Source organism: Mustela erminea, chromosome 1, assembly GCF_009829155.1.
Source record: "Mustela erminea isolate mMusErm1 chromosome 1, mMusErm1.Pri, whole genome shotgun sequence".
Lineage (NCBI taxonomy): Eukaryota > Metazoa > Chordata > Mammalia > Carnivora > Mustelidae > Mustela > Mustela erminea.
Window position 1 is genome coordinate 216,933,561 of NC_045614.1, and position 138,535 is coordinate 217,072,095.

The following is a 138,535-nucleotide window of genomic DNA, read 5'->3' on the forward strand; positions in this document are numbered from 1 at the left end:
ATCTCTGGAGCCAGACTTGACGGTTTTGGATCTGAGATTGGATACGATCTTGCTGTGTGACCTCAGGCAGGTTATGTTACCTCTCTGTGCCTTACTTCCCCATTGTGGATAAGAACAGTGTCGGGCTCATGGGGCTGAGATGAAGATTAAAGGAATTAGTGGCTGTAATGTTCAGAGCACAATTTGGAACCCACCACGGCCTCCGAGGCTATCAGTTTCTGTTGTCGGGTGATGGCTGATCTCCCCTAACGCGGTGAGGTCTCAGACCCTCCCCCAGGTCACTTTGCCCCCCACTTTGCAGCAACAACCGCTGGCCAGGGCTGTCATGAGACGGTGTTATTGAAGTTATTCTAACCCTTCCGCAAGGAAATACTTCGTTTATCCTTAACTATTACCCTAGAGGCCCTGATGCTTTTTCCTCTTCTCCATGTTGTTTTTACCTGTGTTACAAAACAGTAAATAAACTCCACAGTGTTCACAAATATGAAATCTATCATCTGACCAGGAGTGGGAAATGAGTAGATTTCACACTTGGCCTCTCTGTGGACCGACAGATAGTGGGTGCTCTTTTACGCTTGTGACCTTGGAGGGAGCCAACCGACCTCCAGTAACCTCACGAGCTTCCTGTTTGCTGCAGCAACAGTGGCACCGGCCCTATTATTTCACATATGATTGCATTATGCCTATTTTAAAACCATTTGTCTTGTAGGTGCTGAGAGCAGAAACTGAAATCATTGCTTGTGGTTTGGGGGTTTTCACATGTCTGCAGTGATGAAAACTGAAATTCTGTCCTACAGGGCAGGGGTTTCTTCCCCTTATTAATTGCAGAATAAATACATCTCCCTGCAGAAAGGTCTGTTGTGTAGCGGAAGGGCTCCTCGAGAAGTGTTTACATCTCAGCTGCTGGGTAAGTCACTGACAAAGTGCTTTTCAGTAAAAATTTTTTTTTTCAGTATAAATGTATAGAGTAAATGTCATTAGCCGTAGGTCAAAGAAAATATGTCGTGTGTGTTAGTATAAGCACAAACAGTAATTTATATTTGAGCTGTGATGTAAAGTGTCTCTGATTTAAATCGCTGAGTCAGCAAATATTGGGGAGCCAAATAGGAGGCAGGGGTCTGCTGGGTGTTGGGGCTCAGTGAGAAGGAGCCAAACCCCCCACAGACCAGTGAGGGAAACACGATGCATTGCCTCTCAATGAAAAGCGAGAAGCCTTCATTTTTTCTCCAGTTTTATTGAGAAAGAATTGACATATAATGTTGTACTTGTCCCAAGGTGTACAATAGAATGGTTTGATGATGTTTATATCACAAAACAACCACACTCAGTAAGCTAACACCCATCACCACACATAATTATAATTTTTTTTCTTGTGATGAGAACATTTAAGATTTCTTCTCTTAGCAGTTTTCAGATACACGATACAATAAGGCTCTCCGTGCTGCCGTTCTGTTCTCCAGGACGCGTTTGTCTTAGAACTGGAACTTTCAAACTTCGGACTACCATATCGACACCTTCACAGTGGACCTTGGGATGTCGTCACTCTGAGCTGGGAGGCCCTCTGTACCTTAATCCATCCACTTTTCCTTGTAGAGCGTCCCACGTGGAGCGGTTCTTCACAGGAGGGAACGAAGACTCAGCCATTTGGGAAGATGGTGAGCGGCGGCAACACTGGTGGTGGGTCAGGGAAGGTCGTGGTCTCAGAGCCCAGAGGATAAGGTCAGATGCCCACGACCCTTCTGCTCTTTCCCCTTCTTGGCTCCAGGGCCCATAACCACCCCATCTTCCTCAACCATCACCGTGGTACTCTTCGTATTCCCATTGTACTGATGAAGATGGAGGCTTTGAGAGGTGAGGACCAGCCCAGCACCACAGATGGCTAGTGATGGGCTGGCGTCCCTTCCGCCGCCGTCCCTGCCGGTGCCTGGGCACTTGAGCGCGCACACACAGGAGAGCTAGTAAGGAGGAAGAGAATTGCTCCGTCCATCTTCACCTTCTCAAAGTGACAGTTGACAAAGAACGGTCACAAGTGCTTCCTTGTCCAGCAGCCCACTGTGGGGTCCCAGCGACCTGGTACCCTCTGGTTTCATGTCCTCTCCCTATCCATCCCCAAACTCTGCCACCTACGTCCTCATTCTCCACAGTCCGTGTGATGTCTGCTCAGTGCCACAGGTGGCTATGAGGCCGCCTCGTCTCGAGTGGCCTCACTCAGGACAGTTCTGTGACTTAAAAGAAAATTGACCTTTGAATTTTGAGATAGTTGTAGGCTCCCACGGAGTTGTAAGGAAGAACCCAGAGGGATCCTATGTGCTCCTGGCCCAGCTCCCCTCTTGGTCACGTCTTGCAAAATGAGTACAACAACATCACATCCCTGATGTTGAAACTGATAAAGTCCAGACACAGAATGCCGCTCACAAGTCTCCCTCGTACCACACTCCCATACCCCCACTCTCTGTCTTTCCACCCCATCTCCTCCTTAACCCTGGCAATCACAAGTCTGTTCCCATCTGTGTAGTCATGTCATTTCAAGAACTTCACATGAAAGGAGTTGTACAGTGTCTAGCCTCTTCAGTTCGGCTTTTTCCAGGAGAATTCTCTGGAGATCGACCCAGGTTGTTGGATGTTGAGTAGTTCGTTACTTTGTACTGTTGAGTAGTGTGCCATAGTGTAGACCACAGGTCACTATTTCCTTATCGATGGACATCTGTACTGTTTGTAGGTTTTGGCTAATCATAGACAAAGCTGCCGTTAATGTTTGTGTACTAATTTTTGTCTGAATGTGATTTTTCATTTCCCTGGAACAAACGTCCAGGAGTGCATTTGCTAGAAGTTGAGGAAATCGCCCTCTATTTCTATTTTTCTAAGTTAAAACAAAAGCCAACCATGAATAGGTGTTCAGTTTTGTCAAGGGTTTTGTCCTTATCAATTGGCATGATTTTGTGATTTTTCTTCTTTATGTCACCATGTCTGTTAACCTGGTAAATACATGGATACGCAAATGTTGAACTAGACTTGCATGCTTGGGATGAACCCCATTTGGATGTAGTGTATCATTTTAAATATATATTGCTGAATTCTGTTTGCTACTATTTTGTTAGTGACTTTTGCATTTATATTTATGAGAGATTTTGATTTGTAGGGTTTTTAAAAAAATATTATCTTTATCTGATACCAAGGATATGCTCATTAAATAAGATGAATTGTGAAGTGTTCCCTCTTTTTTTTAATTTTTGGAGGAGATTGTAGAGAGTTGTTGTGAATTCTTTAAACACTTGGTAGAATTCTCTGGGGAAGCTCCCTGGGTCTGAAGAGTTCTTTCTTCTTCCTCCCTCCCCTTTTCCTTCCTTCCTTCCTTCCTTCCTTCCTTCCTTCCTTCCTTCTCTTTTTCAGTTTTATAATAATTAATTCAGTTTCCTTTGTCGTTATAGGGCTATTCAAATAATCTGTTTTATATTCAGTGAGTTGTAATTTATGCTTTTGAGGAATTCGTTCATTTCATCCAGATTGTCCAATTTAAATGTGCAGAGTTGTTTGTAGTGTTGACTCATTGTCCTTTGGACGTCTGTGGGATCTGTACTGATAACTCCTGCTCCATCTCTAATATTGTAATTTGTGTCTTGTGTGTTTTTCCTTTGTCAGACATGTTGGAGGATTTTTCAATTTTAATCATCATTTGTAAATGATCAGTCAAGCTTTGTGTTCCATTGACTTTCTTTATTCTCCTACTTTTAATTTCATTGATTTCTTGTCTTTATTATTTTCTTTATTTTGGTTTATTTTGTTCTTCTTTATCTATATTCTTGAGGTGATTAGATTAGATTATGAATGAGACTTTTCCTAATTTTTTTAAGATTTTATTTATATATTTACAGACAGAGATCACAAGTAGGCAGAGAGGCAGGCAGAGGGGGGTGGGAAGCAGGCTCCCCACTGAGCAGAGAGCCTGATGCGGGGCTTGATCCCAGGACCCTGAGGCCATGACCTGAGCTGAAGGCAGAAGCTTAACCCACTGAGCCACCCAGACACCCCAGACTTTTCCTAATTTTTAATTTATATGATTTTAGCATTGTAAATCATTGTATGATTTTAGCCTTTAGCTCTCACATGTGTACTTTCATTTTAATTCAGTTAACTATATTTTGTTTGCCATTAAGATCCAAGGGTCCAGGGATTATTTGGAAGCGTGTTGCTTAGATTCCAAGTGTTTGTGGAGATTTTCCTATTATCTTTCTTTTATTGATTTCTAGTTTGACTACATTTGGGTCAAAGAACACACTCTGTGTAATTTCAGTTCTTTAAATTTAATTTAAATTTGTGGAGGTTTGTTCAATGGCCCAGGATTTGATCTATGGTAGTACCTGCTCCATGAACATTTGAGAAGAATGTGTACTTTTCTGTCATTGACTGGAGTGAAGTGTTCTATAAATACTAATTGGGTCCTGTTGGTCAGTGGTGCTATTGGGTTCTATATTCTTGCTAAATTTTCTGTCTAGTTCTAGCAGTTATTGAGAGAAGCAATGAAGTATCCAACTGTAATTATGAATTTATCTATTTCTCTTTTGGTTCTATCGAGTTCTGCTTCCCATAGTTTATAGTTCTGTTGTTTGGTTTGTTTATATTTAATGTGAGTATTGACCTGTTGGGTTTAAACATGCATTTTATTTTTTTATTTTCTGTGTTCTCAGTTTTTCCTTTACCTGTTTTCCTTTTCCTGCCTGGAAAGGAGTCACTTGAACATTTTTAAGAATTGCTTTTTTGACTTCTCTATAATGTTTTAGACAGTATCTCTTTGTATTGCCATTTTTAGTGGTTTCTCTGGATATTACATTACATATACATGACATCAATTTTTGCGTCATGTTTTATAAGTTGGAGTGACATGTACAAATATTGCCTCCCTTCACATCTCTTTACTCTCCTCTGTTTATAATATAATTGTCTTAAACATTTACTTCACATTCATTTAGAAGCCCATCAGACAATATTACAATTTTTGCTTTAACCATCAAACACAATTTGAAAAACTCAATAGCAGAAGGAAAAGTTTATTTTGTTTACTCATATTTTTGCTTACAGTGTTCTCTTTTTTGATACAAAAACATTTCCCTCTTTTCCCATTTTTTTTATGTTTGAGAGAACTTCCTTCAGCCATTCTTTCAGGATAGGTCTCCTGGTAACAAATTTTCTTAAATGTGACTTGATTTCCCTCTCATTCTTGGATATTTTTCCTGGACATAAGAATCCTGGTTGTTAGTTCTTTCCTTTCAGCAAGTGAAAAGTGTTGTACCAATTCTTTCTGACCACTACTGTTTTCAATGAGAAATCTGCTGTAATTTGAATTGCTTTTTCTTTTCTGGTAAGATGTCATGCCTCTTTCACTGCTTTCGGGATCTCTCCTTTGCCTTTAGTACCAGAAGTTTGACTATGATGTGTGTTATTGTAGATTTTTTTTGGATTTACCCTCTGTGGAGTTACTCAATTTCTTGAATCCTTTGAATTTGGAGGTTTCTGTCTTTTGCCAAATTTGGGAAGTTTTAGCTATTATTTCTTTGAGCATTTTTCTTTCTCTTAAAGATTTTATTTTATTTTATTTTTTTAATGAGAGAGAGCATGCATGAGTAGGGGGAGGAGGAGAGGATGAAGGAGAGAGAGAATCTCAAGCAGATGCTACGCTGAGTGTGCAGCCTGTCCCAGGGCTCAGTCTCATGACCCCAAGATCATGGCCTGAGCCAAAGCCAAGATTCATATTCTCAATGGACTGAGCCACCCAGGCACCTCTCTTTGAGAATTTTCAACCTCTAATCACCCTTCTGAAACTATCAATTCGCCATTAGATCTTCTGTTATAGTCCCATATGTCCCTTAGCTTCTGCTCATGTTTCATACAGCCTCTATTCTCATTGTTGTCCAGACTGGGTAATTCTGTTGTTCTTTTGTCCAGTCCACTGATTCTTTCTCTTCTGCTCTCCATTCTGCTGTTGAGCCCATCTGCTGAGTTTTCCAATTTAGGTATCACTTTTTTGGGGGGGTATCTTTTATTCCTTTGTTGAGAGTTTCTGTCTTTTCATTTGTTTCAAGTGTGTTTGTAATTGTTCACTGAAGCATTTTGATAGTGGCTGCTTTCAACCTTTGTTAGGTGATTATAACATTTTTGTCATCTTGGTGTTAGCATCTACTGATTGGTTTTTTAAATTTGGATTTCTTGGTTCTTGGGTAATGAAAGACTTTTGATGGAAGCCTAAATATTTTTGGTATTATGTTATGAGACTTTGGATCTCATTTAATCTTTCTGTTTAGCTGACTTCCTCTGACATCACTCAGGTAGGAGAAGTGGGAGGGCACTGCCTCCTTACTGCCAGGTGAAGGTAGAAGTCCAGGTTCCCTGTTTGCTAACATCCAAGGGAGGAGCTCCTCATTTCTGTTGGAACGGTTGGCCACCACCCACACTTCCCTGGCCAGGAGAAGTAGGAGACCTTATTATTGCTCCCTACTTGATCCCCACTGACACCATGATTTGGAGGGAGTGTAATGTCTTTGTTAACACAGTGTGGTGGTGAAAGTCCTAAATCTGCTGAGTCTCTTCTGCCACCACTCCAGTGAGGGAAGGAGGGGCTCTTCACGACTGCCTGGTGGGCATGGTTCCAGCCTCTGTATATGGCCTTCTTTGACACCATTTTGATGAGGGATAGGGGCAGTTTGGGGTGCTTACAGCCGGACAAGGTGGAAACCTAGGCTCCCCACTCACCTTTATTAGTGTAGGTGGGGTGTGGTGTTTGACTGAACGCCAATTGTCTAAAAAATTTCTATATTTCTAGGGTGCCCCTTTTCTGTTCTTTTAGCCAGAGAGAGTAGCCTTTTGTTGGGGCTTGCTTTGTTTGTGTCCCTGAGCATTTTCAGGTTGTTGGTTTCTTCAAATGAAAGTCTGGGTTATATGAGGCACAAAGAAAACCCAGGGACCTCACCACAGTGTCGTTCCTTGGGTCCCAAGATCCCCAGGCCATCTGGCTTATGTTCCCCACTTTTCAGGGTCTCCTCATGTGCTTTGTACAATGTCCAGTGTTTTTAGTGGTGCTCAGGGGGGGTGAAGAGAGAAAAGCATATCTCTCCATCTCCCCACTAGCCTGCTTGGGATTTTTAACAGATTAAGTGTGGGCTTCTTGAGATCTCTGTCCCTATTTGAGAGAGCCGTGATGGTCAAATGCAAGGGGTGCTTAGCAGGAGTCAGGAGACCTGGGGCTTTTCAAACCTTAAGGAATCTCAATCTCCTTACTTCCAAGTGCAAAGATCATTTCCTGAGATCTTTTCTGAGGCTAAGTTCCTTACGGTAGCTCATTTCCCCTCCCTTCCCTTAAAAGGTAGCCAAGTCTTTTTTTTTTTTTTTTTTAATTAAATTGTTTTTCTTCTGCCTTGGGGACTTTTGAGTTGCAAGGCCCTGCCTAGAAGTTTCCAAACATACAGAAGATAATCTCCCCCAACCAAATTTTTGCTTTCAAAAACCCAAGCTTAAGTAGGTGATTGCCCAGGTCTTCCTGGGAGGTAGGAGAAGAGGAGTTGGAGAACTAGAGAAGAAAGGCAGGAGTCCCAGGCCTGGGAAAGGGGAAGGGTAGGGTTTTCAGACGACGGGAGAGCTCAGGCATCTCAGGGAGGCAAGAGGGCTTCAGGGCACCGGACACACAGGGCTTGAGCTGTGGTCTTTGGAGCCAGGAGGAATAGATCTGTGCCTGAGCTGGCATGGTGTGGAGACACTGCCTTCCAGGGACCAGGGACTCATTATTTGACTGCTAAGGAAAGTGAAACGTGGCCTGTCCTAGACCTGGGCTGGGGTGTTGGATTCACATGTGATCCAGTGATGGCATCTGCCTCCCTTTGCCTGCAGGGGTATCCCGAGTGTCCCATGGGATCATGCATGGTTCAGTACTTTTCGAAACATTGGAGGTTATTCAACATCCTCTTGATGTTTATCAAGCGCCTACTCTGGCTAGAAGACATGCTAAGGATGATGTTGGAGGCAAAGATACATTCCAGAGACACTGGGATTTATGATTTCCTGAGGGAGATAAGGCAAGTGCCCAGATGAACAGGGACCAACGCAACCAAGCACTATGGGGTTGACCTATAACCTATTTGTGAGGATTTCCCCATACACTGGTGTAGGGGCCCCGACTTTTAACAGCCTGTTTGTCCTAATCAGGATTTTTAGGCTGCAAGGGACGGAAACCTGATTCATGCTCATTCAAGGTCAGAGGGAGAGTACTGGTTCTCATAATGAGGGTGACCAACATTTGCGTACAAGACGCACACGGTGAGCTGGACATGTTTATCACAAAATTGACTCATTCAATCCTCCCAATGATCCTGAGATGGGCACAGCTGTCAGTCACTCTATAGCTGCAGTCATGGAGGTACCGGGAGGCACAAGCTTGTTGCAGGGGCCGAGCACTTTCCACATACTGCACAGCCTCTGTGCCTCCGTGGTCTCCCTTCCCAGCTGGCCAGTCTCCGCAGGTAGGGAAGGTGGCCACTGTGTGGGGCTGTCAACCCCCAAAGGAAAGGAAAGCCTCTCCTTCTCAGGGCCCTGGCAAGTCCCAGGGAGAACTCTGATGTGCCCTCTCCCCCCAGGCTGGTAAATCCTCTCCAGTGGCCTTGGGGATGGATTGTTCTGACTGGTTCCGGGTGGGGCTTGCGTATTAAGATTGATCACAGGCAGTTAGGGCAGAGCAGCTCTGCAGAGGAAAAGTGGGGTGCACCCCCAAACTACCAGTTTTTTTTCCCAACCGGTCCCTTGAATGGGAATGGTTGGGAGGCTTTTATTTCTGTGTGGGAGGCGGTGTCCAGTAATTTTCCGGTGTCTGTCCCTTGGACTTCTGTCCTGGTCTTCGGTTTTGGAGGCCATCTCATTGCCACACTTCCTCTTTCTTCATTTGTGGAAATTGTTTCCTAGAACTTTCTTGCCACTCTCTGCTCTGTGCTAATGGAAGAAAACAGGAATCACTAACTTTTTCCTAACTTAGCTCATGAGTATGGTCTTGCATTTTTCTTTCCCTGAAGCCATCCCTCATAACCTCACCTTTCCGTCTTTGGCACTCCCCCTCTCCCTACCTCCACCCTGCATGCACCTGCCGCCCCTTGTCTGCCCCCACCTCCCGAAAGGTGAGGAGGGAGGGGTCCCCTTTGGATCTGGGACGCTGGGGACAGAACATGACAGGGGGCAGGAGGGCCAGCCGAGCAGGACTCCAGCAAACTGTGGAGGTGAAAACAATGTTTCTCTAAAATGAACCAGCCTACACAGAGTTTCCATTTGGTGCTCAGACCCAGCCTTAGGCTGCCACCCTCCCTGATACACTGTGTCCGCTGCCTTTTCCCATCTCTGCCCACAAGGGCTGGGGCACGGTTGTCCTCTGCACTCGCCCCCACTCCGAATAGTCTTTCTCTCCTCCTCGCCTCCCACCCCTCCTGCCCTCGCTGTCTTTCTCCTGCTCTCTCACACCCAAATTCTTCTTTTCTCTCCCTCATTCTTTCACTCTCTTCCCTTTTTCAAAATTTTTAAATTTTTTTTTTATGTGGAGGCATTGGCTTTTATGGCAACGGAGGTAGAAAAGGCCCAGTGGCCCTAATTCTCTGTTAACATGGCAGGAAAAGGATCAGAGAAGCCCACAAATCAGGGGCCACGAGCTGAGGCAGATCTCCAGCCCAGAGCAGGTTTCCCACAGGGACGCCTCCAGGAATGCACACCTGCTGAATACGGTCCTAGATGTGGATACAGCAGGGGTGGGGTTCATCCCCGCTGGCCCAGCTCCGGGAGTCCCTGTCACATCTCCCCACTCTGTCTGCCAAGAGAAGGGGCAAGCCCCCTCCCCTGCTGCCTGGTGCAGCGCCAACATTTTGCTTTTATTTGTCTGAAAACATTTACCTTCAGAGCCAAAGCTTTGGGTGGTGGAAAGCGAGCAAGTGAACACGCCCTACACCATCCCCTCCAGAATCGAGTTTCCCGGAGGCTTTGGGGAAAGCAACCTCAGGGTCACTGTGCAGCCCTTGATGTGGTGGAAGGGGGGCTGGGGACGGGCCAGGTGGACCAGCCTTCTTGAGCTTCTTGTTTTCCTCCATGAAATGGTGATATGTCAAGTGAGGGAGATGTTCCCCTGGCGGAATATGGGCGGAGCGGGCACTTTTCTACAGTGGGGTCTCAAGCGTCCTGGGAACAGCCTGTTGGATTGGCTCCAAAAGGGGCAGGGCCACCCAAGACCAGGAGGCCTGTTGTCCCCATTTGGACCCTCCAGCTTCAGGGCAAGAATTAGCCCTAAAGCGTGAAGCTCACAGAACGAGTTAGAAACATACCCAGTCCACGGGCGCCTGGCCGGCTCAGTGGGTTAAGCGCCTGCCTTCAGCTCAGGTCATGATCTCAGGGTCCTGGGATCGAGCCCCACGTTGGGGGATCCCTTGTCAGTGGGGAGTCTGCTTCTCCCTCTCTCTCTACCCCCCACCCCTGCTTGTGCTTGCTTGCTCACTGTCTTTCAAATAAATAAATAAATCTTTAATAATTAAGAGGGGGAAAAAAAAGATCTCGATGAGAACCACAGCTTTCCCGTCTCTCTCTGTTACTGCCTGACGATACTTTAGGGCACGGTTTTTCTCCATTTTGCACCCAGCCGCCCACAGCCCATGTTCCAATGTGGAGATCAGCTTTGGGCAGAGGAGGCAATCTTTTTTTTTTTTTTTTAAGATTTATTTATTTATTAGAGAGAGAGAGAGAGGGTGCACGTGTGAGTGGGGGGAGGGGCAGAGGGAGAGGGAGAGAGAGAATCTCCAGCAGACTCTGAGCCTAACATGGGGCCTGATCCCAGGACCACAAGATCATGACCTGAGCTGAAACCAAGAGTCCGACACTCAGCAGCCTGAGCCACCTGGGAGCCCCCCGAGCAGACAATCTCTTAGTGTCCTCTGAACATGGGGCGAAAGTCATAGGTCCTAGTAAATGAAGTTCAGGATGGTGTTGCTCTGTAGTTGAGCAGAAGAAAGTCAGTTGATGGGGTCCACTTAGGTGAATGCAGGGTCAGCCCCCGTCATCAAAGAAGGCTCAAGGTCAAAACTGTTCAGAGCCAAATTACCAAAATACAAAAAAGATTCTCTTAATAAAGAATATATTCATTATATTTCTTCCTAGCCAGCTGGGAGCAGGGAGGCTGGGAAGCCACAGGGTGTCCCTGAAGGTTTCTCTGGAGGGATCTCGAGTTTGGGACCTGCAGGGGTGGGGCAGTCCAAGACGGCAAGCCCAGCCTCACCCCCTTGCAGCCCGCGCTTCATGTGAGTCCCCAGGCCCACAGCGATCCCATCTGGATGTCTGACCTACCCATCCCTCCCTTTAACCCCCTTCAGTGGACACCAAGAGCAGAACCCTTGCAGCAGAGACCGGGTACCTGGGGTGCCTCCATTGCCCCGCCATTTCCCAGCCTCAGTGGCTGGAAGTCTGGCAGAGATAAATCGGACAGTCCTTCAAATGGAATTTAGGGGATAAAGGGCAAACCAGGCAACAGGAATGACATAATTATAAGGAAAGTGAAATCAGTCCCCGGTGGTGGAGTCCACTGACCTGCTTGTCCTGGGATATTGGGTGGCCGGTTCTGCGGCTGGGAAGCTTGTCCTTACTGGCCGTCCAAGTAGAGCCTGGGGTCACTGTCTCCTCAGCCAGGGGAGGGAGTGCCTTGAAGAGGTGGTCAGTGGGGCCCCCCAAGGTTCACAAGGGACAGTGGGTCAATGGGACCCATGCAGCGAAAGGTAAACAGGAAGAAGGTGCATGGTCTAAGAAGCAATATTGGGGAAAGGGGGGTTTTCTGGGGTGTTTGGTCCAGAGGAGTGAAGGTCTAGAGAGAAATAGGGCATCTAGGTTGAATAACTCGAGGCCTGCTGTGGGGAGGGGGGCAGGCCTGTCTCTGTGACTTGATGTCTTAGCAGAAATCTCCGTCGGCTTTGGGATCTGTACTGCACAGTCCTTTGATGAGCTCATCTTGTGTTTGCCTGCTCTGCACATACACTTCTGCTCAGAGTGCCCCTAGATGACCTTGTGAAGCACCCATGTCCCAGTCTTTCTGCATGGTTCCAGTGGGGCTGCTCTCCCCTTTGGCCTAATTGGCCCAGCTAATCCGTGTTTGGCAAGGCCACACCAGTGGGGGACAGTGACTGGCTACTGGCTAATAGGGGGTAAGCCTGGAGTGGCTGGGGGAGGGGGCTTCCCAGAGACAGCCTTGCTGAGGGGGAAGCCAGCCCATGGAAAGTAGAGGCATGGAAAGAGCTGGAGACCAAGAGCTGAGGACACTATGGGTCCTTGGTCCTGGCAGGCTTGAAACCAGCATACCCTGAACCTCTCCGTTACCTGACAATGCATTGCCTTCAGCGTAAACCAGCTGGGATTGGGATTCTGTTACTTGCAACCAGGAGTGCAGATACAAATGTTGCAGATCCAACTTCTTCTACCGCTTCCTTATTCCCTAAGTTGGCACAAGATGGATGATACCAGGGAGGCTTGCTTGCTAGGTGCCATGCATGGTGGAAAGTGCTAGACACGCACCATTTCCCACATGACTGGGAGTCTTACTATCCAGCGTACAGATGTACAAGTAAGGAGTCTTTCAGTGCCTATAATGGAAAACCCAGCAGCTTGTGCTGTGCCAACAAGGACTCCCTTCCCCACTGTCTTCCCTCTCTGGCTTCACACTGACGCTCTACCCATTGTCCCCCTGGCCATCCCCAGAAGCCCAGCAGGCATTGCCTTCCACCTCTAGTTCCTGACCAACCGTTGCTGTAAATCACACCATACAGAACAGGGTGGGGGGGGTGGGGTCGGGAGGTTTCCAGAGGGAAATTCTGCGCTCATACGTGGGAGTGAGGAGAGTTGACAGTGGACAGAACACTGAGGCCAGCGCCATAAGGCTACGATGTCACATCTCCTGCCTCGATCACATAACTGGGCAGCGTCCAGACAAATGCTCGTGGCAGAACTCTCCCCTGCTGTGTTCTGCGTCTTCCTCTTACTGTTTCTTGTCCTGTCTGCTCCTGGAGCAGGCGGTGGGCTGCAGGACAAGCCACCAGCCCTAGACCCCAGAAGGGAGGCACCTTTCTCTCTGCCTTTTGGCCTCATCTCTCCCCAGAGGGTTTGGGGATTTGAATCTTCTTTCCAGTACCTTTGTAATTTTCTGGCCTCTCTGTACACTGAAGGCAACACACAGCCTGCTGGGCTGGGTGCACAGGGCAGCCCCTGAAAATACGGCGGTCATGTTTCCTTCCTCTCGGCCAAAGACAGAATAGAGGTAATGCGCTGATCTCCCAGTGCAACTAGTCAGACAAAAGCAGGGCCCTCCTCCCCCTGAACTCGACATCATACCTCCTTTCCCTCCTTTGGGTTGAGAGAAGTTGGCTATGCTTGTCAGACCTCTGGGTGAGACGTCCACGTGCCAGGTGTGCTGGAGGTGAGGAAGATGTGTTCCTACCTGCCGTCCTAACATGCAAACCACTGAACAAAGGCGCTGGCCTCTGATATTGGGAGTAAGAATGTCTTGTCACCGTGGCTACCGGGAAATGCTCCCACTCACATAGAATAAGGGCTTTAGAAGACGCCAGGCCATCTGATATTCCAGGCTGGGGCCAAATGAGAGGGTGTCTGGAGGTCCATTCCTTATGCAGTTACCCGAACACGGCGGTGGGCCAGCTACTGAGCCCCGCCCTGGAAACAAGCCTTTATTTTATTGGGGGGGGGCGGACAGGACAGAGGCCTGGGCACCGTCACCCAGCGTCCCTTTGTTACCCAGCTTTCGTCCTGCCTCTGGCCACGACAGTGCTGCAGGAAGGAGTGTTGGCACTGTCTCAGTGCGTGTGGGGGGCGGGGGGTCACCCCAAATAGGGAGCTGTGGTAGGGGGGCGTCGGAGAAGCCAGTGGTTCGTTAGTCCTGGAACTCCCACCTGGAAGAAGGGCAGAAAAGACCCGGCCTCCTCGCCTTCCAGTCTCCCTGACGCCCCCGCTGGCACCACGCACACAGCCGCGCGGGTTGGGGGCGGCGGTCCTGGAGGGAGACCCCGCTGTCCGTCGGGCGCTCAGGGCGGCTGGTCCACCCGCCTCGAGTTTCTGGGCGCGGGGGGCTGCGGGGCTGGGGAGGACCCGCCGCACCTGCCGGGCGCAGGCAGCGGGCACTTCCGCGGGAGCAAAACAAGAGCACGCGCACCTGCCGGCTCCGCCCCGCCCCGCGCGCCGGCCAATCGCGGCTGCGTGGGCGGGGCGTGGGCGGGGCCGGCGCGGCGGGGCGGGGCCGAGGAGCCCCAGCGGCAGCCGGAGCCGAGCCGGCGCGGGGCGCAGCGGCCCAGCCTGAAGCCAGCGCAGCCTCGTGCCCGCCGCCCGTGCCCGCCGCCGCCGCCCGTGCCCGCCGCCCCCGGGGCATGGCCTGTCTGATGGCCGCTTTCTCGGTCGGCACCGCCATGGTGAGTGAGCGCATCCTCCGCCCGCGGGGCTTGCTTCCGTTCTCCGGCAGAGCCAGGAACGCACAAAGACCCGCACCCTCACCCTGGCGGCCGCCCCTGGGTCCCCGGGGAGAAGCCCGGCTCCGACTGCCAGCCCTGACTACCTGGAGCCGCGGGGTGCTCCTTGCGCCGGCAGGGGCCGCGGGGCAGGCGGAGGGGCCAGGAGCGTTCGGGGGGCGGCCAGCAGCCCCACAAGTGCACCGATGCCGCCCCTCGGCCCCCTCCGGGTAGGGGCCTGTGCCGGGTTCCCGAGCGCACTGGGGAGGGTGGCAGCTTGGGTCGGGGGAAGGGGCGGGCGTCCTCCCTGCCGGCGCGCGCGGCCGGGGTTCGGGAACCGGCACTTCTCGCGCCACCCTCCGGAGCGCCGGGCACGGTCTGGGGGAACAAAAGAGGGAGCTGCTCCCCGAGAACCGGATCCTGCCCTGCCCCTGGCGCTCCCCGGGGGACAACAACCCCTCCCGGACATGCTGGGGAGGGGGCGGCCGATTCCGGGGAGGCAGCCTAGGGACCAGCCTGGATACCTGCAGGCCACCTTTTCCGCACCCTGGACAGAGACCAGGGTGGGGACAGGGACGCGGGTCTCCCGCTCCCGAGGGTGCCAGATCCGTAGGGGACCCCCGGGCGCCCGCAGATGAGTGCTAGACACAGTGACATCACGGGCTTGTCCCAGGGATGGTCCAAAGTCTCCTCTTGCCCCTTTCTTAGAGCTCCGTAAACTCACATTAGGAAAAAAAACAACCCCAAATACCCAAAACAACACACTAGCCGCCGACCCATCCAACCCGGGGCCTTTCATTTTTCTGCCTAGCGCCCCGACCTTGCAGTTCGGCACCTACGGACTCGATCTCGGTTCAGATAAAGTACAGATTGGAAGTATTCCGAATCCCACCCACCTCGCCCTCCGTTTCCAGCCCTCTCCCCGCCGTCTGCCTATGGATTTACTACCCTGCTAATTACTCCCCATAGGCTGGGAGCCCACAGCGCGCAGCGCGCACCGGGGTTTCACCCCCACCCCTCGCCTTATTTCATTTTTAGCATCCTGTGTTTGAAGTCAGCAGGGCTCGGCAGGGTTTGACCGACAGTTACCTCTTGCCTTGAGCCCAAGGAAAAAAAAGCGTAGCTGGCTGTCTGCGCATGCGCTCTCTCACCACCGCATCCCAGGCCTCCAAACAGGTTACCGTAGAACACATACCGAGCGTCGCCGGCTCATTATATAATGATTTTGTGTAAACCGATAGAATGGGGCTGCAGGCGTGCTTGGGACGTCGGTGGAGCGGGGACGGGGCGCGGGGAGGGGGACTCGCCGACCAGGTCCCCTCTGCGGGCATGCCTTGCCTGCCTTGTCTTCTCAAGCAGGAGGTGGGGGATGGAACCACAGGAAAGGCAGCGCCTCCTCCTGACGGTTGCTTTTATCTGGTCCAACGTTCGGTAACGCCGGGCCATTCTTCCTTTTACATTTGTGCATCGCTCTGGGATTCCTAAATTATGCTGATAATGGAAAATTCGGGAGGCTATTAGGGTAGCTGTAGGTAAGGAAGGTTTCAGACCTTTTAGGTGCCGGGTAACTCTCTCTTGAAGTCCTTTCAAAGCTGCAAAAGTGGCTTATACATGTGAAAAAACAACGAATCGGAATGTCTTAAGGTATAGATGGTTTTTTCATGTCAGGATTTTTTAGTGCTATGTCCTAGTTTGATGCAGACCCAGGACCCCACTGTTCTGGGCTCACATGGAGACACTAACCACTGGGCTTATTTCTTCAGGGAACATTGTTTTGTTTGAAAAACTGTTTTCCTCCTCAAAAATCTTGTACTTTTTTTTTTTTTTTTAGTTTAAAACATTCCACCCCAGTTGTAAACAAAAAGCCCCTGAGAGAGCCCCAGCGTCCTGAGCCTTCCCTCACCCCCTGCTCTGGGGTCCCACCTGGGACTGACTGTGCCAGGTGTGAGTCTGGAACAGCTGACTTGGAGGTTGGGCGAAGCTCCTGGCCTTGCGCTGGGCTGGGAGGGGCAGGCGCGCGGTCCCAGCAGGGTGGTGGTGTTTGGGGCTGATTGAAGTGGGGTTCAGTGGTGATGAGGTCTTCAATCTCAGTGACCATACACGGAGTACCTGCCTTTGGCTTAGTTAAGGGTGTGACATGTGGATTATTTCCCCCATGGTAGTAGCCTTGAAGATTCTTGGCTAGCGTTTTCCTCTCAGGTGCCCGAGGTTTCTGCCTTCCAATTGAAGGGTCCACTGGTCTAGGTGGGCACCAAGCCCAGGAGCGACACATGGGAGAGAGAACTGAGAGAGGAGTGCGCCCATGCCTGCCACCGGCATCGTCCTCTTCCGTTTCCTCCCTTCTCCATGGGCTGTGGGAAGAAGTTTCTATCTCTCATTGTGTGTCCCTGGGTAATAGCGTGAACCAGCCTCACAGAGGCCTGGGGTCCTGTTAGAGACCCTCCCCAGCAAAACAGGCATCTCTGTAGGCTTGTATTTCAAGTGAAGTCAGCACGCAAGAAAATATTCTCGGGAACGACAGGCAGCAACAATCCCAGATAGGGTCTCCTCGGCATTCAACACCCGTGAATGGATTTACTATTATTTGCCACTTATTATGCGGCACAAATTGTGTGTGGACGGGGAGGTCAAAGATCCCAGATGCTGGGAAAAAAATAGGGAAACATACAAAGAAAGGGAACCAATGGGGAGGGAAGATGTATTTGTTTCATTTTTAATGAGCTCAGGAGGCTGAGGACAAGCTAGCTGTAACCTACATTGCCGGCCGCTCTGGTCTGCGGATCCGTTTCCAGAGAGCTGGTCTATTTCAGAATGACAGCCACTGCCTCCCATCATCCAAGGGTTCATGATTTTCTTAATTGGGCAAGGTCATGGGACATCCGTGGAAGAAAGGTGGGTAATGGTACGAGCTGCTTGGGTGTCAGGTTTTTTTTTTTTGGGGGGGGGTGGGATTATCTGGTTTCCTCAGTTTCTTGTGGCTTTCACTCTAATGGGCACGGGTTGGCATGACCCAGGGTCACGTACAACTTGCCTCTAGAAAGCTAAGCCACATGCAAGTGCTGTTAATGACACTGGCTGGGCGCGGAGGGGAAGCCGCAGGAGCCGGACCCTGGCTTGGCTACTCACTGACCAGGGGTCTCCGGCAGGAGGCCTTCTCTGTGTGTCAGAGCCCAGCTCTGAACAGAGTGGGAGATGGCGATCCCCCCAGCGGTGTGGCGATAGTAAGAGGCATCCCTTCTGCCGCCTGGAGTTTCCTGGGTCTCGGGCATTGTCGGGCCTGTAGTTCTTGTTGTCTATGATCACTCACCTGGGATGCGGGAGGCATTATTTCATACTTAAAGAGTGAGTCCTTGACTCTGCCTCCTCCCACCCTCTCTCCCTGATCGGTTTAGTCACCCCGCTTTGTCCTACTGGCCTGTCCGCTTGCCTTCCTCCCCACCGCCACTAGGTGCTTAAGGCCACCGTCACCCTCCCGTCTGCATGTCGCCGCAGGGGACGGTTTGTAATTACAGTTTCTGGTCCGTTACCTCCACTTCAGAACCCGTGGTGCCCCCCCCCCCCCCGCAAGACTTCTCGATAAAGTGCTTCACACGCAGACCCCATGCGTCTCCAGTTTCCTCGGACCCTCCCGCCCTCCGTCCTTCCCTACCACCCGGAAGCGGAGCTCCAGCCTCTGAATGTCCCTCAGATCCGGATGCTCTGCTCCCTCCTGCCGCTGAGCCTTTGCACATGCTCTTCCCTTGCAGGCGCCCTCCCCCCACCCCACCTGGTCTCATTCCGGCTCTGGCCTCAGGGCATTGTGACTGCCCGCAGCATTCGTGTCTGGGACCCCAACCTTGAATGGGGAGCTTGCTGTCTGCCTGTTGGAGCTGGCTGTTGACCCCCAGGGCTTTCCTGGGGGCTCTCATTCCTGGACGAGTGAGTGAGCAAGAGAAGAGACAGGCTTGGAGTCTGCCTGCTGCAGCCAGAGAGAGTGGCACCATCTGGACGGGCTGTGGCAGCCGGGATGCCAGGGTGGAGGTCCTGGGAGCCACCTCTGGTGGGGAGCCCCTGGATCTCCCTGCTCCCAGCTGAACCCCCCACAGCTGGAGCTGGGGCTGCCCGTAGGATGTAGGATGTAGGTTCGCTTTTCCTCGGAGGTGGCTAGTGCGGGGAGCACAGGCTTTGAGGGGCAGGCCTGGAGCAGACGGGTGGCGCTCGGCGCCCGCTGTAGGTGCTGGAGTGGTGTTGCGTGTGTTTGCCCAGTGCCCGAAGTCAAGTGTGTGCTGAGCTAGGGCAGGGCCTGCTGTCATTCCTTCAAGGGGCCCCAGCATGGAAGGCAGCGGGCAGAGCTGTGGCAAAGGCCATGTCCCGCAGCACCCCCCCACCCCCACCGCAGAGCAGAGGGGCCCTGAGGAGTCCGCGGCCAGGCAGACGCAAGCCTTCCCGGCCTCGGCCTTGGGACCGCAGGAACCTACTTCTGTTTGCGTGTGAAATGTTTCACATGTTCGGTGCCAGCAGCAAACCGAGCTTAATTTTCTCAGTTTTACTTGGCACTTGAATTTTTATCCACAGAATGTTATAGTCAGTGAGCTAAGTTTTGATTTGGTTAAGCTTTTCAGAGGTAGGAGATGCCTGGGAGGGCTCTGTGTGTGTGTGTGTGTGTGTGTGTGTGTATGTCTTTTACTTAAACAGCAAAGCAACATTTTCAAACATGATGAGAACCCGAAATCCGTGTGCCCACATCACCCCTCGCCCGATGTGTGCTTCTAAATACTCGGAAACTTAGAGCCCGCCGAGATGTTTTTTAAAGATGTATTGTGTATTATTTTAGAGAGGGGGAGGGGGGAGGCAGAGGGAGAGAGAATCTCAAGCAGACTCCCGCTGAGCGAGGAGCCTGATGTGAGGCTTGATCTCGCGACCCTTGAGATCATAACCGGAGCTGAAATCAAGAGTCTGACATTTAACCACAGGAGCCACCCAGCTGCCCCAGGCCTCCAAGATTTCCAAGGCTTTCAATACCGTGATGGAAATAACCCCAGCTTTTCAGTGGTGCAGTCAGGGACCCTAAAGAGGGCGCTCTGGTGGGGGGAGAGGGCAGTCCTTCTGCGGGCAGAAGGGCCGGGATCATCGGCAAGGCTGATCAATGGGCTCTCCCGATATGGTACGCAACCGGATGGAGGAGAGGTGCCAAAGGCCCTCACTTTGGCACCGCGCAATGATCTCTTTGGATTCGAGAGACAGCCCGGAAAAGCACTGCGCAGTCCTTGTCCGCTCCAGGGTGGCTCTGTGTTTTGTACCTGAAGCCCATCGATCTGCTCAGGGTCGCCAAGCTCTTAGATAAAGATGTTCCGTTCTTTGCATAAATACTTTCGGTGCTTGGCATACCTGTATGCTGACTCCCAAGGGAAGCTTCCAGAAGCCAACGTTGCTACGCAGTGTCAGGTCCTCCGCTTGCAGCGGGAGGAACACCTCCTCTTTCGATGACTGGGTTCGGGGATCAGTGCTGCCCCTCGCCTGACTGTAGGGCTCTCAGCAAGCTCCAGAGAGCGTCTGAGTCTGCATTTTGCTGTATGTACAGCAGAGAGAGCGAGCATCAGCCTTCCCAACGTCCCGCGCTAGGAGGAGGAGACAGTGAGAGGCAGAGCTAGAAGTGAACTGGGAAATCCGCAGGAAGACACAAGGCCGACGCCCGCCCAACCGAGCGGTGCCCGTGGAGCCTCGGCCCTTGGGAAATGTTCTTGAGTTTCCACGGGAAGGCACTAAAACAGCTCATTTTAAGTCAAACGCTCCCAATTTATTAGGGGCTCCATGCATCTGTACCCGGTCTTTGAATGAGTGGACTTTGTGTAAAGACATCATTTTCATGGCAGCCAGTGTTTGACTCTTCAAGACAAACAAGTCCTTTGTTACAGTTTCGAGAGTCGATCTGAGGATTCCGCAGTGAGATTTTGGTAGATTAGTTTAATCTTCTACCTTAGGCATATAGATATATAGAAATGCAGTAGAAGCAGTGATAGCGAGAGATGACCACCCCCTCCGGGTCAGCGCAGGGCGGTGGCTTCCCAAGGGTTGCCGTGGGTCATCGGTGACCCCGAGCCCCATGGCTAGTCCCTGGCGCCCTTCCCTCCGCGGAGCGCCTCACCTCTCTTGTGCTTCCTGCCCGTCTCTTCTAGAATGCCAGCAGTTACTCCGCAGCCATGACGGAGCCCAAGTCCGTGTGCGTCTCGGTGGACGAGGTGGTCTCGGGTAACACGGAGGCTTCGGAGACCGACCTGCTGAACGGGCATCTGAAGAAGGTGGACAACAACCTCACGGAGGCGCAGCGCTTCTCATCCCTGCCGCGCAGGGCGGCTGTGAACATTGAATTCAAGGACCTCTCCTACTCAGTCCCCGAAGGACCCTGGTGGAGGAAGAAAGGTAGGAGGGCTGCTGTGCGCTCGGGCTGGGGGAGGGGGGCGCGGAGCCTGCGGGCGAGGCGACAGGTGGGCGGGGCCACCGGGGTCTGGAATTCAGGAGGTGGGAGCCTTCCCACTCCCACCGCGGCTGATGCAGCCAGTTTCTTTAATGGCTTTGTGGCCGCCGGGTCCTGGCCTCTAACGCGAAGAGGCTGGATGAGAGGACTCGCGATTCCCGCCGGCTCTTCTGTCCTGGTTCCACGACAGAGACTCTCGGTCAGCATCCGGGCGTGCTGGCTGCCCCTGTGGCCCGGCCCTCTTCGCTGGGTGCCCTTGATGTTGGTCTCTCGAGAGGGGATGGTTTCTGACTGTTTTGGAGGGAAAGGAGGCAGGGGCTCCCTCCCAAGTTTGAAGGGGCACAAAGTAGCCGGTGACCTAGCGCGGCCTCTCTGGCACCCGATCGTCTGCATTATGAGTGGTGACGAGGGGACATGAAAAGACCATTGTCCAATGAGCTGCGGAGAGGAAGACAGAGGACCGGGAGGCTCTGGGGTTCGCTGCGGTTTGCTGCGTGTTCGCCTGGGTGGGGGGCCGCGACGGACGCCGCTATTTGGAGTTTCCTTAGGCCCCCGTGTGTGCTCCTGCGCTGGCTCTGGGTTTCCAAAGTGTGTAGAGTTCATGCTTCCCTAAGTTGGCGTTTCTTTGTCCAGCCTGACCTGTTTCTTCCCGTGGACCTGACTCCGCGTGTCCCCCTGCTCCGAGCGCCCGTCCTGCACCCTCCTTCAGGCGGGTGGGGGGCCGGCTGGGAGAGGGCACGCCCCACGTCCCCCCAGGAACAGCAGCCCGTGGGTTCTAAGGAGCCGTTTCCCAGGACAGGGACGTCTGTGAGGACTCTGGAACAAGAACAGTGACCCAGGTGCCGCTCCTCGTTTTCCGGGATGACCCCACACGACTTGTTTAGTGTTCATTTTCTTCTCCCACGCTTACCTTCCTCCTGTTCTCCTACTCCCTTGGTGCTCAGCTGTTGAGATTGTTGGCGCCGCCGCGCTGGGCTTCCTTGTGACCCCGGTGCTGGACCCTGGACGGACTGGCCCCTGGGACCTGCTCGCCACCCGGGTTGCCAGATGACTTTATTTCTGTTTGTACAACCAGGAACGTGGCCTTCGTCTTATCAATGGCCAAGCGCTCGCTGCCATCGGATACTTGCATTATCAGAGCTCGCCCGCCGGTGTTGTAAGGAAAGCAAGCCTGTGCCGGGCTCACGGGTCAGTCGGTCCATGTGAGCCCATTGATGTTTCAACACAGGCTTCCTTACGGCCTTTTCCTTCCCACAGTGAACGAGAAAACTTAGGGAAAACCTCCCCAAGCCACTAGGAGGGCCTTGTTGCTTTGGCTTGGTTGGTCTAGACAGAGACCATGGCAGGCCTGCGAGGGTCCGAGGTCGATTTTGGCACATCTGTTACTTATGGCCGCAGAAACGGCCATGAGGCTCGGATGGGTGTCCCCGAGGCTCGGGTGGCTTGCAGAGCCATGCGAGAAAACGGTGGAAAGAATCTCGGTTTGACAGGCGACACAGCCAGTGTTCGCGGTTTGCAAAATGGAGAACAGCATTTCCTATTCAAGTCGGGGGCTTGTGGATCCCATGCTCTCTCCGTGTTAGAACTGGTCGTGCTGATTGTCCAGGTCAGCCAGTGGTGACGGCTTCTTTATGCGTGAGGGCCCCCCCCCCGCCCCTCCCCAGCCGCCTCCTTGGAGGCTCCGCCCAGGTGGCTTCCAGACAGAAGCTTGCCCTACAGTAACCTGTGTGGGCTCCGGAGGGGAGGAGCAGGAAGTGGGCCCCACGGGACCTGCCGGTGAGTCAGAGATGGTTGGGGCCAGAGGGGAAGAAGAGCAGCCTCGGCCTGCCGGGTCCCAGTTGCTGGCTTCCGAACCAGCGGGGCCTGAGTCCGGCTTCCTTCCCTGCCCCCCGCTTCAGCACCTGTTTCCGCTTCCCTCCCCCAGCCCTTCCCCCCGCGGGGTGCCCCATCATTTCCTCTGTTCTCAGGACCCTGAAATTCGGAATTTAGATGGCTTCCCACTCCCCATGAATTTAGGGTGGGAAATGCTTCTCACTGAGTAGAAAGGAAACTGAGCGGTGCAGGGGCTCGTCTGGGAGCCTGAGCTCCCCAGCAGGTCTGCCCGGATGCCCCGTGCCTCGCCTCAGGGAGACGGCGCTGCCCCTCCAGACTTCGTGCCCACTCGGCCCTGCGGCTTGGCGAGGTGGCTGCTATATCCGGCCGCGAGCTGCGGCCAGGGAAGCCCAGAGCTCCCAGTAGGCTCAGAATGTGGGGACTGTATCTCCCCGACTAAGAGCCCCCCAGGACAAATCATAAAAGTAGGCACGAAATTTGGAACCGGTCATCTGGGCTGCCCGGGGGAGGTCCCTGGGCGGGGATCTGCGCATCTGCCTTTCCCAGCCCGTTCACCACCTTCTCATGGGTGAGCCCCCTCCTTGCTGGGGTCCCGCTCCTTTGCCCTCGGGGTGGGATCCTGCCTTTCCTGCTCTTGTTCCTCTGCCTGTTGGCGATTGCCGCGGCGACTGGCCGTGATTCAGCCCAGCTGAGAAGTCAAACCCAGCCACTCTGCGGGCCCGTGTCTCACGGGGGCCGTTGCGTGTCCGGCATCCCCTCTGTGAGAGGCCCCGTGTGGCCAACCTTTGGGGCGGGGGCTCTTTCTCTTACTTCTCTCAGCACATTCGTTTTGCTGACTTTCTTTTTGAAGGCTTACTTACTTCAGAGAGAGAACGAGCAAGCATGGGGCAGGGGAAGGACGGGGGGAGAAAGTCTAAGCAGACTCCGTGTTGAGCGTGGAGCCCCACGTGCAGCTCGACCTCATGACCCTGAGATCGTGACCAGAGCGGAAACCCAGAGTCAGACGCTTCACCAACTGCACGGCCCAGGCGCCCCGTGGGGAGGGGGGTTTGTTTAAAATTCAGCTTTCCGTATTGAGCTCCCCGGAGCGATCACACGGGGCCTGGACGCCCTGGCATTTCCAGGACGTGAATTCCTGGAGGGCCCGGCTCCAGGGAACCACAGTGATGGTGCAAGGTCAGAGCCAAGGCCGGACCCGCGGTCCGACTCCTGCTCCAAGCTTGGCCATGTGATTGGAATAATGTTAGAAACTCCTAACACCATCGTTTTAAAGAGAGTGTCCTAATCCTCGCAAGAAAGGTAGCAGGTAGATGGAATCCGCGGCATCATTGGAAAGATGTCAGGCGCTGGTTCTTTAAAACCCTTAAGCGGGACGATTGCCAAGCACTGAATATGGCATCGAACAAACATCTCTACATTTTCAATTGTCGTAACATTTTCACCATATGATTAATGATGTCTTTGGAGGAAAAACCACATCATATAATAGATTCCTAGTAGAGAACATAATTGTGAAAGGAAGTGTTCTCGGGAGAACGGGTACACCCCAAGGATAATTTCCCCGGCTTCTGATGTGGTAATTACTTTCCCCCAAGGAATGCACTCGCATAGCACAAGTGGATGGGACAAATGATCTAGAAGAGTGTGGACGTGAGCACACACAAGCCCCCGTGTCGGGGACACGTAGGGACGGTCTGGTCCAGAGGTCCTCATTCGCCCTCATGGTGACTTACTTTGAAAGTGGCTTCCGTTCCTGTAAAGAAGACACCATGTTGGGAATGTTTAGGACCCCCGATTAAGAACAGAATCCCCATCATGAAATTCTCAGGGGAACATGTCACCGCGGGAGGCGACAGGGACGTCTCACACTTAAATAGCACTTGCTGGCTTTCAGGGCCGGGTCACACAGGCGCTGTCCGCAGGATGTGACCCATCACGAGGAACAAGGACAGTACTTGGGGTACTGGAGAGCAGTGCTCCCCAAGGAAACCCGGGTCGTTTCTGTCTGGAGATTTAAAGCTGTGCGTGGGGCCCCTTGGCTCAGGGGCCAATTCTGATTGGCCTCTCTCTCTCCCCGTGGGATGCACGAGGTTCAGAGATAGGCCCTGAGTCCCAGGAGCACAGAAGATGGCAATGGAAAAGCGGGTCTGTACAATTTGGGGTCAGGGCCCAATGAGGAACCTGGTAAGCCCCTGGCCCCGAGGCCACGCACAATCAGACCACCGTGGCCTGGGGCTGTCGTGACCATCTGATGAAACCACTGGGCAGTACCTCGACTGTTAATGCTGGTGGATGTCCCTTTTAATTGACCTGTGGGGATGTCAGTCCCCTTCACCATTCCCAAGGACCCGGGAAGGATCTCCTGGCCTGGGGACAGGCTCCAGCTGTCCCGTCCCCTCACCAGAGAGGTGAGCTGTGTGCATGGCATGGGTTCACATAAACAGGTGACATGATTCTTAGAAATTATCTACGCCTCCCATGATTACCTGGCGACAGAATTCAGGTCGAGAAGGAAAGGAATCCTACCTGGGGCGCTAGAGAGTTTTCTTCACCGCGCCTCGGCCTGGCACCCGAGTGGTGCACAGACCAGCATGTGGGCTCACTCTGAAACCCTACCTCCCAGCCTCCGCCTCGCTAAATAACCAGGAAGGAGTTAGAACCTTCTGGGCGGATCCACATCGAATTATCCATCCTGCTTTGCGTCTAAGCTTTAAAACGCATTCTCGAATTAAAGTTTGCTTTCTCTTAATTTCCAAAGCTACCTCCCAGGGCCCACCACAACAGACGGGCTAAAATGAGCGGAATGCGCCACCAATAAATCCCTTTCAGGAATTCCATTAAGGGTAGACTGGATTCCAGCCCGGGGCTGACTGGCTCTGTGCAACCCGCAGGGGCAGGACAGGGAGGGAAAGCCTCGAGAGGAGGACTGTGGGGCTCCAGCGGCGGCTGTGGGCCCTCGGAAGGGTGGAGACTGCTCAGGTTCCAGAGGGTTCAGATAGCCCCCAGCACAAATGAATGAGTTTCACGTGCTCTCCGGGAACCATCATGCTAAAGTGGATTTTGGGGGGGTAGGTACAAAAGAAGATTGTCTTTGATAGTCTGCCTTTGTCTTTGGGACGGTAGCTAGTCTTCTAGGGCAGTGGGATGAATTATCTATACCTTGCTCCAGGGGCTCGTTGCTCGAGGCTGGGGCTGGGGCGTTTACAAAGGAAGCCCAGTGGCCCTACGTTGCCATGGAGAGCCCAGACACCAGAGCGCTCCTCCCTTCTCCTCTGGGGCCAGTTCTTTGGTCCTCAGTCCTTGGTGGCTCCCTCAGGCAGGCAGGTAAGCCGCCCACTCAGGCCCTTTGGCGATGAGGTCTTCTGGAACTGTCTTGATCTTCTGCTTCGTGGGCTTTGAAAACACATTGAGGAGGGACTGGCTTTCCCACAGAATCATAACAGAGGGGTGCATAGCGACCATGTTCAACATCAGAGGGGTGCTAGTTTCCAAGGAGAACGTTAACATCCAAGAGTCTCCATGCTCCTCTTCTGTGGCCGGCAGCCGGCCTGGAAGCCCAGCCATCACCAGCTGGGACCTGCAATCTGGTGCCCAAGGAAAGGTGTGGCACCCTCAGGCTGATGGCCCCTGCAGATATGGCTTTGGTGGCCCAGCCAACACTGGCCTTGAGGTATCCTTTTCTCCTCTGCTTCCATGTCAGGCCACCCTGTCACTTTCCCATCTGCGGCTTCTCTATTAGGGCACGCTCACCTTTTGTCATGTTCCCAGAGTCTGCTTGTCCCTGAGCCATCTGGTCTCTTCGAGGAGACTTTGCAGGGCTGTGCCCTTCTCAGTGGGGTGCTGGTGTCACTGTCTCACTTGTTTAAAGGTATCGGTGCCACCCTCGTTTTCACCTGCCAGGTGGGTGCCCTCCTGCCTTCCTTTAACACCCCAGAAATGCTCACATCTTGAGAACCGCACATTCTTGAGCTATAAACCCAAACCTAATCTGTCAAGGCAAAGAAATAACCCAAGGTGACATTTTGCTGAACCTGAAACCATTCCTCTTGTTTATAAATTGGCAGAAAGAAACCTTTAGTAACCATACACCCGTTCTTTTTGAGTTCGGTTCTGGAATCAACAGATTTGCTTATTTGAAGGAACAAAGGTAACCACCTGGTCTGGGTAAATGCGACCTGCCCCATCCAGGGGTTTGGAGAAAGGGGGCGGGGCATTCTCTGTCAAATCCAGGCCGACCAGCTTCCAAAACCTTTGAGGGGAAGCTTCCCTTCCAATGAAATATATCTGATACTGAGTGTTTGGCTCAGCATACTAGATGAGACACCTAGAGGAGTTTTCAGAGCCAAGGGTGGAGGCTGGCGTGCCTGCAGGGAGGCCCTGAGACCCCCGCCACTGGCTTCCCTTCTCACTCTGCAGCTGTGTCGTCAGCCACCTGCAGCTCTGTGGGGTAAACGGCATTCCGTGTCAACATCAGGACAGGCCAGAGTGACTTCCAGATTCTTCTTATGCCCAGTTGAGGCCTATACTGAGAGTCCGAATCTTGCAGGCCTACGGGGCCTCTGAGCTCCCTTGGTCTGACCTCCCACCGGTGGAGCAACTCTTCTTGCCTCCTCCCCCGCCAACAGGATGCCAGCCTCTGTCTGGACACTTGCGACAACCAGGGACTGACATCTGCCCGGGTAGTCAGGTCGTTGCTCGCACAGTATAATTCTTAGAAAAGGCTTCTGTCTGTTGCGCTGAAACGGAAACTGACTTGGAATTCATCTGTCGACCCCAGTTCTGCTTTTTGGAACTTTGCAAAAATACTTACAGTCTTGGTCTTGAAATAAGCTCACAAATTAGGAAGAGAAAAAGCCTCACCAAGTACAAAAAATAACCAAGTGCATCAAGACCCAGGGTCACCGGAGAAGGAAAACACAGAAGTATGGGGTCCCTGGAGGGGAGGAGGCTCGAGTCTCGCTTGGGGCTTGGGCATCACCATGGCATCCCTGGGGGCAGGGTTGCGAGCAGAGCTCATGCTCTCCGGCCCTAAACTGAGGAGTGGGGCTTCACAGACGAGGAGGATGTGAGGCCGTCTTTCTGTTTCTTTTATCGTCATAAGGCAACGAAAAGTCCCTTGCCTTCATGTCTCAGTGGCCTATCTTGAAACTGAATCTTTTTAGCGGGAGTTTTATGGGATTTCTTAGCTGTTATTTCTGCCTTCCCACTTTTTTGGGAGAAGTGTTTGTTTTTTTAATAAAAAGAAAACTGCCCCCTAAGCCCATGCTGCAGGCTTTAGCACACTGTCTCCTGGAGGGCTCACGGGAGGGTCATGGGGGCCTATCAGCACGGACATCTCACCCAGGAGTAAAGGAGGTTTCCAGAGAGACAGATCTCAGATTCAGGTTTAAACCTCAAGTCTTTACCTGTTTCTCAGTGAGCTCCACTGAGAACTCACCTCCTTTTGTCATCTCCTAGGCCCACATCAAACTAACTGTTTGAAACGTTCTTGCCTGTGACATACCCCAGCCCCAGGCCCTGGTGACAGCGGAGGCACCACAGAAGGCCTCCCTGCCTCCCTGGCCAGGCGGTTCCCACATTTCCTACCTGGGCTAGGCTGGGGGAGGGGACAGTTTCCTTTTCTGGCCTGGGTAGGAACTCCAGCCGCCTGGCTGGGGACTGGGCTGAGTGAGCATCTCTGCCCGCCCTCACCCTCCGGGATGGGGGTGTCCGGCCACCTGCCCTCCGCCTGCCCGCTCCTTCCCAGGGCTGCCAGACTGGCTTGTTATCAAACAAAGAACGGATTCATTCTGGCCAATTTTCACCTGCGCCTTCTCGACAAGGTGAGGCTCTGGCCGCCGGCCTAGAGGAGGCTCTTCGGCGGGCTTCAAATACGGAGGGAAAACCCATCCCTCTCCTCGGCCGGCTGTGCCAAGGCCGACGCCGCAGGGGGGCTGCCCCCGGGGGTGAGGGGCGCGCTAGTCCCTGCGAGACGGCCGGCCGGCCGCCCCTGCGCCCACATGCAGATCTGGCCGCGGGTCTGGGGGAGGCGGCCGGGAGGATTTCCGAGGATTTTCGCGTGCCTGGGGAACCGCACCTTGAGGACCGCAGTTAGAGCCCTACATGGCCAGGGCCCTAGCGCGCGCAGATGCGGGCGGGGCAGGTGCGCGCCGCCGCGCGTGCGCAGTGGCTGCCGCCGCCGGGGCCGCCGCCCGCGCCGGGGTTACTGTCGGTCAATGCTCGCGGGTAACCTCGCCGGCTCGGCGCGATTGGCTGCGCGCGGGGCGCTGTTGCTAAGCCGGAGCTGAGCGCCGAGCGCAGGGGGGATGCTGCGCCCCCGGGGCGGCCGGGTCTCCGGGTCTCCGCCTCCCCGTGCCGGCGCCCCAGTGCCGCGGGGACCCCGGGCGCGCCGACCCCGGACGCGCAGACTCGGGGCCCGCCCGGGCCCGCCGAACACTGGCGCGGGGGCCGCGCGCGCCCCTTCCCGGAGCCCGGCTGCGCCCCGGAGCGCGGCCGAAATGGAGCTGATGAATGCAGAGAATCTCCCGGCGATGACGGTTATTCTGATGTCGGCCTGAGCACGACCCGGGGCTCCGCCGGCGTCCGACGGAGAAGGGCCGTGTCTGCGCCCCCGCGGGCGTTCATCGTCAGCCGGGGCAGGCTGCGCGACTTTTCCAGACTTCCCTTTAAAGTGGAAGGTGGCGCCATTAGGTCGTCCCCTTTGAGATCACCGACTGCTGAACCCCTGTAAAAGCTTCTTGTCTCCTTTTGTTTCAGGCTCACCCGCAGGTGGGGCGCCGAGGGGGCGGGGCCGGGCAGGTGGGCGGGAAGCACCTGGCCGCAGACCTGGCGCCCTCCCTCCCCTCGGGTCAGGGCTTAAAAATGAGCAGCGCGGCCGCGGGAGTCCTGGAATTCCCCTTAGGAATCCGGAGCGGGGGATCCAGTAAGCGGGCTGGAATCCGGAGGGCCCGGGCTGCTGAGTCACTTCCAGGCTGGGCGGCAGCCGGGCAAGGAGAAGTAACAGCTGAACTTGACCCTGGGTTTGCTGGAGCATCTAGTACACGTGTTTCCTGAACCCACAAAGGTGATGGTAAATACAGCTTCTGCCCTGGACCTGGGAGTGCCAGTGGAATTGAGTGCGGACCTTCACCCTCCCCGGGGACCAGGGCTTTCTCCGCACACACGCAGCCCTGGTTCCTTTGGGCTGCATTCGCCTGTGTTATGAAACACTAACACACTAAACACCATCGCTCATATGCTTTGCTCAACCTTTTGGGCTCCCGACCCAATGCAAGGAGACTGGGGACTAACGATTTTTCTCACAGCCTTGGGTTTTACTGGGTTGCTTATTTGATTTTGTGACGGTCGCGCTGACATTTCTGTAAACCGACAAAGGGACCTACAGAGTTCCCAAGTCTCTGAGGTTCGCTGGGCTAAAGGTAGAATGCACCGGAAGTCAGAGACGGTGGTGGGTAAGTCTCATCACCGTAAATTCTCTCTTACCTTTTCTGGGGGATTTGCTGGTATGGAGGGTAAAAACTTCTGCAGAGAAGGAAGCGCACATTTCTGATAACTGAGATGTCCTATTGTCGTGAACAGTAACCGCGCACGTTACTAACATAAGATCATACCATATACAAAAGTCTGGTTGAAAAGTGGGGGGCCCAATGGACGTGCAAAGGAAGCTTGAGGGTTTCCTGTTTCTAAGAGCTCGTCCAGAAAGTGCCTGTGTCTTCAGTGCTGTGCGCAGTGGGCCTTCTGGCCTAATCTGTGTCTGGTCCTGCTTCCCCTACGTCGTTAACCAATGTGCCACGTGCTCTGGGCCACAGCGCCCCACTTTTCCTGCCTCTCATTTTTACCAGGCTCGGAGAGGAGGACGGTCCCAATCCTCTTGTCTCTCTGTTCGCAGGAATGTTCTATGCGTCTTGATTTTTTTGGAACTGGGTATGTCTCAAGGGCTCCCCCTCCTGTTTGTCTCCAGACAGTTCTCTCGGGAGCCCCTCTTCAGGCGTTGTCGGGCACAACTGCTCTGTGTTTGCGCGGTCTTGCCCTGCACCGTGGCCCGTGCCAGGAGCCTACCTTGTCTCCCCAGGTGGGGGGAAGCGTTCCTGCACCCATCCTTCCCTCTGCGGCTTGGGCCTCCGTGCCCTTCTGCCCCCACGGTCCTGGCACGCAGCATACCATTTTGTGTTTTTCTTTTCCTCTGCTTCCTAATGGGGACTACGCCAGTAACCCCTGTCACAGGACAGCCCGGGCCTTGAGAAGATGGGACACTTGGATCGTCCCTCACTGAATGGAGCCCGTGTGCTGCCTCTGGCCGACCACTTAGGAGCAGGGGCTGCCTGCTGTTTCCTTGGGTGGGCGCAGCCTGGGACCTCGCCTTACGGCATCCTGGAGCGGCAGGCTGGCGGGCAGGTGGGGGCTTGGGTGGTGGGCAATCTGGAATCTGGGCCAGGCGAGGCAGCCTGCTCTTGGGTCCTGGGTCAACCCCTTATGAGCCAGGTGGCTTTGGGCCTTAGTCTCCACATCTGCAGAATGGGGTGAGGAGAGGGCCGTCGTCAGGGGGTTGGAGCGGGGAGTGGCTGAGGCTCACAGCCGGACGCATTTCAGTGCTGTAGGACAGACGGCCCACGTGCTGGCTGCTGGGCTCTTGCCCTTGGCTTCATCGAGGATCTTACTCACAAATAAGAACAATGATACCAGCGTGACTGTCTTCCTAGCAAACCACACGGGAAGCTCTCCTTACCATTCCCTTGTGGCTCAGAGCAGCAAGGTCCCCTGTCCCCGCAGCAGAGTGCCCTCCCTTACCCGGGACCCACGATCCGGACACCCTGGGCTCTCCGCCCTGAGAAGACCGTCGACCAGCACTGGGAGTGTGCCCAGGGGAATTTCTGTACTGTCCCTTCTCGAAGGCCTCCGGGCTTCCTGCTCACGGTTATTATCAGGACTGACCCCCATCATTTCAGAGAGGCAAGCAGATACCTTATTTAAGGCTCATGCATTTCCGTGTGTGAGCTAGGCAGAGGTTCCGTTATTTCTGGGGGGTCTTTCCAGAACGTCCTGCTCGCTGGCTGAGGCGGGTTGTGTCCCCGATGCTGTTGACACGGGAGCGTCTATGCTGCTGTGACAGGATGGAAATTTCCACCATAGGAACCGTGTTCCCGGCAACATTACACTTCAGAATTTGGCTCAGGCGCGAGGTTCATGTGGGTTATCTGACAAGGGTGTGAGATGTAATCAGGTGCTGGGCATGTTAGTCTTGTGGCTAGATTTTCATGGCTGCAAACTAGGGACGTTGTGCCCTCTGCTGGCGCACAGGCAGCTACGGTGGGGCCGGCGGCCTCTCAGGCGTGGGTGGTGATGGGCCGTGGTCTCAGCCCTCGTTCTTGCCTTTGCTGACAGTAAGTGTGAAATCCTGTTAGGCTGTAGTTTTTGTTAAAAAAAAAAAAAAGCATGTTCCCTCCTTTGAGTCATAAGTGAATGTGTAACAAGGCAGAGGTTAAGACGAATTGAATGATCCATGGGGCTTCGTGAGAATCTTCCTTTCTCCTTCTCTCTTCCTTTTAATAAAAGGACTGCAGGTCCGGCGCCTTCTAGCTATACACTCTCGGTGGAGGAGGGTTGGGCTTGGGAATGTGGGCTCCGGGATAAGGGCGTGTGTGTGTCAAAGCCCCGCTCTACCACCTACGACCCGGACAGCTGTGTTCCCGTCCTTCTCTGTGAAGGGCCATCGTCATGGCCACCACCGTCCACTCATCACACTGGATCAGGTAACTTCATCCATAGGAAACACCGTGCCCGACATGTAGTGTTGGCTTTGTTTGGTTTTGTTTTAAGATTTCATTTACTTGGAAGAGAGAGAAAGAGCTGGGGGGGGGGGTGGGCATACAGAGGCAGAGGGAGAGAGACAATCCCAAGCAGACCCGTCGCTCCGTGTGGAGCCGGACACGGGGCTCGATCCCATGACCCTGACATCACGACCTGAGCCAAAACCACGAGTTGGATGCTCAACCGACCAAGTCACCTGGGCGCCCCCCGCCCAGCACGTAGGGCTTAATAAACAGTAGCTACAATCCTTCTGAATGGTTCTGTATGTGATATAATAAATAATAGGTCGGATCAAAGCTGTTGGGTTATCATTCTAAAACTAAGTTTGGGGCAAAAATCGAGGCTTTAAAAAGTAAGGGCAGCCGACCTGGTTCATGGCGACGTTCAGGGACGTGTCCCAGCTGTGCTGGCGTGACCCTCCCCTCGGCCCCGCGGGAGAGTGGAGGGGAGCCGCATGCGACAGGCACAGTCACAGGTTCTAGGTCTTGTCTTGGAGGGAGGGCTGCGGCCTGGGAGGCCACCTTGGGCTGCAGGCGCCGGGTAGACCAGGTAGGCTGACGGCTTGCCTCGCCACGTCCCCAAAGCCGTGTGGGGCACCGCGTCCACGTCATCGATGATGGAACCCTGTAAGCGACAGGTTCAGAGTTCCTGCAGGGGCCGCGGAGACCCTGGCTGGGATGGAGGCCAGCTTGGCCGACCCCCACGTCCCTCCTCTTTGTCCTCGGTCCTACAAAGCAGATCCGGGGGCCGCCCAGGTCCATGGCCACATTTTGTCAACTCCCTACACGAAAATGTTGCCTTCCTTCACGCATGTGCCCTAAAGCCCTGTTTTCGGGGAGAATGAGACAGTGTGGTCAGAAGAGACTCTCCCAGGAGTGTGCACAGCTCTGGCGGGGGCCCGTGGCCCTCGCTCCCCCGCATGACCCGGGTGGGGGGTGAGAGATGGGCAGTGGAGGAGGGGTAAAGTCAGCCGCTTTGTCACCTGTGTCAGTGGAAAGCAGGGGGTCTGGGGGCCCGGGACAGCCTGGGAGGGCCACCTTCACCATCTGGCGTCCCTACACTCACTGTGACAGCTTCAGGAGTGACGGCCCCTCAAGACGCTGGGCAGCCGGTTTTCATGCAAACTCGTGCAAAATGGACATTCTTTGTTGTCCTGTGAGTGAGCTCGCTGTTACCTGAAAAGGAAGGACGTGTTGGGCCCGTGTTTCTGTTGGGGTTTTGAAAATCTACAGGGCTTTAGCGGGGTGGGACGAGGGTGCTGGGGCAGCTCCGTGGGCAGCACAGGGCCAGGCCCAGGCTTCTGAGCCGCACGTGGCCCGAGAGAGCCTCTCTGTCCCCTGTTCTCCGCTGGGGACCGAAAGCCCCCGTCCTCTGGGGCATCTCTGCAGGGAGAGCTGGCTTCAGGATGCTGCGTAAATTCAGCAAATTTATTATTCTTATTTGAGGGAGGACATGTTAGTTTGTCTCTTCATCTGATCTGGAGATTGGTATTTTAGCACGTGTGTGTGCGCGTGTGTGTGAATGCGTGTGCTCGTGCGCTGGTTTGAGAGATCATCTGCGCGGGATAGAGAAGGTAAGGTTTCCTCCTGCTTATGTGTCAAACCCAGATAAAGCCTTTATCTGTTGTGAGCTCTGTCGCTGTTGGGTCCCTGCCCTGGCCAGTTCCACCGTGAAACCTAGAATGAGGGCCCTGTGAAGGGACCTCGGTCTGCTGCAGGCTCCCAGGCACGGCCTCTAGTGGGACAATGAGGCCAGAGTAGACATGGCACGGGGTGGGGGTGGGGGTTGTAGGGCTGCAGGATGGGCTATCGGACCCCGAGCCGCTCCTCGCCCCTCCGGCGCAGGGCTCCGACATGAGCCTACCTGAGCCATCTGTCAGCATTCAGCAAAACTTGATCAGAACACCGTCACATTTCCAAAATCCCCCGCACCAGCTCTAGGGATTCAGTAAGAAACACGGCAGTTGGCACCGTCATCACCGCCCCAGTAATCGGCGCATCCACAGTCCTCCGAATCGCGTTCCTTCCGCGCTGCCATCCCCGTAGACGCCGCCTTCCTTTGCAATCCCCACTGCTTTTGCAGCAAAGACACTGAGCATCTTCCTTGAACTTGAGCGTCCTCCCGGGCTCACAGATGGTCGGTTCTGAGTCGCAGAATTGTAATTCGTGATTTTAAAAAATCCTGGGAGCACAGAGGGGGTCCGCATGGTTGGAGTGTGAGGGGGCGATCCCAAGGATTCTCCCCTCTGTGCGAAGGGCAGGGGCTGTCAGGATGATGTCCATTTCCTTGACACAAAATAGTTGATGCTGTAACAGTATCTCCGTTGGAAAAACCTTGCAAGAGCTGGCAGTGACCTTTACCACTGGGGAAGCACCTGTGCCCGCAGAAAGCCCGGAGGCAGAGAAAACCGCCGGCTTGCTGGCAGAGGTGGCGTTTCGGAGAGGGGAGTTGACTTGGCGAGAGTCACACCGGCAGGGACGAGTAGAAACCAGAGTGTGAACTCCCTCACTTCCTGGCCTGCCAGCTGGGGGTGACTTCCAAGTCGGAAGACCTGTGCCTGGCAGGTTCCTGGGTCCCCCAGTCATCGGCCCAGCCCTGCCCCAAAGGTGCAGATCAGCCCCCGCCTGGGAGCTGTGTTGGCGGAACCTGGGTCCCCCGGACCGCCTCTGGAGCTTGCACCGGTCTGTTCTGACGCCCTGTGCTTTGTGCCAGAGCGGATAGGATAGAGCAAACCTTGAGGATCAGAAGGGTTCTGGGACTTCATAGATGGGAAAGTCAAAGGAAATGCGATTTACGTGAAGACTTGAGCCTTTTATTGGCTTGTGGATAAGCTTGATTTATAGGGAAGCTGTCGGGTTGGGGTTTCGAAGTCATGAAGGTCAGGAGGGAGCTGGAAAGTGGCGTTCCTTTCCAGCTGACTTCAGGTGTCCCCGGCAGATAAAGGGGTTACCCGGGGAGGGGAACTGAAGCCCAGTTCCCTTCACGCCACTGTCCACCCCACACTCATGTGCACAGCGGGGTCTGTTCATTCGTGAGCCAGGCTTGCCGCGTTTCCCACAACCAGGCACTGAGGAGAGGCCAACTAGGGGACGGGAAGGGGTCAGGGCAGAGGACAGAGCAGAAACAAAGGCTGTGGGTGAGGCCAGGAGAGGCCCATGAGCCTAGCAGACACCTGGGGCCTCACCAGAGGCAGAGAAGAGGGAGCTGCTGAGGGCTCAGACGTGGCCAGGCCTGGTGGGCCTGCTGGGAAAACCAGGCAATTCAAGCATTTTCCTTAGACTTCCTGGGCTCCACCTGTCCTGGCGCACCTCCCCAGCCGAGCGTCCGGTGGAACTGGGGTGCGCAAGCCCCAGACAAACCCGTGCCCCCGCATCTTCTCCCTAGGAACATCCTGGAGTTAGGTCAGGGACGTGGCCCGGGCAGGAGAGCCCCAAGATCCAGGGCAGGTGGGGGAAGCAGCAGGCTAGCCGCAGGGGACAGGGGGCAGGGCACAGGTCACTGTTCCAGGGACAGTGACCCCGACACTGGAGTGGCTCCCGGCAGCCGCGGGTGTCGCTCGAGGTGAGTGTTTGGGCCACCCCGCGCTTCGAGGGAGTCCATGTGGGGACTTCCACGGAGGCTGCCTGTACGAGGCAGCTTCTTAGGGGGAGAAAGTCATCGATGGATATGAAACAGCTGTCCGAAGAAGGACGTATGGCTCTCGAGGCCTTTTCCACATGCGATACTGGCAGAACAATACGGCCGCTCTCATAAATTACCTGTGAACGAACCCTTGCATAAAGGGGCCTCAGTTCCTGCCAGAAATGTCCACGGAGCTGCGGGGTGGGGAGAAGCCTGTCAGGCAAGGCGTCGACTCCCTGACGGCACGGAATGGGCGGTCCCGTGAGCTTTTTTCCGTCTCTTTCTCATGATTTCTGCCACGGAAAGACATGTCGCCTGGAGACCCAGTGGCACATGCGGGCGCGCGTGCTGGCTGGTGTAACCTGTACACGTATGCTTGCATTTCTACGTGGGTATTTCTTTTCAAGTCAGGGAAAGGCTGGAAAGGTTCGCAGAAGCCAGGCTTCCAGAACACGAAGGCCCCGGGCTGGCAGAGTTTGGTTTAAGAGAAATCAGCTTTTGAGATCACACACCATCCCCGCCGCCTCCAAATTCATATCTCCTCTGCATACGTTGACTTTGTTCCGAGGGGAAGGTGATGTATGGTCGATCCGGTTGGTCCTAGAGCCTCCGCTTAGGATAAGTGAAGACAAGGGGGGTGGGGCAAAGCCTGCGGTCGTAAGACAGTAAACTTGACCATGTTTTTAAAACTACACTGGGAAAACCCCGTTCTATCTCCGATCAAGCAGGCATGTCTAAGGTAAGAGATGTGAGGCGCGCTACACTCTCAAGAACCAATCTCTCGCCGACGCCATTTTTGCTTCGTGGTGACTTTGCTTCCTTCCCCACCGGAGTGATTCTCAGCGCAGAAAATGTTTGAATTGTTGTCCCGGTCCACGTGACGGGATAAAGCGCGTACTCATCATGCAGCAAATTTCTTTTCTTTTCTAAAGATTTCATTTATGTATTTGACAGACGGAGATCACAAGTAGGCAGAGAGGCAGGCAGAGAGAGAGGGGGAGGCTCCCTGCTGAGCAGAGAGCCCGATGCGGGACTCGATCCCAGGACCCTGAGATCATGACCCGAGCGGAAGGCAGAGGCTTTAACTCACGGAGCCACCCAGGCGCCCCATCATTCAGCAAATTTCTTATGACTTTTATGTTACAAGCAAAGTATTTTTTTTTGAAGATTTTATTTATTTATTTGAGAGAGAGAGACAGTGAGAGAGAGCATGAACGAGGAGAAGGTCAGAGGGAGAAGCAGACTCCCCGTGGAGCTGGGAGCCCGATGCGGGACTCGATCCCGGGACTCCGGGATCATGACCTGAGCCAAAGGCAGTCGTCCCACCAACTGAGCCCCCCAGGCATCCCCACAAGCAAAGTATTTTCGCTAAGCGTTGGGGGCAGGGAATGTGGATACAGCATGGCCCTCGAGGAGTTTAGGTTTCCCTGGGACAGGGGTCATGGGGGGTGGGGAGATGTGCGGGAACGGTCCTGGGAACTGGGGGGAGCAGAGTGGGTGGGCATCAGTCCCACTGAGAAGAAGCTGGGGCGGAGGATGGATGGGTGATGAGCCCAGATCCCCAAAAGAGAAAGGGGTCAGAGCCGCCGGGACGGCCCCGCTGAGCGCCCAGCCGTGGGGCTGGAGGGCCTCTGGACCAGGCCGCGTGGCTAAAGTGCTGGCTTCCCACCTGCTGGCTGCGGGACCGTGGGAAGCTTATTTAGCTCTCCATGCCTCAGTTTTCTCATCTGTAAAGTGGGGGCATTAGAGTACGTCCCACGGAATCAGATACGTTAGTACATACATGTGGGAACAAAAGACAACACGGGGCCCAGCAAGCCCGGGGAAGCGCAGGCCGCTGCGGTCACCACCGGCCTGTCGCGGAAGCAGTTCCACATCCAGAAAGAAAGAAGCAGGAGGCCTGGGACCGCAGGGCAGTGAGAGACAGGACGGAGGGCTCCCGCTAAGAGAGGGCAGGTGTGCGCGTGTCCGGGACGTGGAGTAGGATTCTAACTGCTAGCCGAGGGACCTCGGACCGTCGGGGACAACGGGAAGGACCACGGGAAGGGAGACACCTGGAAGGAGCTGTGACGAGCCCCTCTTGGGCAAATCACCTTTCTCCCGACTGGCCCCACCCTGGGACTGGCCGGTGGTGTCGGCCACCCTGTGGGGGGAGCTGGCAGGGGCCCGGGGGAGTGTCATGCCTCAGGCCACATTTCGAAGCCATTTTAATAGCCAGGAGCCAGATTCAAACCCACTTTGCTCTCCTGGTCCTGCTGGGTGCCTCACTGGTCTCTGTTCTCCTGGGGATGCCCGTGGGTGTCCTGCCCAGAGACGAGGACTCTGGGCTGCCCAGGGCCTGGCAGTGGTGCCCAGACCCTGAGAAGCCACCTTAGGCTCCTGCAAAGGGCACAGAGGATGGGCACTGGGGTGTCCGGAGAACAAGTCCGTCTGTCCAGGGCCGCGCCCCGTCTCCGGCCAGCTCGGGAGTTCTCCCTGTGGGCGCGCACGGTCCTTACAGTTGACTTCTTGGGGTCCCACGTGCTGTTGGCACACATGCGTGTCTGTGTCGGAGTCTCCCGCGTACCCAGGGGTCCAGCCGCCTGCGGGGGACGCGAGGCCAGAGCCGGCAACAGGAACCCCGCCGCGGCAATGATATCACTAACACTCCGGCCGCCCGCGCGCTGCTGGGCTCCGTGCCCCACCGGACCCCGACGCTGGCGCCGAGCGGGGGGCTGGGTGGCCCTGTCCCCGCGGTGGAGGAGCCTGGAAGGACAAGCCTGGTGTCCGACCGGGTCGCCTCCAGGCCTGTTGCCCTGACTCACAAGGCGGTGAAGAGTTGACACGGGAGGAAACAGAAGAAAATGGTCCGGAGGCGTGGAGGAAGATGTTTGAGGGGAGGGAGGGGTGTGTCCCCTGAGACCCGGCCCAGCCCCGAGGCCCCTCGTTCTCATCTCGTTTCCTCTTCCAAGGAGCACCTGGTAGGTGTCACCCCCGATTTATAGAGGAGCAAACCGAGCCACACAAGGACACATTAGTTGCCATCTGATGAGCACGGACAGGCTTGGGATCTGACCTGTGGACGGCCAGCCTGGAAGCGTCGCTCTGTTCTCCGCTGGCCATGTGACTGGCAGGACCAGAATGGAGCCAGCGCAGAGAGGACATTCTCTGGGGTGAAGTGCCCCAGCCAAGGCACGTTTGGGGGAGCCCCGCGGACTGGCCTGGTGTGCGGGGACGGTTGAAGTACTTACTGGGTGATGGGAGGTGAGCCTAGAAGGGCCAGCTGCGGAAGGAAGGTCTTGAACCCGAGGCCAGAGCCCACGGAGTCGATCCTGGATGGAGATCATGGGGCCTCATCCAGAGGGGGCCCCAAGAGACTCGGGGTGCCCCCCGTTATCCCCGTGGGTGCAGAGGGCGCTGGGCTTTCTCTCATGAGACTGACTTACTCCATGAGACCAGTGGGGCCCTGTAGGCACCCGGTCAAGGACAACATCTCCAGGGCGGGTGCCCAGAGCAGGTCACAGGACAGGACCCCGGCTGAGCTGGGGGCAGGCACACCCAGCCATGTCAGAAGGTGTGGGAGGCCGGTTCAGCGGGCACGAGATAGTATAATGCCCGTTTCATGGTTTTCTTGTCCAAAGCCCTCTGCTCTAGGGCCCCTTTGGCTCATGTTAGGGAGAAAGGCCTTTGTCTGAGCCTTCGCGGTGTCCACATCCCACTGACCCGCAGGCCCAAAGCCCTGTGCACAGAGGAGCTGGACGCGCGCCCTCGGTGCCACGACTGGCTTCTGGGGGGCATGAAAAGGGAAGAGCCCTTTAGCGACTCTGCCGAGGGGCCCCCAACACCCTGCTGTCCTCCGAGGCTGTGGAGTAACTCGGCTCTGAGGGACAGGCAGGGGCCCGGCATTGTGCAGCGGTGTTCCACGGGGATGGGCTTGCCCCTTACTGTTGGGGCGGGAGGCCAGAGGGGCGGCCTGCCCTCCCCCGGGGTGCTCGCGGGGCACCGAGCGCCATCCCGCACGGAATCTGTGGACCCTATAGTTTAAAATCTTAGACCCGGGCGGGCAGAAAGAATGAGGGAGCTGCTTCAGCCTAGAGCCGGGCAGAGGTGGAGCCCAGGAGGGCCCTGGGCTGGGGCAGCAGACACACAGACAGACCGATGGATGTCAGAGGGACTTGGACCGAGAGGGAGACCACTGACCCGGGACGACGACACGGAGAGGCTCTAAGGAAGGAAGGTGGAAGGCCTCCCAAGCCGTGGCCAGGTGGCCAATTTGAGTCCATGAACGTCGTACCCCGAGGAAAGGCCTTCGAAAGCTTGGCACTTTGTCTGCTCTCCCGCCGCGGCGGGCGCGAGGCCCCGGGAAAGCCAGTCATGGTCAGACAGGTCACGGCGCTGCTCTGAAGCTGGACCGGGCGTGCTGCCCCAGCACTACCTGGAGTGGTAGAGGGGAGGCCATGCCATTTCCATGGTTTGGGGACACATGCCATTTCCATGGTTTGGGGACACATGGTAACGTCCTCCCGTCACAAGTGACTCTCGCTCAGTCCTGGCTCACGTTACGATGCCCAGCTCCTGCCGTCACCGTCAGTTCAAAGTCGTCCCGGTGTTTCAGCAGGTGCGCAAAACGGGAGAAGGAGGTTTGCCTCCTTAGTAGGGAAAACCCGCACAGGGGGTGCGAAGGCCCTTGGGCATCCGAGGGAAGGACCAGGCAGGGTAAAAATGAAATGGCCAGGTGCATGGAATATGGACTTTGGTCCTTTTTGTGTTGAGGTTGCTCTTGGAGAGGGAGGAGGAAGCGTCTGGAGAATGAGGGTCAGTTTTCAACAAGAGTTCCTTTTAGTTTTGGGGCCGAGAGTAGGAGGGAGGGGGGAGGGGTGAAGGGGAGGGGGGAGGGGGTGAGGGGGGGGAGCAGGGAGCTGCGCAGCCAGGCTTATCTTACAAACACCGGCATCCAGAGAGGAATCAGAGCGTGGGCGCGGAGAGCAGGTCGCCTGTGGTCTTGGGATGAGCGCGGTGTGACAATTGGGGATTATTTGGTACCTTACTGGCACTTTGGGCATCATTTGAAAAATCAGAAGGATTTTTTTTTTCTTCATTGTTCTAGCCAGGTTTAGAAGTGTGTGAAAAAGACCAGTTCTGCTTTTAGAAGCACAAAAATAACACCTGCTTCGTGCCTGACAGGCAGCTGGAAATGACTTCCATCTGATTCTCCGGCGTCGGCGCTGGGGCAGGGGCCGGCGTGGGCGTGGGGGTGTGTGTGTGTACATGGTGTGTGTGTGTGTCTGTGTGTTCTGGGGCTTGGGGCATGTGCGCGTGTGTGTAACGGGTGTACGCGGTGGACGGGGCGCGCGCACATAGATGGGATGTACGCGCGTAGACAGAGCGCGCGCATAGACGGGCGCGCACACATAGACGGGGCGCGCGCACATTCCTGGGTGCACAACGAGGCGCGCACATTCCTGGATCCTCACTACGAGGGTTCCTGTGGATACGAATTACCGAGGGGGCGCAGGAAGTTGAAATGGAATCCGGATTTAATGTGTGAGCCTCTCACTCACCACACAGGCACGGGTGTCTAGAAATCAGGGAGTGACTCTCTGAGACACTGATCGTTGTCCTGTTTGTTTCGTGCTGTTCTCTCCCTTGGCCCCCGCGACCCTCGGCCTCCAACTCTGACATTAATTCCCTCCCAGGGCTGTCAAGCCACGGAGCCAGATTTGGTGACCTACGCAGAGGGCTTAGCCCCCACGTGGCCCGTGACAGCTATGTGGGGAGATGCTGATGGTCACTGGCTGGACGCTGTCTGTCTCCCCCCCGGGGTCAGTGAGGTTTTCAGCTCCTGTGCATGAGTCCACGGAGGACCGTGGGCACCGTGTGCTGGGCTCCAGGCGCGGTGGCTGGGATGGAGAGCCTCACCGGCTTGTACCTCTGTCCTCGTGGCCTGGTGGTGGGGTCTGTGTCCAGCCACACTCACGCTGTCCGACCCCATAGCTGTTCTAGCGGGAGAGCATCTCAGAGAATCCCGTGGGATATTAACAGTGACACCATTGCCCATCCCTGAAGTCATGTGGGTCATGGGGGCCACAGCCACCTGTAGCCCTACCGGGCTCAGTGCTCGGAGCCACTCTGACACCAAAGCCAGACCAGAGACCTCATGGGAATGGGTTTAAATTAGGGGTGAAGGAGCGTTTCACCCACTCTGGGATGTGATGAGCCTCGCCATGAACGGTGCCCGGTCCAGAGAAGCCTTCCTGCACCGTGGGAGTGAGGCTCTGGGCACTGTGCTAGCGGAGGCCCTCCTGAGACTAAAGCCTCCCACGGAGGGAGCACGTGCACGTGGGCCGAGCCCACTGTGAGGTCTGCATAGACACGACAACGCTGGCACGCGCGGGAAGCATGTACACTCCAGAGGTGACGTGAGCCGTCAGAGCGCGGCCTGCACCAGCCCCCACCCCAGAGGGCAGAGGACCTCTCTGTGCCTCACCCCCCCCCCCCCTCCATCTTCCCACGGACTGGCTCTTCCTGATTTCTGAACTCTGAGGATGTTCTGGAGCGACTCGGTGCTAACCAGATCACGCAGGCTTGGGACTGGTGCCATTTCTGTGTCCTGGGACATCGGCGTTGACCTCCGTCAGGCGGGTAGGAAGGTATGACTGCGTTTCCGCCTTGTGGCAGAGAGGACAGCGTCCGTGGGACCCAGTTGTGGGGAATGGGGGGGTGGTTTGCGCCTTTGTTGGTCAGAGGGACCGCACGCCAGGGGGGCGTGAGTCTTGCCTGGCAGAGCGAGCACATGTCTATGTAGCTCTAGGATTCTGGGAGATCGCGGTGCAGAACTTTACCTCCGAAAAATACAGAGAATAAAATCACGTATTGATTTAAAAAATAGCCAATAACCTGTTCATTTCCTGGCTCTTTCTAACTTGCTTGTGGCCAAGAACATCTCTATGAAGTGAGAGCCCTGCTCAGTCTGAGAGAAGAGGCTGTGTCAGGCTCTGCACGGTGGTGAACTTGGGCCCGACACCGGCCGTGAGTGAGGCTCCTGTCGAGGGGATTTCCCGTCTTAGGAGCCCGTGGCCGTTTCCGTGGGAACTGCGTGTGAGCCGCAGCCACCATCTGGTTGTCTAGGGAGAGACGTCTGCACGTGGCTCACATCTAGAGGCTTCTAGTGCCAGAGGGGTTTTATCCTGGGGAAACCGAGGCCGGGACGGGTGGGCGGCCTTTCCCCGTCCTCGCTTTCCTGGTCTCGTTTGATGACGCAGAGTTTCATCTGCTCCCTGAACCTTGTTATGAGAAGTCCACACTGCGATGTGTTCTGACCAGGTTTTGTGCCAGGTGGATGACCCAAGGAAGTCAGAACGAGCCTGGATAGAAGGACTCCCTCTGGAAGGGTGGCCCGATGGCAGCACACATCTCTTCTAGAACAATCCAGGGTTTCTGTCTCACAGGGCAGACCGTCCGTCAAGCCGCTGCTTATGAAGGCTTAGGGGGAGTCCTCTTCGAGGGGCGCAGGTGGGGCGTGAGCGGGTGTGAGCAGGGCGGGGCTGAGCGTGCGTGTGTCCGGGGGTCGCTGGAACAGATCGCTGCGCACTTGGAGGCTACAGACGACACATGTGCGTTGTCTTCAAGTGCCGGGTGTTAGGAGTCCAGACTCGGGGCTGTGCTCCTTCTGGAGGCTTCCAGGAAGCATCTTCTCCTCGGCTCTCCCAGCTTCCAGGGTGGCCCTTCTTGCCTTGCGGCCCCTCCCCCCATCGTCAAAGCCAGCAGGTGCCGTCTTCGGCTCGCGGGTCCCCGACCTCTGCATCCTTGGTCGTATCTCCCAGCACTGCCCCTGCCCTGCCTGCCTCCCTCTTCCTTTAGAAAGAGGGATCCTGCCTGGATAATTCGAAAGAATATCTCCGTCTCAAGATCCTTAATTTAATCCCATCTGCCAAGTAACACAGATTCTAAGGAATAGGGTGTGGACATCTTTGGGGTTAGTATTCTGTCCGCTACGGGAGCGGGCACAAATCCCCATCCTTCCCTGCCTCCGCCGTCCTGTATCCCTCCCCCTCCCCCTCCCCATCCCCCCCATCCTGCCTCTCTCCATACCTCCATCCACCCCGAGTTCTCACCCCAACCCCCCAACACTCAAGGCCTGAAAAACCCCCAGGGCAGGTGGGGATTGCTTTGAAGGAACACGCTTCTGTGGTACCTCGGTGAGCTTTGGAGACATGAACTAGAACCTTCTGTCAGAGAATGGGCCCTGAAGTCACCTTTCCTTGTGCTCCCATGCAAGTGGGGCCCCTGATGGCAGCTGCCCTGAGGGCCCGTGAGGAGGTGGTCCCTGTGGGTGACTCTGGAGATGGTGGCCGGGTGCCCCCCTGCCCCCCAGCAGCGTGGCTTCCTGGCTAGGATGAATTCTGGCAGCGACGGGGAGCAGCAGCCCTGAGGCCGTCCATCAGCGAGCATTGACAGGCCGTCACCCCTCCTCCTACGGAGCTGGGGCTGGCCGGCGCCCACCTGGCCCCTGGGTGACGTCCCACCCCTCGGCCCCTTCCTGTCAGAGCTGCGTCCCCCAATCTCCCCCGGAGCAGGTGCAGCCCCTCCCTTACCTTGCCTTTCCTCCACCTTGCGAGCACACCTGCCCGACAGACGTGACGTGGAAAGAGCCCAGCTGCCCGGGTGCCAGGGCGAACCCCACCCCGAAGTTCTCAGGGCAGGTTCACAGCCTGCGGCACCTGCTCCGTTCCTAGTAAAGTGTCTGGGGATGTGACCACGCCCAGCGGTCCGGTGGCAAAACCGCAGAGCCCGGCGGTTCCCATTCTGCGTGGGGCGGCCGCCTGGGCACGGTCGTGAGTGCGGAGCCCCCTGTGGCTCTCCCTGCAGGCTCCACACGCCACGACGGCCTGTCCCCAGTTATGTTTGCGGTGGGCCTGTTTCCCGGAGGGCTCAGCGTGCTGAATGGTCAGGATGGCACTTGACCTTGGGACAACGGCAGATCCAGCCCGGCTCTCCCGTCTGCCACCCGGCCCGGCCTGGCCCAGGGGGACAGCGTGCCTTGGCTTGGTTCGGCTCCAAAGCCAGACCTGGGGTTGGCTCACCAGCCGTCGCTTCTGAAGCCGCAACTCGGGAAACCAAAGCCAAGGGACCCGGTGGCTTGCGGGAGTTTGCGGGACAGGCTGCTTACTGTTTTCTGCAGGTGACCAGGGTCAGGGGCCTAATGGGTCCCCGAGAGCTCAGACGGCAGGGCCCGGTTTGCCGGTGCTGTCCGCGGGGAGCCGAACCGCCCTCCCCTGCTGCCCCTTCTCGCTAGGCTGGATGGCGGCGGGAGGCAGGCGGCCTCAGGGAGCACCCATTCCGGTCAGAGGACGGGCACCTCCCGCATGCACCCAGGGGTCTGGAACAAAAGCCAGGGTCCTCCCCCCGTGACCGAACACCCTCCCGCACCCCACAATTGAACAAAGCACCTGAAGGCTAAGGGAGGCTTTGACCCGCTCAGAGCTGTTGGGATGCACATGGGGATTTTGGCCTTAGATCCGGAACATGACCTGGGTGGGGGGCATCCCTGGCCTCCGGAGATGGCGGATTTAGTCTTTTGAGGAGGGAAGGAATGTCCTGGCTTCCGTTCTCTGAGAGGAGTGAGTCTCCGCCCAGCAGACTGAAGGCACTTTTCCTGAGTCCGGCTGACCTTGACCGTGAACAGGAGATGCCGCAGGTCCCCTCACCTCTCCGCCCCGGTCCTGGCCAGGGCAGACGCTCCTGCCCCGGAGAGAAGACACTTCCAGGTTAGGCAGCGTGGTGGGAAGGTCATTCCACTGCTGACCTGCTGTGTGACCGTGGGCAGGCCATGAACCCTCTCTGAGCCCTTGCTTCTCGTCTGCAGCTTACAGGGAAGAACCTAGTGCTGGGCTTGCGGGGGGGCACAAAGGGGAAGATGTGTGCGCGCTGGTGCTGGACTCGCCCCGAGCACACCCAGTGCGGACACGTGCCCGGGAGCCGGGCTGCTCCCCGAGTGTCTCCTCTAAGGGCTCCTTCCTACAGAAGGAGACATCTGTGTGCCCCCACTCAGCCGAAATGATGTTGCTGTGTGTTCTCTGAACCTTGTCGGTGCGACAAACACTGCGTCCCTCCAAAGCCCCGCTAACCTAGGTCCCGGGCCAGAGCTTGCCAGCGTCCCCTGACTTGGGAAGACCCGGTGTCCGAGCAGGGTTCCCGGCCCGTGAGGAAGGCACCGGACAATGTCCTCTCTGTTTATCTCTCCTCTCCTGTCTGGGTTTTGCTTTGGCTCCTGGCCTGTTTGGGGGATGGGTTGCACCCTGTGTGGCCCGGCACCTCGTGGTTTCTGTCCCTGGGATCCCCGGGGCGTCATGACCCCAACCGGAGGCCACAGGACAAGCATTTGTGTGAACAAGTGTCCACGGCACACGGGGGGAGGAAGCCGGCGGCCCCTCCACGGTGCCCAGAGCTGGGTGCGGGGGTGGAGCCCCTGGGCGGGAAGTAGGACAGGGGGTTGGGGTGCCTCCCCTCCGTTTCGTATTTCTAGAAGGGGACACGCACAAGGCTCTGCAGGCAAGGACAGTTTCATGACATGAAGACAGAGTTGTGCGCAGGTGGGACCCCCTCAAAGCCCACTCTAAGGGGGTTCCCGGCCCCCCAGCACCACAGGAAGGTCTCCACCTCCAAGTGGGCACGCAGACCTCTGCAGGTCCGGGAGGAGGACAGAGAGGTGACGTCACCTTCCACCGTCGCTTTGACATTCTTCTGTCCCCAATGTGTGTGTGTGTGTGTGTGTGTGTGTGTGTGTGTGTGTGTGTGTTTTCTAAAGAAAAGCAGGTTCCTGAGATTAGAAGAGGCACAGCCCTGAGCCCGGTCCTGCCCCGTCTCGGCTGCCTGGCGCGTGCAGGCCCCACATGAGGACCCCTCCTGTCCAGCATGCCGCAGCCCACCTGTCTTTTCAGGCTGCTCTGGGAGCCAGCAGAGGCACGAGTCTGGAGCCTCCCCGGCCTTGTGGGACTGGGCCGTGTGCTGGTGCAGCCAGCCCGGGGGTGCCTGGGCAGACTCCCCGTGCCCGTCGCTGGCTGTAAATGATAAGACCCCAGGCTATACCGCAGGAGGCCACCTCTTGCCCTGAAACGACCTCTGCTCCCACAGCTCCTAGGGTGGGCTTCCTGGCAAGCTGTCCCTGGACATCGCAGCCTGTGCCCCCCAGTACCCCGAGACAGCCTCGGATGCTGTCACAGGATTCCCCGTGGGCGCAGCTCCGAGGAAGGGACCTCTCAGAGCCCCAGGGTGCGGGGCTATCCCCAGGCCAGGGGACTGCCCTTGGCCTCCAAATGACCGATGGTCATCTCGTGGTCATCTCGGGGACCCATCTGCACCCGCAGGCGGTTCCTGATTCCCAGGTTAGCAGCCTAAGAGAGGGTTTGCTCGTGAGTAACCCCGACCCTGACCTGAGCCGCCAGGAGGCCCGCAATGAACGCACAGATGCCTGCCGGGCAGGAGCGCTCCCTCAGTGATGTCATACAGGTCCCCGTGGCCCGGGCCCCAGGCTGCCTGCCTAGAGCCCCTGCACCAGGAGCTTGACCTTGCAGAGGAGAAAGCCTCTGCTGTCCCCCGGCTTCTCCACGTGTCTGCCCACCGAGGGGCAGACACACTCTACGCTTTGGGGGCCGGGCCCCTCCCCGCACTTTTCTCCCTTGGCTCTGGTGCCTGTTTGCTGACCGGAGTCACCTGCGTCCCAGGGGCAGGCGTGTGAGCTCCTCCTCCAGACTCCGTGCGCGCCTCGTTCCTCGGCCCCCTTCCCACCCGGCGACGCCAGCCCTCCCCAGGCGACTGTCGCTCTGCGTAATGAGGCAGATCGCTGGGCGGCAAGCTTCCTGCCTTCTGCTTCCGCTCCTCTCTGCCTGATGAAACTAGTCCTTGGGGACGCCCCGTCCAAATCGAGGCGGCACCTGGCGACAGGCGGGGTGCGGAGGGGTCCTGCCTGCAAAAGACGAGAGACTGCCGGGCGAGAGCTCCCCAGGCCCGCGCAGGTGCGGGGGTGCAGGGAGCACAGGGTCAGTGGCCCGGGAGAAAGTCTAGAACAGGGGGCTCCATGGAAGGCGTCACCACCCCTTGCACCGCTGGGTGTGGGAGGTCAAATAGGACTGTGGTCCTTGGAGGGCCTCCTCGGACGGCGTTTCTCAGGACCTGAGAGAATGTTCCGGAACCAGGAGTCGCTCCCTGTGGGTGCAGTTGCTCCGGTTCTGCTGTATCTCCTGGAAGGAAGGTTGACGGGGCTCGCTGTGCCCCAGGACGGGTTTCCCTTTGACGAATCTCTGGGACGGAGACTTGGCAGAAATTCAGAGCAATTCGATGTGGCTGCAAAATAGTAAACCCTCGATTATTAATTAATTAGCACTACTTTAATTATAAGATAATGACATGCGTCCATTTTACGATGAATAATTCATGTATGTATAAATGATAAATACACGAGATAAGAATCATTCAATTAATAAAGGCATTTGCTTACAGTCACGGCACGGGGGAGGGGACACGACCAGTGGCCTGGCCCCGGGCTGAGATCTGTTCACCCTGGCTGTGGGGTCCTGGGGTGGGGGGAGCACCTGCCTCCTTGGTCCTAGGTGAGGCGGCTTCCCCAGAGGCCACAGAACCCGCATGTGAGCGGCCCGTGAACCCCGTGGGGACGCCCACGAGCCGGGAGTGGCTAAGGGAACCCACGGGATGCTGAGGAGGTACGGAGGCCGACATCCTTTCCCAGAACTCGGCGTTTACACACGTGTGAAAAATCTTTTCACCTCCATTGTGTCATTAGCGTACCTGTGCGCTTGCCCCCCCTCCCCGCGCCACAAGGGGGTCAAGCCCACGCCCCCCGCGGTGGCTGGAAGGAGTGTGATGTGCTCTCTGCAGGATACAAGACCCTCCTGAAGGGGATCTCCGGCAAGTTCAACAGCGGGGAGCTGGTGGCCATCATGGGGCCCTCCGGGGCTGGGAAGTCCACGCTCATGAACATTCTGGCCGGGTACAGGTGAGGACACCTGCCGCGGAGAAGGGGGTCTCGCCTGTTGTTGGCCTGGGGCAGCCACCAGAAAGGCAAGGCCCCCCGGGTCTGTCCTGTCATTTGTAAGTTCTGAACGGACTCCGGCGAGGCCTGTGGGGTTGAGCGTGAAGGGGTCTTAGGATAGGAGGGCTCGGTCGGCTCAGCGTCTGACTCTTGATTTCAGCTCGGGTCATGATCTCAGGGTCATGAGATCGAGCCCCGTGTCAGACTCCGGGCGCGTCGGGGGGTCTGTTTGAGAGTCCTCTCTCCCTCTTCCCACCCCACCCTTTCTCTAATTTAAGGGCAAAAAAAAAAAAAAAAAGATTGAAAAAACCATAAGGTAAGCTGCAGGAGAACCGTGAGGCTGGGCCGGGGGCACCCGTGCTCTAGCCTGGGCCTGTGTCAGCACCCGAGTTCCTCCAGCATCTCTCCTGGGGCAGCGGCTGGAGAGGGAATCTTCCCACGTGTTGAATTCCCCTCTTAGAGCCGGCGGTCGTCTGCTCTCGGGTTCCCACTTGCCAACGTTAGCGAATTCTGCTAACACTAGCAATGCTTTCATCTCCTGGAAGAGAGGACAGCTGTCACCCCTTCCCTCACGCCCTCTGAATTACTCTTTAATCCCAGAAATTAGGATTTTTTAAAAACCTCCCATATGGCAGTTTTCTGCCGTTGAATTCACTTCAGAAGTTTGAGGCCAAGGCTCCGTGTCACGGGGGTGCATGGCAGGGGTGGGGACAGGGAAGGCCACTTTCAACACAACCACACCCATAGCCACTGCCTGGCCTGGGGGTGCTCCGGCAGCCTGGGGCCGCTGACTGCTGCCTGGAGGTGCCTGGGCCCAAGCCTGGCTCCCAGGGCAGCTGCGGGATGCCAGTGCTTGCCCTGGAGGAAAGAGCCCAAGGTCGCTGTACGGGCCAAGACAACTTGGAAGCCAGAAGTGATTTCGCTGGTCGCCACAGCCCCTTGGTGTCTCTGTGCTATGGGGCATCTAGGAGGCGGGTCCTTCGGGGAAAGCCTGCCCCCCCCCAGATCCCCCAGGGGCTGGCATGACGCACGGGGAGAGCACAGGGAGGCGCGGTGCACAGTGGGGGAGGGGGAAGCGGAGAAGGTGGTTGGCGTCCCCCGACCTACTGCATGAGGGGACAAGGAGCGTCCCCTGGACCGCAGGGATGCAGGGCCTGGCCCGGTCCTCCAGCCCCCTGTGCCCCGGGAGTGAACCCTCTCGGGCCTCGGGAACTGGTTCTGAAGAGGGCGGCCACCCCCTTGGCTGCAGAGTCCTGGCCTTGGGGGCCTTCGGTGTAGCCTTGGCGACTCACGAGATCATCCGAAGCCCAGCAGAGTCAGGGTGTCTGTCCAACCCCGGGGGCCACAGGTGGGAGCCTCCATGCACATGTCCGCCCTTTGGTCGCTGTGCCTACAGGTCTGGCCCCCCCCATCACCACCCCCAACATATTCTCCACGCCGCTCCTCCCCGCACGTCCTGGAGCTGCTCTGAGTCCCCCCATCCTTCCGGCCCCCTGGCATCCCTGCCAGAACCGGTCTGCGGGGCAGCTGCTGGGAGGGGCCGCCCCTGCCCGAGGCCCGGGAGGAGGAGCTGACCGTGCGCTGCGTGGGCTTTGCAGGGAGACCGGCATGAAGGGAGCCGTGCTCATCAACGGCCAGCCGCGGGACCTGCGCTGCTTCCGGAAGGTGTCCTGTTACATCATGCAGGACGACATGCTGCTGCCGCACCTCACGGTGCAGGAGGCCATGATGGTGAGTCCCCTGCCCCCACCCGGCCTCCCTTGGCAGAGCAGCGCCCTGGGTTGGGCCCGGGGACCCCATGGGCCACCTGCACGCTGCCAAGTGTGGCTCTGATGCTGGGCCTGCTGTTGGGACAGCATCCTTGAGAACAAACTCCCAGCACCTCCTGTTCTCCTGGACTCGGGATGGCAAGGTCATGGGCAAGTTTGGGAGAAGGTTATGGCCCCACCTTCTGTGGCCAAGATCCTCCTACCCGTGGGCCATCAGCTGCCTGACTTATCTGTGGCTCTCGGCCTGAGCTCCCCAGTCTGACACCTGAGTTGGGGCCCTGAGGGTCTGGTCTTCGGTCCCCCCTGCCAGCCGGGGTCACGGGGGAGGGAAACCAGCCCCTGCTGCACACCCCCGGCCTCCCAGGCCCCAGGGCCCCCTCCCAGGCCCCTTTGTAAGCACAGAGCTCACACAGTCACCAGCGGTGTGGCCGTGAGCCCGGGCGCCTGCACGACGGGGTCTGGGGCAGCCTGGACGTCGTATGCTCGGGCCGCTTGCTTTCCGGCCTTTTCCTCGCCCACTGCAAAAGACAGCGCCCGGGCTCCAGGCCCTCCCCGTTCTCAGCTGCCCTGCCTTGTGCCACGGTCAGTAAATGAGCGTCTGCCTTAGTTTCCCTGCCAAGAGAGGTCTTGCCCTGTGCTCTGACCTGGACGGGGCAAAGCGTCCTCTCTGCCCGGTTGGAGAGGGGCTGCCCGGCCTGTCATCCGAAGGGTTACTCCCGGGGATTCTTATCTCAGCAAAGGGAAGTGGGGTAGGATGTCGGATGCGCAGTCTGCCCCCAGCCCTCTGCCCCCAGCCCTGTGCCCCCAGCCCTGTGCCCCCAACCCTCTGCCCCCAGCCCTGTGCCCCCAGCCCTGTGCCCCCAGCCCTCTGCCCCCAGCCCTCTGCCCCCAGCCCTGTACCCCAAGCCCTGTGCCCCCAGCCCTCTGCCCCCAGCCCTGTGCCCCCAGCCCTGTGCCCCCAGCCCTCCGCCCCCAGCCCTCCGCCCCCAGCCCTGTGCCCCCAGCCCCTCTGCAGGCTGTCCTCATCCTGTCCCTGGGACTGAGTGTTCTGGAGGGGAGAACTCTCCACCGGGCTGGGCCTCGCCAGCAGACCCAGCTTGGGACCCCTAAGAGCTTATCCTGCCTCTATGTGACCTTTTGGACCAAGGCACCGGGGGCTCAGCAGGGGTTCAAGTAGAAGAGCTTCAGAAAAAAGGTGTGCGCCCTCCAGGCACAGCCAAGAAGCCATCTGAGAAGACAGCAAGCGTCCCCGGCATTTACGCTGTCCTCTCCCGGGCCCTGCCTTTGTTAAGCCGAGGCGGGTGGGAAGCCCACGCCCCTGAGGGGTGTCCCCCGTCATGTCAGCGTGAGGTTTGCCCTTCTGACCGCCTCTGTCCTGCCCCTGCCCCTGCAGGTGTCCGCGCATCTGAAGCTCCAGGAAAAGGACGAAGGCAGGAGGGAGATGGTGAGTGCGCTCAGGCCGCAGGGTGTCCCCAGATGCGCGAAATCCATCTGGCAAATGCGTGGGGAGGGACTTTAGGGCACTGGTTTTGTTTGCTGGTTCGTCACCTAGGTTTCTGTGCTGGGGACAGTGACATCTCAGGGTGCGTTCCGGCCTGGCAGCTGGGGGTCCAGCAGGGGCCTCCTTGCCCTGAGACTTACAGATCTCGGCCCAGCCGCCCGCCAGCAAGGACGCAGCGGGAAGGCTTAGGTGGCCGGAGCGCACCAGCCTCGACGGTCAACCAGGCGCGAGATCTGCCCCTTTTGGCACTCAATATGCTTTATACCCTGTTGTTGTTGTTGTTTTATAAAACACTAACAATGAAGACGGTGAGTCATTCCCTTAAAAATAACCAGCCTCCACCCACACACACTCACAAGAAGAAATTTGGTTCTTACACATTATTAAGCAGCTAAAAAAAAAAAAAAAAAAAAAAAAAAAAAAAACGAACAAGTTTCCAGGTTGCTGGAGACCTTCTAACCCTCTGCATCGCCCCTCCCCTGCTCCCCCAAAGCCCAGGGCCCAGGTACAGGGAAGCAGCCCCTGCGGGCCGGGAAGCCCCCCGCGGCCTCCGTGGCCCCCGCAGCCCCACACGGCTCCATACAGCCCCGTACAGCAGGCAGGACCCATTTATGTTCACTGCCCATCTGCGGCAACTCAGCTTCCCTCCCCCACTCCACGGCTAGCTTGGCACTGGTGGGATTTCCACGTGAGAGCAGAGTTGGGTGAAATCCCACTCGTGCGCGACACCATCTCGTCTCCTAAACCCTTGGAAAATGAGGGTCCGGCAGCAGAAGGAGGAGAATCGACAGGGTTACCCCAAGCGGTGCGACTTGCCTCGTTGCCGTAAATCAGAACCGTGCGGCGAGCCCAGTGAAGAGACATTAACAGCAATTCTGTTCACGGCGTCAATTCCCTTTCTTGTGGCGCATAATCGTGAACGTGATGTAAATGTGTCAGGAAGACAGTGCTGGGCGTCGCTGGGGCTCCCCCCGTCCCCTGCACCCCATGGCCCAGCCACCACCCTTCAGAACCGTCGGGATCGGTCCGGGAATCCGGGGTCAGCCGCCCTGCGCGGGCAGGAGAGGGGCACACGTCCCCGTGCTGCTGGGGAGCTTTTAGTCTGCGGGCCAAAGGGAAGAAATGGACTCCTGGAACCCAGACGTCGCAGGGGTGGGGACTGCGCCGTTGGGTGGCCGCTCAGGGTCTTGGGGAGGCCACTCTGCCTGCTCTAGCAGAAGGGACGGGGCGAGACTGTCTTCTTGGGAGGGCGAGGAGATGTCTCCAGTGGGCCACGCTGTGTGTATGTCCTGTAGACGCCGGGCCTGAGCCGTGGAAGGAGACAGGCGTGTGCTGTCTCAGCTGTGTTTACAAGAGCGAAGGGCTCAGGTCAGCGAGGGTCTTCTGTGCGGGCTGTGTGGCTAAGCCCCCCCGAGGGAGGGACAGCCTTGGCCTGTCTCTGGATTCGCTTGCTGCTGGACTGAGCACGACTTGTGAGGCATCCCCATGGGGCCTGGAGCTGCTCGTTGGTCCCGCACACGCTTCTCACCAGAAGCCCCCGTCCCAGTCCGCAGCCAAGTGTAGGCCCCCCTCTCTGAAGAAAGCATCCACAGGACCATGTGGTTATTTCAAGGAAGAAACAGCGGCGGAGTGTCTGCCCTGACTCATTTCCCTTGAACCTAGGCTGAGGTTTTTTGTATCTCGTGGAAACAATAGAATGGAATGTTCTAGTAGGTAACAGAGTGTGTTGTGGACAGCCTTCCTTGGTTCCCAGAAAAGCAGCCTCAGCCCTCGAGGGTTCCCAGCAAGGGACTTGTTCCGGAGCGAGGTCCCCCAGGGCTGGGACATTGTTCTTTCTGACCAGTGTTAAAACAAAACCGACCTACAGAGCCTCCCTCTTGAGAGGACGCTGGAGAAGCAGGCAGACGGGGCAGGAGAAGGGCCAGCACTGACGTCTGCCTCCACCTCCGGCATCCTGTCTGGAGGGGCACCCGGCCACAAGGAGGAAGCCCGGCAAGGACAGATGGTGGAAGGGAGTGGGCGTGGGCTGAGCTGCGGGGGGCCCCAAAGACAAGCCTAGAACGACCAGAGTGACTTTGCCTCTGCAAGTTCGGTCTGTGGCTCCAGAAGACCGCACAGGCTTGGTGGCCCTGGGAAAGCCGACAGGTGCCGTCCGCCGGGAAGGAAACTGTGCCGGAGAGCCCTCCCCACCGGCCCTGGCCTGATGGCCCTTCCCAGGCAGCCCCGCTGACGACCTTTCCCATTTGGGGTCCCTCGAATGTGCTGTGTTCTAGAAGGGCAGTGGGTTGGGTTTATGGATCAGCAAGGAAAAAGCCTCGAGGGATCCGCACCCAGGTCCATAGGACCCGCCTGCCCCGCGGCCAGGGGAGGGTAGTGTCCCTGCTCATCCGGGCACGCGGGCTGCATTTTGCCCCGACTGTGCGTGCGTAACTCAAGAGCTAGAGTGGAAATTTTCTTTCCTGTGACATTCTTCTCCTTCTGGATGACCTCATCTCCCCGGAGAAGCCACTGGACTGCGGTCCGCTCCCCGGGGCCGGGAAAGTGGCCGGGCAGGAACACCAGGAGAGTGGGCCCTGGGAGGTGAGCCTGGGGTGGACGTAGGGCGGTAGCCGCGGACCCCCACCAGGCACCAGGGGCTGCCTCCGGGAGACACCAGAGCACCACCCTCAAGTCAGCTGACTTCTGTTCCCCGAGTCAACATGGTCAGTGACTAGGAACGGACACGGAGGCTTAGTCACAGCGGACTGTTTATATCCTGGGGCCGCGCCTGCCTCCCCGGGCTGGGGGGCATGGGCAGGGCCCCCGTGGATGTGGTGACTGCGTCAAGCCATTTCCTGACCTTGCGGTCCCATTGGAGCCCTGGGTCTTCCATTCCAAGTGCCAGCGGGTGGCTTTCCTCCTTCCTGAGAGCCTGGCCGTTGTGGTTTGGGTCCGCAGGAGCCGTGGCCCCGCACAGGGTGCCATTAATGGATGCTGGTGGTTACCGGGCCGCCTCTGTGCCAAGCTTTATGCTGCGTGTGTTCATTGCTTCCCCCACGTCACCCTCACATCGCCCACTCCTTGTGCTCCTCAGACCCCAGTTCGCCCACGGCTGTGTGTCTGCCGACCCCCCTGTTCTGCACATGGTCATTGAGCACCTTCTGGGGCCCGAGCGAGGCTTACAAGGGCAGGATCCTGCCAGGTCTCCAGCAGGAGGCAGAGAGGGGCCTCCAACCCTGGGGGGCCCGGCTCCAGCACTTGCTCCCCAGGTTCCTCGGCCCAAACAAGGACCTTGGACTTGGAAAGGCACCTACCCACTTGGTCACAGGCAGCCTGGGATGAGCCCCGACACGCAACCCATCTGTGTGTGTCCGCGAGCAGGCTGGGGGAGGTGGTGGGTGTTTCCGGGTGGGCCTGGAGGTTGTGAGGCATGGTGGGTCGTCCCTGATGGCCCCCTGGGCTCTGCTGCTCCCCCAGGTCAAGGAGATCCTGACAGCTCTGGGCTTGCTGTCTTGTGCCAACACGCGGACTGGAAGCCTCTCAGGCGGCCAGCGGAAGCGCCTGGCCATCGCGCTGGAGCTGGTGAACAACCCCCCCGTCATGTTCTTCGATGAGCCCACCAGGTAATCCAAAGCGGCAGAGAGAAGAGCCCTGCCTTCACCATCGGTTTTTGCAGGGGCTCCTAGAGTCACCTCTAAGGGGGTGGGGGGCATGTGCTCTGCCTGCCCATCTTCTCCTGTCCCGGGGTCCCAGAACAGAGGCAGGACAGGCCTCCCCACTGTGCTGTGGGGTATGGCTTGGTGGAGGGAGTCCCACAGGCATCTCACGGTGCCCCTTGCCTTGCAGTGGCCTGGACAGCGCCTCCTGCTTCCAGGTGGTCTCCCTGATGAAAGGGCTGGCCCAAGGAGGGAGGTCCATCATCTGCACCATCCACCAGCCCAGCGCCAAACTCTTTGAACTCTTCGACCAGGTACGTGCGGTGTTGGCTCAGGTGACACCAGATTCCAGGGACTCACAGCTTACTGTCAGTTCCTGGGGGTGTCCTCATTTTTGAGTGGCCTTAAGTGGTATATTTCTTAAAACTATGGAGTCATAAGCAGCTAAGGTGGTAGAGTAGGAGAGAGTAAAAAGAGCTGGCCTGTGTTCTCCCCCTGGGGCTGACATCTGGCCAAGGGGTCTGACCTTGCTAAAGCTTCATTTTCTATCCCCAGCCCTGTAACAATGGGGGAACACCTACTTTACACAATCAAATGGGAGGTTATCATATGTGTACAGCATCATTTCTTTTATAAATCATAGGTTTTGACATTGTAAGCAAAAAAAGAAAGAAAAGAAAAAAGAAAGAGAAAAAAGAAAGGCCCAGGGATGAAATGTGTAGAGCTTCAAAATCTTTCAAAATGTGGTTGGTGTGAGGGGAAGAAAAACAATATAAAAAAGCAATGCTTGTGCATATGATATCTTCCCTGACTTAAAGTTCCCTTTGAACTTTAACATTCTGGGGAGGTAATGTAAAACTCTCCTGAAAGAGAGAGAAATGGACTCATGGTTGGGTGGATGGATGGAAAAATAGGTTGAATGGGTGGTAGATGGATGTGTAGATGGGTAGGTGGGTGGGTGGATGGATGGACAGATGGATGGATGGAAGTTTGAATGGGAGCTGTTGGATGGATGGGTGGATGGGTGGCTGGGTGGGTAGATGGAAGGGTGAATGGGTGGTAGATGGATGGGTGAATGAAGGTTGAATGGGTGGTGGATAGATGGTGGATGTGTGGGTGGGTGGATGGATAGAAGCTTGAATGGGTTGTGGCTAGATGGATCAATGGATGGGTGGGTAAACGGGAGGGTGGGTAGATGGGTAGATGGAAGGCTGAATGGAAGAATGGATGGGTAGGTGGATAGACAGGTAAATTGGTGGGTAGGTGGGCGGATGGATAGAAGGTTGAATGGGAATTTTTGGATGGATGGATGGATGGATGGGTAGATGGAAGAGTGAATGGTGGTGGAGAGATGGGTAAATGAAGGTTCAATGTTCAATGGGTGGTGGATGTGTGGGTGAGTGGATGGATGGAAAGACGGATGGATGGTTGGAAGGATGAATGGGTGGTAGATAGGTAAATGGGTGGGTGAGTGGATGGATAGAAGCTTGAATGGGTAGTGTTTAGATGGATCAATGGATGGGTGGGTAAACGGAAGGATGGATGGGTAGATGGAAGGCTGAGTGGGTAGTGGATGGATGAGTAGATGAGTGGGTGCATGGGTAAAGGGATGGATGCACAGAGGGTTGGATGGGTGGTGGAGGAATGGGTGGATGGGTGGATAAATTGGAGGGTGGATGGATGGGTGGGTAGATAGAAGGCTGCATGGGTGGTGGATGGATGGTGGATGTGTGGGTGGGTGGATGAGTGGAAGACAGGTTGAATGGGTAGTTGTTGGATGGATGGATGGATGGATGGATGGATGGATGAGTAGATAAATGGGAAGATGGATGGAGGAGTAGACTGAAGGTTGAATGGGTGGTGGAGGGATGGGTGGATGAGTGGGTGGGTGGGTGGATGGGTGGATGGATGCAGGATGGATGGTTGAATGGGTAATGGATGGATGGGTGGATGGTTAGGTAAATTGGTGGGTGGGTGGGTGGATAGAAGGTTGAATGGGTAGTGGTTGGATGGATGGATGGACGGATGGATAAACAGGAGGATGAATAGATGGGTAGATGGAAGGTTGAATGGGTGGTGGATGGATGGGTGGATTAGTAGGTAGGTGGGTGGGTAGACGGATGGATAAATGGGACGGCAGATGGATGGGTGAGTAGGTAGTGGATGGATGTGTAGATGGATGGGTAGGTGGGTGGATAGAAGGTTGGATGGGTGATAGATGGAGGGGTGGACAGACTGGCAGCTCCTGTTGCTTTACAAAGAAGGACAAGGTTGATGTTCTCCTTCTCCTTATTTTTTTCTAGCTTTATGTCCTCAGTCAAGGACAATGTGTGTACCGGGGAAAAGTCTCTAATCTCGTACCATACTTGAGAGATTTAGGTCTGAACTGCCCAACCTATCACAACCCAGCTGATTTTGGTAAGTAGAACCTTAACAAAAGGGCTCTTTTCCACTCTTGGTGAGTTTCTGCTTTTACCTGACACCCCCAAATCTGGAATTCCTTGAATATTGCACATTGGCTCCAGTGCCGTCCTGTGGTGGAGCTTTTAAAAGCAGATTAAAGATTTTCCCTCCTTCAGAGAAGATATCTAGGACCTAGAACAAGGACACTGTTGTTTGGAGCTGTTTTTCCTAATGCTTTGTGTGTTAGGTTTCTGATTTAGAGGAAGGTATTTCTGAAAATAAATAACCTTTGAAAATAAAAAATGACCCTTTCATATTAATAATTGAGTCATTAAAATGCAGATTTAAGTTTCCACCAAACATAACAAAAAGGTGAGGCTCAGAGTCTGGAAACCAAGTTGATGGTCTGAGCTCCTCCTCTCGGATTGGCTGTCTCGGGGTTGGCAGCCAAGCACACTGTGTCTGGGGCCCCGAGGTGTAGGAGCCCACCCCAGGGCTCATTTTGCCCTGGCGCGGTCCCCAGGCCTCTCTCCTGGCCATGCCCTCCAGGGTGTTGATGCCGCTGCTGCTGGCTATCCCTTTTCCCCATCCATTGGGGCTCTGGGCCCAGCACCCCTTCTCCACACTGTGCCCCATACATCCATCAGCAAGCCGCACAACCTCTCCAGGCTATGTCTCCAACACCAAGTCTTCTTCACCAGGCTCTGCAAAGCTAGGGAGCCTGGCAACCCTCCTGCCTTCTCTTTCTCTCAAGCTTCATATTCACTAGGCCACCAAGTGCTTGAGACACCCCCATCCAGTCCCGTTCCTCCACCTCGGCCTCTTGCTGGGGTCCAGTCTCTGCCAGCACATTCTGCCTGCCCATGGCTTCTGCAAGGACGCCCCACGAGCTGGGTGGTCTAAATCGGCAGAAATTCATCCTCTCACAGCCCTGGGGCTGGAAGTGAAGGTGTGGGCTGGGCTGTGCCACCTCGGAGGCTCTCGGGGAGGGTCCTTCCTGCTCCTCCAGCTCCTGGGGGCTCCAGTGTTCCCGGGCTGGTGGCTGGGCCACCCCAGTCTCTGCCCGTGTCCTCACGTGGCTTTTTCCTCTCTGTCTCTGGGTGTCCTTTCCTCCTCTGGTAAGGACAACACTCACAGGACCCAGGGCCCACCCTAAACCCCGGACAGTTTCATCTCAAGACCCATAATAAATGAAACCTGCAAAGAGCGTTTTCCAAATAAAGCCACATTCTGAGGTTCTAGGTGGATGTGAGTGAGGGAAGGGGACCAGGCTCTCTCCCCCATGTTTCCCCCCAAACACCCGGCCACTGCACTGCTGGATTCCACAGCTCTCCAACGTCATCCCCCAGATTGCGTTCCAGGAGACACTGTTCCCAGGCCAGGCTCCATCTTCTGAGAAGTGGGTCATGATGGTGGGGGGGGGGCACACAGTGGACAGGAAGGGGCCCGGGGGAGGGGGGCCTCACCTAAAGAGAGGCTTTGGCATGTCGCAAAGGCAGTGGGTAGAGCCAATGACTGTCGCACACTCGTTCCCCAGAGAGAGAGGCAGGTGGGAACGGGCCACAGAGCAGGGGTGGAGTGGGGAGGTCCAGGGCCTGCAGAGAGGAGAGGTCGGAGGGCGTAGGAAACCGGGCACATGGGACTGAGGGAAGGTCTCGGGAAGGGAGCTGCTGCTGTGCCCTCTGCGTCCCCAGAGGGAGGGCAGGAGGGGAGGGGGGAGAGGCGATTCGGAGCACGGTAGAGCAGGGTGGGCACGAGTGAGCAGGTGGGCCGGCCATGCTGGGCGTGTGTGACGTCACTGACGGTGACGTTCTCCTGTGGCAACACGTGCTGGTCTATGACAGACTCGAAGAGGGCTTGGCTGCCCCAGGTCAGGCTCAGGAGAGCAGATAGCTGCTGTGGCCAGAGGGCAGGGCCCAAATACTGAGGCCGGGGACTTTGGGCTTCAGCACGAAAGTCAGTGAGGGGAGGGGCCGTGGGAAGGAGGCGTGGGAGACCGCAGGTCGGGGGAGGGGCGGAGAGGCAGTCGTGTGGGGTGTGGAACCAGGGGCCACAGAGAGGCCGTGGGATCCAGAGACGGGGTCAGCAGAGGACACCCTCCCTGGGGATCAGGAGGTGGGGCTGAGGGTTCCAAGCCCGCTGGAGGCCATGGGCCACTCTCCATGGTCCTGAACCACTGTCACTGCGGCCATCCCCGCTGAGCCCACAGGGACATGCAAGCCCCCTCCTGCTCACCCATGGTTGAGCAGGCTCCGATCCTGGGGCTTGGATGCCCGAGGCAGGGGTTCAGTCACATCAGTGGATAAATAAGTTCACAGAAGCACAAGCTCGTTCCCTCTGACTCCCTGGCATCACCATCTGAATTCGCATTTTTAGGGTCCTGACGTCATCCCTGGCCTTGCTGGGGGTTTTAGAGCTGATGAAATGTGGGTTGAGGAATGGTCTCATCCTATCACAGAGCACCCCTATAATCTGTTAAAAGGACTCCCGCGAGGCTCACGGCCATGTTGTTGCAAATCGACCAAGGCCTGGGTTCACGTTAGCCACAGGGGCGCTCCTTCCTGGGGCGTGTGGCGGGTAGCCAGGGGATGGGGGGCGCTGGGACTGACCCGTGTGTGTCTCCCGCAGTCATGGAGGTCGCGTCCGGCGAGTACGGTGATCAGAACGGCCGCCTGGTGAGAGCCGTCCGGGAGGGCATGTGTGACTCTGAGCACAGGAGAGAGCCTGGGGGGGATGCCGAGGTGAACCCTTTTCTTTGGCACCGGCCCTCTGAAGAGGTAAAGCAGGCAAAACGATTGAAGGGGTCTAGAAAGGTAATGCAAAGCCCCGGCCCCCGCGGGACGGCTGCGCCTTGCACCCTGCCGCCTGGGGGCTCTCGCTCGGCCGCGGGGGGCTGCGTGTGGGGCTGGTGGCTCACGGCCCCCCTCCCCGTGTGCGCCCGCAGGACTCCGCCTCCATGGAGGGCTGCCACAGCTTCTCGGCCAGCTGCCTCACGCAGTTCTGCATCCTCTTCAGACGGACCTTCCTCAGTATCATGAGGGACTCGGTGAGGCTGGGGGCCGGCGTTCTCTCAGGCCTGAGGGAGGCGCAGGCGGGGTTCCGCTGGGGTCGTCCGGGCTGAGCTCTCGGGCCGCTTTCCCTGCCTTTGCACCGGTCAGCTTTCCGTCCGTGGTGCTGCTGTGACAAACGCCCCCCGGGGCTCCGACAGTGAACTCCGGTCACGCTGGTGCTCTGTGTTGGCGGCAGCGGCTGGTGGCCCTGCCCCCCATGTCCCATCCTGGGACCCCGAATGGAGACACGGCTCCTTTTCTGGAACTTGGCAAAGGGCAGCCTGTCAGAGTTCCCACTGGGGTGGCAAACCCTCTCGTGCTCGCTTGCCTCTGGCCGAGCCTGGGTGGGAGTGTGCTCCTGTCTCCAGGAGGCCCTGTGGGCACAGGGCGCCGGCCGGAGGGGGGCGAGTGACCAGCAGCCGTGATCCTATCCACCCATCTTAGTGGACAACCTGGCAGGCTCCCTCCCGGGGAGGGCTCAGTGCCCAGCGGGGCCTTTGGGAACTGCGCTGAACACTGGGGGGCTTGTAGCTGCCCAGGCCAGAGCGCTCCAAGGAGAGGCTTCGGGTGTGTCCATTCTCTGTCCCCCAGCACTGTTTCACCCGGCCCCTCTTCTGAAGGCAGACCAGGCAGACCACCCTTCCTGCTTTTCGTGAAGGGGGTTTAACAGAATAATAGCGATTGCTTCTGGTGTGTGTGTGTGTGTGTGTGTGTGTAAGTTGGTTTAGGGTCAGGGCTTGTTTTTCTAGAGGAGAAATCAGGTGCCAGTGCCTTCCTCGGTCTCTGCCCCACCCCCCGCGCACTCAGCGGGAACCGTGTCTGCCCCCAGGTCCTGACGCACCTGCGGATCACGTCTCACATCGGAATCGGCCTCCTCATCGGCCTGCTGTACCTGGGGATTGGGAACGAGGCCAAGAAGGTCCTGAGTAACTCCGGCTTCCTCTTCTTCTCCATGCTGTTCCTCATGTTCGCAGCCCTCATGCCCACCGTTCTCACGTGTGAGTGCCCGACCCTATGCCCACCCAGCACCCGGGGACCCCGGTCAAGGCTCGGCCCATAGTTGAGTTTTCTGACACAGAATATCTTGGTTCTTCAAAGTATCATTTTCTTTGTTGACAGGGATGATCATATTTTCTCTTAGACAACAAAATACGTACCATGTTTCAGCCAAAGGAATTAATCACTAATGGGGAAACTATAACCACTGTGGAAGGCTGACGAAAGAGAGATTCCCAAAGTGTTCTAATCGGGAACCCCTGAAATCTTACTCTTTAGCTGTTACCCCATTCGCTCATTAGGCATCCTGCTGTGGTTGAAATTTGTGAGTGAATAAGGCTATTTTAGATGGATTCCCACACAGTTCCAGATTATTTGCTGAGCACGCGGCCCTTGCTCACTCGGGCTGACCATAAACTCCAGCATAAAATTTGCCCCAGTGTCGCCTCCCTAAATGGCCCTGAATGCTCAGGACCAGCTGAGGGGGTTCTTGCCTGTGGGAGGAATCACACTGCTTCGCGGTCGGCTTAGCAGGAAATACTTGTGCCAATCACTACAATAGTGTTCAGTGTCCGAGCAGAGGTTCTCCGCTCTTCGATTGTCCCCCTGGTGATCCTTTGGGTTATAAACACGGTCACGGTTGGAGGTTTTCCCAGGCCGGTGCGTGGGTGCGTGGGTCCGCAGGTCTCAGCCCCGCCTCCGAGGGCCGCGCAGGCCGATGCCCCGCGCCCTCTCCAGCTCCGCACATGCGCGCCTGCGGGGAGTCCTGGCTCGCGGGGCGCGTGGGCCTGACCGCTTTGCCCTCCGTCTGTCTCCTAGTTCCCCTGGAGATGGGAGTATTTCTTCGGGAACACCTGAACTACTGGTACAGCCTGAAGGCCTACTACCTAGCCAAGACCATGGCCGACGTGCCTTTCCAGGTGTGGTAGCGGAGGGCGCGCTCCCCGCACTCCCTGCGGAGGGGGCACTCCGCGTCCCGGGGGCTGACCGGCCGTGTGTTGCAGATCATGTTCCCCGTGGCCTACTGCAGCATCGTGTACTGGATGACGTCGCAGCCGTCCGACGCCGTGAGGTTCGTGCTGTTCGCCGCGCTGGGCACCATGACGTCGCTGGTGGCGCAGTCCCTGGGTCTGCTCATCGGAGCCGCCTCCACGTCGCTGCAGGTACCAGCGGAGGCGGGGCGGGGGGCGGGCCGGTGCGGCTGGGGCCCCTCCCCCCAAACATAGCCGCCTCCTTCTGCCCTGACCTCCCAGACCGGCCTCAGCAGGTTGACGCCCAGGGAAGGAGCTGCCGGGCGGGTCAGGGCTGGCGCGCTGGGCGCAGCAGGGCCCGTGGCTGGCCTCGGTGCCTGCCAGGCGCAGCTCCCGGTGCTTTCCTCGTCGTAGCTCACTGCGCCTCAGACACCCCACGAGCTAGGGCGGTGCCATTCCCATCTCACAGTGGGGGAGACTGAGGCCCAGAAAGGGAACATGGTCGGGTCCGGGGCTGCCCTGGCTCCGAGTCCAAGCTTTCAACGCCTATGTTCTGTTGCCTCTGAGGGATCCGTTCTGCTGTCCCTTGGCCCCCCGAGGGCAGCCTGTGCCCCTCCCCTGCCCCAGGGCTTCACGTGCCCCCAGCCTGCCCAAGCCCGCACTGTGGCGGTTTCAGGGTGCTCTGGGCAGCTCGTCCCCCAAAACAAAGTCACAGTCTGGTGAACCGAATGTCTGCCAGGCCTTCCCGCCGCTGCATGTGATGGATCCTCCGTTCCCGTCTTCAGAGCCACCCCTGCCACTCACTGATGGCTTAGCCTCCAGGGGGTCCCCTTCTCCAGGGACAGGCATAGCAATGTGTGCAAGGGACAGCCGTGGAGAGCGCTCCGCCCACCAGCCACCCAGAGGGCCTGGGAAAGGTGCCCACTGCCTCTTCCTCCCTCGGACATGGTGGCAGCACCCGGCTCTCTGCTCCCCCAGCTGCTGTGCCACGGCCTTGTCTCGGTTCACCTTGGCTTCTGCCCCCTGAGGGAGGCTCTCTCTCTTCACCCACCCCTGCCGGGGCCCTCTGCTCTCTGAGCGGGATGTCCCAGCCCCTCCCTGTGCAGAGACAGGCTGCAGGCTGGAAGAGAGGGGCTGCTCAGTGCTGTCCTGGCCTTCAGTGACCAGCCTGGAGCCCTGGCCCTTTCCCAGTTGCTGGTGACTCTCCCCATACACCTGGGATATGGCCTCCCAGGGACACCTGAGGAAACCGGGTGGGAGTCCCACATGCTGCCCCTGAGCACGTCCCCCGTGTCTCCCCAGGTGGCGACCTTTGTGGGGCCCGTGACGGCCATCCCTGTCCTCCTCTTCTCGGGGTTCTTCGTCAGCTTCGACACGATCCCAACTTACCTGCAGTGGATGTCCTACATCTCCTACGTCAGGTAGCGTGGGTGGGGGCCCGGATCGCTCGGGAGCTCTCTGTGGACGGAGGGAAGGGACAAAAGCCACTTCCTAGCCCCCAGCCGAAGGCCGGCAGCATGCTTGCCCCATGAAATCGAGGCTGTTGGTGCCTTTCATTTTCTCCTGAGTCTGGTGTGTCTGCACCCCGCCTCCACACACACGCACACACACACACGCACACAAGCATTAAATATAGCAGTTTGTGCCTTGAAGAAGCTGCGGTGGACCCCGCGTTCTGCCCATTTCGGAGAGCTGCTGTGGGGGCCGTGTTTCCATCTCACGATCCTCGTCCCTCTCTGGAATGAACAGCACTCAGGCGAGGTTCTGACTGTGTAAATCCCGTGGAAACCAGGTCCTGTTTTAAACATCCTAATGTCTTTGAACGAGAGCATCCTGGCCCCTGGGTGCCGAGTGCTCAGGCCCGTCCTCTCTGCCCCGGGTCCTGTCACGCCGGCCTTGCCGGGCAGGGCCCATCTCCAGGGCTCTTCTCCCCCAGCCCCGGCGATCCCATGTGACACACAAGAGCCAGAGTTGGGAACAAGCTTTCTTTCTCTAGAACGTCAGTTCAGACCCAGATGTATTGTTCAGGAAAACAAAATCAAAACAAAGTGGCTGTACAGAGTTTCAGCAATCTGTGTGTGTTCCAACGCCAAGAAATCAGAAACTCATGTCTTTCTTCTCAAAATTGGTGTTTTTGTTTGGACACTGTAGGGCTGGACCGGAATGGGAGACGGCACGGCAGGGTTTTACTGAAACGCTCTCTAGCCCTTGGAAGGCTATTAGATCCTTTATTATATCGAACTGTGAAAGAGTTTGTCGTCTCAGGCAATCAAAGAGCCTTCCGATTGGTTTCCTCCACTGAACAAATAGCTCCTACCCATTCCGTTTGGTTCTGTGGGTGGAGGCTCCGGAGGAGATAAAAATCGGGCAAACCTCATCCACGCCGTGGGATGTGTTTATCTTTGGAGGCTGCTGTGAGGCGGGGAAGCAGTTGCGTGAAGACGGGTCTCGGGGACGGAGCGTGGCCACGCTGTGGATCACGGACGGCGTGGGGGGTGCTGTGTCCCTCTGCAGATGGCGGCAGGCGCGAGGGCATGGGGTCCCCTGGCCGTGGGGAGGGCCTGGCTGATGGCCGAACGTTCCTCTCTAGGTACGGATTCGAGGGGGTCATCCTGTCCATCTACGGGCTGGACCGAGAGGACCTGCACTGCGGCGTCGATGAGACGTGTCACTTCCAGAAGTCGGAGGCCATCCTGAGGGAGCTGGACGTGGAGGACGCCAAGCTCTACCTAGACTTCATCGTTCTGGGCATTTTCTTCATCTCCCTACGCCTCATCGCCTATTTCGTCCTGAGATACAAAATCCGGGCGGAGAGGTAAAAACACCCGAGCTCCAGGAGACACGGACATAGACATCGTGGCCCAGGGCCCCTCGCGGAGCCGCGGGGACCGCTGCCGCCACCCAGCCCCCGGCGGTGCGTCCGTCTGCGGGCGTTGTGCCGCCCGTGTCCGCGCCCGCGCCTCTCTCCTCTCCCTTTCCAGCTTCACCTGGGAAGAAGGTGTAGAAAGGTGTCGCGTCCTCGTGCAGAATTTCACCCCGTGGAGGCCAGGCACGCAGAAACCGGCAGCAGAGCCGCAGCCGGGGGGCCGGGGAGGAAGGAACCGCGCCAGGGACAACCTGGTCTCGGGACGGTCGCTGTCGTCCTGCGGTTCTGCTGCCGCCTCTGGGGAGAAGTCAATTTCCAAGCCAAAAGCCGATAACTCTCATTCCTTTTAAGAAACTGTATCTTTTTCGTACTCGTTAAAGGAAATTATTCAGGGTAAATAACACACTTTGCTTAGAGACACGAGGGGCTTAGCTAAGGCGCGGAGCTGGTCTCATTTTCAGGCAGAACTGGGGAAAGATGCGGCGCGGTCCCCGGCAGGGAGAAGGCTCTGGGGCTGCACGTGTTCCCAAAAGTCGAACAGAAAGCTGGAGGGTGGCACTGGCCAGCCTTCCCAAAGTTTTTTCTCCCCCCTCACCCTGCCCCGTGCTGCTTATTTTAAGCAAAAATACATTGTTTATTTCTTCCTAACTTTCTGAACACCTTAATTTCGCCTAAATCGTGTCTAGAAGATGAGCCTTGTTGATTTTTTGCACACATGTCCTCTCGTGTCACGTCGTCTACCTCCGCGGGAGCCGGGAGAGCTAGGCAGGTGGCAAAACCAGGGTGGCTGGGGAGGGCCTCGGGGCGCCACAGGAAGGGAGCCACCAGCGGCGGGGGGCGGTGCCCAGACCTCGCGGCCTCCAAGGCCTTACAAGCAACCGGCGCAGTCTGCGTAGCCCAGGCTCCTGTGGCGTGTTCAGACGATGCACAGGGTTGTATGCGAGGCCACCTCCCGAGCCCAGTGTCTGTGACATCCCTGCCTTCTCGGTGCTGAGCCCCTGCTGATGTCACAGACCAGAAGCTCCTTCTTCCCAGGGACAAAGTCACAGAACAAAATCCCTGTGGGGCAGGAGTGGCGGGCGCACCTGCGGGGTAACCTGCCTCTGGCTTGTGTCCTGATGCCGTGTGCCTGTCGGCTGTCAGAGGCCGTGCGGCCCAGCAGGAGGTCAGAGGAGGCCAACTAGGGAAATGGAGTAGCCTCCACTTGGAATCTCCCTGCCCGGGGGCGGGGGTCTCCCAGGGACAGCCTGTTTTCGTGGGCGCGCTCACGCCCTGTCTGAGCCTATCTCCTCCGCTATGAACAGTAGCACGGCTGTCACCCCTAAAGGCGTCTTTGACTCCCCAGTTCTGTTCCCACAACTTCTGTTTCCCACTTTAAAGACAATGGAAAGGGCCCCGTTTTACTCACATACAGATTTGACAAATGCTCAGCAACCCTTTTTAACCCTTCCGTCCTTTGTAGTAAACGCACTGAGCCTAGTAAACTGTAACCTTGAGTTTCACTCTTCCGTACAAACGTGGCGTTGCCTTCCAGATTAGAGCATTTACCCAGGATCGAACTTAGGCTTTATAGAGAGTCCTCACTTAGTTTCGAGACAGATTTGCCTGCGAGACGCCACAGGGAGGAAGACCCACCTAGGAGCAGGTGGAATGGGGGCGGGGATGGCTGTGGTCACACCTGGCCTCACAGCACCCGTGGTCGGGAGGCGAGAGCTCTTTCCCGCTGTGGCCCAGCAAGGACGGGCCGGCCTGGAGCCGCGCTGCGGGGCTGAGCCCACCCCCACGGGCAGCTCACATCGTGTGCCCTGAGCCCACTCCCCCGGGTCTCAGCCACTTGGGAAGGAGACAGTGAGATCCCTCGAGATTGAAAATCTGGTTTCCAAGTCTACCTGCGCCCTCGGAAGGAATCCCCCAAAACCCAGTCTCCCTGGGAGTTCATGCTCCCGCATTTCAATTTTCCACTGTTAATAAATTACCTTCCTCCCTTTAATAGATGAGGAACCGAGTGAGAGGCCGATCTTGGGGGACCTGAGGGCTGTCATCGGCAGCTTCAGGGGAGACGCAGACTCAAAGTAATACGGTGATTTTTGGAGGGAGGGAGTAGCCAGGCCAGAGGCTTTGCTTAGGAAGCCCAGGGTCGCTGCCCTGCCCTCTACGGGCAGCGCCCCCTGCTGGCAGTGATGCAAAGGGTGTGGTTTGCCGCTCCGGGCCCTCGGAGAAAACATTTATTCCAATGACCAAAGATAATGTCCAAACAACTTACTGATTTGTTTTTCTAAATCATTGTGGTTAAGAGGTAGGTGACCGTGTCTTTCATACATTGGGACTGAAAGCAGGCCAGCTTGCCGGAGTTTGTTTCCAAACGGAATTTCTGAATGTACTGCCCCAGCCAAGCATCTCGGATCGTGATTCCTCATTTAGAAGGAAGAACCAAATCTTGTCCAAAAGATGTGCAGCCTCTCCCGTGTTTGTGAGGAGAGGCGAAAGCAGAAGTCCAAAGAACATCGCTTTTCAGTGACGTTGTCGGGAGAGAAGGGGGAGAAGCTTGGATACTGCTCGCTGCCACGGCTCCTGCTCCTGCTCCTGCTCCTGCACCTGCTGCTGCCACTGCTCCTGCTCCTGCACCTGGTCCTCCTCCTGCTCCTGCACCTGGTCCTCCTCCTGCACCTGCTCCTGTTCCTGCTCTTGCACCTGTTCCTGCTCCTGCCCCTGCTCCAGCACCTGCACCTGCTTCTGCACCTGCTCCTGCACCTGCTCCTGTTCTTGCTCCTATTCCTGCACCTGATCCAGTTCCTGCACCTGCTCCTGCTCCTATTCCTGCACCTGCTCCTGCACCTGATCCAATTCCTGCTCCTGGTCCTCCTCCTGCACCTGCTTCTGTTCCTGCTCCTGCTCTTGCACCTGCTCCAGCACCTGCACCTGCTCCAGCACCTGCACCTGCTCCAGCACCTGTGCCTGCTCCTGCACCTGCTCCTGCTTCTGTACCTGCACCTGCTCTTGCACCTGCTCCTCTTCCAGCACCTTCACCTGTTCCTGCACCTGTTTCTGCACCTGCTCCTGCACCTGCTCCTGTTCCTCTCCTGCACTTGCACTTGCTCTTTCCCCGTTCCTGCTCCTGATCCAGTTCCTGCACCTGCTCCTGCTCCTGCTCCTTCTCCAGCTGCAGGCCTGGGCTCTGGCGCCAGCCCCGCCTTGGGAGCCTTCCACCTGCGCCCACATTCAGAGCACGTTGTACCTCCCTTGCTCCTGCCCTCGCTGAGTGTCAGCCAGAGAGATCAGTCCTTGAGAAGCCCTGCGTGAGTTTCGTGGGGGGAAACCCTTGTAAACATTCACAGAAAAGATGCTGGAGTCTGCCGCAGTCACCATGGGTGAAATGGAACCTTAGTTTCCAGATAGCAGCCCAACCTAGAGACCCACAGAAATGCTAGGTTCCCACCCCGAGAAGGGCACTACCAGGAGCTCAAAGACAGGTGGAGTCCCCTTGGGTTTTGGGCAGAGAGAAGAAAAGGCTGAGCCCCTGTGTCCTGAGTATCTTTCCCTACCTGGGGGTCCCAGGCCCTGCACTGGGGGCCGCGCGGGTCCTCTGTCCATCCCCTAACCCAGCAAACATGGCCATTGGCGGTCCTGACGAGCTTGGGACTGTCCCAGGCACTGGGGGCTTAGGGGGAGGGGACCCAGATGTGGCCTGGCCACAGTGGCCAGTGTAGCAGGTGGGGGGGGGGGGAGTGCGTTCCTTCTGCAGCTGCAGAGCTTGGGGCTGGGGGAGAGCGGGTGAGGCCCCAGGTCCCACGCCAGGGAAGAGCGCAGTCAACATTCGAGCCACGGTCTGACCTCAAGACCTTCTGTTTTGTTTTGCCATATTGCCTCCTGTTTGTAATGCACAAATACACACGAAGATACTTGGTAAAGCGTGGGGGCGCAATGCTAGTTTAGTGGCGACTCGAGGACTTGCTGTCACCACACAGAAAGCCGAGGTGGGAAGGTGGCCCACGCCCCTGCCCACCCCCCAACCGGCCTCGAGGCTGGGCTGACTCCTGCCCCGTGGAGAGCAGCCGTCCTCTGCCCTTGCCTGGTCCTGGCTTCTCAACACAGCACACATGAGGACACGGTCGGCCTAGAGAGGGCTGGTGTGTGTGTGCGTGCACGCGCGCGTGTGTGTGTGTACATGTGCACACACGTGCAGCCTTGATCCAGGTTTGGGGTAGTATTATTCCGTAGTCTTTGCTTTGTCTCTAAACACTCCACCATGCTTTATTCCCAGAAGGAAAGACAAATCCCTCCCTGCCTGCCTGCGGCGCACGTGGTGACGAGCTTAGTCAAACCCCACCGAGGCTTTCATCCAACGCTGGGGAAAGTAGAATGTGACAAAGGGCGAAACCAAACCCCCAAGACAGGGAGGTGCACAGTGTGAGACTATAAAGTTAGACACTTGAACAAAATAAAGACCGCTAATAAATATTTTATATAAAACTTTTTACTTGTGTTCAGTGTTAAATGCTTCAAGGTCAACATGATTTGCTTAACTCTTACTGGGCAAAATGGGCCTTTAGTTTGCATTTTGAATGTATTTGTTGTACGTCTAATGAGAGTTCCGCGTTATTACTTAGTGTCCTGGTCTGACACCCCCCGATTGTACAATGGCCTTCCTTTCTGGGACACCTTCATGTGCTATGAGGGACTGTCTTCGAGGTTTGCGCTTTCCCTCTCCCCACCCACTCCTTCCTGCCTTGTTAACGTTGGTCACAACCTTGGAAATTGCCAAGACCCTCATGTGCTGAGGCTGGAGCCTTCCCTTCCTGTCCCTTCCTGTCCCTTCCGCCTTAGAGGGGGCTCGGGGGACATGGGCACTGGCAGTGACTCCTCAGAGGGATGGGACATCCCTCGCTCATTGTTTTCATGCTCCTGGAAACCCTCTTCTCTGGCCTGGTCTCTGCAGAGACGGCTGTGATGGGGGAAAACATGTCCTCCTGAGGTTGGGCTCCCAGAGTGGACACGAGCAGGACCTCGAAGGATCCTGGTGTTCTGAGCTGCTTCAGCTCCGTGGACCCAGGACTTCCAAGGACAGTGGTGCTTGGGGCATGGCCTTCAAACTCGTCTGCAAAACTGGAGGGCATCCCGCGTGCGGAACCCGCTCGAAACGGTGCCGTGTGCCCACCGGCTCCCTCTGCTTCTCCTTCCGCACCTGCCCCTGCAGACCGGCCAGCCGGCCTGTGGTCCAGCTGCCATTTACGCCAGGGTCCTTCTGGGTCACTGTCCTTGACCTTTCGTGTCAGGGAGATGCCTCTGGGATGATCGGCCTCCGCAGAGCCCGTACCCAGAGGCTCCTGGGGGGCCGGCAGCAGCCAGAGCTGGGGACCAAACCCCAGTGCGGTAGCAAGCCCGGCTCAGCCTCTTGCTAACACCCAAGCCTCCGGGGCAGGAAGGCGGGTGAAGGTGACCCTCAAACCCTCTGCTGGGATGGTGGGGTCTCCCACAACCACCGCACCTTCTTCCCATTCCTTTTTCTCGTCTTGGTACAAACACAAGGCTTTAGCCTTAGCCCAATTTTGTATGTTACCTCTGAACACGCCAACTTGGAATCATTCCTCCAACAGTCGCTTCTGTGGCCTCGTCACGAGCGCACGGAGGCCCACTGAGGAAGACCGCTCCGCGTTTTTATAGAGCCGGTCTGTACCCATTGTGCTCAGAGCCCCTAATGCCTCCCTGGTCCCCAAAATAGTCTCCGGGCATCCAAAAGGAGGACACGGTGGTGCAGCCTAGGTACACAGAACGAAGGATTGCCCTGGGTGGGGGCACAGTGTAGGGGCTTTCCGGGGCGGTAAGACCATTGTGAGACTGAAGAGGAGGGAGCAGGGGCATAAGAGTGTCCTTGTTTGATCACGAGCCCGGGTGGGGGGGAGCTCGCCGGCTGCGTCTGGGCTCCCATTTCTGAGGCCGCAGGGAAGGGGAGACGGAGCCCGCCTGGGGACCCCTCCACAGCTGGAGGGCTGGGCTTACCCGGCTCTGCCCCTCCTTCCCGGGAGACACCCCGAGACCCCACAACCACCGGGCTCACAGCCCAAGGCAAGGACACAGCCACAGGCACATGAGCGATTGTCCCTGGGCTCGTGGTTTCAGCCCCCACGCAGCAATCAAATTTGGGGAACAGCACGTGCCCCAAGTCACATCAATAAGAAGGAGCAAAACCCAAAATTACTACATTCAGCTCAGATTTTCCCAGCAGAGCAGCTCCTCTCTCTCTCCCTCTGGGAGCATCTGCGTAAACGGAAGAGGGAATCCTGCTGATCGCCTTTGGGGGCCTTTGGCCCACACTTTCCACGTGCATGGGAACGTGGCCCTGGTTTTGCGCACAGTTAAATGGTTTTCCCTTCCATTCACCGTAAGCCTCCTGCCGGGAGCTCTGCACGTAGGAGCTGTTCCCACGTGCCGTAGGGCAGGGCGAGCGGGGTAAGGTGCTGAGGCCCAGCGGGTGGGCGTCCGACCCTGGGCCCGGTGGTCGAGGCCCCCAGACCAGTTTCCCAGGAAGGAGGCTGTAGAAGGTCCTTGCTACCTACGCCCTACACAGGTGCACTGTTTACCTCCCACCTTCCCTGCCCAGAACACTGGCCTGATAGCAGACCCTCGCCCAGCCCAGAGCTAGTATGGTGGCTTCCAGAAGGAGTGCTTGCCCGTTTCTGCAGCACAGGTTACCCAGACAACCTCCCTCCCGGGGGGCCTTGAAGGTGCCCTCTCCTGCTGGGCAAACCCGTTAGGCCTGAGGGAGAGGTGAGTCGTGGGGAACACAGGGTCAAGGTTGAGAGCCCTATAGTCACAGGTTCCTGGAGATCCCAGGCTGCAACCTGAGCTGGGTCTTAGTTTTCCTGGAAGTATTTTGATGGTCATGGTAGCTCTTTTGTTCTAGTTTTACATTAAAAAAAAAAAATAGTTCTCTCATTATGTACCCCAAAGTTCTCATTCCTGTGATGTTTGGAATACAGGCTGCCTGAGTTGAATCATAAATATCTCATTAAATCCCCAGCCAATTAAAAATGATGGCCAGTGTCCTATCATCCAAATTACTAACAAAATGGACCACCAGAGGAAGGGTTTCCGTTTTTAGAGTCTCATGATCCCTGTAGAGGAGGGTGAAATGTAATGTGTTGAAGACCTTACTCTCTGTAACCAACCCCTTCTCCCTCATTTGTCTGTATCTCCCTTCGTAGACAGATGGGTCGGAGAGCCGCCTGGGGGGAACTGTGGCCTTTTATTAGATGAACCGCTACTTTGTGTCATCCCTTGGTTATTCCAAAGCAAGAGTCAATGCAAGTAACATTTTCAATCAACGTGCAAACGCGGGCACACACCTGTGTATCTGTCTAAGCTGTGACCGTATGATCCCCGCTGTCTAGAACCCTGGATGGACGAATTTACAGCGATCTTGCCTTGTTCCTTAGCGAATACCGTCGCTTGCACTCGCCAGAGGTTTGCACTGTTGTAGAGAGACGCCACATGTATACACATATATATTTAAAAATAACGTCCGCTCTCTGTCGGGCGGCTGTTCATCGGCCGCCCCGCTCCCCCGGAGCAGAGACCCGAGCGGAGCCTAGAACGGGAGCTTTGTAACTGCACCTTACAGGCCGAGATCCTGCTGTACATATTTCTGTAGTTATCTCCTTAGAAGATTTGTATGTGCATTTTTTGCAGAACTTGAACTTTGTTTTCTGAAATTAGACGCCACTTACGAAAATGTGACAACAAGCAAATAAAGCATTGTTATTTTCAGACTTCTACTTCTCTCTCCTTGCTTTCCACAACGCCAGCCCTCACACGCGCCGGGAGAACTTGGCCTGGGGACTGGGGGAGACTCACTTTTTTTTTTTTAAACATTTTACTTATTTATTTATTTAAGAGAGAGAGAGCAGGCCGTGGGAGGGGCCGAGCGAGAGGGAGAGAGATAATCCAAAGCAGACTCTGAGCTGAGTGCAGAGCCCGACCTGGGGCTCGATCCCAGGACCTTGAGCTGAAACCAAGAGGGGTGCTTAACCCACTACACCCCCCAGAAACCTCAGGCTTAATGGAGCAGTTCCTTGGGTCAGCGTTGTAACAGATTTGGAGGAAGTTGGGAAGAGAACAGTGACGGGGTGCTGTGCCAGCCCGCACCTGTTTGTGGGAGCACAGGGTCAAGTGCATTTTCACAGACTAGCTCATTTGAACGCCCTCCCAGGGTGGGGGGAGGCATAGAGCTGCTGCCGGCCCCGGGTCACAGGTGAGGAAGTGAGGCTCAGAGATTAGACCACTTGCCCGAGGCACTGGCGGAAGCTGAATTCCGAGGGCGATGGTCTAGGCAGAACCCTTGGCTCCTTCATCGCCCTCCCGCCATGGGAAGACCCTGTGGCACTGAGAGCTGAGGAGGAGAACCCATCGGGTCACAGCTAAGGGGAAGCCTATCCCCCATGACCAGAGAAACGTCTTCCAGGTGCTTTGCCGAGGGGCAAGATGACGGGTGAGTATCCCCCGGAGTCAGCTCTGGGGGCTCTCTGCTCTGGGGACCCCGTATAGGTCAGCACTGGGGTTCAGGCTGGGCCTGGGTGCAGGTTTCACTCTGGGATCATCGCCTGGGCATGGCTGTGACGGGGAGAACCGGGTTATCTTCGCAGATGTGCGCACAGGGACGCAGAGAGCGAAGCCACGGTCCTGGGACTCGGCACTTCCCGTCCCTCTTCTGCCCAAGCTTCTCCGCCCCCAGACGGTGTGTTCTGCCCCCAAACCTCTCGCCACCTTCCCCCGGCGGAATCCCCCTTCCTTCCACACTTTTTCCCGATTTATCTTTATTAGAATCTTCAAGTTACAAAAATGCTCCGTGTTCATCTTAACTAGTAGTACGGAAGGCCCCCAGCCCGTCCCGGGCGCGCCCCGTGAGGTTCCCAGAGTCGACAGCGACCAGCCGTCTGTTTACTTGTCCTCCCCTGGTCACTCGCAGAGACACAGACGCGGCGTCCCCAGCCCCTGCCTTTCCTCGCACGGAGTCGCAGACGGCGCTCCAGACCGGAGCGGACAGCAACAGCCGGGCGGCGCACCGTCGTGGGAATGTTCCAGAGTCCCTGCAGCCGTCTGCCTTCTGATAGACACTGCGCTGTTTCTACAATAACCACCAGGCTTCAAAACAAATCTGAAAATCTGGAAAGCATCTTAAGCTGACATCCTTACCACGGACGATTTGAATCCCAGAAGCCTTTCTGGAAACGCAAGTGGAAGGAAATCCAAAAAGTGAAACGGGCGCCTAGAGACGGTGAGGACCTGCAGCCCCCTGTGTGTCTCCTCACTCCCACGGTGCCCCTGAGGGAGCTTTTAGGACAGTCCCACGTGGTTGACACTCTGTCACCTGGGCATGGTGACTCTTGGGGCCTATAGGTGTGCGGGGGGACAGGAAACCCTCACAAAGCTGCCAGACCTCGTTTGTGATGCTGTCAGGGAAGATTAGCCTAGTCAGGGAAGACAGTCCTACCCCATCGACGGGAGCTAATCTTTGCTGATCGCCGTGACCTTGGCAGTCCAAGTCCGTGTTCCTGTCAACCTCATTCTTCAGAGAGACACGACATAAGAAATCGAGGTCAAACCTCACGGCGGGGCGCCGCTCTCGACGGACCAGCTGACGCCCCCGGCTCCTTCCTTCCTCTCTGCGCAACCTGCCGCGCGAGCCACCAGCTGCCTGGGTCGCTCTGCGCCGAGCTGCCCCACTTGGGAGCCGCTAATCGGGCCACAGGGAGGCGTGCCGGCAGCCTAGCCTGCTGGCGCGGTGACCTCAGAACTTGACTCGTTTGTCCTGGTCCCCTCATCCGGTGGCCATCTTTGACAGCAGGTGGCAGGAGGAGAGAGCATCTCTGCACGTCCCGAGACAGGAAGTTCCTGGGGGCAGGTGAGATCTAGGACCAAAGCCAGGGGAGGGCAGGGGTGGGTGTCCTCTAGCGGGCACTGGGGCTGTGCACCGCCGGCCACGGGGCTGTGGAGGACAGAGCCCTGGGGAGGCAGGTCTGTGGGATGGAGGAGAAGCGGGGAGGCACCTGGGCCCCACAAAACCGAGAAAGGCTGGAGCATCCAGGCCAACAGGGGCAAAGGCCGCTTCCAGGTGAGAAGTGGCTAATAATTCTCGTGCCCCGAGCTACAGTAGGTAGAGGTGGGTCCGACACCCAGAAGGGGGCCACGCCCCCTCAGAGGCCATCTGGTAGGACCAATGGCTTTGAAGACAAGATGAGCCAGCCCGGGATGGGGCCCGTGGTAAAGTCTCAGAGGTCAGCTCCATTCTTGGAGCAGAAAGTCAGGAAATCAACAGAGAGAGATACAATCACAGTTGGGTTTGTAGACACATGATGGAAGGAGAGAGAGCTCTTTACTAGGAAGCGCACCCGCTAAAGTGTGCAACTCACTGCTTTCCAGCGTCCTCACAGAATCCTGCAGCTGCTACCACGCTCTGGTTCCAGAAGATTCTCGTCAGCCCCAGAAGGAGCCCATCACCAGTCACTCCCCCGCACCTGCTTCCTCCCAGCCCCGCGCAGCCACTAACTGACTTCCTGTCCCCTGGATGTACCTGTTCTGGGCCCATCGTGCGGGTGTGATCACGTACACGTCGCCTTCACTTGGCAGAGAGCACAGGTGAGTAGCACACAACGTACGAGAAGCTTCGCTCCAGCTCAGAAATGTGGAGACACCCCGTGCCCCAGAAGGGTTATGGCCCTCCGAAGTGTGCCGGCTCGGAGCCCCCAGGTGTCCCCAAGTCTGCCTCTTGCTGTCACAGCCACCAAACGCCCTCTGATGCCCATAGCCGTTGTCCCCTGTTTGCCGATGGGGACATGGAAGATGGGAGGATGTCTGACTCTTTCCAGAACGTGACCGCTGAAGACCAGAGGTCCGAGGGGAGAATTTCCAGCCTCTGCCACCCAGGACCCTGAAGGGCCTCAGAGCACACACACAGCGCGGGAGAATTTTCTGGGACAGTGGCTGTGCCACAGGCCACCCACCTTCCTCTCTGGAAAGTTTCAGGATTTTTAGACCAGAGCGGTGAATTCCAGTGACCGGCCAATATATTCTGGGACGCTACAGACCCACGCAGCCCACGCAGGAGGAACTACTGCCAAATAAGAATGTTAAAGGCACACTCTTTTTTTTAATGTTAGATTTATTTTATTCTTTCTAAAAATTATTTATTTATTTTTTAAAATTTCTTTTCAGTGTAACAGAATTCATTGTTGATGCACCACACCCAGTGCTCCATGCAATCCGTGCCCTCCATAATACCCACCACCAGGCTCCCCCAACCCCCCGTCCCCGTCCCCTCCAAACCCCTCAGTTTGTTTCTCAGAGTCCATAGTCTCGCATGGTTCACCTCCCCTTCCAATTTCCCTCAACTCCCTTCTCCTCTCCATCTCCCCATGTCCTCCATGCTATTTGTTATGCTCCACAAATAAGTGAAACCATATGATAATTGACTCTCTCTGCTTGACTTATTTCACTCAGCATAATCTCTTCCAGTCCCGTCCATGTTGCTACAAAAGTTGGGTATTCGTCCTTTCTGATGGAGGCATAATACTCCATAGTGTATATGGACCACATCTTCCTTATCCACTCGTCCGTTGAAGGGCATCTTGGTTCTTTCCGCAGTTTGGCGACCGTGGCCATTGCTGCTATGAACATTGGGGTACAGATGGCCCTTCTTTTCACTACATCTGTATCTTTGGGGTAAATATCCGGTAGTGCAATTGCAGGGACATAGGGAAGCTCTATTTTTAATTTCTTGAGGAATCGCCACACTGTTCTCCAAAGCGGCTGCACCAACTTGCATTCCCACCGACAGTGTAGAAGGGTCCCTAAAGGCTCACTCTTACTGCCCCGCTGGACTGAAGGGTGGGGGAGCGCACGTACACGCGACAGGAAGTAATAATCAGGTTTAATGGCCACAGTGTGTGTGTGAGGGGGCGGAGAGCCTAGCATTTATGTCCCCTTCCCACCAGCAGCAAGGGAGTCTGGCTTTCCCCCAGGCAAGACAAAGTTCTTGTTCTGCGGGTTCTGGAAGGTTCTACACATGTGTACCATGTCCAAGTTGTTGAGGAAGGTGTTCAATCTCAAAATGAGCCCTGGGTCCTACGGAACCCAATTCATTATGCGACTCACCCAGAGCCTCTGCTGGGCGACCAGCACGTGGCAGTGTAATGGGCGCCGTTTGGGGCCCTCTGGGGGTGGCTGTGGCCAGGGTGCCCGAGAGGGCCAAGAGCGGCATCATGCTGCCCACGGCCCCACAGAAGCTTCCAGAACGTCCCGGCATTGACCCTCAGCAAGGCTGTGTCCTTGAGTAAATTTCTCTCCACTTCCTCATTGGTAAAGAATAAATATGTGATTTCTCACAGCAGTTTGAGTAAAAGGGAAGACAGGTCTCCAGTCCATGCTACAGCACGTCCTAGCCCCCAATTTTAACACTGGTTAGCGCTTTCTTGGGTGCTCCATTGACAACAGCAGTCCCCAGCCAAGAATATTGCTTAAAAATCCCGAGGAAGACCCGCCTCCCGGCAGACCCCCAGCCAGTCCCACAGGACTCAGGGAAAGAACTGGGCTCTGGGGGCCTTGGGGCTCCTGGCAAGCAAGTCATTAGAAGTAATTGCTCAGACTTAGTTTGTGTGTTTCAGCGTTGTAGGTTTTCTTTTTTATTAACAAAGAATGTATCACTTGCTTCAGGGGTGCAGGTCTGTGAATCATCAGGCTTACACAGTTCACAGCGCTCACCATAGCACGGACCGTCCCCAGGGCCCATCACCAGCCACCCCATCCCACCTACCCCCTCCCCTCCAGCAGCCCTGTTTGTTTCCCGAGATTAAGAGTCTCTTAGGGTTTGTCTCCCTCCCTGGTTTCGTTCTTTGTTTCATTTTCCCCTCCCTTCCCCTGTGATCCTCTGTCTTGTTTCTCACATTCCTCCTATCAGGGAGATCCTGTGATCATTGTCTTTCTCTGATTGACTTACTTCGCTCAGCATGATACCCTCTAGTTCCAGCCACGTCATCACAAATGGGAAGATTGCATTTCTTTTGATGGCTGCATAGTATTCCAGTGTGTACATACACCACATCTTTATCCACTCCTCTGTGGATGGACATCCAGGCTCTCTCCACAGTCTGGCTGTTGTGGACGTTGCTGCTATAAACATTTGGGTGCACGTGCCCCTTCGTATCACGACATTTGTGTCTTTAGGGTACAGCGTTGTGTTTTTAAACCCAGCAGATCACTGTGGGACCTTTGCACGAGGTTGAGACCCAGGAACGAGGTAATCTCTCCCCGACGCCCTGCGCCTGCTGCGGCTGGGAGCACGAAGCAGAGCAGCACGGCACACCTGGGCAGGCCCATCACCCGACCACGCTCTTCCACGGGGGCTGCACGCCCCGGGTGGCACGTGGGAAGAACGGCCCATTGGGGTCACCAACACCTCCCCCGGGCTGGCAACAACCCCCAACCCCGCGGCAGACAGGGGGCTCCTCCGGGAACGGCATCCCTCCCCAGGCGCCCCCTCCTGCCCCAGGGCGGGTTGGGGGGCCTTCGCACGGATCCCGAGGAACGAGACGCAGCTGCAGGCTTCGGGCAGACGCAAGAAATGTGCGGCAAACACGTGATTCTTCCTCACCCAAAAATCCCTTGTGCAGAACAGTGACTTGGTGTTTCTCTGTTGCTGAACTTAGAGCCTCCACCCAGGCACTTGTGGGTAAATCCAGTCTGGGGTCTCCTGCCTCATGGGCTGGGGGCTTGTGGGTTTCCTGGCTTCTAACAGGGGGCAGGGTCCTGCTTGGCCTGCCCTGGGGGCACTTCTCAGTGCGTCCAGGTGGCTGGGGTGGGTGGCCGGACTTCTGCAAGCTTCCTCCAAACATGGGTTCTTGTCCCCCAGCTTCCCCTGGGCTAGTGCACGCCTGGGGGGGGTCCCCAGACACTTGGGGCTCTCCTGCAGGTTCGCAGAGCTGCCTCTAGCTCTCTCTGGTGGGACGCAAAGCAGCCGCGTGGCCATGGCTGCTCACTGACTTGAGGGCACTGGGGTCTCCGGCTCTCTGGCTCCTTCCCCCAGAGGCTCCCCCCGACCCAGTGCCCTGACCATGAGCTGAGGACGACGCCCCTCCTCTGCTCCGAGAGCGTGGAGCTGCTGGGATGGGGGGTGGGTTCTGCAGACCCTGGAACCCGCCAGATTCTGGGCTCCCGTCCCCTCTCTGCTGAGTGACCTTGGACTCCTGACCTCACGCTCTGTGCCTCCACTTGCTTCCTTGTAATCCACACCTCGGCAGGGCTGCTGGGGGGCCCCGCGACGTAAGGTGCGTGAAACAGGACAGCCCCGCAGCCGTGAGCCTTCCTTAGAGGAGCCGGAACTGCTCCTTCATCGCGTGCGGGGGGCAGGGCAGCCCGGGCTCCCGGAGACCCTCCTCTCTTCTAGTCCAGTCTCCCCCCCAGCACGGAGCAGCTCTCTGGAGGGGCGATGGGGGGCACAGACCACACCCGGGGTTCAGCTCATCCACAGGAAAAGGAGAATGAGAAAGAACTCTGAAGTGTTGGCAAAGATGTTTTCCCTTACTTGATGGAGACCGGAGGTCGGTCTGTAAGGGCGGCAGTGAGGGGGTGTGACTCCCCGATGCAGGCATCCTGGTCTTTGACGCACAGGTCAGGTCGGAGCCAGGATTTCAGGAATCGGAACTGGTCCTTTGGCGTCTTGGTGGTGTCAGTGGGGAGAGAGGGAGGGTGGGGAGGAAGGGGGTCAGGCAGTCCTTGTTCACAAGGGAGGGGCCCCGGGGCTCTAGGGCTCTGGCCAGCTCCATCCCAGCCTCGCAGGGGCACAGACCCAGCTACAGACCCGACCTTCCCAGGTGCCTGCCTCGGGGTCCCCCAGCACTGTGCCTTGGGTGCGGCCAGGCTCTCCAGGGTAGGGGCGCCTGACACCAGGCTTTACCCCTTGAGCCTCGACAGCTGCTGGGATCCTGGGGGAAAATGGATTGTTCCAGAAAGCGGGAGCAGAGCCCCTGAATGGGAAGTAAGGGTGCAGAACGCTGGGGCAGGTGGGAGCCCAGGTCTTGTCATCCCCGCTTCTGTGGGCCGCTGACTCTCCCCCACCTGACCTGGGTAGGAGGGGGGGCTCTCGGGAGGTGGCCCTAGGGGAACAGAGGACACATCTGTCAGCCTTTAGGATTTTTTTTAAATTCAAAAGCTGTGATTCAGGTTTAAGATGGAAAGGATGGGAACAAACAGGCCAGGGAGGCAGAGGTCTCCGGGGGTTGCCCGGCTTGGGGGTACCAGGCAAGAAGAGGCAGGAGCCCTCACCGGGAGACAAGGCTCATCCCTGCAGAGCCCACCTCCTTATTCACAAGACCCCTTTGGATCTCCTGAAAGGAAGTCATACTTAATGATTTTATGCTTAGTGACATGCCTACACACAACGTAAGATCACTACGCATATCGCCCTACAAAATGGGAGAAGTACTAGGAGAGGGACGGCGGCTCGAGGGACACCTCATGTTTCTGTGTGCCCGCCCCCTGCATGGCGACCGGGGGGAAGGTGTCAGAGGCGCGGGCGCACGCCCCTGCACAGAACCCCACACCCCCCGTCTCCCAGCGAGAGCACCACCTAGGAAATCAGGGAGCCCCAGGCCGAGAACCACTGGCCAAGTCCACGTGTCCCTGGGCCCCCATCACCCACCAGGCCTTCAGCCCAATCCTGGCGACGCCCACCTGCCGGAGACCGCAGGAACACACGAGCCTTCCAGGGACACCACACACGCTGGGCATCTCGGTAAGATGGTGTTAGCGAGGAAAGATTCGATAGGACTTGGGCGTGTGTTATGTGACTTGGCTCAGGACTGGGGGCTGGCAGGAGGCAGAAGGAGCTGAGAGACTGGGTATCCCAGTAAATCCTTGTCTTGAGGGGGCGGCTGGAAGGGCCGGGGCTGCCCTACATGGGCCAGCCAGCGTGGGGGGGCTGGTGGTCCCTGGGGTCCAGACCTGGTCAGCGGGTGGGGGCCTGGCTGGGGCTGGGGTGTCTCCATGGGGGTCCGCAGCCTGGCGGGTTGCAGGTGGTCTGTGAACTTGTCTGTGAGCTTAGCACAGCTCCCCATGGGCTTGGGACAGGGCTAGGCTCAGACCCGACACTGAAAGGGAAATCCTGAATCCGACACCACCACGGGGGGGGCGGTCCTGCCCCCCACCCCCACCCCCCCGGCCATCAAGGTAAAAGGTATTTCACTGGAGTAATTTTGTAAAGTGGCCTGGCAGGGTCCCCCGATCGTCTGATCCCCCAGAGGCTTTAAGGAAACACGTGAGACAGGGTTTTGCTTGCTCCTTTGGCTTTGATGCAGGCTGGAGAAGAGTTGTGACCTTGGGGCCGGGGTCAGCATCTGCACCTTGGACTTGGCCATCCCATCCTCCCCGACAGCCCACGTGCTTTCGCGGTTGGGCGTCTGCCCCCTGCAGAGGGAGCTGCCCGGTGTCTCTGCCCGGCCGGCCGGTGTCTGGGCCGGGACCCACCCTGACGACTGAGGCCTCAGAAGCTCCCAGACGACTGTAGCATCCACAGTCCCTCCTTGAAGATGTTGTGATGCTATTGGCTTGGGGGGGGCGGGTTAGCATTCATGCTGCCCGGGACCCCCAGGGAGCAGGGAGCAGAGTCTGAACACGACCCGTGTTAAGATCCCCCGTGTCCCTTGGGGGAACCACAGAGAGAAGTTTGGAGAGAGAACTTTGAGCTCCAGGATGAGATGATTGAGACCCCCAGCCCCCCAGATGATTCTCCTGAGCTGGGGGGTCCCTGGAAGGAAGCCCCTGTGCCGGAGAGAAGGTTGTTTCTGCGTCTGAGTCTGACCTGGGCTCTCCGCAAGTTACCCAGGAAGACGCTCTCAAAACTAGAATGCACAAGGAGGGACAGAAGACTTCGCCGGGGGGGGGGGGGGGCAGGACCGCCCCCCTGTGGTGGTGTCTGGGCTGTGATGGGGCAGGGGCCTCCGATCCAGCCCGCAAGTGGGGCGGCAGGTGGCAAGCGTGGTGTCTGTGAGGGGTGATGGCTGCATCCAAGAAGGGGGGCGCGGAGGCCTGGGGACCCTCGTGCCTCCGTGGGGCCGGGGGCTGTCCCTGTCCCTGGCCAGGCCTCGGCGCTCTCCTCACTCTGCAGATGCGTGACCATGCCTGGAAGCCGCGCGTCCCCAAGGGCCTGTGTGGTCACTGGGCCTCGAGCCCGGCAGGCGGCACGCAGGGGACGCAGCTGCTCTTTGCACCCCCACCCCAAGCGAGTCCCCACGGGACGTCGGCCCGTGGGGCAGTGACTCCTCAGCCGGCGGTCATGGGCCCGGGTCCCGGTCCGCGGTGCCCAGGGCTGCGGAAGTCGCGCTGAGAGCCCCGGGGGGTGAGGCGGCCCCACAGAGGCTCGGCGCCGTGTGCGCATCTCACACATGGAGCGGGTCGCAGGCGCCGCGGCGAACAGATGCGGCCTGGGCACCGTCAGCGGAAAGAGGGAGGCGTCCCCTGGCTGGTGGGAGGGCGTGGGGAGCGCCGGTGTGACGACGGGCTCGGGGGGGACAGCGCTGCGTCAGTCGGGGTCCTGCTCTCCCATGGCAGCTCGAGGGACCCGTCTGCCCACCTAGTGACGGGAGCAAACTCGCCTCCCCGCCCCCCACGGGACAGCGAGAGCCAAAGCTGACCTAGCGGGGACATTCTCGAAGCCTTGTTGTAACCGAGGAAGGGACGGGGGGAGGAAGGGGGCCCCAGCCGCAGGCGCTGGGTGGGCGCTATCCCTCCAGGGCACAGGCCAACGGGCAGTCCTGGGGCCGGTGGGGAGCATGGAGGGAGGGGCGTCCGGCTCGGCGCCGAGACTCGGCAGAGGGGGGCGGAGACATGCGGGCGGTTCGCATGGAGGGGGCTGTGAGGCAGGAGGCCACCGAGCCGGGCCGTGGGGGCAGGAGCCAGGTGTGTAGTCAGGAGGACGGTGACAGCCTGGCCCCGCCACCAGGATGACCTCCAAGCCTCCAGCTAAGATCCAGCCTGGTCTCCTGAGGCTGGGCTGGGTATGTAAGGAGAAACGGACCCAAAGGCCGAAGGAGGGGTCCGTCCCGGTGAGCACCGCTCTGGGCTGCACCTGCTGCGTGGCCCGAGATGTTTCCAGAAAGGGTCGCTCCCTAAGCCCGGCAGGTGTCGTGGCTAGGCGTGAGAGGGAACACACGGGGCTTTGGATCCGGAGGCCCGGACGTCCTGTCGTGGCCCCTCAGAGCAGCCCTCATTGCACGGGATCTTTCAAGTGTTTTTCCTTCTCGTCCTTATCTGTAAGGCAAGGGTAACGAAACCTCACCTGCAGGGACATTGTCAGCTCGGCGGGCCTGGCCCCAAGACAAAGCCTGTCGTTCTGATGGGAGCTGCTGGTGTAGGACAGTGTCTCAGACCAAGAGACCCCATTTCTGTGAGCTGCAGCCCTCCCTGACGGCTGTTCGGCAGGAAGGAGCACGCGGGGCATCGGATCTCTGGGCGTAAGAGGGTGTGGGTGGCAGAAACAGCTTGTGGGACGCCCGGCCTGAGCGGAGGGACACCCGGGGGCCCCCGGCGACGTCGGTGCGGAGCCACGTGTCCTAGAAAGTCAGGGATGGAAGGAATCGCCCTGCATCGCGGGGCCGTGAGGACTTCCCGAGGACCTGAGACAGAGCCCTCATGGGGAGACCAGCGCCCCAAATTGGGACGCCTGGGTGGCTCAGTTGGTTAAGCGGCTGCCTTCGGCTCAGGTCATGATCCCAGCATCCTGGGATCGAGTCCCACATCGGGCTCCTTGCTCGGCAGGGAGCCTGCTTCTCCCTCTGACTCTGCCTGCCACTCTGTCTGCCCGTGCTCACACACTCCTTCTCTCTCTGACAAATAAATAAATAAATAATCTTAAAAAAATAAAAAAACAAACAAACAAAAAAAACAAATAAACAGCAAACGTGCAGCGGTAAGACGGATTTCATGCTTTGCTCTCTTCACGAAGGAAGACATTAATCACCTTGGTGTCTTTTTTTTTTTTAAACTGACATTTGAAATGTCTTTTCTGAATTTGCGCCACGTGGTGGCCACTGAGAAGGGGGCTGGTCCTCCCTGCCGTGTCGGGCCGGTCTAAGAGCTCATGCGGACTTTCCACCCCTGGGAGGGGAGGGCTGGGAGGCCCTGGGCTGGAGGCGCTCACCCACCCACCCCATCCCTGCAGCCCCCAACCGGGAGACCCCGAAAGAGGAGAGCCGCTGGCGAAATAAGACACAGGAGCGTCGAGTCTGGAGTCTCGAGTCACGGGAATGAGGAACGGCCCTCATGCTGAGCACGGGATCTTTATTCGTTAAGGCGTCAGGCGCCAGGCGCCAGGCGCTAGCTTTCCGTGGAAGGGCTTGCCGCGAGCCGGTAGGAGAAAAGCAGGGAGCAGGGAGCGGCCGGCAGAGGACCCAGGCCGGGGCCCCGAGGCGGGGGGTCTTATCCCAGCGTGTCCGGGGCCACTGCACGTTGCTTCAAAATCGGCATTCTGGAAACAAAGCACAGGCATTACGTCCCCACGACCAGCCTTGGCCTCACCCACCAGGTGCCAGGCTTCTCAAGGTCAAGACAGGCTCTAAGGTCAGTGCCTCGTGCTGGGTTCTCCCCAAGTCACTGGGAAAGTGTTGCGTGTCTGACCTTGTGGAGAATAGAACCCACCAGAACCTAGGGAGTCGGGCCAGTGGATGGGCCTCAGCGGGGTCCGCTGTCAGCAGCCAAAGGAGAAGGCGCAGCCCCCTCCCCGCCCCTCCGCTGAGGAGCCCCAAAGAACGGGGACAGCCAGCAAAGAGGCCGTGGCCGACTCCCTCCTGCTCCCAAAGCCTTATCTGGGCCTCTGCCTGGATTTGCCGGGAAGGGCCAGGAGGCTCGGGGCGGTGGGCGGGGCCCCAGGCGGGGGGAGTTGGCATCAGCTGGAAGGCGGCCCTAGTCCCTCATCACCGGGGCACAAAGGGCGTGGGCTGGTTCCAGGAAGGCACCTGTGTCCTTCCTAGAAGATGACCTGGCCTCTGGACTGCCAGGTGGCTTCCGAAAGACCTCACACCCCGGATGTGGGGCTGGACGGACAGAGCCAGGGCCACCCACCCCCCTGCCCCCGCCCGCACCCCCACCCCCACGTGGGCAACACCTGCTTGCGGCTGACACCCCGGGGTGGCTGTCCTCACCCTACTGCACTGCTGAGGAAGGATGGGGGGCCCTCCGGGAGGAGGCGGGCTGGAGGAAGATGGGGGGTGCAGAGAGGCACCGGGCTCAGTGCCGGGGCCGCCACTATGTGTCCTACTAGGAGTACGTCACGAGCAACAGTGCTTTGTTTGCTGAATGTGGCTTCAAGCACCGGCCCTGCTTCCCTAACCTGAGCATTTTCCACTCCTCTCCAGGCCAGTTTTTAGATCAGCTCCCTGTACATATGTGGTGCCTTGACTTTGAACACCTTTTCCCAGACAATGGCTTTGAGAATCAGCACAAACCCCTTAGCAAAGGGACAGCAGGGGACAGCCTCCGGCCCCTGATGTCCCTGGGCGCAACTCCTCTGACGGACTCAGCTGACGGACAGCCACGGCGCTGGGGGTCCTGCCGGGGTGTGCATGGCCTCCGGGGACCCAGGAAGGATGCTGTGCGCGCGGGACGGCTCACCTGTGTCCTGCAGAGGCTTGAAGCACCAGGGCACTCCGTGGATGCTGGAGTCGAAGCAGCAGCCCCGATTGGTGCACTGCTCGGAGCTGATCTCGGGGTAGCCGCAGTCCACCCTGTCCTTGGCCGGCACCTCACACAGGTTCGTCGCTGTCCCAGAGAGCACCCGGTCAGCGCCGGAGGCTGGCTGACTCCGGTGGGTCCGTTGACCTCAGCTGGCCAGCGCACAGCCTCCCCCGCTTCCGAGCTCAGAGCACGTGACCCCCACCCTCACCCCAACGCCTGCTTGAGGAGGTCACTCTTCCCGTGTTGCCCGCGGGAGCTCTGGCCTCTGCCGGGGGCCCCTGGCCCTGTGCACCCCCAGTGTCCCATCAGGGGTCCACGGGCCACGGTTCCCTCCCGCTAGCAGGAACCAGGGACCCTCTGGGGGTCACCGAACCCACAAACAAAGTTCCCCTACACTGTTTCATCTCTGCCTCCTTAAACACACAGACGGTGTAACAGGAGACACACACTCAGAGCAGAAAACCACAGCGTGTGCTGTTCTCCGTCCTTCCCGCGGCTCGCTGTCCCCCAGCTGCTGCTGTGCCCCGTCGTCCCGGCACAGCCTTCTGGCCGCAACACTTGCTTTTGAAGCAAGCCTGCGTTGTCTCAAGTTCTGCAGTGTTTCCCTTGTCACCTAACGGGATTTTCCTTAGGAAAACAGAAACCACAGAGAACCCCGATGTCCTCTCCCGCCCCTGCCTGGGAACCCCAGGCCGCCTTTGGCACCTGATAAGAACCGCACCCTAATTTCTTCGAACGAGGGTGGATGGGACAGCCACACCCCCTCCAGCAGGTGCAGGGCCAGGGCTAAGTGGAAATGGGCCATTTGTGCTGAAAATACTCTGGAAGAGACCGGGTTCATCGGGCTCTCTGTTTGGTAAATGTGCCGACACGGTGCGCCAAGACCTTTCTGGTAATTCAGAAACCCGCGCCAAGAAGGCGATGGGGTGAGAAGGGTCGGCCACAGCCGCCAGCCAGGCCAGGCAGACCTGGGCTCTAACCTGCTTCTGGCACTAACTGGGAAGGTCGCCTGCAGTCAGTGACTAACTTTCAGAGCCTCTGTTTCCTTATCTGTAAAATGGGAACAGCGAGACCCAGTTTGCGGGGCTACTGGGAGGAACCGTGTGCGTCTGGTAAATGGCCATTACTAAGTAACGTGGGGGGTCTGGTCACCTTCCTCAAGCCTCCCCACGGCCCCCCGAGCCTGGATCTTGGGTCTCTTCTCATCCTACTCCGTTCCCTGTCTGCGACCAGCGCCCTCCTGCCTACGGCGTGGGGAGGAAGTCAGAGCAGTACTCACACAGGCCCTCGTACGCCGCTGCCCTGTTGGAGGACCCCAGGACCAGGACCACCACCAGCAGCCAGAGCGCTCTGGCCTCCATGGTCACAGGCAGGCGGGCTCTGGGGACCCGTCTACTCAGAGAACCTGCCGTGACAGCCGAGAAGATGCATTTATACCCCCGTGTTTGTACAGGCACTCTGGCTTCTGTTTGCTTGGGGACGGCCCTCCCCTCTGGCTCCGACCACACCTACTTTCCCTGTGCAGGACTGAAAAGCCCCCAGCGGCTCGTCTTCCTGAAGGGGAACGGGGCAGCCTGATGCCACCGCCGGTAGCACGTCAGCCAGCGGGGAGGCCAGACTCCAGTCTCCAGATTAATGCTCCTCTCTGGGGGCAGGGCTGTTCGTCCCAGGCTTGCCTGGCCTGGGGCAGAGGACGGAGGCTCGGCGTGGGGCTGGCTGGCAGCCAGAAACCCAGCCAGGAGCAGTCTAGAAGGCTCCCTCCTTAGTGACCACAGAGCCCAGAATCCCTGACCGGCCTTGGGGACTGAAAATGCGGGTCCCCTCCGCGGGTGAGGCCCGCTGTGCGCACAGACCTCCTTCCTCCCTCGTAATTCTTGAAAATCCCGCCCTTTCTGTTTGTATTGTCAATGGCAAGACTTCTTTTCGTCATTAAGTACACTTTCATAAATGTATTCCATAAACTTATTCCATATTTTAACAAAACTGAGGGTGATAAATTGTAATATTTTGACAAAAAGAGAAGACACGCAGTAGGTTTTTGAAGATCAGACAACCCAAAAAGGCCCTCTCCTGCCCAGAGGTGCGTGTGGGATGTGCGTTTAACACTTTCTTAGGTATCTTTCCAGAAACGTTCTCTCTAGATCTAAGCACGTTTTTTACCCAAATGAGAACTCACTAGACATCTTTACTTAGCTTCCTTTTTTTTTTTCTTTCTCAATGAAGGTTGTATCCTGGACATGACTTTATAACAGCCTGTCAGCGACGTGGGGATAGATACGCCCATCGTCCAGGCGAATCAACTGAGGCTCACAATGCAGGGTGCCTGTCAGGGTCTCCTCTCGTGGGTCTGGCAGAGCTGGGATCCTGGGAGCTGTGTAGGACCCAGAAGCAGGTGCACCCGTCTGTCACCTCAGCCCCCCATGGAGCTGCAGGGCTGGAGAGGTCCTAACCCCCCCTGCAGATTGTCCACAAAGCTGTATCCACCCACCGACTGAGGGGGTCTTCCTGCACACGCGTTGGCAAGGAGGGTTGGGTCCCACCTGTGACCGCCCAGCCCTCACCCTCGGGGAACCCACCCCAGGCGACCCTCACCCTCTGCTTTGCTCCCCGCTTCCAAGACAAGTGCAGGCTGGAGGCAGGAATGTCTGTGTTGTTTCCCAGGCTTTGGTTTGCTCCCAGAAGGAGAGCGTGTCTCCAAGCTAACAGGCGGCACAAGTTCTGTTACGAAAAGGTCATCGTAGAGAAAGTCCCTGGGAGCCATTCCTGGACAGACTCTGCCTTCCCAGCCCCCACACTGTCCTCAGGCCCGGCCGGGTTGCGGGGCTGAGCCAGGCTCCAGGAAAGTGCAAATGCCCCGGAATCGGGGCTGCTGGAGGGCCCTGGTTTCCACCTGGCCTCTCCTGGGGAGCTGCCCCCGGCCCACCCAGCCTGGGCAGGCCTTTCCGCTGAACGCCGGCGAAGCCAGCGCCCAGAGCCGCCGCCATGGGGGAAACCGCCAGATCTTTGGCTTCGTTTCAACTCAGCGGATGTCAGCGGAGCCCGGGGTTCTCGCTGAGGTGACAGATCCCTGCCCTTGAAGAGTCCCCCATGAGGAGACCGGTTCATTTTGGGATTCTGATGGGAAGCTGAGAGGTTTGGCCCGAGTCCCTTGACCACCCATGCCTCAGTTTCCCCGCCTGTCCCAGAGCGCCTCACTCACAGGGCTGTACGAGCAGGTAATGCAGAGCTGTGTCAGGCACCTGCCGGGGGCGGCCAGCAGCTGTGGCCAGAGAGGGTCGAGAGCCCTGGGTCTGGTAGGACCGCCGTGGTCTGGTGTCAGCGGGAGAAGAGTGGGGGCTGCCGGCCGGAGACAGCACGGATTCTCAGAGGACAGCGGGCTTGAGCTGGCCCCGGGGACTACAGCGCCGGGTAAATGTTTGTGGGGGCTGGGGGTTGTCCTGTGCGTTCCTCCTCTCTGTCCTGCTGAAGGATGGGGCCCAAGGAGCCCCCCTGCCTTCCGGAGCTCACGGGCCTGTGGCCTCCCCCGGCCTCCAGCTCCTCTGGGCGGCGCGGGGGGGCATTCATCTTCCAGGAATGAAAGAAAACTAGGGCGGGAGCTGCAGCCCCAGGACTGGCCCAGCCCTACCCTGACAAGGGGCTGCCCTGGTGCCCCAGAATCTAGGGTGAGCGCGCTCTGGCCCCTGCTGGGGGCCCTCTCCTTCCTCTGCCGCTGTCTCCCTGGCCACGCGTCCGGACTGTCCTGGGATCCCTCCCCTGCGATTCTCGCTGCCCCGGGCTTTGTGTGCCGGTGTCCCAGGGAAGGGGAGGTTCTCCCGGACGGCTGCGAGCAGTGGGCGGTCTGGCCCCGAGTGCTGGGGCAGCAAACTCCCCCCTGCAGAGGGCATGGCCGTTGGCGCGTATATGCCACAAGCAGGGACGGAGTGTGGATCAAGGGCGGGACGCTACTATGGGACCCTAAGGATGCCGGGAAGAACCCAGGGGCCAGCTAGGACATGTGGACAGTGATGGAGTGGTAAGGGCCGGTGGGACGCCGGCCAACAGGCTTCTTGTTGGGAGTAGGAGTTCACAGACGGGTGAGGGTCTGCGTGTGTCCCAGGAGGGCACGGCTGACTCAGCCAAACACAAGAGTCGAGATTCCACTTAGAGATTCCGAGTCTCCTCTCACTGTCACTCTGGGGTCTTCAAGCCAGCAGAGAGCCGGATGGGGAAATACAGAGTCAGGTTAATCGGTGCACCTGGGCCAGCCCTGGGCTCACACCCCCCGGTATTATTGACCGTCCGTCAGACGCTCTGCAGCTGCCCTGGGTGTGGGCCCCTCGCTCTGTGCTCTGCGCAGAATTTCCTCCTGCTTCCTGGAGAGGCTTTCAGAGCCTTCCTGGAGGCTCCCGTCCTTGGCAAGGGTTTGCGCTGAGGACCGCTGGGGGAGGTAGATCTGTGCCGATGAGTCCCCCACCTGATCTGGGGGAGGACAGAGGCTGAGTCAGAACAGAGGCCATGACGGACATGGAGCGTGTGTCTCCCGCCCCCCAGTGTCTGTCCTACTATATCCGGGGCACGCGACAGCCCCTGGGTGTTCTGGAGGAACCAGTGTCTAGCCCGGAGCCTTCTGCGGTGGTTTCAGCCACAGGAGGGCTAACCCCAGAGCTCCTCGGAGTCTGGGGCTGTTGCATCAGCCCAGCTGCTGTTACAACAAGGAAAGTTTCCCAGGAATAAGGGAGCCGATGACCAGGACACCGAGAGAGATAAGTCAGAACTAAACAGAACTGACAGCCGGGGAGCAGATGTGCCTGGGGGCACCAGGCCCCGCACGGGCAGCCCCGCCTTTCAGACCCGGATGGACCTTTCTGGAGCAGCTGGTCCAGCTCCAGCAGGAAGCCCCGGCTCTGGCAGTTGCCCTGACACAGAAGGCGGAGACGCCCCCGACGTGCACCTGTCGCTTGCCAGCCCTTGGCGCGGCCCCGAGCCGTGTCCCAGGAGGACAGCCAGGGAAGGCGGAAGATGGCCCTCCGCCAGCCACAGCGCTCGTCCCTGTGAAGCCAGCCTTTGTCACCGAGCGACTTCCCAGGGGTGCGGGAATGGACAGTGTCCTCCCCAAAGTCGTTGTCTTTCCTGAAACCGCCGAGCATGGTTTATTTGGAATTGGGCTGCAGCGAGCGTAATTATTTAAATAAAGATGAGGTTGGACTGGAGTGCGGTGGCCCATAATCCAATTTGAATGTCCCTGTAGTGTCCCTATAGGGACAGAAATGCAGAGACACGGGGAGACAGCATGTGACAATGGAGGCCTGGGCTGGGGTGACGCATAGAGGGCCAAGGAACGCCAAGGACTGCCTGGGTCGCGGGGGTACTAGAGAGAGGAGGGACTCTCCCCCGGCGTCCTGGGAGGGGTGCAGCATACACCCCGTTCATTTCAGACTTCTGGCCCCCAGACTGCGAGGGAAGAGGTCTCGCCGCTGGGACCACCTAGTTCAATGGCCTTTGCTCCCCTCAAGGGACCTCTAGCTCTGGGACTGACCTTCGTTCGCATCTTCTCCCAAGGGGGAGGAAAGCACAGAGTCAGAGGCCTGGAGGGCTTGTGTCCCGGGACCCACCTTCCCTTTCCCACCCCGACTGGGCTTTCCGGGACCTCCGCCTAGGGCTCGGTGCTCCTGCACCTGGGACCCTGTCCACCCTGCCAGCCCCAGCCCCGGGCTTCCACCCCGTCCTGGGCCTGTCTTTGTCCTCCCTGGTCACCTTCGATCTCTGGTCTCTACAGATCGCTGGCCGTAGGTAATCAATCACCAGTGTTTGTGGAAGCCTCTCCCGCACTCCCGCGCCTCACCCAGATAACCCTCAAGGAGCATTTTGTTCTCTCTTCCTTGTCTCAGGGGAGGCTGAGACAACACAGGCCGGTGGGCACTTGTGAGACTCCCACATCCTGGTCGAAGCTGGGCCAGGCTCCAACCCCCGGCGCCAGGGGAGGCCCCTTCCGGAGGGGACTGTGTCATGAGTTGTCTAAACTGGGACACTTTTCAGAGCCTACAGGGAGGGGACCTCCCGCCGGCCCCTCGGGGGTGGCACTCATTGTCGAGTCCGTGCGGCTTTGATGGAGCTCGGGCACAGGTACTCCTCCGAGCTCTGGACCCACACAAGCTTTCCGTGAGACGTGAGCGTGCCGCGACCCACCACGTCTGACATTCGCGCTGACGGGACACTTCTGGGCGGCTGCGAGCGCACGTGTCTGGACCTCCGTGTGCTCAGGCAGCTCCAGCAGAAGCCGTGGAAGGGGAGGCTTATAAATCTGTTTATTTCCCACAGCTCTGGAGGCCGGAAGTCAAGGTTCACGGCGCCCACGTGGTGGACTTCCAGTGAGGGCTCTCTTCCGGCTCACGCGCGTTTGCACCTTGCATGGTGGAGGAGGAGAAGGGGGAAGCTGGACAAGACGAAGCTTCCGGGCCTGGGGCGGTGGCAGCAGCACAAGGTCTCACAGAAGTGAAATAGAAAAAAAAAAAAAAAAAAGAAAAAAGAAAAAATTAACAACCGTGGATCTTTGAAAAGGTAAAAACAGTATCACTATGTTTCTAACAGACCCGTCAAGGAAACAGGGAGAGGGACACCGATGACCAGTATCGGGAAGGAACGGTAGGCGGTGGCTGGAGTCCCGCAGGCACTAAGAGGAAAATCAGGTAAAACGCAGAACCACTTCATGAATATTTATCCTAACAAACTTGAGGCCTCCGATAAAATGGACAAATTCCTTGAAAAACGCAATTTCCGAAGCGGTTACAAGCCTAGATAGGAAATCTAAACAGCCCGATTTCTACGGAAAATTTGCAGTTACGGCCAAAATCCTTCCCGCAAAGTAAATTCCGGGTTCAGGTGGTTTCACGGCTTCGCTCTGTGGAAGAGCTCCCGTCACATGCGAACGAAGAAAGACGACCAAGAAGGGCGGCCCAGCTCGCTTTATGGGGCCGACAGAGATCTCCGGCCGGAGCCCGGCGAAAACATCATGACGTACGGAAGACCGTCGGGAACACGGATTCAGGAAATCGTAACGAAATGCCGGCAAGCTGAGCCCGGCCCCGTACGCAGTGACACATCACGGAGGACAAGGGTCTATCCAACGATGACAAGGTAGGTTTAACATCAGATAATCCCTCAGTGCATTCAAGACATTGGTAGAAAAAATGAAAATAAGAAACGTGTCATTTTAGTCAACAAGTTAGAAGCATTTAACAAAGCTCATGAGATTCTCCCCGTAAGCCTGGGACTGAGTCTTACTCGTTTCTTACCCTCATTTCCATCCAACATTGTAAAGGTTCCAATAGAGGTAATAAGGCAAGGCAGGCAGGGAAAGTCATAAAGATCACAGAAGAAGAAGCAAGATTGCCTGTGTTCACGGGGCATAACTTTATTCCCAACGGTTTGCTGCTGACTCGTAAAACCATAATTCACATTAACTTTGTATCCTATAATTTTGTCGTTTTAAAGACTTCTTGGGATTTTCTAAAAAACATATCGATCGTGAAGGTACACTTGATAGGTCTGACTCAATTAAAATTCAGACAACCCACTCAGCCAGACAGGACCGGTGAATAAAAAAGCCAAGCCACAAACTAGGAAAAGATATTTGAAACCCACGCCGTTGACAAAGGATCGCTATCAAGGATACATAAAGAATTTCTAAAGACCAGTGAGAAAAGGACAGACACGGTTTTTAAAATACACACAGAGGTATTGACGGTAAGGGAGGGAGGGAAGGGGCCCCACCTCCCTCGTAGCTGGGAATGACAAAAGAAACTAACATTTGCACACCATTTTGCGCACGTGGATTGTACCCATGTTGCGAGAGACCAGGGTACTGACTGACAAGGGCACTGACTAGGGTACGGAGAGAAAGAAACTCTTCCTCAACGTTGCCGAGTATAATTAACGCAGCTCCTTGGGCAAGCGTTTTGTCAAAACCTAATAAATGGAACAAGTGCATATTGGGGTTTTTTTTAAAGGTTTTATTTATTTGACAGACAGAGATCACAAGTAGGCAGAGAGGCAGGCAGAGAGAGGAAGAAGCAGGCTCCCCACTGAGCAGAGGGCCTGATGTGGGGCTCGATCCCAGGACCCTGAGATCATGACCTGATCTGAAGGCAGAGGCTTTAACCTCCTGAGCCCCCCAGGTGCCCCGATATTGTTTTGATAGGAGGGCACTGGGAATGATACATGTGATTGCTTATCAACAGGGGAATGCATTCTGCATTAAAATGAAGGCATCAACCTATTATTATCAACAGGGATAAATTTCAGAAGTTAAGTGTAAAATACAAGATCAAAAGCCTTTCTATTATAATACCATTCCTGATTATTTAAAAAACAACCAAAACACCACATACTATTTATGGGTACATGTGGAAATAATATGCACTCACTTCAGAATGGTGGTTACCTCCAGGAACGGAGGGAAAAGAATGGGTAAAGGTGGCACTTTCTTCATTTTATTCCTTTTTTATAGAATGAGAGGTATCGAGCCAAACAAACAAACGTCCGGCATGGATAAAACTGGGTAGAGCGGAGCACTACTTATGTACTGTTTATCCAAGGAGAAGGGTATGAAATCTGGCTGCTGAAAATTGTTCATTTAAAAAAATCCGGGTAACAGGGCGCCTGGGTGGCTCAGTGGGTTAAGCCGCTGCCTTTGGCTCAGGTCATGATCTCAGGGTCCTGGGATCGAGTCCCGCATCGGGCTCTCTGCTCAGGAGGGAGCCTGCTTCCTCCCCCTCTCTCTCTGCCTGCCTCTCTGCCTACTTGTGATCTCTCTCTGTCAAATAAATAAATAAAATCTTTAAAAAAAAAAATCCGGGTGACATAAGGCGGTTCAGGAAGCAAGGGGGCAAGTGCTGAGAGTGGCCAAGGCTAGGAGGAGCCGGCTCTGAGGCTCGGGGGTCCGAGCCCTGTGGTCCTGGTTTGGAGGAACCGTTTTAACGTTCCCCTGGGGATGCCTGGTCCGTATCGAAGAGGCTTACCGGTCTGGGATGCAGGAGGGGCGCTTCGGCATCCCATCCAGCATCCATCCGAACAGCTAGTCAAGTCTCCGGTCGTTTCAAGTTTTCTGATTTTGATGCCCAGTTCCTGGGGCCGCTCCTGTGCGATCTCAACTTTCTCTCCGTGCTAGAAGGTTTGCCAAAGCTTCTAGAGAGGAAGACCTGACTATATCCTGGGCGGGGAGGACGAGCGAGCAGGAGTGTGACTTGGTGGCCCCACGGGGAGCGCCGAGTGAGTCCTCCTGCGTTCACGCTACCAACCTCTGAAGGCTGCTGCCGGAGGGTCCCCTGCTGGGTTACCCTCTTACCCTTCACCCCATGTCCATCAGAGAGAACAAGCTACAGACCATGACTCTGACTTTCTGGGGGAGAAAAAAAATGGCCCCTTGGATTTTTCACTAAAACATAGCCTAAGAATGATCGGAATTGGAAGCAACCTACGTCTCCTAAAACACAACCTTGTACCGTACCTGGTTATTTCCACCCCATCCCAGACAAGTCCCTGTTCAGCTGCGGTCGTTTTTAGGAAGCTCAAAAGAAATTGAGGGCAGATCGCATCCTTGAGGAACGCATGGCTTGCCAAAAGCCAAAACCATATTGGACCATCCAAACTGCCGAGAGAATGTTCCAGATGGCCTGGGCCAGATGCTCCACATGCCTCCTTGTGTCTGTCTACGCAGGCGGGGAGAATCCTCTGAGCGGGGGAGAAATTCCTCACGGCAGCAACCTCTCCAGGGCAGCCGCACTCAGGGATTCTGGGTGGTTCTTGTTCAAGGAGCCGCCTGGACATGTGTTGGCTTCGAAACCAGTATAGCGCTCACATTGGCTCTTTCGGGACTCGCCATCACATCAACGTTTCAAAGAATGCTTTTGCCCTGCTGCGGCAGGTGTACCCCAATAAGTACGTAATCCCTCAGGAAACTGAAAACCAGGTGTGAGATCACGCAGAGTGGCAGCACCACAGGCAAGAGCCGCAGGGGCCCATACCTTCCCGCAGTGCTTGGTTATAAAGGCACACACAGTCTCAAGATTCATCGTAACCTGTTTTGCATATCAAATGGCAAGAAGCTAAATATTGTGGTTCGTGCGCAGGTGATGCGGACCCACATAGCACCCTACGACATCTTGTTTTGAACGTCTTGAGGGCTTTTACCAAAGCGTTAATATTTGTTGAGCTCCTGTAGGTGGATAAGTTCCCGAGCAAAGGATGATTGGTCAATATTTGCCAAACATCCTTTGTGTACACAAGCTTCAGCCCAGGTCCTGTGGGAGGTTCTAGAGGAAGAAGATGATGTGGTCAACACTGATAAGAAAACCGCGGTCATGGGGAGGGCATCCTAAACTCAAAGTCAAAGCCACATTGTGCAATCCCGGCTGCCTCCTTACCGCTGCGGCGACTGCCCTCCAGTGGCCCGGCATGCGGAGAAGGATCCGGCAGGGGAATGTGTTGATTTCGCAAGCGAGATCACAGACACACATGCAGGCTGTAGGAGGGAAGGTATGTGGGTGTCGGGGGTCAACGTCAGCCCATCACTCTTCAGTGGAGGTGGTATTGAAGGAACAGGAGATTCTGCAGTGGACTCCGGCAGGGGGACACGATGTCAGCCAGTCCATGGGGCCGGGGTTGTCTAAACATGAAGATGGCAGCAAGAAGGCACCTCTCTCCTGGGCATCGGGGCAGAGCCAGACGTCCCCAGGCTCGGAGCATATGTGGTGGAAGACACCCTGGGCAGCCGGGGACAGAGGGTCCCTGGTGCTTGGCTTCCAGATGGCAAGAACCAAGCAGAGTGGTCATGGCCGGGTCCCTCGCTGTCTTTTATGTGGGATGGAATGATTGAGCTGAGTGAGAGACAGGGACCAGGCATTCAGATTCTAGAGCCAATGAAGATCTCGGGTGTGGTTCTGAGAATCAAGAGCAGTTAGCAACATAAAAGCAGACACTGAGCAACACTCCCCGACCCTCCCTTCTGTAGACACTTCTCATAGAAAACAGAGCCGCAAGCCCTTTTGTACGAATTACGACAAATAATTGGTAGTAACTTTGTGGGGTGTAGGGAGAAGTGAGTTGGTAGACAAATATTTTACTTCTGGTAAGTGCTTCATTAAAAACACAAGAGTTTATGTTCTGGTCATGTTTCTTTTCTTTTTTTTTTTTTAAGATTTTATTTATTTAACAGATCACAAGCAGAGGAGGCAGCAGGCAGAGGGAGAGGGGGAAGCAGGCTCCCCGCAGAGCAGAGAGCCCTACGTGGAGCTCCACCCCAGGACCCTGGGATCATGACCTGAGCAGAAGGTAGATGCTTAATGACCCAGGCACCCCCAGTTTTTTTTTTCTTTTTAACATTATTTTTACTTTCCTGAGGAATGTGGATGCTGTCAAGATTTTTTTAAATTAATTAATTAATTAATTTTTAATAAACATATAACATATTTTTATCCCCAGGGGTACAGATCTGTGAATCACCAGGTTTACACATTTCATAGCACTCATCATAGCACATACCCTCCCCAATGTCCATATCCCCACCCCCCTCTCCTGTTCCACCCCACCAGCAACCCTCAGTCTGTTTTTTGAGATTAAGAGTCACTTATGGTTTGTCTCCCTCCCAATCCCATCTTGTTTCATTTTTTTCTTTTCCTACCTCCCAAACCCCCCATGTTGCATCTCCACTTCCTCATATCAGGGAGATCCTATGATAGTTGTCTTTCTCCGATTGGCTTATTTCGCTAAGCATGATACCCTCTAGTTCCATCCACGTCATCGCAAATGGCAAGATTTCATTTCTTTTGATGGCTGCATAGTATTCCATTGTGTATATATACCACATCTTCTTGATCCATTCATCTGTTGATGGACATCTAGGTTCTTTCCATAGTTTGGCTATTGTGGACTTTGCTGCTATAAACATTCGGGTGCACGTGCCCCTTCGAATCACTACATTTGTATCTTTAGGGTAAATACCCAGTAGTGTAACCGCTGGGTCGTAGGGTAGCTCTATTTTCAGTTTTTTGAGGAACCTCCACACTGTTTTCCAGAGTGGTTGTACCAGCTTGCATTCCCACCAACAGTGCAGGAGGGTTCCCCTTTCTCTGCATCCTCGCCAGCATCTGTCATTTCCTGACTTGTTAATTTTAGCCATTCTGACTGGTGTGAGGTGATATCTCATTGTGGTTTTTATCTGTATTTCCCTGATGCTGAGTGATGTGGAGCACTTTTTCATGTGTCTGTTGGCCATCTGGATGTCTTCTTTGCAGAAATGTCTGTTCATATCGACAAGATTTTTAAGTCAATCCAGCAGCTAACTAATCTGGTGATATCCAAAGATGGATTTTCACTCTAATTATTTGTATCATGATTTTCCTCATTTGCTTCGTACACTTCTTGCCCAGGATTCCATCTGCTACTACAATTTTTTTTAAAGATTTTATTTATTTACTTGACAGACAGAGACCACAAGTTGGCAGAGAGGCAGGCAGAGAGAGAAGGAAGCAGGTTCCCGGCTGAGCAAAGAGCCTGATGCGGGACTCGATCCCAGGACCCTGAGACCATGACCTGAGCCAAAGGCAGAGGCTTTAACCCACTGAGCCACCCAGGTGCCTCTGCTTTCTGCTTTTAAACAATAGTCATCATGACTGAAAAATCAGAATAATTGGAATTTATCGATAGATTGCTAAAAATATAGAACTATAAAACACTTAGGATCAGAAGGGATTTATCTAACAGGACACTGAACAGGGGAGCCCATCTCAATGATCCCACAAAATGGAATTCAGGCCCAAGCACTCAGACATGACCAAGAAGGATGACTTACAAGTCACCAGTCACGATGAGGATATAACCATTATGAACATGTTTGTACCCATAAAAGGCTGGGCAAAGGTATTCTGCTTTACAAACCAGAAAAAATGGGTCACGCAGGCAAAAACAGATAAAAACACCACTGATGGGGGTGCCTGGGTGGCTCAGTGGGTTAAGCCTCTGCCTTCAGCTCAGGTCATGATCTCAGGGTCCTGGGATCGAGTCCTACATCAGGCTCTCTCCTTGGTGGGGAGCCTGCTTCCCCCCTCTCTCTGCCTGCCTCTCTGCCTATTTGTGATCTCCGTCTGTCAAATAAATAAATAAAGTCTTAAAAAAAAAAAAAAACAACAGGGGGCGCCTGGGTGGCTTAAAGGGTTAAAACCTCTGCCTTCAGCTCAGGTCATGATCCCAGAGTCCTGGGATGGAGCCCACATCATCGGGTTCTCTGCTCAGCAGGGAGCCTGCTTCCTCCTCTCTCTCTCCGTCTGCCTCTCTGCCTACTTGTGTTCTCTGTTGAATAAATAAATAAAATCTTAAAAAAAAAAAACCCACAACTGAAGAATGTTGGGGACACCATGCTGGGCATAAGACAAGTCATGTGAACAAAAAACTAAGTGAGGAAATAGGGACTCCAGCAAAGTAACGAGTAGGGTAGATCGTAGGGACACAAGCACATCGGGCTTTAAGTCCTGACAAAACAACCCATTATGTGGCCACAGGAAAGAATGGCCAAACGTCACCAAGAAATCGCGACGTCCCACGGAGTGGAAGCCTTACAATCGCTCTGTGGGCAAAGGCAAGAAAACTGGGAAATCAGAGCAACATTTCTAAACGGTTTTGCACGTGGATATTTACAACCTTTGAATAGAAACACGGACGGCGAAGAGATAAACTTCAAACCAGAAGTACAGATTCTTTTTAAAATCATGATAATAAGAACGCCGTATTTCTGAATTTACAAAGAATGTTTAAAATATCGATGGCAGTAAAATGGAGAGCTTCGGACACGGGTCGCGAACGAGCGGAGTGAACTCCTTGCGCAAGTGCTCACACGAGCCCCGATACAGCAAATGATGAAGGATCTAAGGGGGAAAGAGTTCGATTAAGCAACAAATCAGAACGTCTGCTCTTAAAACGAGCGAACAAACAGCTAAAAGTTCAAACCACCAGCTCACCTAGTCAAGGCGGGGAGAAACCCCAATATACAAAATAAGGACTGACAAAGGGGAACCACCTATTGGAAACAGAGGAAACTTTAAAAATCGTGTGACCCTGCTCTGTAACACTTTACGCAACTCTGTGCAATTTGGAAAACCAAGACGAGATGGATAAGTCCCTAGGAAAAGCATGGTTCCCCCAAAATTACTCCAGTGGATACCAAAAGCTCAAGTAAACCACAAAAGACATAGAAACACGTTATCCAGGCGGGAGCCAGTGCAGTCCTTCATGCCCAGCGGCTCTCAGGGAAATCCTAACAAAGCCGCAAACAACAAGTGCTCCCTGGCTACAGAGATGGTTCCAGAGAATAAAAAACAAAGGAAAATATCCCAATTCATACGGAGAAATTCACCTGGAAAGGGTCATAAGCCCAAAGTGCAAATGCTGAAGCTACAAAACTTCTAGAAGAATATGTAAGAGAAAACCTTTGTGACCTTGGATCAGGCAGATTTTATTATTTATTTATTTATTATTTTAGGCAGGGGACTCCTATAGTGTGAGTCATAAAGAGGGTGGGCTTCCGCAAAAGGAAACACTTTTGCTCTTCGAAAGGTACCGCTAAGGAAGCAGGAAAGCAAGGCGCGGAGGAGGGGCAGGTGTTTGCACAGTGAACTCCTGATAAAGGGCTTGTTTGCGGAATAGATGAACAGCTCATTGTGACGAAAACTAGGCCCCCGTGTAAAATGACGTCAAGACTGGGGCGGAGGCTCTCGCAGGGAAGACGTAAGACAAAGATAAGCCCATGAAAAGATACCCCAAGTCACCAGCTGCTAGGGAAACGGGAATTAAAATGAAATTGAAATTTGGTGTCCCATATGCGAACCTGGCTACCCTTGAAAAGCAAATGATCCAAGTGCGGGAGGGATGCAGAGCCTTGGAACTCTCGCACAGTGTTGCTGGGAAGGCAGAGCAACGACTCTGGAGAAGGACTCGTTCGATTCTTACAAAGTGAAGTGTGGCCCGCCTGTGCTACCCGGAGGTCTCACCCGGGATCTTTTCCAGGAGAGGCGGTATTTGCCCAATGTCCAGGGAGACCTGCGTGTAATTATCCGTCGCAGCTTGGTTCAGACTGAAGATCTGGGAGCCTGCCAAGACGTCCATCAGCGGCGGGCGGTCCAGGCATCAGATGTCCCTGCTGGGGGGCGGGGGAGAGGCAGGATATGATGGAGGGGAGCCCCTGTACACGCAGAGACCTGGCCACGGCTCGGGAATGTGGCGCTGATGGAGCGCACGCCGCTGGTGGCTCAGTGGGTTAAGCCACTGCCTTCAGCTCAGGTCATGATCTCAGGGTCCTGGGATCGAGCCCTGCATCAGGCTCTCTGCTCAGCAGGGACCCTGCTTCCTCCTCTCTCTCTCTGCCTGCCTCTCTGCCTGCTTGTGATCTCTCTCTGTCAAATAAATAAATAAAGTCTTAAAAAAAAAAAACTGTAGAGGAAAAAAGGATCACTGGTCTCTTGGGGCTGGAGTTGGGAGGACGTATTGACCTTGAAAGGGCAGAGGGAACCCAGCATCTTCTTTGCAGTAGAGTCTCCATGACCGGGAATGTTTTTCAAAACTCAACAAACCAGTTCACTTAAAACGGGAAAATTATATTATATTAAATTATACCTCAATAGAGCTAATTTATTTCTGAAGATTTCATTTATTTATTCGACAGAGAGAGAGATGACAAGTAGGCAGAGGCAGGCAAAGAGAGAGGAGGGGAAGCAGTCTCCCAGCTGAGCAGAGAGCCCGATGTGGGGCTCCAACCCAGGACCCTGAGATCATGACCTGAGCCCAAGGCAGAGGCTCCCCCTGAGCCACCCAGGCGCCTTCAGCAGGGTTAATTTAAGAAAAAGCTTTAACATATAATGGTTACTATTATCAGTGTTACTAGTACAAAGACAGTGAGCTGATCAAGGATGCTGTGATGAGTTGTAACTCGCCCCCCCCAGGTCTGTATGTTGAAATCCCAACCCTCAGCTGATGGTATGGGGGGGGCACTCCGCAGATGTAATTAAGCTTAAATGAGGTCATAACTGTAGGACCCTGATCTGAGTGTTGCTGGATCGCAGGGTTCTTGTCTCGCGGAGTCGAAGAACAAATCTCGCGGACGCAGAAGATAAGGCGAGAGCAGAAAGGGAAGAAAAAGCTCCGAGGAGTGAGAGGGTCCGGAATGGGCAGCCACGGAGGGCTTCCAGGCACGGTGTGTTATTGGGAACTGACCGGGAAGCTTGTGGTCTTGAGTCTGGTACCATCTTGGTTTGAGCGTGGGCTCTTGATAACCCCCTGAATGACTTCATTCTATGAGTTTGGTCATTTTCTATGATACACTGTAGCGCCAAAGAGAAAGATTCCTGAGGGAGGCCAGGGGGCCCTCCTCTCTGCCCATACCTTAACCCTTTCCTTACGCAAGAGGATTAGTGTCCAGACAGGAAGAGAGACTGGTCTCCGTCCTCCCGCCCACCCCTCCCTCTCTTCCTCTTTCCCGCTCTCCCTCCCCCTCACTCCCCCCCTCCCGGGCTCCCTGCGTCTCCATTTGCACACAAAGGAAAGGCCAGTGAAGCCCCAGGTCTTCCAGCCAGAAGAAAGCCTTTCTGACCCCCCAAGCTGCATCGCTAAATGCAGAATCTCTGCTTCATGTGCCCACGTCAATACCCCTGGCCCCATCCGGCTTATGTGACCAGTTTAGTAACTTACAAGAGTTACTGAGATGAGTCTCTCGACCTCGGGAGGCTGCGTGTGGTCAGACCCCGCACCCTCGCTGCCCCGGGAGACCCGCGGTGCCCCACCGGTGGAGGCTGGGGAGTCCGCTCCCAGCGTGGCCAGCAGAGGGCACTGGAGGACAGGCACTGAGCGGCCTGCGCGTCCCTGAGCCTGGGTCCCAGGGAGGGCGAGCGGGACGGGGGTCCTCTCCTCCTCGGAGCCACGTTTCTGACTGTGCGCGATGAAGTCTGAGTACTTATGAAGTTCCATGCTCTGTGAATGACAGGAAGTCGTATGGAGTGGCCACCCACGGGAAAGCTGGGGACCCTGCCCCAGAGCCATGGGATTGGCACGTCCTTGTCTGGGTGGCCGGGGCGGCGGGGGGTGGGGGGGGCTGGCCGCGCTGGAGCGGGGATCAGGCTCTCGCAGGTGCCGCGCACCAAGGCGACTCCTCTGCCCCCAATCCATCTGGGTTCCCGGAAGCTCAGGAAACTCCCAGGAATGTCCTGGAAACCTCCCACAGCCCTTCACACAGACACGGACAAGTCTTGGGCAAGGTACAGGGGGCTGGGAAAAGGGGGACTCAATGGGCTGACAAGTTCCCACTCCACTGGAACACCCCTGGCCAAGCCCTGCCCGAGGACAGGCAGCAGCAACGTGCCAGCCTGAGACAGGGACCACAGCCCGCTGGGACCACAGCACGGCCAGAGCCACCGGAGGAGCCCTGGGCAGGGGCCTCGGCAGGGACCGGCCTTCCTGCATCAGCACGTGGGATCAGGGAGGGTCCCAGAACTGTGTCCCGAGACCGTGGGGACACTTTCCTCTCCCCAGGGGGTGAGGCCTGGACTGGCTGTGTTCTCACCAAGCACTCGTTATGTGCCTGACCCTGTTGTTGGCTCATCTCCTAAATTAACTCATCGAATCCTCACAACGGACCTCTAAGAAAATGACCCTATTCATACCCTCAGTTGGCACATGAGGAAACTAGGCACAGAACGTCCCAGTAACCTGCTCCAGGTACACAGCTGGGAGTGAGCTCGAAGCAGAGATCACCGAGAACATAAGGGTAGCATCTGGGTTTTGGAGATGGGATTCGTAACCTCTCTTTGCAACTCCCTGATTCCAGGGGCGAGCGTGCCACGGTCTTTCCTTCTCTTTCTTCAGGCAAAGGGGGCAGGGAGGGGTGTCCCCAGGAGGGCTGGGCCCCAAAACGACAGCTGGGGCATCTGCGTGTACGCCCCTCACCTCCACAACACACGCAATACGTCTGAGGATTATACGACCGATCCCCGTTATCCACGGATCCCTATTTGCAAACCCACTTTCTTGCTAAAATTTTTAGTACCACGGACGTTGCCAGCCAGAGTCCGACAAGAGGAGGCTCTGTCTTCTTCTTTCAGCTCCGGGAGCGTAGGCAGGCATCTTTCCGTGGCCTGTTTGTACCTCGTTTTATGCCCGTTTTTGTGCTTTCTGTTGATTTTACTGTTTTACATGGTTCCCATGCACGGGGGAAGGGGGGTCAGGTGGCCCCGGGCGGGCAGGCTGTGACCTGCTGTGCACGCGTGTGCGTGAGCTGCATCCGGGCATGGGTCCCAGTGCTGGTGGCCACAAGTCCAATGTCAGTGCCTCAATAATGTGTTTGAAATAAATGGTCTCGAAACAGAAACGCGCATCCAGCAAGGTCGCATACTGATCGTTGATGAACCCGGTTAGGAGACGCTCAGGAACCAGACCTTGCCTTTCCCCCAGTCTCGGTGGCTCCGAGTTACTAATTCAATGTCAGTGTCGTTACAGAACACGACTGCCTTGCACAGAGAAGCCACCGTCCGTGGCGGGTGAATGTAACTAGTGAGCAGGGTCCTGGGCTCCATCCCATTCTGGACGCAGCCGCGCCGCTCTGCACACTGAAGGCGATGCTCAACGCCTCCCTGCCCGGTCCTCTCAGGACAGGAGAGCAGAGTCACCTCTGCCCAGACTCTCCGGAAGGAGTCTTCTCGGAGCATCTCTCTACCTGAGCCAGCCAGGCAAGGATGCATGACCTTGGGGATCCAGGAGACGGGGACAGTGGGCTTGAGGGGCAGAGCTGGCCTTCCCCTGCCCCTGGTCCCGTTGGGGGCAACCGCTGCCAGACCCCCCGACATCAGTCTCCCTGTCCCCCACCAGCGGGGTCTCCCCGGAGGAGACCAGACGGAGGGAAAGGGAAGCAGGCCAGGCAATTACCCCACCACAGGAGGAGGAAGAAAGATTGGCTTTTCTGACGGGGTGGGTGTGAAGGTCACCAGCTATGGCTGCCGCGGCAGCGAGGACCCTCGGGTGGCCCAGCTCAAGGAGGGGGTGGCACGCAGCGACCTGTGGCCCACAGGAGTCAGTACCTGACATGAAGTAGATCTGCCGAGCCCCTCCGGGGCCCATGGCGACGGCCACCACAGCTCTTCCAAAGCTGCCCTCGGTTATCAGAAGGGAGACGCAGGGTCGGCTCAGAAGCCGGGGCATACGGCACCGGGGAGACACCTGCCAAGGAAGCGGGACTGGGGAGGGTGCGTGAGGAGAAGACTCTGAGAAAGCGTGGCCGGTCCCCGCACCCGGAGATGTGTGCCGAGGGGCCCCCACCGCCTGCCGAGGGCGGGAGGTGGTGGTGCCGAGGACCAGGAAATGCCCAAGGAGGGCACGAAGCCAGGAGCTGGCACTGAACCCAGCATGCCAGCCGGCCTCAGCACCAGTGCCGGGAGCAGAACCCCGAGCTCTCCGTCCAGGGGTGTCGGGGTAGAAGAGTCACGCATCCCAGAAGGTGCATGTCAAAGGCTGTTTCCAAAACACGGGGCCTGACCTGGCTGCGGGCCTCAGGTGTGGCCGGCCGTGCTCCCTCGGAACGACACGACGAGGGGCAGGGTGCTCCGTGCTGAGTAAGTTCATGGGCGTCCGGCTCCCCTGGCCATCCGTTCTGCGTCAGAGGCCCCAAGTCCAACAAGAGCCCTTGTTTGCCGTAAGCCAGACGAGACACAGCAGTGACTTGACTCAGAAAACAAGTGTCCCGAGAGCTGGTGTGGGCTGGGGTCAGGTCCTTCCTTCCATCCACACAGAGCCAATGTCGCTGGTCCTTCCTCACCCTGAAAGGGGAGGCCTTGGATTTCCAAAGTGGCAGGTGGGCCATGGGGACACTCCTTGGCTGAGCCAGTGGGCTCCTTCCCCTGCACACCCACCCTGGGCTAAAGAACGCCAGGACCCCTCCGCGGAGATGCCTGCCCGAGGTTTTAGTGCCAAACCCCCCCCCCCCAGGCCAGCCTGGTCTCGGTGGCAGTGGCAGCCTTCTCTTTGGGCCCAGACTTTGGCATGACGCAGCTGCTCTCGAGTGGAAGGCGGGAAACGTCGGAGCCCACCCTGCCTCACCCCTGCGAGGACGGAGGATGGTGGCCCGCCGTCCCGCAAAAGCCATGGTCTGGGCTGTATTTGGGAACGGCGAGGCGATTCTGTAACTGTAATCTGAAATCAGGCCTCGCTGCAAGAGGTGCTCAGGGGCAAAGTCGTTTGAGTTTCTGTACAAATGGTTGGGTTGGGAGTGGTCGTGGGTCCGCTGCTCCGGGGGGGCACCTGCTAGTGAGTTCTCCCCTCCCCCCGCTCACAACCACACCTGTACACTCACACCTGTACACACTCACACCTGTACACACTCACACCTGTACACACTCCCACCTGTACACTCGCACCTGTACACACCTGTACACACCCACACCTGTACACACTCACACTTGTACACACCCACACCTGTACACACTCACACCTGTACACTCACACCTGTACACACCCACACCTGTACACACCCACACCTGTACACACTCACACCTGTACAACTCACACCTGTACACTCTCACACCTGTACACTCGCACCTGTACACACTCACACCTGTACACTCGCACCTGTACACACACCTGTACACACCCACACCTGTACACACTCACACTTGTACACACCCACACCTGTACACACCCACACCTGTACACACCCACACCTGTACACACCCACACCTGTACACACTCACACACTCCCTCTCTCCCTCCGTCTCTCCACCTCCATGTCAACGAAGCCAAAAGGAAACTCAGCAGATTTTAAGGGTTTTCTTTATTTGAAGAAACTGTTGAACCAGGATAAAACGCAGATGAAGGAAAGCCAGGAAGTCTGCAGACATGAGACGCGGCGGCAAGTCTTCATTTCCAAACACCCGCGGAGCCTGGTGGGTTCTCGGAAGGGATTCCTCCTAATAATGGCAATCTAGAAGTGTGAAATGCCAGCGGGTGGGCGACAGCGTCGGGGCCGAGGGAGTCTGCGCTGACAGGCCCTGAGTCTGCCCTCCTGGGGGGGGCACTTTTCAGGGGTGTAACTGCAGTTGTTCAGAGAGACCCTTAGGTCCCACAAAAATCGCTCGCAAGTGTCCAAACAAAGGCCAAGCTCTTTGGCTCACCCCGATGTTCTGAAACGGGGAAGGGAAAGCGTCCGGCAGGGGCACAGGCACACTGCCCATCTTGGGGGACATGCTGGAGCTTTCCTTGGTGCTGACAACTCAGAGTCAGGACATGCACTGTGGCTACAGGAGAGGGGAGGACCAGACCACACCCACCCCCCCGCAAGGTGGCCCTGAACAGGGCCGTCATGGGCAGAACTTGTCCCTCATGCTCCCAGGTCCCCAGCGAGGCACACGGGAGAAGTCCCCGTCTGCCCCCAGCGCCCGGCACAGCGTGTGACCCTCGGGGGCACGGTCGACCCACGGCAGTCACTTGGGCGGGGCCATCAGCCGGGCCCGGGATCCGGGCGTGTGCCTAAGCTGACTTGCTCTCTGCGGCCTCACACAAGCCACCACGGGAATGCCAGCAGCTGTCGGCACCCCCAAGAGCAGCCGTCACCGTGGAGGAACCCCTCAGAGCGGCCTTCTCAGACTGGCTCAGGGGCCGCAGCCCAGGCTCTCAGCCGCCGTCCTGCAGGACGTTACCTTCCACGGGGATGGGGAAGAAACACCAGGGCACGTCGACGATGTTGTCGGAAAAACAGCACTTTCGAGATGCACACTCCTCGGGGCTGATGCCCGGGTACCCGCAGTCCCTCCGGGTCGACACTTCCATCACGCACTGCTCCGACTCTGGAAAGCAGCACCGCGGACTCTCAATGAGGGCAGCTCCGGAACCCGCGGCGTCTCTGCCCACCCACCCGCGGGGATGCCACCGGGTGTCAGCCTCCCTGTGTCGTGAGGGGCTGCTCGACCACGAGCCCCAGGGACCGTCTAAGGGCTGGCTGCCCGTGGATCTGCACAGATGCCACAGGTCCCATGTTCCGGGACTTTGGGAAACTCAGCTCGCCTCTCTGGACCCGACATTCCCATCTGCAAAATGGGTGATCACGGTACCCTGATGAGAAGGAGCAGTGAGCGCCCTGAAAGCCAGCCATGCATCCACCAGAGAAAGGGCCCTACCTAGTGACCAGCCATCTGTCTTGCCCCTTTCAGAGTCCAGGAGCCTGTGACCCCCAGCACTGGTGGCTGTGGGTACTGAGCCCCACCCCCACAGTGTGCTGCGCACCCACACTTTCTTCTGTGCGCACCTAGGCATGAATGACCTTCCACCTCGTGAACGTGCATGGCTGTAAACCTCATTCTCAAAGGAAAGTTCCGGAAGTCTTAACTGAACCACACCTGGGGCTCTAGGTGTGGACAGCGGGCCAGGGACCGCTGTCTCTTCCCTTCTGGCTGGCTGGGGCAGGGGCGGGAAGAGGGGCAGCTCCCTAGCCGGTTACCTTGCTTCGGGAGGGGGTGGAAACACCAGGGGACATTGGGGACTTTGGAGTCGAAGCAGCAGCCCATGTTGAAGCACGTGTCGGGGGTGATGCCCGGGAAGCCACAGTTCTTCCTGTTTTCCACTGCGATCCGAGAGCACCGGCAGGGGGCTGCAGAGAGAGCCTTGTCAACCTGTCCCCTCGCATGCCCCCTGCCTGCTCTCGGGGGCGCGCTCAGACCCCTCCTCGGGTCCTGCGGCCACACGGGGAAACGGCGACGTCTCATCTTGCCCGGATTTGAACTATGCAACGTCCTGAGGGACAAACAGGGCTTTGCAGAAGTTATTAGTTAAAAAAAAGAAAAGGAAGAAAGAAAGAAGAGAAAAGAAAACTTCAGCAAAGACAGTGGACCGTGGACCTCAGGAAAGTCGAGATGGGAGGTAATCAGGGTGGATTCCAGATGCCCTGGGGGCCTCCTGCCCCGGCCCCTCTCCCCAGCAAGCCACGCAGCACCTGTGGTCACTCTGACCTCTCTGGGAAGGAGGCCTTTCTGGAGGTCTCACACAGCCCTGGGAGTCCCTCCTCAATGGCAGGAAAGGATGCACGAGGGCAATCAGCCCCATCGCAGAGCTTAGGATGCCTTTTCAGCTACTTCTGCCCCCAGTGAGCCCATCATTTCACCCCGTGGCTTTGAGGAAAACAAGAGCGGAGATGCACCAAGGCCGAGGGACTGGCGTACCCCCATGGCATTTGGAGCTTCTCCCAGCTCGCGGGCCCGAATGCTCTGTTGCCCAGTCAAGGACGCTGGGCTGCACAGGGGGACATGTGGGCGGTCACTTACAAGGTTTCTGGCCCCCCGCCAGGGCACACAGCCCCAGGACAAGGAGCACAGCCAGGAGCTGGACGCTTGGAGATCCCATGTCCACGCCGTGCGCCGGGGCCGCCTACAGAATGTGCACCGCCCGCTGCCATCAGCTGTTTTATAACAGCCTCTCTGTTTGCTCAGCAAGTGCAAATAGCTTTTCTCTGTCCCCTGTGGCACCAACCCCTCGGGTCCTTTGTTGGGAACAGGAGCAGAGATAGGTCACTGGGCAGAGACCAAGCGTCTGTGCCTGCAGGCAAGGCTTCCGGCAGGGGCTCCCACATTGCCCCGGGGCCGGGAGCCAGGTCGAGCGAGGGCGCCAACGTGGAAAAGAGGCCACATGCACCTCTGGCACTGGGCACCCCTCCCCCCAGGGTCACACCCAGGAAGGGATAAGTCAGGTATGTCTCCTGATAAAGTAAGTGGTTATCACATGATTTTTTTTTTAATATTAGACCCAAGGTTACTGGGGAAAATGACCAAGCCAGCCCATGGCGTAGAAAAGACCATACTTCAAGGTCGGTGTGGATGCCTCTGCCAGCCTCTGGTCTTCTGTGTCCCCTGGGCTCCATGGGCTTGAGGCTGATGGGTAAAAATCACAAGATCCTTTCAGCAACCCCCGAAATGCCTCTGGTTTTCCTCCATGGGAGCCCCGTGTGTTTCCTAAAGACCTAAGCCTGCCCTCATGTGGGGGGGAGCCATGGTCCAGGGAAGAGCCCACAGCTGGGATGGAGGGAAAGGGGACGGGGGAGAGGGAGGCACCCCAAGGGACAAAGAGGGAAGATTTGGGGCTGAGAGGAGCCATGGGCCCCTGAGGCCTTGAAGGAGGGGCCCCATCTGTGAATCGTGGGTTGAGCCGCCAGGGACCCAGAGAGGCACAGGATCCAAAACCCAATGTTCTCGGGGTCCAGAAAGCTTCTGCCTGACCCACTCCAGCCCCTCCAGTCCAGGTCCCTGACCCACTTGGAAGCCACCGGGTTCCTTGAAACCTTGGAAAGTCAACTTTCCCCATCCTGTGTCTCCACCACCCTTGGTCACCCACAAGACAAAGGGCTCTGTGCGACCACTGCCTCCCCACCCTGTTTCCTCTCCCTGACCCACAACCCGCTTCCTCCCACTGCCCCATCCTGACCCTTCCAGAAGACCTGCAGAACCTCTTCATCCACGCTGAGTCCCTGATGTCTCTCCCTGCAACCCCTCCTGGCGCCTGCGGAAACCTGTGCCTCCCAGACGCATTTCCCTTGTGCTCCTCCCAGGAGCAGCCCCCGGGCCCCAGCCAGGGCCCCCACCGTCCACACGCTGCTTCCTTCGAGACAGGTGACTTGGAGCTGTGGGCAGATCATGATAATGGACGCACCGTCTCCCACATCCGTGACCCCCCACCCCCGAACGCGGAGCCATGCACAGCACAACCCTCGCGGCCCTGCTGGGTGGCCACATGCCCGTCACCGGCCAGGGTGGGTGGGCGCTGGCCTTGTGCCCCACTGTCTCCATATGCATGCAAAGCTACGCTCCTCAGAGATGCAGGCTGTGTACCAGACCACTTCTGATGCCGCTGCCCTACTGTCATCTCCTGACCTTCAGCCTGTCACTTCTGTTCAGGATTTGAGCACTGCACTCACTGTGTCCCTCGTCACGCCACCACTTGGTGACCTCCTGGATGGCTTCAGCATCCCAGTGAATGGCTCATCCAAATTCACGCCACCCGGTTTCCATTTCCTCCTCATCTCTAGAAGCATCCATCCCTTCGCCAAGTTGCCGCGTGTCTCCCGTGACCTCACTTGGAACTCAGCCTCTACTCAGAAAGAAGACTTGCTAATGTCCTTTCTGTTCTGGATGTCCTAAGCATCTAACATTTTCTGTGGTACTCCCGTGACACCTGTTCTTCAAATGCTAAGGCCCCCCACTGCCTCAGTGCCTCTCTTCCCCTCTGCGAGCACCATCACGCCCGCGCCTTCCTCCCTCCCAACTCTGGGGGTGATATTTTCTATCAGTTCACAGAGAAGACAGAAATCCACAAATGGGAACTTTCTCAGACATTACCTGTGTGGACCTCTGCTTCTGACTATGATGGAGAAGCTGGGACCAGACTCTCCCTCCCCGGCATTGAGTCACTGGATCTATGGGACAGAGAATGTTCAGACTCCGAGCAACAGACCGAGGCAGCTGAAGGGATGAAGCAGGGCGGGCGTCCCTCGGTCACCCTGGGCTCTGCCTGGACCACAGCCTGGCGGGGCGACCACACTGAGCAGGCAGGCTCACCAGGCCGTGGGGACAGAGGCTGGAATTAGAAGCCATGGAGGCAGGGGATTTTCAGGCTAGGGTCCCGGAGAAGACGGTGCTCCAGAAACATGAGTGGTGGTCTCTCTGGCATTTTAGGCAAAGACTTAGCTGCCCATGAAGATAAGAGCAGGTGGCAGAAGCTTCCAGAAAAGAACGTGCTCTTTGGAGGGGAGACAAGTAGTGTGGCAGCAATCATCTGAGCTCTGACAGTCATGGGGAAGTAGGTTTGTTGGCCATGTTGGTCATCAGCAGGGACACAGAAGGCCATGTCGTGTCTCTGTTGGCTTGCGCAGCCACATCAGAATGCCACAGACAGGGTGCCTTAAATACTTCTAAAGGCTGGAACTGCAAGATAACTTTCCTCACGTGGTCTGGTTCAGGGGAGGGCCCTCCACCTGGTCTGCAGATGCCACTTTTTCACTGTGTCGTCACCTGGTGGAGAAAGAGGGAGAGAGAGAGAGAGAGAATAAGTTCTCTGGTGTCCCGCCATGAGGATTCCTTCCTCATGACCTCACCTAACCATAACTACCTCCCAAATACAACCATACTGGGCATCAAGACCTTAACGGATGAATTTTTAGGGATACACAAACATTCAGCCCACAATAGGCCATCAAAGTAGGCTTGATCTATTTCTAGAGGAAAGTCACTCCGTGTCCATTCTAGCAGAACTTTAAAACAAATCTTTAAAGAATCAGGTTCACCCAGCAAGTAAATTAACTACCTAACAGGATGAAACTCATTATTTTATTAAGAAAAATAAGAAAGGCCAGACACACGACATTGCATCCATGATGTTCGGCGCAAAACCAGACATCACCAGATGTGTGAAGAAGCAGGAAAACAGGACCCATAGTCATGAGAAAAAACAGTGAATAAAAATAGACCCAGAAGCTGCATTAAAATGTTCAAACATTTAAAGAAACATAAAAATATAATGAGGGAACACATTTTAAAATCTGAATGGAGAATAGAGTCTAGAAATGACCAGAGTGGAAATTCAAGACATGAAAACACAGTAACTGAAATGATGAAATCCATTGTGCGGGCTTTGGATTAGATAGTGGGAGAAATGGCTGGTTTATCTGACGCCAGTACTGTATAAATTCTGCAGACTGAAGTCGAGAGAGAAACGGGGCTGAAAACAATGAACAGAACCTCTGGCTCCAGGAGACATCAAGGGGTCTAACAGACATGTAATTGGTGTGCCAGCAGGAGAGGAGAGAATAAGTATTTGAAGAAATAGTGGACAATTTGGGGGGAAGCTTGGTGAAATGCTTAAACCCATATATCTTAGAAGCTCAAGATTCTCCAAGCAAGATAAATAAAACTCCAAGCAAGATAAAGACTAAGAGAACTATATCAAGACCAAGCATGATCATACTGTTGAAAATAAGTGATGGAAAGAATTCTTACAGCCCCTGAAGTTCTCCGCATACAGGGTGACACAGCTGACTTCTCGCCTTGCCGAAACAGTACCCCCAGAAGGAACAGAAGGATGATTTCTAAGTGCCGAAAGAAAAGAAACCACCCATTATCAAGCCTGGATTTTATACTCAGTGAGTGTATCCCTCAATGATAAAAGCAAAAATCCTCTTTTAAGATGTGGCTTTTATCTCAGAGAAGTTCTGGGTTCACAGCAAAATTGAACAGAAAAAGGCACAGAGATTTCAAAAATACTCTTTTTTCTAGACAAACAAAAGCCAAGAGAATTGGCCACTTGCAAACCTGCTGTCTGAGGAATTTTCGTGGACATTCTTCTAGCCAAGGACATGAATCCCCCAGGGGCTGTAGCTCTCTCCCACCTGGCCAGGTTCATTCCCTTGACCACATAAGCAACTTTGGCTTCTCTATACACATAGTGACCTTCAGCCTACCAGTCCTTCAGCTCCTAACTCAGGAGCCACCCCTTCTAAGAAGAATACACTTCCACCGGAGTAAAGACAAGCACGCTTCACCACTACCCCACACAACCGTACCTACACCTGCACCTGAAGTGGATTTCCATGTTCCTGGTTCCTTTATTGATGGTACTAAAGGGAACCCCTACCATGCATTACAGGCTGACTTTGTGGCAGGTGATCTTCTAGGGATTTCACATGCTTTGTCTCATTTTGTTCCTACAACAATCCCAAGTCAGGGCTAAGATTTCACCCCCTTTTCATGATCTGTATAGGTAAAAGGATTTGCCCAAGCAGCACAACAACTGCATGTAGAGTGAGAACGAGACCTTGCCTCCCACATGCTATATCCCGGGAAACTGACCTAGTGTGTGCACATGACCGCCACACTTGGTGAGGGGCGTGGACAAGTGTGTAACACCCCGGGGAACTGAACTTGCCACCTAGTGTTGCCCCTTACCCAAATTACCTTCTGTAATTCATAAAACAATATCTAAATATGGATATATGCAAATAAACCAGGCAAACCTCCTCCTGTCTCCTGATTAGTGTCCTCTGTCAAAAGATAGGTGGAGGGGCACCTGGGTGGCTCAGTGGGTTAAAGCCTCTGCCTTCAGCTCAGGTCATGATCTCAGTGTCCTGGGATCGAGCCCCACATCGGGCTCTTTGCTCAGCAGGGAGCCTGCTTCCTCCTCTCTCTCTGCCTGCTTCTCTGCCTACTTGTGGTCTCTGTCTGTCAAATAAATAAATAAAATCTTTAAAAAAAAATAAGATAGGTGGAATGAAGAATTTTAAATGCTTTTCAAAGTCTCACATGCCTTCTAAAACCTGTGTCATAGAATATCTCAGTTTTATGCTATAGCCAGGAGAAAACATGTTTTTATTTCCAACATTTATATGCATAAGCATGCCAAATCCAGAAGGACAGAGGCCCCCCCAGCCGAACCCATCCCCCTACCATTGTAAGTTTCTGGTTTGGTTTCTGCAGTTTGGTTGTGCTGGTCAATAATGTAGAATAACAGAGTCTTTTAGAGCCCACAGCTAATACATATCTACCTAACAAAGAGTGTGGCCGAAGCTGGGAGAAGAAATAGGGAAATCAACAGAGGCTGATGGGAATTTTGATATTGAGTCTAGGAGGGGATGACATGGGGGATGTTTTGATAAGTTCTATTTGAGGGATATAATTGGAGAGACACAAATTTAAGGACATTTTTCAGGGTGTCATGGGATGAACTTCTCTGTTGTCAACGTCCTCGTTGAACTTCTCTGATTTTCATCAAGATTTAAATTACTTTAAGATGTCTCTTTGGTGTCTGAGTGGGTGCTTTGTTTGAGACGAGACATGATCTGGCTGATCTTAAAACTTGGAAATGTTTGAACCATTCAAGTTACCACACGCCAAGGAAAAATAATACGGTGTAATAAAAGTTGGCAAACTATGGCCCATAGGCTCATTGCCTGTTTTTAAAATAAAACTTTATTAAAAGACAGTCATACCCACTCATTTACATATTGTCTCTGGCTATGTTCAAGTTACAAAGGAAGAGCTGGGTAGTTCCTGACAGAAACTATGCCCACAAGACCTGGCCCTTTACCCAAAAATCTGCATACTCCTGTATTACAGTCTTAAACTTCTCTAACAGTGAATTTAAAATATAAAGATGGAGCGAAATCTTGTATTTTATTTTATTTATTAAGTAAATGTTATGGAAGCATGCCGCCATGTTTTCTTTCCTCTTTGGTAATCTGGTCTTGAAAACAATACATTTGGTAGACTGGTTGTTGGGAGACAATTCTCAAGTCTCTCACATTTGTGCATATGACTGAGGCATTAACTATCCATATGGGGTTAAATTAAGGTTCAGGGATGTGTGCTGCCTTGACGTCTGGTGGCATCAGAAGGCTTTGAGTGACCTAACCACAAATTCTCCTCCCTGCTCTGCTCCCACAGATATGACCCCTAGTCAAACAACCCTCCTTATCAGGCACAGTTGCTGCTCACCCCTGAGCAGTGAGTTCCACTCCCCAACCAGAATTATTCAAACAGGCCAACCACAGTCTCCTGTGGAAACGTCCTGAGGGTACTCCACCCTCTTGTTCCTACAAAGCTCCCTGCCACAACCCTACTGGTTCCTTCCGTCCCCAGGTGGTGTAATGTCTTTTCCCCACTCCCCAGGCTGGGCATATATGACTCATCAACTGCTCTTGATCTCAGCTAACCAGTGTTTGTGTAGCAAACAACCTTGGAAAATAGATATGGTGTCTCCTCCCAGAGCAAAGGCAGACAAGCTTCCTACCCCCTTACACGAATTGAGCCCCTGAAGAGGTCAGGGCTCCTCTCCTATACTGTGACCCACTGTGTGTGCTGGCATCTATCTGGACCCATCATGTCACCCCTTTGGAGGCAAAGGGAACCAACACAAAGATGCTGCTTCCCATGCCACTGGCCAAGCCATGAGTAATGAAGCCCTTTATCTCTGAACCGGGAGTCTCCTATCCTCTGCAAGCATCAGGGAGTCTCTCAGCTTGCAAGGAAGGTAAACTCTCAGTTCGCCCAGTTCTCCACACTGACCAAAAGTCTGTCCAGCATTTCCCTTTAGAATAAACATTCCCCATTTATTAGTTCACTCGATCTCCTTAAACCAAACAGATATGCAGCTATGTAAGTTTTTGCCCGATTTAATCTGCTACCCCCAAAATGTCCAGCTCAGGGCAATGTTAAGAGCGAAGAAGAACAATGAAGAAATACCTTTAAAAGTCATAGTCTCTGGGGCGCCTAGGTGGCTCAGTCAGTTAGGAGTCTGGCTCTTGATTCCGGTTCAGGCCATGATCTTGTGGGTGTGGGATCAAGCCCCAAATTGGACTCCCTGGGAAGTCAGGGAGCTCAGTGGGAAGTCTGCTTGGGATTCTCTCTCTCCCTCTTCCTTTGCCCCTCCCCCAGCACACACACACTCTTTCTCCTCCTCCTCCTCCCTCTCTCTAAATAAATAAAATCTTTTTAAAAATTAACACTATTTCTTTTTTGTTGCTGACCGTAACTTCCAACTGCTTAGAACCTTAAGAAGGTGACCGTGCCCTAGGAGCCTTTGATACCTTCCAGTAAGTTCCATGCTGAATTTGCCAATTGTGTCTCTCTCTTACTAGTTGATGTTTCCTATCAGGGTCGCAAGCATTAAACATTTCCACTGACCGCCCCTCCCCACACTCACAAAGAAAGGCAAGGGAGTTTTCTTAAACTAACAGTATCCTTCCCAGTGACCTTACAAATATGATCTTAAATCACAACTTGGCTTCAAGAACTGGTTCCTGGTCTGATCCTTAGATCAACATTTTCTGAACAGAATCCTGTTGTGTGGAAATTATCCAGAAGCGATGTAGCCTCCAAGTACAGGACCAGCCACGGAACAGAAAGGCCACAGAGTATGGTAAATCCACGGATATCATGTGTGGAAACTGTGGGAGAAGTGGAAAGTTAATGCTTTGTGTGGGGTACAGGTGGGTGGAAGGACCACTCACCTGGATCCTCAGTCCCATCCTGTCCTGCTCTCAACCTTCCCTGGTAACCAAGACCAGCACTGATGCTTGAGCAAGGGGCCAGGACACAGATGGCACCAGGGACCACCATGCTCAAGCTTCCTTGCAGAGACTCAGGGCAAGCATTGCTGACCCAGCTATAGCCCATGGTAAACCACAGGGCATCCATGACAGTCTGTGCTTCTGGGGCCTAATTTGGGCCACAACAGGGATCACTGATGGGTCCCTGGTTTAGAGGTATCCAAGCTTTCAGCCTGGACATGCACGGTCCACTTCTGATGGCTTGGCCTTTCCATCCATGCCTATCTATAGTACCATTTCTGCTCATTCCTTCCTTGTAAACATCATGAAAAACATGATCATGTTTTTCATGTAAAACCTCCTACAGGTGACCAACTCTCTACATGTAAGACATCTTAGGCATGCCACCCACATGTCACAGGCCACAAGTTTCCCACTCTCTGTACTTGACACGTTCAGTTTCACCCATGACATTTGTTTCCCCAGCATTATCAAAAAATTGATGAGTCTCAGATATCAGAGATGATCATGACCCCTGCTCTTTGGTGATCCACATCGATTAGAGCTTCTCAGTAGCAAGGAGGAGACACCAGCTGTCATGGGCCAAAATGGGTTCTCACCCAATTCATATGTTGAAGTCCTGACCCCCAGTAGTCAGAATATGATTTGACTTGAGATACGATCTTCCAAAAAGTGATGAAGGTAAAATGAGGCCAGTAGGGTGGGTGGGCCCTGATCCAGCAAGACTGGTGTCCTAATGAGGGAGATACAGGACACAGACAGGAACAGCAGGACGCCCACGGAAGGATGTGGGGAGAATAATGAACACCATGGACAGGGGTCTCAGGCAGAAGCAGCCCTGCCAACGCGTAGACATTGGACATCCAGCCTCTGGAGCTGGGGGACAATCAATGTCTGTGGTTGAAGCCACACTGGGTGTGGTCCTTCGCAGCCGGTGGAGATACTCGCTGATAAGCACGCCCACTCACACCAGAGGAAAAAGTGGGGAGCGGGTTAGTATCTGGAGCCCCAGCGCACCTGCCTCGGGGTCAGCACGTGCTCCCATGCTGCCCTGGGCCCTCTCTTTTGTCCTCCCTCTGCTCCATTCCTGGAAACTCCTTGATCACACATTCTGAGATTCCGAATCTGTCCCCGGGCGACCAAGATGCAAGATGCCACTCCCTCCCACCCCGGCTGTCTACCTAAGAGACCCACAGCTCCCCCTGGAACATGGAGCTCCCCCAACCAGAGAGACGTCTGAACTGTCTGAAGTCCTTCAAGGACATGGAAAGTTCTAGAAGGGCCCCTGAGTTGCCGCTTTCCAGGCTGGTAGGAGCCAGGCAGGATGGCATGCACAGCTTTGCCAGGTGTTAAATGGGTCAGGTCGGCATTTCAGCTTCATGCCTAGTGAGACCAAGATGACTTTAAACGGGCACATCGCTGCATCGCGTTGCTCTGAGGTGGAAAGCCTGTTTCTAAATACAAAATAGAGAATATGTAACACTTTCCCCTGCCAGGAATTGTATTCAAATAGAGCAATTATCGGGACGGCCACCTGTCCTCTGAGGGAAATCCAGGGGCACGAGGTGCGGAGGCCTCACCCCCACATGGCCCCCTTCCACCAATTTCCCTGGGCCCTTTAAGAGTCGAGTGTGTGCATGTGTATGTGTGTGTGTGTGTGCATATGCACACGCGCACGTGTGTGCATGCGTATGAGAGACACGTCCTTCCTCGTGCCTTATCAGCAGAACTGTTCCTGCGAAGGCGCTTTATTGTCACAGCTGCCTGCTTCCCACCCCACACCCCTGCACCTCAAGGACTCAAGGGGCCCCAGGTAGCCTCCAACTGGCCACTCCAGACTCTCACCCTGGAGGCTGGCTGGAAGGGGCTGAGCGCAGGCCAGGAGGGGCCTGGGAGGGAGCCGGGGAGGGGCCCAAAGGGGGCCTGGAGGGTGGTGGTCTGGAAAGGGTCAAGGGGGTAGCCAGGAGGGGTCCAGGAGGGTGGCTGGGAGGGGGGTGGAAGGGGCCATGGGGGGGGCTGGGACGTGGTCTGGAGGAAAGCCGAGATGTGACAGGAGGGTCTTGGAGGGGCCGGGAAGTCGTGCAGGGGTCCACCACACAGGCTGCGGTGACTTCTCTTCGTCCCCAGCGCTGCTAGCACAGCCCCCCACATTGCCGCTGGACCTCTCAGTCCTGCAGACACCCTCCTCTTGCTCCTTGAAACCTGGAGGAAGTCGCACGTCCCCAGTCCCCCTGCCCCCATCTCTAGCCTCTGCACCCACTCAGTCTTCACCCTTGGGCTCTGCAGCCCACGCAGCCAAGCTTCCAGGAGCTGAGACCACCAAGGGAGAGAGGCCAGATGCCGGAAACCTTCCCTGAGTTCTCCTTGAGGCACTCGGGTCCTGGAGCTAGTGGAGTGCCCCACCCTTCTGCTCTGTCAGGCCTCCACTCTGGCTGCCCAACTGTCTTCTCCCCCTCTGCTTGGCTGCAGCCCCCCTGGCAGATTCTTGGGGAAGGTTATGATTTTCCACAAGGACCAAGGGGCATAGACCTTTCCCTGTGCCCCACCTCCAGGGTAGGGACAGAAGGACCCGTGTCCCCACCAGCCGGAGGCAGGGCTGTCCCAGCGAGAACCCCCAGGCTCTCTCTAGGTCTGTGGTCCACATGGTGGAGCCAAGATCACGCACCCACACAACTTGGACAATCCATGGATGGCGGAGGGCAGACCCGGATTTCCCTCTGTGTCCCATGCTGGGAGGGGGCGCTGAACCCGTCGGGCTGTGGGTTGGGTCCCGCAGGCGAGCAGGTAAACAGTCTTGGCCCCCTTCTCTCCAGTTACCAGGGTGGGCAGGGGTGATGGAGATAAGGATGAAGTATCATTTGGAAGGGAGTTGGTTTCGAAATCATAGATATGCCTTTGACTCTCTGCACAACACCTTCCTCTGCTGTTGGCTCGTTCCTAATGCTGAGCCCAAGGTTTCTGGCCCAGAGAGAGCCTGAGCTGCACAGATGGCTTAGGAAGTTTCCAGGTGCAGAGGAGGGAACAAATGAATTGCCCACAATCCTTTGCCAGCTCAAGGGGCCAGCCTGGAAGATTCAGCCTAAGCGTTTCACGTTGAGTGAGTTTGTCCCCACCAGTGGTAGCTGGGCCCTGGAAATGTATTATCAAGGAACAGAAAACCCAGCTGGCCATGCTTTCACCCATCAGGATATCTGAGTGGACTCAACATGAAGTCTCAAGGTGGGTGAGTCAAATCAGTAGCTCAGGGGAGTCAGGGCTGTAGTTCTATGGCTGTTTCTCATTAACACAAAACAGCTGCTCAAAGCACTGCATCGCACTCTAACTCCACACAACATCTCAATGCAGGCTGCAGGGGCTGGCCAGGGCAGCAAGAGGGAGCTCTTCTTCCAAGGAGGAAAAGTCATTCCCCAGAGCCTCCAAGTAGATGCCCTCCCGCCTCATGAGTCAGAACAGAGTCCTAGAGACGCCTCTAGCTGCCCCCCTTTTTATAGACTGGAAGTCAGGTAAGAAAGAATGAGGAATGAGCAGCAGGTACCCAAAAACAGGCCTGGGGCTCCCGGTCAGCGGGGAAAGCCCACCTGCCTGGTACTGGGGACCAGACCAGCTGTACTCCCTGGGACGCTTGAGCCGCCCATGACCATCTAATGGCCTCATTCCCTCCTCCGACCTTCACGCCTCCCCAAGTGGGGTGAGGCCACGGACAACCCATGAGAGGCCACATGTGGAAATGGTGTACCTCCCTACCCAAGAAAGGACAATCATTGGCAATTTAAAAAAACAACCACGAAAGCATGAGTGACATTCTTCTCTTTTAATCGTTAAGCCAATTTTGAGTCCAGGGGTGTGTGCTGTCTGCCCACGAAGCCCGCCAAGGCGCGGACGCGGAGGGCCCCGAGTGCCGGCCGGTGACGTGGCTGGGCTCCGGGCTGCTGGGCGAGGCCATTCCAGCTCCTGGCGCCGCTCCCCCGAAGCGCGTCTAGAAGGAGCACTCCTCTGAAGATGAGGTATGAGAAGAAGACACGAGGCAATGAAAACCCCACAGTTCATTCACTTGAGAATAACTCAGCTCCACTCGGCAGCACCAGTGGGAAAATCCCTTGGAAGACACACCCCGCCTTCCCGTCTGGGTTCCTCCCTCCACACCCGCGCAAGCAGGGGAAAGAGCTACCAGGATTCCCCACGGGCTTGCAGCGAGCGATGTGAAGAAACACAGGCACAGACAGGGCTCCTTGTCAAGCGGTCTCCCAGCCTGGTCTCTGTGTCCCCCTCCCAACATCAGCTCGATGCAGGCTGGACCACCTCCCCATGCACACCCCCAGCCCCCAGGGTGAGTGCAAACAGCAGGACGTGCAGACCAGGGCCTTGTGCCCCCATGAGGTCTCCCCCCCCACCCTATACCTTCAGACCCCACGGAGCCACCCTGGCCATACCGTCAGGAGAGTTGTCCACAGCCACGGGTTGGAAGCACCAGGGAACGCCGCTAATAGTGTTGTCGAAGCAGCAGCCTCTGGCTTTGCACTGGCTGGGCGTGATTCCTGGGGCGCCACAGTTCGTCCTGTGGTGCGGGGCCACCACACACGTCTCTGGAGGTGCAGGGGGCAAGAGGGAATGTAAGTCGTTGGCCAATGTCCCTCTCTCTTCTCCAGTGCAACCAGCAGCCACCTGGCACCACGGACGGGGACTTGGGGCTCAAGGTGTGAGAGGGACATTCCAGCCTCATCTTCTGATGCAAAGCCCCTTCAGCTCAGGGCCAGGGCAAGGTGCCCGGGATCTGCAAACGTCACACCTCCCTACCTTATTTACCCACAGATTCGTTCACGTCAACTATCATTTAGTTTATCAACCCATAAATATCTATTGAACACCGTCTGTGTGTGCTAGAAACAGAAATTAGCAGAGCAAAAGTAGGCAGTGAAGGTCGCTCAAGGACTGAGCTCGTGGTGGCCCCAGCCCGGGGGATGGACCCAGAAATTAAAAATAGAGACGTCATTAAGAAGCTAATAGTCTGATGGAGAAGGAGAGCGAGTGAATGTGCAGAACAGCCCGGGAGGCCGTCCCAGGGAGCTGAAGGCAGGCAGAGGAGGGACAAGGACAAGGCAGAACAAAGCAAGGAGGGCTTCCTGTGGGAGGAGGTTGACCAGGAGGGCATGAAGCAATGGCCGTGCCCTGCACAGGGAGCAGGGGTTCCCAGGGAGTCGAGACAGACCCAGGTGTATTTCAGGAGGTGTAGTCTGTTTGCAGGAAAGACACAGAGCTTGGGGGGGGGGCCCTCAGCCAATCAGCAGCTTGAACGGCGTGTGGGGGGGGACAATGGGAGTCAGGACGGTGGGGAACACGCGGTGGGGGACACACTGGGAGGCGGGGCTCCCGTGTGGTCTACGCAGGAGAACTGAAGGGGCTGAACCCTGTTAACCCACAGGCTGGGTGGCCTCTGCAGGACGTCAGTGTCCCCGTGTCTGTCCCCGTGTCTGCCCCCCGCCCCAGAAGGCAGGTGGCGTCGCCCATCCCCAGGGCGGTTGTGAAGTCAGGAGGAGCTGTGTGTGCGCACGGGTGTTCCCGGGCGTGCGTGTGCTCACACACGCTCAGACACGGCTCTGTGTCCTGCAGCCGGGGTGGGGCGGGGGCTCGCCAGCTCACAGCCCCTGCCAGCTCACGCTCCTGATCAGGAATTCCAGGTCTCCGAACTCTGGGCTCCCCTTTCCCCGCACGGGACGGACCTCGACCGGTGCGGTCTCTGCCGGGGCTGTGCGTGCGAGCGGGCTTCGGGAGTCCCTTGTGACAGGATCCCTGAGCCACCGAGAAGGGGTACGCTGGGCGGTGGGGGGAGAGGGAGCCACAGCCGGGCCTGGGGGCGGCCGCGTGGCCACACTCCAGAATCTTCCACGGCACAGCCACGTCCACTCCCGACCCGAAGCCCATGCGTCCCTTCAGCCTCAGCCTGTCCCTGCCTTGGGGACCTTCTGGGAGGCCATCAGGTGTCTTCATCGTCCCCCTCCCCACTGGGTCATCGGAAGGCACCCTGAGATGCAGACACCACGGTTTTAGCTCCCTCTCCTCAAACCTCTATGGAAATCCTGGTTTGGAAAACCTGGGAAATTATACAACAGCATTTGATGAAAATAAGTAACACGGAGCAGAGGGGAGCCTGCAAGGTGCTCTCTGAAAACATCATCCCACCCCGAGCCCCCTGAGCCTGGCGCCTCGGTCCAGGGGCTGAGACAGCGGCTCAAGAGGGCGGCACACTCCGACCTTGTGGCACCCCCGGAACCCGCCCGCTGGGACCGCGGAGCCCGCGGGTGTCCTCAGGTGACGCCCGTCCACTGAACGGGCCCTCGGGCACCTGGGTGGCTTGGACCAGAGTCCAGCTCGGACACCTGGGGAGCTGCTCTCCTACTGCACCTCCAAGACCACCCTTAAGAGCTGGTACTCGGGGCACTGGGTGCCGGACATGGCCAGCGGCGACCAGGACACCCCACATGCTCACAGTGGTGCTCAGAGCTTCCGTGGCCGTGGCCGTGGCCGTGCGGTGCTCTCCGCCGGCCTTCACTCTCCCAAATCCTCCCAGCACCCAGCACCAAGCTCGTCTCAAACACACGGACGGTGGCTTGGGCCCCGACGCGGGACAGGGGCCGCTTACCGAGCTCGCCCTGGGCCAGGGAGCTGAGGGTCAGCACGCAGACCAGCACGAGAACACAGACCACCTTGGGCTCCATGGCAGCCGTGACCCTGCTCTCTGCTCCGGGGAGACCACGCGTCAGGGATGGGACCCTGGGGAAGGCCCTGCATTTTATGCGCAGGCTCTGTTTGCCGACTGCTGGCTAACATTTGCCTAAGGAGGGCCCCCCGGTCCTCCAATCTAGGTAATCTCCGCTGATTAAACGAGTTGCTGATACGGGCCAGAGCCGTGGGACGTAATCATCCTGAAGGAAGGACTTGAGGTTCACAAGGTCTCTCCTGTCTCAGGCCTGGCCGGACGGCTAACCACAGCGGGGACCCTCCTGCCCGTGTCAACAGTACGCTCCCAGGAGGGTGACTCATGGGAGAGCTGGCCCCGAAAGGCACAGTTGTGTCAACAGTGGCTCACGGGGTCGCCCTCCCCGGCGGCCGGACTCGGAGGGGCAAGGGGAAGGGCTCTCCCTCCCGCTGGCACGGACATTGAAAACTCAAGCATGGGGGCGCTGGGGGGGCTCCGTCCCTTAAGCACCTGACTCTTGATTCCGGCTCGGGTCGTGATCAGGGTCATGGGATCGAGCCCCGCCTGGGCTCTCTGCACTCAGTAGGGGGTCTGCTTGGGGTTCTCTCTCCCTCTGCTCCTCCGCAGCCCCTCCCCTAAAAGGAAGAAAAAAAAAGAAAACTTGAGCCTGTCCAACATCTTACTTAGAGTATTTCAACTTGTTTACCTAAATTAATTTTTCTGTGTTTCTCTCTCATTCTATAGCAGGGTCCTTTCAAAAACGACGCCGTATGTACGTAAGGCCGGCCTTCCGACCGGACCGAGCAGAGGCCCCTCCAGGGACCCTCTCCCTGTCTCAGTCCCCCCAGTAAAGCCCCCTCGACTGGCAACCACCAGCCGGCCCCCACCCCGGCCCCACCAGGTCCAGTTCTGTTCCCAGAGCCCTCGGTGTCCCCAGCACACGGGGCGGCCAGCTGCCACACTGCGCGGAGCATGCCTGTCCCCCAGGAGGGTGGCAGGCCGGTGAGGGCAAGGCGCCCCATCTGCTCTGTGGCCTCCGGAGGCCCTGCACCGACAATCATTCTTACTCAACAGACATTTGTGGAGGAATGAATGAATGAATGGATCAATGAATGAATTAGCAGCAAGAGAAATATCTTCTCAGTGAGTGATGAGGTTCTGAGCCGAATCCACCTTGGAGAGCAGCTTTTCTAAGTGACTTGGTCACCCCGTCCTGGCAGCCCCTCTGGGAGTCAGAACTGGGGCTGCCGCCTTCTCGCTCTCCGCCCTGAGCCCTGACCACCCCCCCTCCCCACGGGGGCTGCCGAGCAGGGTGTCCAGGAGAGGCTCAATGAGCAGGCCCCAGTGTTGGGGGATGGGCAGGACGCAGAGTCCTCTGTGGGGGGGCAGGACCTCAGCGATGCTCTCGATCGTGGGAAACCACCTCTGAGTTCTCGAGGCAAACAGGAGCTCCCAGACACGGACATGCAAATTGCACAGCGATTTGGAAGAAAAGTGTGTGGCTGTCGATGGAGTTGATTTACACAAACTCACAGTCCAGCCATTCCACTGGTTCTGGGTCTGGGTGTCCCCCAGGCAAATCCCCACACTTAGGAGGAAAGAGACAAGGATGATCTTGGCAGATTGCCTGCAGTACCTTCGGGGGAAAAGAAGACACGGAGAGGATGAAGAGAAAGAAAATAAGGGAGAGAAAGAAGGGAAGAGGAAGGGAGGGACGTGCGGGTGTTCGTGCGCGTGCGAGGGGCGGGCGGGTGCGGGTGTTCGTGCGCGTGCGAGGGGCGGGTGGGTGCGGGTGTTCGTGCGTGTGCGAGGAGCGGGTGTTCGTGCGCGTGCGAGGGGCGGGTGGGTGCGGGTGTTCGTGCGCGTGTGAGGGGCGGGCGGGTGCGGGTGTTCGTGCGCGTGCGAGGGGCGGGTGGGAGCGCGTGTTCGTGCGCGTGCGAGGGGAGGGTGGGAGCGCGTGTTCGTGTGCGTGCGAGGGGCGGGTGGGTGCGCGTGTTCGTGCGCGTGCGAGGGGCGGGTGGGTGCGCGTGTTCGTGCGTGTGCGAGGAGCGGGTGTTCGTGCACGTGCGAGGGGCGGGCGGGTGCGGGTGTTCGTGCGCGTGCGAGGGGAGGGTGGGAGCGCGTGTTCGTGCGCGTGCGAGGGGCGGGTGGGTGCGCGTGTTCGTGCGTGTGCGAGGAGCGGGTGTTCGTGTGCGTGCGAGGGGCGGGCGGGTGCGGGTGTTCGTGCGCGTGCGAGGGGAGGGTGGGAGCGCGTGTTCGTGCGCGTGCGAGGGGCGGGTGGGAGCGCGTGTTCGTGCGTGTGCGAAGAGCGGGTGTTCGTGCGCGTGCGAGGGGCGGGCGGGTGCGGGTGTTCTTGCGCGTGCAAGGGGCGGGTGGGTGCGCGTGTTCGTGCGTGTGCAAGGGGCGGGTGGGAGCGCGTGTTCGTGCGTGTGCGAAGAGCGGGTGTTCGTGCACGTGCGAGGGCGGGCGGGTGCGGGTGTTCTTGCGCGTGCAAGGGGCGGGTGGGTGCGCGTGTTCGTGCGTGTGCAAGGGGCGGGTGGGAGCGCGTGTTCGTGCGTGTGCGAGGAGCGGGTGTTCGTGTGCGTGCGAGGGGCGGGCGGGTGCGGGTGTTCGTGCGCGTGCGAGGGGAGGGTGGGAGCGCGTGTTCGTGCGCGTGCGAGGGGCGGGTGGGTGCGCGTGTTCGTGTGCGTGCGATGAGCGGGTGTTAGTGCGCGTGCGAGGGGCGGGTGGGTGCGGTGTTCGTGCGCGTGCGAGGGGCGGGTGGGTGCGGGTGTTCGTGCTCGTGCGAGGGGCGGGTGGGTGCGGTGTTCGTGTGCGTGCGAGGAGCGGGAAAGGGGGAGAGAGTGTGAGGCACCTGTGTGCATCACGACCCTGCAGACGATGGGAATGAATGAATGAATGAATGAATGAATGCCTGTTGGCAGCGCAGCCGACCGGGAAGCCTGGGAAGGGCGCCCCCAGCCCGCTGACCCGTGCGCGGCCGGTTTCCGGAGCTCAGAGCTGGGAGCGCGAGGTGAGAGCTGCGCCCCATGAGCTCACGTTGCCGGGGATGCAGGGGAGGCCGCCGACCTGCCTGTCATGGACGCGTCTGGGAAGCAGGGACGGCGACGTGGGATCAGGGAGGGCACCCAGGGCCACCAATGTGGCCGTCACGCTCGACTTCACGGGAGGAACTCGGAAGGAAGTGTGGTGGGAAGGTCGACATCTCTTAGGGAGGGAGACTCGGGTCCACGGGTGTCTGTCCTGTGTGTCTGTGTGTTTGCAGTGACCTCTTGCTCCACGGGGACAGCTGGGTGGGGTCCATGCGTGGCTCTGTCCCCGGCGCTAGAGGCCGTGGTGCTATGACTGGTGGGGTGTGGCCGCTGTGGCCCTCCGGTGTAAGTCCAGGACCCCCGGCGGGAGTAACCCGGGTCGCAGGATGACCTTATACACCTTTGGTGGGTTTTATTTTAAGCAGTCTTCACACCCAGCATGAAGCCCAACGCCGGGCTTGAGCTCGGGACCCTGAGATCAAGACCTGGGCTGAGACCAAGAGTCTGGTGCTTAACCCACAGAGCCGGCCTGGATGGTTTGTTTAAATGACGTCTAGTGAAGCAGGAACCGTGCTGGGGCGAGTGCCAGCCTGCTAACGAGTCGCGTCACGTGGGACGATGCTGGAAGCTGAAGGGACTGACCCCAAGACGCGCCCCGATCGAACGTGACGACGCTCGCCGCGCAGGACCCACAGCCAGGGCAGGACCCCTTGTGGGAGCCCCTCTGCCCCGTGTCACACCCCAGCTCTGGCTCGGCCTGACGGGTCTCCCACCCCAGCGCCACGCCTCCCAGCGCAGGGGAGAGTGTGCGGGGCAGGCTAGTCTCCACCGCCCTCCTGAGCCCTGGAAGCGGAGCCACGTGGCCCTGTCTGCCGCCTCCCGTCCTCTGGCTTCTGGCCGCTGTGAGCGGTGCTAGGGAGGAGGTGAGCTCGGAGTTCTATCTCCTGGGGCCCTCCCTGCGGGGTCACCTCACACAGCCGCAACCCTGTGTCCAGCCCTCTGCACACGGCGGTCTTGTCCCAACCCCCGTGCGGACCCCTCTCCGCACTTCTGCAGGCTGAGGGGTGCATCGCCCCCACAGAGAGGCCAACAGGCTCTCCGTTTCACCCTCCTGCAGTCACCCAGATCGAGAGGGACAGGCCTGCTTCCCGCCAGCCACTGAGGGACACAGAAGTTCTTACTTACCATGGTGACTTCATCACGTCATACATTGTGGACACGAGTCCCTGAGGTGGGCCACCAAGCGGGTCTGCTGGTCGGGAATCCAGCATGGGTGGCCACAGGGGTGGGGGGGATGTCACAGTGTCTCAGCTGAATGGGGGGTGACGGGAAGTGATGTCATGTGATCATGATTTGGGGCCAGCTCCGCATGGCATGGTAAGACAGGACGGGGTACGGGGCAGAGTGAGATAGAGGCAGCCCCCTGAGGACGGGCGGGTAGAGAGGCCACCTCGGCCCAGCTCCCAGAGCCACAGGGCAGGGCAGGACAGCCGTGCTGCATGGGGAGGGTGGGCCGGACAGGAGGACAGGGTGGCCGGGGCGGCCGGGGCGGAGGGGGTAGATGTGGAGAAACGGGCCGACGGGGAGGATGGATGGACAGGGCAGCCAAGGTGGCCAGGGCGGACGGAGTGGACGGGATCCACGGGGCAAACAGTCCTCTCCTGGCCGGGCAGCAGCAGGGAACCGTCGGCCACTCCAGGTCCCGGACACCAAGATCCTGGCAGCTGTGAGAAGAGTCAGACCCCGAGACGCGTGGGGGGAACGTCGTGGGCCGGAACAAGAGGCTGGGCGCTCGGACCCCAAACCAGCCCCGGACCTTGTCCAGCAGCAGAGGGACCCCCGGGTCTGGGTGGGAGGGGGCAGCTCTGCCACCCACGAAGCTCCCGCAGACCACTGACTGGGCGTGGCCCACAGAGGCGGACCCGGGGAGCCGCTCTCCTCGGGGCCAGCCTGACTGGCCTCCAGGGGCGTCCGGTCTGACCCCTCCTGGCCCGCGGCCTGCTGGGGACGGCCTGCGACCCGAGGGGCCTGGGGCTGTCGCGAGTGGAGGCAGGCGCTGTGGAGCCCTGGAGAGGGAAGGGCCAGCGCAGAGGACTGATGTCGTCACACACACCCAGCGACCAGCACAGGTGCACGGGAGCCTGGGACCGTCTTGTGGGCGGGACGGGGCTTGCGCTTGTGCAGGGGACACGCCGGAGTGTCCCAGCACGTGGCTGCCTCGCTACTCAAGGCAGTCTGCTCCCTCACAGACCTCATGAGGTCAGAATGCATTCTAGAACATTCCAGGGCTCCACGTGCACAGAAGGTGTGGGAAGCTGGGGACGGGGTCTCAGGCCCGAGGGGGTCTATCACGGGCGCTCTTCTCAGCCGCCCTGGGAGTGCCCGGAGTGTGCCCCGTCACTCGGGGACCTTCAGCTCCCATCACGGGCGCCACGGCTCCTCCAGCCTCTACAGGAATGGACGCCGGCTTCCCGCCGAGGAAGGGCCTTACCTCAAGACCCCAAATGCCCACGATAAACCTACCCCGAGGCTTCCCCAGAACGATCGGCGCCATCGACCGGTGCTCTGGGCTCACCTGCGCCCCCTGGAAGGTGCCGACATCCTCACCTCCAGCGCCCGTGGGTGGGACCTCATCTGGGAGTGGGATCTCTGCGGGGGGCCAGGTGGAGATGAGGTTCTCAGCGCCGACCGTCATCCAGCATGACTGGCGTCCGATAAAAGGGGACATTTGGACACAGACGTGCCCAGGAGGGAGATGGTATAAATACCCGGGGAGAACACCGTCTACGAGCCCGGGATGCCCGTGGCTCCAGGAGCCGGGAGAGGGGCCCCGGGCAGATTCGCTCTCAGTAAAACTCACCCAATGACACCTTGATTTCGGACCTCTCGCCTCCGGACTGGACAGCAGCGACATCTCGGTTGTAAACTCAGCGTGTGGTGCTTGTTTCCTACAACACACCCGGGGGACCGGATACCGGAGAGAGGAGAGTATTTAGGCGTTCTGACGGTCATCAAAGATTTGTTCCCAACTGATGCTCATCGTGAGGCCCGGTCCCTGCGTGGGCCACCAAAGAGTGAGCCTGTGGGTTTCCGGTGCGAGACAGAGACTCACCCCGGGGCCCCTGGCCCCGCCGCCCCCCAGCCCAGCACGGGAAGCAGGAATAGATACACTTCGTAGCTCCGTCATCTCCGTCCTTGTGGGGAGCGACAATACAGCGGAAGTCCCTCACCGAGTCCGAACGAAACCAGCATCACAGAGCACGACGGAGGTGCAACACCAGTGGCACCTCCAGGACTCGGAAGACCTGGGGAGGCGGGGAGGGACGTGACAGACGCCTTTTGACTTGGCGTCCTCGCCAGTGCTGAAGCCGTGGACGACGACAAAGTCCAGGCCAGCAGGGTTCTCAGCAAACGGCCAGACAGTAGAGACCTCAAGCCAGGTGCGGCACCTGCGGTCTCTGCCACATAGATCTTTGTTTTATCTCTGTGACACGTCAAAAGCACAGAGCCCGTTCCTGGCTAGCAGGTACCGGTAGGATCCGCTGAGCCCCGCGTGTACAGCCTCCAACGTTTAACCGAGGTTCCGGACGTGCTGTGCTCCCCAGAGCTCGCTCCTTGGCGCCCAACTCCCAGCTCGCGGCCTGAAAAGTCTCTGCTCTTCCCCCGTTGCCTCCAGAGAAGACCGCCCGTGGGTTTTGCATCCTATGGCACAGGTTGCACCAGCGCTCCGTGCCGCGGGGGGCTGAGGGTCCTGCCAGCTCTCCTGCTCGGCCACAAGGCTCTGGAGAGACCCTGGACGTTGCTCCCCATCCTGCTGGCCCATCACACCCGCGACAGGAGGTCGTGCTAACTGGGTTTGGGAAAAGGACTACCAGATGCCGGAGCAAAGTGCAGGAGTGTCTCAGCGCTCAGGGCGCCGGGCTGCCGGCGAGGGGCTTAGCAGACGAGGCGCTGGGACGTAGTCTCCCTAAAGCAGGGAGAAACGTTTCTGCACCTGCTACTGCTCACCCCAGTAAAGCCTGGTGGGCCGTTAGTAATACAGACGACATGTGATCACACGGTCTGGCCCCTAGTCGGGCTGCCGGTTTGCAGTTTCGAGGGGAGTTCAGAACGGCAAATGCCTTGCAGGAGTGGGTTGGGGCAATGAGACAGGACACCCTGCCTCGTGCGTCCAGAGGGCTGGAGAAGGACGTAGGGCCGATGTGGCTCCCGTGTGGGTCTCTGGACGTCCTCATAAGAGAAGCAGCGCAGATCTGTGTTAGTTCTCCATCCCCACGGCACAAAGGCCCCCAAACGCGGTGTCTGAGGGTCAGGTATCCGGGCACGGCTAAGCCAAGCCCTGGGCTCAGGGTCTCCACAGGCTGCGCTCTGGCTGTCAGCCGCACGGGGATCAAAATCTCATGGATGGGAGCACCCCCTCTTCGTTCCCTGCCCGCAGACCGCGGGGCCGCGGAGAGGACCGCGATGGCAGCCGGGGATCTACACCTGGATGGCGCTGGCTGGCGCCACTTCTGAGTCCGCATCCTGAGACCTGGAGACATGCCGATGCCACGGATTCCTTCCATTACGAAGGGACAGAGTCGCACGGTCTGGGGCTGGACGTGCCTTCCCTCCCAGCCCGCAGCTACCGGCAGCATCCGCTTGTGAGCTGACCGAGTGCATAACCTGGGGCATGGCTTACATCACCGCGCGTGTCAGGGCAAGGACAGGTAACAGTGTGCAGGGGACTCACGGGTCCTGCCACGGGCCCAGGAGCAGGTGGCTTGGCAGACGGTGGAATCCCGTGCGCAGCCCCCCACGGGTGGCCTGCGCTTTGGCGAGCGCCTTAAACCAGACCAGTAATGGCTCCTTCTCAACCAAAGTGCCTACATCCAGACGCCAGCAATAGAGGTGGGAACGGCTTCTCTCAGATGGAACTCCTGGAAGGAATGGTGCTTCCCATCCCCATGACCATGGCCTCCGTGGGCTGGTGTGCCGTTGCCCCCGACAGGCTGGCTTCTACTCGGAAACACACCCCGGGTCCACTTCCTGCCCCAGAACAGCAGGTCGGGGAGGAGGAGCAGTGGGAGGGACTGGTCCTGACCACCACGGGAGACGGGGCTGCTGCCGCACGGTGGGGGCTGGGAGGCTGGTGCTTGGAGCCCGGGGAGGAGGCTTGGCGGCTTGTTAGTACTTCCTCGCCCCGGGCTTTCTCCAGGGAACACGGAGGCAACCCCTACGTGCAAGACCGCTTCCGGACTCAGACTCACGCCCTACAGGTGTCGAGACTTGGGTCCCCCTCTCCGGCGAGGAACCACGTCCCGCTGAAGTGAGAGCAGGTGACGATGGAAGAGGCAGTGGGAAGGACGCTGTGACGCACGGCCCTGACCCGACCTCGTGGCCGGCGGTCCCAGCAGCTCCCTGGCGGCAGCTCCCTCTCACGCAAATTAAAGAAAACTCAGTAAATGCTTAACCAGCGTCTGGAAGGTGTAGGTATTCCGAAGCCTCGTTACGAGAAATCATCGAAGTGCCTGTGACATTGGCAGGTTGAGAGCAAATTCCACTGCGGAAAATATTTAAACTTTGGGTACAAAAATACTTTAAAAAAAAAAAGTTTAGAGTATAGAGGGTGAACAAAGGTTGAGGATTGTCACGACAGAAACTTCTCACACGAGTCGAATCTTAAAACTCTGGAGCCACCCAAGATAAAGGAGCAAAGAGCAAGAACACAGCATCCTCCGGAGGCAGCAGGCGAGGGCCGGCACGTCGCAGGGAGGGAAAGGAAAATAATTAGTCATCAAAGAAATAATTTACGATGATCGTAACATTTTAATTCCTCGGAGGCCACGGTTGGGGCTGGACAGGCGTCTGGAGCGCCGCTCCGGGGCTCGGGGTGGGGGAGAACAGGGTGGCCGCAGCTGCCGCGGGGCCAGCTGGGGGAGGCCAGCGTGCAGGGCCCCCCCTCCCACTCTCACCGTTTCTGCTCCCGGCGCGAGCAAGTCGGCGTCTCACTGGCACGCGCTGTGATTTGTGGGGTGGGACGTGGACTCAGTGGGCAGGAATGGGTGGCTTCTCCGCGCGGACTGTTGAAATCGGCAAGATAACCGACACCCCACACCAGCCCCAGGTCTGTGTTTGACTTCAGGGAAGGTGTGAGGAAGCCTGCCTCGGGCAAACATGGCGGGGCGTGGCCCGTGGGGAACCCTCCAAGGTCAAACACCCCCCACCCACATGACTGGCTCTCCGGCCGAGGGGCCCACGGGGACTCTCTCCCCTTTCCTTTTTGGGGGGAAAAATCATTCCAGCTGACTCATAAAAACATAGAATTTTCTATTGTAGTCAGGGATGCTCATTGTAGAAACATTTCAGGGGCGCCCGGGTGGCTCTGTCGGTTAAGCATCTGACTCTTGATTTGGGCTCAGGTCCCGATCTCGGGGTGGTGGGATGGAGCCCCGGGGCGGGCCCCTCGCTCAGCTTGGACTCGGCTCAGGAGTCTCCGTCTCCCTCGGTCCCCTGTCCCGCTGCTCGTTCTCTCTCTCTCTCTCTCAAACTAATGAATACATCCTAAAAAATGTATTTCAGTGACTGGGAATTCGGAATGCCCGGAAACACTGAGACTCACCCTCTCACCGCGCAGTGACCCCCACGGCTCTTTCTCCCTCCTCCTCCTCGGGGCTGATAAACTTTTTATCTTGTTCTTTCTGACTTAACATGGCAGCGTGAAGATCCCCCGTGCTGTTACAGACTCCATAAAATAAGCTGTGGCGGTGCACGGCGGCCATCACACAGCCATAACCGAACTTGTTACTGATTTTTCGCACGATGGGTCATCTGGGTCGCTCACAACTTTTCACAACAAGTAGGATTGCTTCCACGAAGATCTTTGTGCAGAATGATCTCTCCGTGCTTACGATTGTTTCTTCGGGGCCTCACCTGAAGTAGATTTACTAGGTCTGAGAAGAGCTTTTTCTGAGGGTCTTTTTTTTTTTTTTAAGATTTTGTTTATTTATTTGACAGACAGAGACCACAAGTAGGCAGAGAGGCAGGCGGGGGTTGGGGGAAGCAAGCTCTCTGCCAAGCAGAGAGCCCGATGCGGGGCCCAATCCCAGGACCCTGAGATCATGACCAGAGCCGAAGGCAGAGGCTCAACGACTGAACCCCCCAGGCGCCCCTCTTTCTGAGATCCTCGAAACAAAGCATCACCTTCCACAATGGTGACGCCCATCTCCACTGGCTCTGGACGTAGGGGTCCATTCACCCAACCACCAGCAGCATCGCACCTTCTGATTAAAAACCGATGTTCGGTAACATGACTGGTGACTGGTTTGACCCACGGGCACTCCCTGACGTGGCCCCCCTCCGGCTGCCCCCATCCTGCTCACGGACGTGAGGCCAGGGCACAGCACCCCCTCCACGGAGCAGGGCTCAGTACCCAGACCCAACCATGGCCTCCTAGGAATTTGAAACTAGCAGGGAGAGACAAGGAAGCCGATATCCAGTCCGTCATTTCTGAGTCCGTCCAGCCTCCCTGACTCAACCGAGCTGCAGTGACCCTCCCCCATGCAGCTCAGCACCCAGCGGGGCTGAACAAAGCCTGCTCATTCTCTCCAGACTCCCAGCAGGTAGGTCTGAAATTCACCTGCTGGATGCCCTGCCAGGTCCCAGGGAGCATGGCTAAGTGGGCACTGAGCACCCCTCATTCATCTGCAGCTCGGTCCCCTTGGTGAGCAGCCTGGCCCAGCCCCTCCTGGGGTGCTGACTCATCCCTGCCACCCAGAGGAGATGGTTTCAGGCCTCCGTGCTCTCGGAGCATGAAGGCTGGCTGGTCCACACACAGACCCCCACTCCCACCGTCCACCAGGTCCCCCACCAGCGGGACCACCGGCCCCCCATGGAGCCCTGCGACACAGCCCTCTGATCAGTTTCAGTCCGTGCCCACCCCAGACTGAGGTGTGTGGGTGTATTTTTTGAGGATTGTCTACCCGGCCCGGACTGATGGTGAGCGGTCCTGCTCCCACTGAGCAAGAAACAAGAGGGATCCCATGTGAATTCCTCGAGCAGAGCTTCCCACGAACGGCGGTTCTGGTCCCTGCTCTGCCGTGAGGCCTCTGCCCTATGCTGTTTAAGAGTCCCAGAGATGAAGGAAGGACAAAGAAGAGGCCAGAATGTCCCGTGGTTCAGAGATCAGTCACGACCGACTGACAGGGAGGCCCATTTACTGGACAAACGCCCTGAAGTTGGTCTGAAGATCCTCAGTAAACTCATTTCCATCTTACCCCTTCAACTTGTGTCTTCCCGTGGTTGTTTGCTTCTGCGTGTGATTACCAAGGGCCGGGCCCTGTAATGCAGGCAGATCTGATCACACGGTCATGGCTGGATTATGGTGCATTAAAGGATTGTGGTTCTTGGACCCAGTCCTAGCTCACCGGTTGTGCTCTTACCTGGTCCTCGTGTCCCTGCTGGGCTGGACCTCGTGGGGCACGGAAGCCCCGACCACAGTCTGGCACCTGTTGGAGGGCTTGTGGGATAAGCTAGTTGTCAGTGTTGCAGCTACTGTGAGCCCCTCACACCTGCTGGAGACAAAACCGAAAACGTTTCACCACTTTTATGGTATCACAGTTGTTACTGGAAGCTGATGCAAAACCAAACCACAGAAGCAATCCCCCCAGCAAGGATCCCATCTCCTCTTCCTGACAGCCCCAAGATTCGGCCGGGGCAGGTTGTAAGGGAGCTCCGGGGGGTCGGGGTGGGATGGAGAGAAGACCCAAGCCCCCCGCTGGGCGGCGGGAGGAGGCAGCAGGGGAGGCTGAACCCCGGCCTCACACACTGCTGCGCCCCACGAGGGCACGGCTCCGTGGCAGGCATGGCGGCGTCACACGGAAGCATGCTGACGTCAGGTGCCACTCCTGCCCACAAACACGATCACATCAAGCACGAGCCAGCTCAGGCCACTCAGCAGCCTCTGCGGTGTCACCAGCAGTGCCAACACAAGCGACTTCATTTTTAAAATATAAATGGGAAGCCATTCAAGGGTCTCCCCCTATTTCTGGCTCTTCCTCACGTTCTTGGAGGCTTTCTTCAACAGCAGGGAAAAGTGGTGGCAGAGATATCAAGCTTGGGGTCCCACGCAGCCCCGGTCCCTCGTGTGAAACTCACCCCTGGCCCAGGAAGCAGGGGACGGCTTCACGTCTACGCACCCATCTGTGACGTTCTGTTTTTAAATCCCTGCTTTCGAAAAGGAGCCCTCATGGTTCTCAAGTGTTCCGATGTAAAGTTTAGACTGTTGCCCCGCCGGGCCACCTTCCCTTCTTTATGTTTCCACATAAGGACAAAATGAACAAAGATTTCAAAACGAGGTCAAAGAGGACAGTCGGTTTCTGAGACCTGTGGACCTGTGGACCTGCTTTTCCTTCCAGAGTCGGCACTGAGGATGGCGTGATGTGGAAGCGGACGGCGGTTCAGGACAAAAATCGTTGTGTGTGTCTTCTTCAAAATTTTGTGGCAATTGCGTAGCTTTAAAACATTATCTGGCATTTTAAAATTTCAGAAGTATTAGTTCTTACCAAGAAACAGAGCCTCAGCAGATGAAACACAATAGACAGAGCTGAACGGAGAAATAGATTACCATCAGGGACCCCGAGACCCCCTCCCAGCAGCTGACAGAACTTCTAGTCCAGGAATCAGCAGAGATGGGGGATTGGGGCCACACCCCAGCGACAGGACCAGCTGGTATTTATGGACATGCCACCCAACAACAGCGGAGTCCGCACTGTTTTCAAAGGGTCCATGTATCTTCACCAAGACAGACTGTAGACTGGCCCATAAAATAAATCCCAGCAAATCTAAAAGAATTTTTTTAAAAACCACAGACGGTACATTCTCTGACCATAAGGGAATCAAATGAGAAATCAACAGCAGACAAGAAAATCTCTAAACACACAGAAGTTAAATCACATGCTGCTAACTAATCCACAGCCCAACAAGGAAGTTTCAGAAGAAACTTAAAAGTACATAGAACTGAGTGAAAATGAATAAACGACATATCAAAATGTGTGGGGCTCGTCCAAGGTGGTGCTTTGGGGGAGATCCGTTGGATTAACTTACACCAGAAATGAGAAAAGTCCTCAAATCGAAAACTTGAGTTCCTACCTCAAACAGCTAGAAAAATAAGAGCCAGAGAAACCCAAAGCAAAGAGAAGGAAGGAAATTAATGCAGAAATCCGTGAACCTGAAAGTAGGGAGGCAGAAATAACATCAATGAAACAAAAATGAAATGAAGCAAACAAAAAGCTAGTTCTTTGAGAAAAATCAAGGAAACTGAAAAACTTAGAGCAAAAGTGACAAAAGCAGAAAGCACAAGTAACCTCAGAAAACGAAACAGCCAAAACTACAGACCCTACAAACATCTAGAGAAATAAGAGAACACCATGAGAAACTTTATGCTCGTAGATGTGAATACTTAGGAGAATCGAATAATTTCTCAAAAACCACATACTACAAAATTCAACGAAGATGGAACAGACAATTGGAATAGCCCTATAAACATCAGAGAATTTGAATTCGTAATTTTAGATCTCCAGAAAAA

The 138,535-nt window shown here is 56.6% G+C and overlaps 4 protein-coding genes across 9 annotated transcripts; 1 reads left to right on the forward strand and 3 right to left on the reverse strand.

Moving 5' to 3' along the window:
- Positions 1-802: 802 nt before the first annotated feature.
- Positions 803-66,969, forward strand: ABCG1 (ATP binding cassette subfamily G member 1). Of its 4 annotated transcripts, none has more exons than XM_032355966.1 (16): positions 803-907; positions 1,594-1,655; positions 20,654-20,897; positions 49,087-49,204; positions 50,839-50,971; positions 52,403-52,453; positions 55,967-56,112; positions 56,336-56,459; positions 58,449-58,563; positions 61,177-61,361; positions 61,493-61,594; positions 62,428-62,596; positions 63,414-63,514; positions 63,599-63,757; positions 64,868-64,986; positions 66,156-66,969. In XM_032355966.1, exons 2-16 carry the CDS (start codon positions 1,653-1,655, stop codon positions 66,382-66,384), a joined length of 1,998 nt encoding a protein of 665 aa, XP_032211857.1. In that variant the 5' UTR covers positions 803-907; positions 1,594-1,652; the 3' UTR covers positions 66,385-66,969. The 4 variants fall into 4 exon arrangements, with proteins under 4 accessions (XP_032211857.1, XP_032211866.1, XP_032211839.1 ...); XM_032355975.1 differs by having other exon boundaries at positions 810-907; positions 1,461-1,655; XM_032355948.1 differs by lacking the exons at positions 803-907; positions 1,594-1,655 and adding an exon at positions 14,301-14,462.
- An 18,733-nt stretch (positions 66,970-85,702) lies between these two features.
- Positions 85,703-88,586, reverse strand: TFF3 (trefoil factor 3). Its single transcript, XM_032355983.1, has 3 exons — positions 88,426-88,586; positions 87,084-87,230; positions 85,703-85,941 (listed from the first exon to the last, which is right to left on the reverse strand). Exons 1-3 carry the CDS (start codon positions 88,505-88,507, stop codon positions 85,928-85,930), a joined length of 243 nt encoding a protein of 80 aa, XP_032211874.1. The 5' UTR covers positions 88,508-88,586; the 3' UTR covers positions 85,703-85,927.
- Positions 88,587-107,960: 19,374 nt separating this feature from the next.
- On the reverse strand, positions 107,961-110,593 carry TFF2 (trefoil factor 2). The gene is made up of 4 exons (XM_032356020.1): positions 110,462-110,593; positions 109,642-109,791; positions 108,845-108,991; positions 107,961-108,129 (listed from the first exon to the last, which is right to left on the reverse strand). Exons 1-4 carry the CDS (start codon positions 110,538-110,540, stop codon positions 108,116-108,118), a joined length of 390 nt encoding a protein of 129 aa, XP_032211911.1. The 5' UTR covers positions 110,541-110,593; the 3' UTR covers positions 107,961-108,115.
- Positions 110,594-122,046: 11,453 nt separating this feature from the next.
- Positions 122,047-136,760, reverse strand: TFF1 (trefoil factor 1). 3 transcript variants are annotated; one of them, XM_032355996.1, is made up of 7 exons: positions 136,392-136,760; positions 136,227-136,288; positions 130,832-130,938; positions 130,547-130,620; positions 125,450-125,574; positions 122,676-122,828; positions 122,047-122,238 (listed from the first exon to the last, which is right to left on the reverse strand). In XM_032355996.1, the coding sequence occupies exons 3-7, from the start codon at positions 130,883-130,885 to the stop codon at positions 122,222-122,224; spliced, it is 423 nt and encodes a 140-aa protein (XP_032211887.1). In that variant the 5' UTR covers positions 130,886-130,938; positions 136,227-136,288; positions 136,392-136,760; the 3' UTR covers positions 122,047-122,221. The 3 variants fall into 3 exon arrangements, with proteins under 3 accessions (XP_032211887.1, XP_032211894.1, XP_032211900.1); XM_032356003.1 differs by lacking the exon at positions 136,227-136,288 and having other exon boundaries at positions 136,392-136,759; XM_032356009.1 differs by lacking the exons at positions 125,450-125,574; positions 130,547-130,620; positions 130,832-130,938; positions 136,227-136,288; positions 136,392-136,760 and adding an exon at positions 124,883-125,022.
- Positions 136,761-138,535: the final 1,775 nt, after the last annotated feature.

What these genes read in the sequence shown, in the direction of transcription:
- ABCG1 (XM_032355948.1), top strand. Translation starts at nt 14,421, where the DNA reads ATGGCCTGTCTGATGGCCGCTTTCTCGGTCGGCACCGCCATG. An exon ending in CGGTGCAGGAGGCCATGATG is followed by an intron (nt 50,972 to 52,402) that starts GTGAGTCCCCTG and finishes CTGCCCCTGCAG; the next exon opens with GTGTCCGCGCATCTGAAGCT. An exon ending in TTCTTCGATGAGCCCACCAG is followed by an intron (nt 56,113 to 56,335) that starts GTAATCCAAAGC and finishes CTTGCCTTGCAG; the next exon opens with TGGCCTGGACAGCGCCTCCT.
- TFF3 (XM_032355983.1), bottom strand. Translation starts at nt 88,507, where the DNA reads ATGGAGGCCAGAGCGCTCTGGCTGCTGGTGGTGGTCCTGGTCCTGGGG. An exon ending in AGCGGCGTACGAGGGCCTGT is followed by an intron (nt 87,231 to 88,425) that starts GTGAGTACTGCT and finishes TCTCTGGGACAG; the next exon opens with CGACGAACCTGTGTGAGGTG.
- TFF2 (XM_032356020.1), bottom strand. Translation starts at nt 110,540, where the DNA reads ATGGGATCTCCAAGCGTCCAGCTCCTGGCTGTGCTCCTTGTCCTGGGG. An exon ending in GGCGGGGGGCCAGAAACCTT is followed by an intron (nt 109,792 to 110,461) that starts GTAAGTGACCGC and finishes CTCTCTCTGCAG; the next exon opens with CCCCCTGCCGGTGCTCTCGG. An exon ending in CCACCCCCTCCCGAAGCAAG is followed by an intron (nt 108,992 to 109,641) that starts GTAACCGGCTAG and finishes GCTGCTTTCCAG; the next exon opens with AGTCGGAGCAGTGCGTGATG.
- TFF1 (XM_032355996.1), bottom strand. Translation starts at nt 130,885, where the DNA reads ATGTCGCTGCTGTCCAGTCCGGAGGCGAGAGGTCCGAAATCAAGGTGT. An exon ending in GCACCTTCCAGGGGGCGCAG is followed by an intron (nt 125,575 to 130,546) that starts GTGAGCCCAGAG and finishes TCTTCCTTTTAG; the next exon opens with GGGAGGGGCTGCGGAGGAGC. An exon ending in GAGCCGGAATCAAGAGTCAG is followed by an intron (nt 122,829 to 125,449) that starts GTGCTTAAGGGA and finishes CTGCACCTCCAG; the next exon opens with AGACGTGTGTGGTGGCCCCG.